Source organism: Halichoerus grypus, chromosome 15 (genome assembly GCF_964656455.1).
Source record: "Halichoerus grypus chromosome 15, mHalGry1.hap1.1, whole genome shotgun sequence".
NCBI lineage: Eukaryota > Metazoa > Chordata > Mammalia > Carnivora > Phocidae > Halichoerus > Halichoerus grypus.
Genome location: NC_135726.1, coordinates 50,306,953 through 50,451,131, shown reverse-complemented (window position 1 = coordinate 50,451,131; position 144,179 = coordinate 50,306,953). Strand labels below are relative to the sequence as shown.

Here is a 144,179-nt window from a genome sequence, read left to right as displayed (position 1 = left end):
ACACTATCTTTTCTTCATAAGGCCACTACTTCCAAGAGCAGGAAACATAACTGACTTTCCTAACACATAGAAATAGACACAGAGAGTTAGACAAAATGAGGAAACATAGGAATATGTCCCAAATGAAAGAAGAGGACAAAATCAAAGAAAGAGCTAAACAGAGATAAGTAATATGCATGATAGAGAATTAAAGTACTGGTCATAAAGATATTCACTGGACTTGAGTAAAGAGTGGAGGACCTCAGTGAGACCCTTAACACAGAGATAGAAAACATAAAAAAGAACCAATCAGAGATGAAGAACTCAGTAACAGAAATTAAAAATACACTAGATAGAATGAATAGACTTGAGGAAGCAGAAGAATGGATCAGCAACCTGGAAGATGGGAGTAATGGAAAGCAATCAAGCTGAACAGGAGAACAAAAAAAAAATAATAATGAAAAAAATGAAAATAGATTAAAGGAACTCTGACACAATCAAGCCTAATAACATTCACATTATTGGGATCCCAGAAGGGGAAAAGGGGGCAGAAAAATTATTTGAAGAGATAATAGCTGAAAATCCAAATCTGGGGAAGGAAATCAGATCCAGGAGGCAGAAAGCCCCCAACAAAATCAACCCAAGGAAGTTCACATCAAGACATATAGTAATTGAAATGGCAAAAAGCAGTGATAAAGAGGGAACTTTAAAAGCATGAGGAAAGAAAATAGTTATGTACAAGGGAAACCCCAAAAGGTATTCAGCTGATTTTTCAGCAGAAACTTTGCAGGCCAGAAGAGAGTGGTGTGATATCTTGAAAGTACTAAAAGAAAAAAACCTGCAACCAAGAATACTCTATTCAGCAAGGCTATCATACAGAATAGAAGGAGAGATAAAGAGTTTCCTTTCCCATACAAACAAAAGCTAAAGGAGTTCATGGCCACTAAAGCAGCCCAATAAGAAACGCTAAAGGGGACTATTTGAGTGGAAAGGAAAGACCATAAACAGGAGTAAGAAAAACAGAAAGCACAAAAGGAAAAAAGTATATCTATAAAAATCAGTCAAGGGGCTCACAAAATAAAAGGATGTAAATTATGACACCATAGACCTAAGATGGAGAGGTGAGGGGAGTAAAGAATGAGTTCAAACATAAGCGACCATCAACTTAATAGACTGTAAATATGTAGATGATATTATATACAAACAGAATGGGAACCATGAATCAAAAACCAGTAACAGATATGCAAACAATAAAAAGTCAAGTATATCAATAAACAAAGCTAACAGAAGACAGCAAGAGAAAGAGAAAAACCACCACAAAACAAGTAACAAACTGGTAATAAGTACACAGCTATCAATAGTTACTTCGAAAGTAAATGGACTAAATGCTCCAATCAAAAGACAGTGAAACCATCAAAAAATTAAAAATAGAACTACCATATGATCCATCAATTCCACTACCGGTATTTACTCAAAGAATACAAAAACAGTAATTCAAAAAGCTTTATGCACCACTGTGTTTACTGCAGCATTATATACAATAGCTAAATTATGAAAGCAGCACAAGTGTCCATTTATTAATGAATAAAGAAGATGCGGTGTATATATGTACACCTGTTCCTGACCATAGAGGAAAATCTTTCAATTTTTCCCCACTGAGATGATGTTAGCTGTAAGCTTTTCATATATGCCCTTTATGATGTTGAGGTACGTTCTCTCTATCCCTACTTTGAGGGTTTTTATCAAGAATAGATGCTGTACTTTGTCAAGTGCATTTTCTGCATCTATTCTAATCCTCTCTTTTATTAATGTGGTGCATCATATTGATTGGTGAAAATATTGAACCACCCTTGCAACCCAGGAATAAATCCCATTTGGTCATGGTGAATAATTCTTTTAATATACTGCTGGATTTGGTTTGCTAGTATTTTGTTGAGAATTTTTGCATCCCTGTTCATCGAGGATATTGGCCTGCAGTTCTCTTTTTTTAGTGAGGTCTTTATCTGGTTTTGTATCAGGGTAAAGCTGGCCTCATAGAATGAATTTAAGTTTTCCTTCATTATTATTATTTTTTTTTGGAATAGTTTGAGAAGAACAGGTATTAACTTTTTAAATGTTTGGTAGAATTCCCCTGTGAAGCCATCTGGCCCTGGACTTTTGTTTCTTGAGAGATTTTTATTACTGACTCAATTTCTTTGCTGGTTATCAGTCTGTTCAGGTTTTCTATTTCTTCCTGTTTTGGTTTTGATAATTTATATATTTCTAGGAATTTAGCCATTTCTTCCAGGTTGCCCAGTTTGTTGGCACATACTTTTTTTCTTTTACTTTATTTCCTGAACCCCCTTGTCTCCAAGTCTTAGTAAGCAACAGTTTCTTCATCTGAAAACTGTGGATAATGATACTTGTCCTGTCTACTTTAGAAGAGAAACAAAAATTATGTTTAATATGGTACTGGCACAAACAGATATATAGACCAATGGAACAGAAGAGAGAGCCCAGATATGGACCCTCAACTCTATGGTCAAATAATCTTCAACAAAGCAGGAAAAACTATGCAATGGAAAAAAGACAGTCTCTTCAATAAATGGTGCCGGGGAAATTGGACAGCTATATACAGAATGAAACTCGACCATTCTCTTACTCCATACACAAAGATAAACTCAAAATGGATGAAAGACCTCAATGTGAGACAGGAATCCATCAAAATCCTAGAGGAGAACATAGGCAGTAACCTCTTCGACATCGGCCACAGCAACTTCTTTCAAGACCCGTCCCCAAAGGCAAGGGGAACAAAAAAAAAAAAAAAAATGAACTTTTGGGACTTAATCAAGATAAAAAGCTTCTGCACAGCAAAGGAAACAGTCAACAAAACAAAGAGGCAATCCACAGAATGGGAGATTTTTGCAAATGATACTACAGACAAAGGACTGATATCCAAGATCTATAAAGAACTTCTCAAACTCAACACCCAAAAAACAAATAATCCAGTCAAAAAATGGGCAGAAAACATCAACAGACACTTCTCTAAAGAAGACAAATGGCTAAAAGACATATGAAAAAATGTTCATTATCATTAGCCATCAGGGAAATTCAAATCAAAACCACAGAGATACCACGTTACACCAGTTAGAATGGCAAAAATTGGCAAAGCAAGAAACAACAAATGTTGGAGAGGTTGTGGAGAAAGGGGAACCCTATTACACTGTTGGTGGGAATGCAGAGCCACTTTGGAAAACTGTGTGGAGGTTCCTCAAAAAAATTAAAAATAGAGCTACCCTATGACCCAGCAATTGCACTACTGGGTATTTACCCCAAAGACACAGAGGTAGTGAAAAGAAGGGCCATATGCACCCCAATGTTCACAGTAGCAATGTCCGCAATAGCCAAACTGTGGAAAGAGCCAAGATGCCCTTCAACAGATGAATGGATAAAGATGTGGTCCATAGATACAATGGAATATTACTCAGCCATCAGAAAGGATGAATACCCAACTTTCGCATCAACATGGATGGGGCTGGAGGAGATTATGCTAAGTGAAATAAGTCAAGCAGAGAAAGTCAATCATCATATGGTTTCACTAACTTGTGGAACATAAGGAATAGCATGGAGGACATTAGGAGAAAGAAAGGAAAAATGAAGGGGGGGAAATCAGAAGGGGAGATGAACCATGAGAGACTATGGACTCCAGGGAAACAAACTGAAGGTTTTAGAGGGGAGGGGGTAGGGTATGGGTTAGCCTGGCGATGGGTATTAAGGAGGGCACATATTGCATGGAGCACTGGGTGTATATACGCAAACAATAAATCACGAAACACTACATCAAAAACTAATGATGTACTGTATGGGGACTAACATAATACAAAAATTATGTTTAATATGAAAACTTACTGAAAACAGAAAAGGGATAACCTGCAGGGTTTCAAAGAAGTTACATATTGAGAACTCAGTTTTTCATAATATTCTCTTCTAATTGTTTATATTTCTGTGGTGTTGTTTGTTATTTCTCCTCTCTCATTTGTGATTTTATTTGGGTCCTTTCTCTTCTCTTTTTGATAAGTGTCTGGCTAGGGGTTTATCAATTTTATTAATTTTTCCAAAGAACAAGCTCCTGGTTTCATTGATCTGTTATATTGGGTTTTATTTTCTCTATCATTTATTTCTGCTCTAATCTTCAGCATTTCCTTCCTTCTGCTGGCTTTAGGCTTCATTTGTTCTTTTTCTAGCTCCTTTGGGTGTAAGGTTAGGTTGTACCAAAAACCGTAAGATACCTAGGAATAAGCCTAACCAAAGAGATAAAAGATCTGTACTCTGAAAATTATAAAACACTGATGAAAGAAACTGAAGAAGAGGACACAAAGAAATGGAAAGACATTCCATGCTTATGGATTGGAAGAATAAATATGGTTAATAAAAACACGAATGAAAGGGGAGAGATCACAACCAATACAAAGGAAATACAAGCAATTGTTAGAACATATTATGAGCAACCATATGCCAACAAATTAGGCAATCTGGAAGAAATGGATGCATTCCTGGAAACTTATAAACTACCAAGACAAACAGGAAGAGGTAGAAAATCTAAACAGACAAATAACCAGCAAGGAAATTGAAGCAATAATCAAAAACCTCCCAAAAAACAAGAGTCCAGGGCCAGATGGATTCCCAGGGTATTCTACCAAACATTTAAAGAAGACATAATACCTAGTCTACTGAAGCTGTTTCAAAAATAGAAATGGAGGGAAATTCCAAACTCATTCTATGAGTTCTGTATTACCTTGATCCCCAAACCAAAGACCCCATCAAAAAAGAGAATTACAGACCAATATCCCTGATGAACATGGATGCCAAAATACTCAACAAGATATTAGCTAGTAAGATCCAACAGTACATTAAAGGCATTATTCACCATGACCAGGTGTGATTTATTCCTGGGATGCAAGCGTGGTTCAACATTCACAAATCAATCAATGGGATAGAACACATTAATAAAAGAAAAGAACCATATGATCCTCTCAATTGATGCAGAAAAAGCATTTGACAAAATACACCATCCTTTCTTGATTAAAACTCTTCACAGTGTAGGGGTAGAGGGAACATTCCTCAGTATCATAAAAGCCATCTATGAAAAGCCCTTAGCGAATATCATTCTCGATGGGGAAAAACTGAGAGCTTTTCCCTTAAGGTCAGGAACGCGGCAGGGATGCCCACTCTCACCACTATTGTTCAACATAGTACTAGAAGTCCTAGCCTCACCAATCAGACAACAAAAAGAAATAAAAGGCATTCAATTTGTCAAAGAAGAAGTCAAACTCTCTCTTCACAGATGACATGACACTTTATGTGGAAAACCCAAAAGACTCCACCCCAAAACACTAGAACTCATACAGCACTTGAGCAACGTGGCAGGATACAAAATCTATGCACAGAAATCAGTTGCATTTCTATACACTAACAATGTGACTGAAGAAAGAGAAATTAAGGAATTGATCCCATTCACAATTGCACCAAAAACCATAAAATACCTAGGAATAAACCTAACCAAAGAGGTAAAGGATCTGTACTCTAGAAACTCCAAAACACTTATGAAAGAAATTGAAGAAGACAGAAAGAGATGGAAAAATTTTCCATGCTCATGGATTAGAAGAATAAACATTGTTAAAATGTCTATGCTGCCCAGAGCAATCTACCCATTCAGTGCAATCCCTATCAAAATATCATTGATATTTTTCACAGAACAAACAATCCTAAAATTTGTATGGAACCAGAAGAGACCCCGAATCACCAGGGGAATGTTAAAAACAAAACAAAACAAAACAAAAACCAAAGCTGGGGGCATCACAATACCTGACTTCAAGCTGTATTACAAAGCTGTAATCATCATCAAGACAGTACGGTACTGGCACAAAAACAGACACATAGATCAATGGAACAGAATAAAGACCCCAGAAATGGACCCTCAACTCTGTAGTCAACTAATCTTCGACAAAGCAAGAAAGAATATCCAACAGAAAAAAAGACAGTCCTCTTCAATAAATGGTGCTGGGAAAATTGGACAGATTTTCCAAATATCAAATATTAAAGGGGACTCCTTGAGTAGAAAAGAAAGACCATAAGTGACAGTATGAAGGTAGGAACCACAAAAGCAGGATTGATGAATATTTCAGTAAAAAATCAGTCCAGGAACTCACAAAATAAAGTATGATACCATATACTTAAAATGAGTGTGTGGGGGTGGGTGAAGTAAAGAACATATTCAAACTTAAACATCAAGTTAATATAGACTGCTATATGCAGAAAATGTTCTATGTAAACCTAATGGTAACCACAAATCAAAAACCACTAATAAACAGGCAAAGAACAAAGAGGAAAAAATCCAAATATATCACTAAAGAAAACCAGCAAACCATAAAAGAGAAGGAAGGATCAGAGAAAGTATTCAGAAACAACCACAAACAAGTAATAAATGGCAATAAATATATATCAATAATTACTTTGAATGTAAATGGACTAAATGCTCCCATCAAAAGACACAGGGTGACAGAACAGATAAAAAAAAAAAAAGACCCATCTATATGCTGTCTACAGAGACTCATTTTAGACCCACAGACACCTGCAGATTGAAAGTGAGGGGATAGAAAAGCATTTATCATGCAAATGGACATCAAAAGAAAGCTGGAGTAGCCAACTTATGTTGGATAAACTAGATTTTAAAACAAAGACTGTAACAAGAGACAAAGAAGGACACAATAACAAAGGGGACAATCCAACAAGAGGATATAACATTTTTAAGTATTTATGTACTCAACATAGGAGCACCCAAATACATAAAACAGTAACAAACTTTAAGTAACTAATCGATAGTACTACAATAATGGTAGGGGACTTTAACAGCACACTTACATTGATGGACAGATCATCCAATAAGAAAATCAACAAGAAAACAATGGTTTTCTATGACACAATGGATCAGGTGGATTTAACAGATATATTTCGAACATTCTATCCTAAAACAGCAGAATACACATTATTTTCAAGTGCACATGGAATATTCTCCAGAATAGATCACCTATTAGGCCACAAAACAAGTCTTAACAAATTCAAAAAGATCGAAGTTATCCCACGCATCTTTTGTATCCTGAGACTTTACTGCATTCACTTCTTAGTCCATATGGTTGCAAATGGCAAGATTTTTTTCTTTTTGATAGCTGAGTAATATTCCATTGTGTATATATACCATATCTTCTCCATCCATTTATCAATCAGTGGACATCTGGGCTCTTTCCATAGTTTGGCTATTGTTGATAATGCTGCTATAAAACATCAGGGTGCATGTGCCCCTTCAAATCAGTATTTTTGTATCCTTTGGGTAAATACCTACTAGTGCAATTGCTAGGTCATAGGGTAGTTTTATTTTTTAACTTTTTGAGGAACCTCTATACTGTTTTCCAGAGTGGCTGTAGCAGTTTGCATTCCTACCAACAGTGTAAGAGGGTTCCCCTTTCTCTGCACCCTTGCCAACAGCTGTTGTTTCCTGTGTTGTTAATTTTAGCCATTCTGACTGGTGTGAGGTGGTATCTCATTGTGGTTTTGATTTGTATTTCCCTAATGATGAGTTAAAATGCATTGCTGGATTTGGTTTGCTAGTATTTCGTTGAGGATTTTTTGCATCCATGTTCACCAAAGATATTGACCTATAGTTCTCTTTTTTGTGGTGTCTTTATCTGGTTTTGGTATCAGGGTAATGCTGGCATCACAGAATGAATTTACAAGTTTTACTTTCTCTTCTTTGCAGATAGGAAAAATAACATGATGGAAACAGATGCAAATACTAATTTAAAAAAACCTAGAGTGTCTGTATTATTATAAGAATAGACTTTAGGGGGTGCCTGGGTGGTTCAGTCATTAAGCATTTGCCTTCGGCTCAGGTCATGATCCCAGGGTCCTGGGATTGAGCCCTGCATCAGGCTCCCTGCTCAGCGGGAAGCCTGCTTCTCCGTCTCCCACTCCCCCTGCTTGTGTTCCCTCTCGCTGTCTCTCTGTCAAATAAATAAATAAAATCTTAAAAAAAAAAAAAAGAATAGACTTTAGAACAAAACTATTAATAGGTGTAAATAAAGACATTCCTCAAAGATAAAGGAGTAAATTTATTAAGAAGACATAACCATTGTAAATATGTATACATCTACTTAACGTACTTAAACATACATGAATCAAAAGAGGATCGAAATCAAAGATATTGACACAGCCACAACTGGAGTTGGAGACTTCCATGCTCTTTTCTCTGAAAACACAGAAGAAGTAAACAGATAATCCGTAAAGACAGAGAACCTGAACACCTCTATCAACCACCTTGACATAACTGGCATTTTTAGATCACTCCACCCAACGGCAGATTACAAATTCCTTTCAGGTACACTGCAACTTTTAAAAGAGTTGAAATCATAAATATGAGATGGGACCAAAAAAAAAAAAAAAAAATCACAAGGGTAAAGTAAAACACAAAAGGAGTTTATGCAACTAAAGTGGTGCAAGAATTTATAACATGAGGTGTTTATATTGAAATAGAAGAATCAAGGACCTAAGCTTTCACATCCAGATACTAGAAAAAAAGAGAAGTCAATTAAACTCAAAGTTTAATTTGGAAAAAAATAATAAAGCAGAAGACATGAACAGACACTTCTCCAAAGAAGACAAATGGCTAACAGACACATGAAAATATGTTCATCATCATTAGCCATCAGGGAAATTCAAATCAAAACCATGCTGAGATACCACCTTACACCAGTTAGAATGGCAAAAATGGACAGGGAAAGAAACAACAAATGTTGGAGAGGTTGTGGAGAGAGGGGAACCCTCTTACACTGTTGGTGGGAATGCAAGTTGGTACAGCCACTTTGGAAAACAGTGTGGAGGTTCCTCAAAAACTTAAAAATAGAGCTACCCTATGACCCAGCAATTGCACTACTGGGTATTTACCCCAAAGACACAGAGGTAGTGAAAAGAAGGGCCATATGCACCCCAATGTTCATAGTAGAAATGTCCATAATAGCCAAACTGTGGAAAGAGCTGAGATGCCCTTCAACAGATGAATGGATAAAGAAGATGTGGTCCATAGATACAATGGAATATTACTCAGCCATCAGAAAGGATGAATACCCAACTTTTGTATCAACATGGATGGGGCTGGAGGAGATTTTGCTAAGTGAAATAAGTCAAGCAGAGAAAGTCAATCATCATATGGTTTCACTAATTTGTGGAACATAAGGAATAGCATGGAGGACATTAGGAGAAGGAAAGGAAAAATGAAGGGGGGGAAATCAGAGCGGGAGATGAACCATGAGAGACTATGGACTCCAGGGAAACAAACGGAGGGTTTTAGAGGGGAGGGGGATGGGAGGATGGGCTAGCCCAGTGATGGGTATTTAGGAGGGCAAGTATTGCATGGAGCACTGTGTGTTATATGAAAACAATAAGTCATGGAACACTACATCAAAAACTAACGATGTACTGTATGGTGACTAACATAACATAATAAAATTAAATTAAATTAAAAAAATAAAAATAAAATAAAGCAGAAATCATGAAACAAAAACCAGAAACAGAATGGAGATGAATCAGTGAGACAAAAATTTTGATTCTTTGACAAGACCAATAAAAATCAAATCTCTAACCACTCTAAGTAGGAAGAAAGAGACAAGATCAAAATTATCAATATCAGGAATGAGAGTGGGCATCATTAGAGATACTAAAGCCATTAAAAGATAAAATATTACAAACACATTTGTACCCATAAAACCTAGATGAAAAATTCCTTAAAAGATATAAAATATCCATTATAAACCCAACAAGAAATATAGAGCCATTGTATTCCTGTATTTAAAAAATGGAATCTGTAGTTAAATATGTTCCTTAAAATACAAAAAACTAATTAAAAATTCAAGTCTCAGATTGCTGCATGGGTAGATTCTACTGAACAGTTAAATTAATACTAATTCTATACAAAGTCTTCTGGAGAATTGGAGGAAATTCTTTTCCATTCATTTTATGAAGCCAGCATTTCTTTGATATCCAAACCAAAGATATTACAAGAACGGCAAACTGTGTTTTTTGCACAGCAAAGGAAACCATCAATAAAACAAAAAGGCAACCTACTGGAGAACATGTTTGCAAATGATATATCTGATAAAAGGTTAATATCCAAAATATATAAAGCATTCCTACAACTCAACGCCAAACACACAAATCATCTGATTAAAATGGGCAGAGACCTGAATAGACATTTTTTCAAAGAAGACATACAGATGGCAAATGGACACATGAAAAGATGCTCAACATCACTAACCATCAAGGAAATGCAAATCAAAACCACAGTGAGATATGGAGGTCAGAAGAAGTTGCACATTTTCCAAGTGCTGGAAAAACAAACAAAAAACTCATCTTCAAATTATATATCCAGCAAAACTATCCTTCAGGATGAAGGAAAAATAGCGACATCCTCAGATGAAGGAAAACAAAGAATTTGTTGCTAGTGACCTACCTTTAAATAATGGCTGAAAAAAATTTCAAACAGAAAGGAAATGGTAATAGAAGGAATGTTGGAACATAAGGAAGAACAAAAGGAACAGAAATATGGCTTATCAAACTCAACACCCAAAAAAACAAATACCAGTCAAGAAATAGGCAGAAGACATGAACAGACATTTCCTCAAAGAAAACATACAAATGGCCAACAGATGCATGAAAAAATGTTCAACATCACTTGGCATCAGGGAAATACAAATCAAAACCACAATGAGATACCACCTCACACCAGTCAGAATGGTTATAATTAACAAGTCAGGAAACAACAAATGTTGGAGAGGTTGTAGAGAAAGGGGAACCCTCTTACACTGTTGGTGGGAATGCAAGATGGTGCAGCCACTCTGGAAAACAGTATGGAGGTTCCTTAAGAAGTTAAAAATGGAGCTACCCTACAACCCAGCAATTGCACTACTGGTATTTACCCCAAAGATACAAATGTAGTGATCTGAAGGGGTACCTTTTTAGATCACTCCACCCAATGGCAGCAATGTCCCCAATGTTTATAGCAGCAATGTCCACAATAGCCAAACTATGGAAAGAGCCCAGATGTCCATCAACAGATGAATGGATAAAGATGATGTGGTATATACATATATATACATATATATGTGTGTGTGTGTATTCACATACACACACACACACACAGTGGAATATTAGCCATCAAAAAAGATGAAATCTTACCATTTACATCAACATGGATGGAACTGGAAGGGATTATGCTGAGTGAAATGAGTCAGAGAAAGACAAGTATCATATGGTTTCACTTGTGTGGAATATAAGAAATAATGCAGAAGATCATAGGGGAAGGGAGGGAAAACTGAATGGGAAGAAAGGGGAGACAAACCATAGAGACAACTCTTGACTCTGGGAAACAAACTGAGGGTTGTGGAAGGGGAGGTGGGGGGGTATGGGGTAACTGGGTGATGGGCATTACGGAGAGCACATGATAGGAGCACTGGGTGTTATATGCAACTGATGAATTACTGAACTCTACATCTGAAACTAATGATGTACTATATGTTGGCTAATTGAATTTTAAAAAAAGAAAAATGGCCACATACAATAATCTTCCTGAGTTTTATAAAACATATTAGATGATTGAAACAAATACCAAACCACCACCTGATATTCAAGACAGTGATATTTAAAAGTAGGGAAGGTAAACGATCCTAAATGGAAGGCTTCCACACTTCAACATAATAGCCAAAGCAACCATTAAAAAACAAACAAACAAACAAACAGATACACTCAAAAACACTGTAAATAAACCAATATCCTAAAGCCCCAAATATCTACTTGGGATTCTGCACATCATATAGTTAAATGTATATAAAAGTATAAAGTCATTCAGGGAAAAGTCCTGGATGGGTGCCACCTCATTCCAGGTGGATTGATATCTGAATCTAACTGGGAATGTAGATCACGAGAGCTTGGTGGGTCTCAGTTTCCACATCTTTGAAATACCAGTGGCTGGAGAGATAGATCTGTAAAACCAACTGGGCCATTTCCAGTGCTAAAATTTGATTATTCCATAAATTACCAATCTCCCTTCTTCTCATCTACCCTGTGTTATTCCTGATGATTCAGAGGTCTCTAAAAATGCTCTGAAAACTAAGGGAAAGTCTACAGACAAAAATGGTATTTGTAGGACACACTCAAGGCTCTTACAGATCCTGAGGTAGAAAGAAGAAGTGAGAAGAGCCGGAGACTTCAAATATCACATATACTATTGGAGCATGGATGGTTTCCACTAAAGGAATCATTCATTGCTTTCCTCACCACGGGTAGGGAACAGAAGCAAGCAAAGCAGATTCAACCATTTACTGCTGTTCATTTAGCATTCTTCTGGGATCAACCTGTATCAAATCTCTAAAACTAAATTATGTGAAAATTATCCAATACCTATCACAGTACACAGTACAATTCAACATACTTTCACTTCCTCCTCAGCTCACCATGCTACCCTATTCTGTTTGCATAAATAGTCCAAAGGTAATTTACCTTTGGGAAGTGCTAGGTAATGTATGGATGGTTTGGTACGTTAGACAAAGAAATGCATTTAAAACAAAACTATGCCCTTACTATGTTTTACAGATAAGTATAAACACCTTATTTTTATCATAAAGTTTAAAAGGCCTGTTTTTCTATATGTAATATAGAAGGATTTAAAAAATTATAAATTTCCTTCAATCTCTTATGTTCTGTGACCAGAATGAATTATTTTTCCTAAACAGAATCAGGCAAAATCCTTAAACAAGACAGTGTAAGCTTACTGGTTAAGAGTTTGGGCTTTGGTGTTATATTTACCTGGGCTAAAATGGTCTGGTTTGTGTATTTGTTAGCTAAGTGGCCTAGTTTAACACCCTGGGCCTCAGTATCTTCATTTGTGAAAAGGATATGGAAATACCTACTTTACAGAATTGCTGTAGGAACCAATGTGTCAAAGGCTTTGGCAGATAAGCATTCTACCATGGAAAACTTTGTTTCCATAATTATGTTTACCTCTGACAACACAGTGAAGCATTTCAAACAAGATGTCAGATTAGTTAGGTTTATGGCACAAAAGTAGATCAAGTTCTATAGTCAGGTTACCTCTGAAACCATAATTCTCCTGTGTTATTTGGGACTCTAAGATCACTTACCACATGACTATAATGCTGAGTCATTCTCTGTCTCCTACATTAGGACAGTGATAACCCCTCCCACAATCGGTGTAATGTGTTCTATAAAATAGGGTTAAATTCTACTTTATTTTTGTAGTATAAATCTGACACTGGTGATTTTTTAAAGCTTATTTCAAGCCATGAATTCTTTTCTTCAAAAGAAAACTTTTGAATAAAGACAAGTAATCATTTTAATATCATCTCCATAATTTTAGCCTGTACTAGAAATGCAAGCATATATTTTCTGTTTTTAATACCAATCCAGCATATCCAAAATGGTCACCTTAAAAAATTATCTGGGGTGCCTAAGTGGCTCAGTCAGTTACGCGGCTGCCTTCGGCTCAGGTCATGATCCCAGAGTCCTGGGACTGAGCCCCGCGTCGGGCTCCCTCCTCGGCAGGAGAGCCTGCTCTGCCTACTTGTGCTCTCTATCTCTCTGTCAAATAAATAAAATCTTTAAAAAAATAAATTACCTAATAAAAGCACACATTCCAAGAAAAACAATGAGATATCACCTTACACCTGTCAGACTGGCTATTACCAAAAAGAAATAACAAGTGTTGGCAAAGATGTGGAGAAAAAGGAACCCTTGTGCACTGTTGGTGGGAACTGAAGTTGGTGAAGCCACTATGGGAAATGGTATGGAGGTTCCTCAAAAAATTAAAAATAGAAATACCATATGATCCAGTAACTACTGGGTATTTACCCAAACAAAATGAAAATACTAATTGAAAAAGATGTATGCACCTTTACATTTACTGCAGCTTTACAACAGCCAAAATGTGGAAACAACCCAAGTGTCCATCAATAGATGAATGGATAAAGATGTGGTGTGTATGCATGTGTGTGTGTATTTTATGTTTATATACATATACACATATATACAATATTTATATATACACATATAGTATATATATATAAATGGAATATTTATATTTGGAATGGAATATATATATAAAATGGAATATTACTAAGCATAGAAAGAATGAAATAGGGGCACCTGGGTGGCTCAGTCAGTTAAGCGTCTGCTTTCAGCTCAAGTCATGAGCTCAGGGTCCTGGGATCGAGTCCCTCATTGGGCTCCCTGCTCAGAGGGGAGTCTGCTTCTCTCTCTCCCTCTGCCCCTCCCCACCCACCACTAGTGCACTCTCGCTCTCTCTCTCAAATAAAAAAGCAACTAATGAATCATTGAACACTACATCAAAAACTAATGATGTACTATATGTTGCTTAATTGAATAAAAATAAAAAATAAAATCTTTAAAAAAAAAGAATGAGATATTGCCATTTGCAATAGCATGGATGGACCTAGAGAGTATTATGCTAAGTGAAGTAAGTCAGAGAAAGACAAATGCCCTATGATTACACGTATGTGCGGAATTTAAAACAAACAAAAAACAGAGGCAGACTCAAATATAGAGAACTGATGGTTGCTAGAGTGGAGGGAGTGGGGACTGGGCAAAATGGGTAAAGGGGAGTGGGAAATACAGGATTCCAGTTATGGAATAAACAAATCACAGGGAGTAACAAGTACTGCATGGGGGTGGTGAAGAGAAAAACGAACTATAGAGATGGATAAATTTCACAAATATACGTGAAAATTTTACCCAAACATTAGGAAATTGAATCCAGCAATATTTACAAAGAATAAATTCATGACCAAGTGGGGATCATTCAGGGAATGCAATGTTGGTTTAACATTTAAAATTTTATCAATATAATTCACCATGTTAATATGATACTAAAAAAATGACATGGCCATTTTAATAGCTATAAAACTCAACACCCATAAATGATTAACATTCTCAATTAACTATGAATAGAAGGATTGCTCTCTCATAAAAGGGATCTATAAAAACTCTACAGCTGGGTTGCCTGGTTGGCTCAGTTGATCAAGTGTCTGCCTTCAGCTCAGGTCATGATCCTGGAGTCCCAGGATCAAGCCCCACGTCAGGCTCACTACTCAGTGGGAAGTCTGCTTCTCCTTCTCCTTCTGTCCCCCCCCCCCCACTCCTGCTTGCTCTCTCGTTCACTGTCTCTTTCTAATAAATAAAATCTTTAACTCTACAGCTAATGTCATACTAAATATTGAAAGAATGAATACCTTCTTGCTAAGATTGAGAACAAGGCAAAGATGTCCAGTTTCACTACTTCTGTTCAATATTGGACTGGAGGTCCAAGTTAGTGCAAAAACTAATAGGAGTACAGACTAGAAAGAAATAAAACTTCTGCACAGCAAAGGAAACAATCAACAAAACTAAGAGGCAACCAACAGAATGGGAGAAGATATTTGCAAATGACATTACAGATAAAGGGCTGATATCCAAGATCTATAAAGAACTTCTCAAACTCAACACCCAAAAAATAAATAATCCAGTCGAAAAATGGGCAGAAGACATCAATGGACACTTCTCCAAAGAAGACATACAAATGGCTAACAGACACATGAAAAAGTGTTCAACATCAGTAGCCATCAGGGAAATTCAAATCAAAACCACAATGAGATACCACCTTACACCAGTTAGAATAGCAAAAATTAACAAGACAGGAAACAACAAATGTTGGCGAGGATGTGGAGAAAGGGGAACCTCTTACACCCTGTCAGTGGGAATGCAAGCTGGTACAGCCACTCTGGAAAACAGTATGGAGTTTCCTCAAGACGTTAAAAATAGAGCTCCCCCACGACCCAGCAATTGCAGTACTAGGTATTTACACCAAAGATACAGATGTAGTGAAAAGAAGGGGCATATGCACCCCAATGTTCTAGCAGAAATGTCCACAATAGCCAAACTGTAGAAGCAAGATGCCCTTCAACAGATGAATGGATAAAGATGTGGTCCATATATACAATGGGATGCTACTCAGCCATCAGAAAGGATGAATACCCACCATTTACATCAACATGGATGGAACTGGAGGGGATTATGCTAAGTAAGTCAAGCAGAGAAAGACAATTATCATATGGTTTCACTCATATGTGGGACATAAGCAATAACACGGAGGACCGTAGAGGAAGGGAGGGAAAACTGACGGGGGAGAAATCAGAGCGGGAGACAAACCATGAGAGACTCTAGACTCCGGGAAAAAAACTGAGGGTCTCAGAGGGGAAGGGGTGGGGGGATGGGGCAACAGGGTGATGGGTATTAAGGAGGGCACATATGATGAGCACTGGGTGTTATATGCAACTAATGAATCATTGAGCACCACATCAAAACTAATGATGTACTCTACAGTGGCTAACTGAACATAATAAAAAAGAAATAAAGCTATTTACAGATGACCCTGTCATCTACTATTTTAAAATACAGTGTACTAATGATGGAGTAACTGAGATATGGTAAAGTCAACAGGTCAGGAAACAATTGCCATCAAGAAGATATAGGCTTCAAGTTGTTAGAACTTGGTGAATTTCTTGGGTCAAGGTGGCAGGTCAGACTGTTATGTTATGAGGGTATAAACTGACAGTTTGATAAAGTATATGTAAAAATTAGTGGTATTTGTATGTAACCGATGGGAAGGGGTCCTGTTGCAAATATGTTCTAAATCATATAGCTGATTTGAGTGTATGTTGCTCATAGGGTGTCAGTTTGCTTGCCAATTGAAACATCCATCCTTAGCCAATAGGCAAGCCTTCTAATTTGGCTAATTACTCAGGGCTCTTTACCCCAATTGTTGGATTGGTCAGTGATAGGCAGGGTCTTTATTTATTTTTTAAAGATTTTATTTATTTATTCGACAGAGAGAGACAGCGAGAGCAGGAACACAAGCAGGGGGAGTGGGAGAGGGAGAAGCAGGCTTCCCGCTGAGCAGGGAGCCCGATGCGGGGCTCGATCCCAGGACCCTGAGATCATGACCGGAGCTGAAGGCAGACGCTCAACGACTGAGCCACCCAGGCGCCCAGGCAGGGTCTTTAGATTGTAGGGCTTATATTAGCTAAACTTGATGGCATGCAAGCTTCAGCATTTACCATGTCTGGTTGAAACTGGTTTACTTGGAGGGTTTGAGCCTCCTGGTTGCAAACCAATGAGTGCATCCGAATCAGTAGTAACCAGACCAACAGTCAACAGAATGGTGTGTGGCTGCACTGGATGGGCTTTGCTGTAGGATGTTGAGATTCCTTGGCATGTATTATCATTACCATGTCTGATTTCATCATTATGGGATAGGACATTGCAATGGGCTGAATTGTGTCCAACCACCCACACAAATTCATATTTTGAAGTCCTAACACCCAGTACCTCAGAATTTGACTATATTCACAACTAAGGCTTTTAAAGAGGTGATGAAGTTAAAATTAAGTCTTTGGGGATAGACCTTAATCCAATCTGACTGGGTGTCCTTATAAGAGGGGGAAACTTGGACAACTCAAAGAGACACCAGGTATGCTCAGCACAAAGAGAAGACAATGTGAGGACACAACAAGAAGGCACCATCTCCAAGTGCAGGAGAGGGGCCTCAAAAGCAGCAAACCTGCCCACACCTTGATCTTGGACTTCCAGCCTCTAGAGAAAATGAGTTTCTGTTGTTAAGCCACCCAGTCTGTGACATTTTGTTAATCCCAGCCCTAGCAAACTAATACAGTGTTGATTTTATTATGTCCAAGAGTAATATTTACTAGGTGAATTTTCTGTCTCCCTTTCTGGCAATCCACACGGTCTTTGGGGATGGCCCTGGAACACAAATTTCCCAAAGAGGATCAGAGGGAAAACAGAGATTATCCACCCCTTATAACATGAATATTCAGGAAAGTTTTCGGGGGGGGTGGTGGAAGTTTAGGCTCAAATAGGTCCCAGGAGAGTACCTTCCATCTGGTTTCCAGCCCTTATAGGATGGGGGCAAGATCAAAAATTTATAAAGACAGAAACAGACCTTATTAACAGGACTCAAACATAATCAGTCTTTATATACATAGAAGATCTAACATTAAATATAGGAAAGGGTGATGAAAATATTTTTTTGTGTTGGTATGAGTCTGCCAAGGAGCCCTGAAGTAAGAGAAATTAAGATGTGGGACAAGATATAGACCCATTTAGGGGTCCATTTGCTGGGCTACAATTTAAAAAGGCATTGTTTGGGGTCACCATTAGGTCTCTTAATTAAATGGACTATCTGGGACCTATGAGAAATATGAAAATTTTATCAACGGTCTTTTCCTAGAGCTAGTAATGCCTACTTGGGGAAGTGAAATGTGTGCCTCGGTAACCATCAGTAATTCCTGGAATTCTGAAAATGAAAAGGAGTGTCCTCGCAAGGCCAGGTCTTAGGGCTTTAGAGTATGTAGAGACATGTGGAACTGGATTTAGATTTTGGGTATTGGGGCAAGAGATTCCCAGAGTCCTTTACCCTAGAGGGGACAATCTTTAGGCAATGGTCCAATAGATAGTGATAAACGTGAAGATGGGCCATTTGTTGGCCAGGGCATCAGTGCTAAGATGACCGCCTAAGGTTTGGCCAATTGTGTTTATCAGGGACATCCTGGCTAAGAGATGGAAAGCAGCAACATTCTACTGAGCTCCATATGGTGGTTCTTTAGAAAAAGAATGAAGTTAGAAGACGCGTACTACCTAATTTCAGGACTTACTCTTAAGTTACAGCAATCAAGACAGGGTGGTATTAGCATGGAAACAGATATGCAGCTCATTGCAACAGAATCCATAACTAGTACCACACATAACTGTCAGTGAACTCTTGATAAAGGTACCAAGGTAATTCAATGGAGAAAAGGCAGTCTTTGAACAAATTATACTGAAATAATCAAACAACCGTATGTTAAGATATATGAACCTTCATCCTTTGCACCATATTTATGAAATTACTAAGATTGCATCATAGACTTACATGCAAAACTAGAGATATCAAACTTTTACAAGAAAATGTAGGAGAAAACCTTTATAAACATGGGTTATTCAAAGATTTATATTGTACACACAAAGGATGAATCAGAAGAAAACTTGGTAAATTTCATTAAATTAAAAACTCACAACACTATTATAAAATTTCAATGTTAAGCTACATTGTGAGAGTAGAAGATGAACTGATAAAGGACTTGCATCCAGAATTTACAAAGTCTTAGAATTCAGTGAGACAACTGATTGATTTTTTTTTTTTTTTTTTTAAAGATTTTATTTATTTATGAGAGAGAGAAAGCATATGAGAGGGGGGAGGGTCAGAGGGAGAAGCAGACTCCCCGCCGAGCAGGGAGCCCGATGCGGGACTCGATCTGGAGACTCCAGGATCATGACCTGAGCCGAAGGCAGTCGCTTAACCAACTGAGCCACCCAGGCGCCCCAACTGATTGATTTCTTAAATGGAAAATTTTCAAACACTTTAAAAAAATATAAGAATGGCCAATAATCACATGGACATGCTCAGTATCTTTAGTCCTAGGGAAATGCAAGTTAAAACTACAATGAGGGTCACACCTATTAGAATGGATCAAATTAAACAAAAAGTTTGAAAATACCAAGTTCTTTTGAGACTACAGAGCAACTGGAACCACTGCACAAAAAACAACAGCTCTTTGGAAAATAGTTTGACGGTTTGCAATAAAACGGACTAAAATTTACCTTAAGATCCAGCAATCTCACGCCTAGGTAGTTACCCCAAAGAAATGAAAACACACATCCAAACGCTACATGCAAAGCGTTTATAGCAGCTTTATTCCTAAGTGACAAGGGCTGGAAATAAACTAAAAGGAGGTGGAGAAACTGGAACCAGCCATCCATTTCTGGTGGGAGTGTAAACTAGTACAACCACTTTGGAAAACAGTCCATCAGTTCCTCACATGGTTAAACACAGAGAGTTCCCATATGACCAGCAATTCCACCTCTACCCAAGAGAGATACCCCAGAGAAATGAAAACATAGGTCCACATAAAAAACTTGGATACCGATGTTTACAATAGCATTACATCATATCAAAGAGGCCAGTCATAAAAGACTACACACTAGATGATTCCATTTTTATAGGGAGAGTGGTAAATGGTACAGGGTTGCTTTTTGAGGTGATGACAATGCTCTAAAATCGTGGTGATACTTGCACCTACCTGAATATACCGAAAACCACTGAATTTTACACTTTAAATGGATAAATTCTAGGCTATAGGAATTACATTTCAAAGTGGTTATAAAAAATCGGCAAAGAAAGCACCAGTCAAAAATCATACTTTTTCTAAAATGTCTAATTGCAACTGTAGTTATGAAGGTTTATTTTAAAGGAGCATTGAAAACAGCTGATTTGAAAGCAGAATAAAGTAAGGTAGGAATTCTTTTACACTATTTGTGAAACAAAAGAATGAGAACCATAAATGAAATCAAATAAAAAGTAAATATCTGATATATTACAGATACTAAATATTTGGTGTCATCTCTCACTCTTCATGAAATTGAGAAAAAGATGTGTACACTCATTGCAAAAGGAGATAAAAAAAGCACAGCTCACCTGAAACTCGGTCATTGTCTCCTCCTTTTTCTGGGGAAGGACAGAGTCTCAGGAAGACAGAACTAGAGAAAGGAAAAGAAGTCATGAGAGAAAGGCCAGGAAATCTCTAGCCTATCTGGCATCTTTGTGAAAATTGAAAAAAAAAAAAAAAAAAGTGCCCCCTACATGAAACAGACACGGTCCCACATGGCTAGATTCTGGCTACCGCTAGTTTCCCCTGGAATGAGAACAGCGGGGTCTGGTAGCACCAACGACTGTTCCTTGGAGCTCCCAGGCTGGCCACTCCAGTCCTGGGCAGTGTGAGAAGGGGAGGCACGACCGTGTATTTTGGCCCTGGTGCCAAAATGCCTGAATTTAAATCATGGCCATGTTACTACCTGATCAAATAACTTTGATTTAATTCGGTCATCTGCAAGGTGAGGATAACCATGTGCCTACCTCATTGGGTAGTTGTGAGGATTAAACGTGTGGGTAGAAGGAAAGCGGTTATAATTCTGCTTGCGGGGATTCTGCTGGCAGCTGCAGAAAATCAGAGGCTAGTCCCCTCATAGAGCGATCTTTGCAAATGGGCTTGTAAGACACCTGAACACCAGGGAATTTCATCTTTGAAAACTGAAATCCTTGGGACGCCTGGGTGGCTCAGTCATTAAGCATCTGTCTCCGGCTCAGGTCAGGATCCCGGGGTCCTGGGATCGAGCCCCGCATCAGGCTCCCTGCTCCGGGGGGAAGCCTGTTTCTCCCTCTCCCACTCCCCCTGCTTGTGTTCCCTCTCTCACTGTGTCGCTCTGTCAAGTAAATAAATATAAAAAAAAAAAAGAAAACTGAAATCCTGACTGGCAGTTTTATTTGTTGCCTGGTAGGTTTTTTTTGTTGTTTATATTTGTTTTATAAAAAGGAATAATTGCTGGTGGATTTTCTTCTGGAAGCCAGAAGAGGCTCAAAAGCACATCCCTCTTCTTCATAGACTCGTGAAAACTAACTTTTATGTGTCATGTTAAACAAAGACGGAGTCCCTGTTTAACAATACTTGAGTAGTGATAACAAAACACAACCCCTAGAGTTGTTTGGGGGCTTTTGTGAGCATATCCATGGGAGATCTGGCACAGTAGATAAATTCTCCCTAAATAATGAGGATTTTGATGATGGATGCTCCCATTTAACAAATATGAAGACTGAGGTTCAGTGAGACTAAGTTACCCAGGTCATAAAGCTTGGGAAGTGGCAGTGGCTGGATCCGAATCCAGCTGAGTCTAGAACCTCTGCTCTTTGTTACTGGGCTGCTCTAAAGACAAATACAGTAGAGGAAAGGGGATGATCCCCGTATCGGTGAAAGGGCGGTCCAGAAGTGGATTTGTTTCCTGTGGCGGCTGTAATAACCTAACTGTGTGCTAACTTAAACGAACATAAATATATTTTCTTACAGTTCTAGCGGTCAGAAGTCCAAAGGGAGTGTTAGAGTTGACATCAAGGTGTCAGCAGGTCTGATTCCTTTTGGAAGCTCCATGGAGAGAATCCATTTCTTGCCTCCTCCAGCTTCTAGAAGCTGCTCATAGCCCCTTCTGCCATCTTCAAAGCCAGCTGCATAACATTTCTCCTTTCCTCCAACCACCCGTCTTCCTCTTATAAGAGCCTTGTGATTACATTGGGTCCACCTGGATAATCCATGCTACTCTCCCCATTGCAAGACCCTTAACTCAATCACACCTGCAACGTCCTTTTTGCACCACACAAGGGAACATACTCACGGGCTCTGGGGATTAGGACATGGACATCTTTGGGGGCCGCTATGCAACCCACCATGAGGAGTGGAGCACAAACACAGAAAAGAGAAAGCTCCTGCTGACAAATGACCTGTTTGCCAGATAATAAGACATAGGGAAGGGGGTGGTTTCTGGAGCCACATCTTTGAGGTTCTAACACTGACCTGCTACCTCTCTGGGCTTTGTTGCCTCATCTGTGTAAAAGGAAGATCATCGTAACTTCCTTGTAGGGTTGTTGTGAGGCATAATGCAGTAAAGATACAGAAAACAGCTGTGCAGGGCACACAGACTTCTCCCTGGCTCCAGGAGCATCGGAAATGACTTCAACTGGGAGTTGCACAGAAAAACCCACTGGACCAAAGAAGGGGCTGGTGCGCCCGGCTCAGTTTTGCCCATGACACCAGCAGGGTCCCTCCTCTAGACCCAACTTTCCAGACGCAGTCTTTCCCGAGTCAAGTTTTCTCACCACTTTGCTCAGTCCAGTGTCTCCACCTGGGAGACCCTCTTTCCCTTCATTTCTGAAGGGCAGGCATGAGAACTTGCACGTGCCCCTCAAACCCTACTCAGGTGTTGACTTTGTGAAGCCTTCCATCACCCTCCAGGGATATTTTATTAATTGACCTCTTGCACTGCCTGAGGGGTGATTAGTTCTTCCACAGCTTCGTATCAACAGTCCCCCAAACACAGGAAGGGCAGACTGCAAAATGAACGGAGGGATGTGTGAGCCCCAAATTGAGCAGGGGTGGTGTGGGCTAGGTGATGGTTGAGGTTCCCGGGTCTGGGGATTTGGAGAGCAACAGTGTAATTTTCTGGCTGCTACTTCTGGGTTTCTTACCTTACCTACTGCTCTCAAGCATCTCAAGGGGATCTTGGGCTATCTTCGAAGACATGAAACATTTCCTGTGAAGCCCTGCTTTGGCCACCTGCTCCTCCCCTACAAAGTGCCCACTCACCCTGCCTTAAGAAAAGAAAAGCTCTTTTCTGTCTCAGTTTGAGACACCTTCAGATTTGTGAAATTGGAGCATTCTCCCTACTGCAAGTCCCTTTGAACGAAGTCTCTCCTAATTGAAGTCCAGACGTGTTTCTATTTGACACACGGGTCTCACGAGCTAGGAATGCAATCAGTCCCTGAATCGACATCTAGTGTGGATCAGCAGCTCAGTGTCAGGTGACCACATCAGGCAATAAGCCCTTCGCTGGGGGTATTTCCATGGGATCCAGAGGGCGCAGCAGCATCCACTTTTTTTTATTGAGATATATTTGGCATATAACATTGTGTAAATTTAAGGTGTGCAACATGTTGATTTGATACATTTATATCGCAATAGGATTGCCACTGTAGCATTAGTTAACATGGTGTCACAGATTTATCATTTCTTCTAGGGTTGAGAACACTTAACATCTAGTCTCTTAGCAAGCTTAATGTTTATAATACAGTTATGTTGTTTATAATCCTTGCACTGTGTATTTGGTAACCAGATGTAGCCTTAACCAACATCTCTCCCAGTCCCCCACTGCTAGCCCCTGGTAACTGCCATTTTACTCTGCTTTTATGACTTCAGTTTTTTATTTAAAAATATTTTATATAGGGGCGCCTGGGTGGCTCAGTTGGTTAAGCGACTGCCTTCGGCTCAGGTCATGATCCTGGAGTCCCTGGATCGAGTCCCGCATCGGGCTCCCTGCTCGGCAGGGAGTCTGCTTCTCCCTCTGACGCTCCCCCCTCTCATGTGCTCTCTCTCTCTCATTCTCTCTCTCTCAAATAAATAAATAAAAAATCTTTAAAAAAATAAATAAAAATAAAAATATTTTATATATTTATTTATTTGAGAGAGAGAGTGCCCAAGTAGGCAGAGCGGCCAGCAGAGGGTGAGGGAGAAGCGGGCTCCATGCTGAGCAGAGAGCCCCATGTGGGTGGGGCTCAATCCCAGGACCCTGGGATCATGACCTGAGCCAAAGGCAGATGCTTAACTGAGCTACCCAGGTGCCCCATGACTTCAGTTTTCTGTTTTGTTTTGTTTTAGATTCCACATATAAAAAATATATAGTGGGGCACCTGGGTGGCTCAGTTGGTTAAGCAGCCAACTCTTGGTTTCAGCTCAGGTTATGATCTCGGGGTCCTGGGATCAAGCCCCATATTAGGCTCACTCTCTCTCTCAAATAAACAAATCTTAAAATATATATATATGTGTAAAATATATATATAGTATTTGTCTTTCTCTGACTTATCTCACTTAGCATAATGTCCCCCAGGTTTATCCATGTTGTCCCAAATGACAGAATTTCCTTTTTTCTCATGGCTGAATAGCATTTCATTGTATATATACACCACATCTTTTTTATCCATTCATCAGTTGGTGGACACGTGGGTTGTTTCCATATCTTGGCTATTGTGAATAATACTGCAATAAATATGGGGGTGCAGCATTTCCTGCATAATCTGCTTTCATTTCCTTTGGGTATATACCCAGAAGCAGGAGCACCCATGATGTTTTGTCACAGTTTAGGGTCCCCCAGAGGGGTGCAAGGGTCACATAGTCTGAGCTAGTTTCCTGAGTGGAGCAATTCCATCCCACTTCAATTCAGCACAGTACACGCTGGGGCTGAAACAGCTCAGGCAGACAAGTATTGCGTTTCAGCCCAGAGACAGATCCAGGCAATGAGGATCTGCGATTTCAGCATTCCAAAAAAGCCGGCTGCTTTTCCCTGGCAGGAGCAACGCTGAGACTACAGGGTCAGACAGCTGTGCCCAAGTCCAAGTAAAGATGTCCGAAGCCCTTTCTACCTTGTCATTCTTAGAGTCCAAACTGACCTCTCAAAAATACGCACACCAGGTTGGAGAAGTAATCTGCCTCTCAGGGTCAGATATCTGATTTTCCCAAGAGCTCATTACCAACTAAAATCTTTTAAAAACTCCAAAAGTGTATCTCCACATGGAGATGGCCTCTCTTTTCACGTTGCCTCCTTTTCCCCAGAGGCTCCAAGAGGCAAGACTCATAGCAAAAATCATCATTTACAGAGACTCATTCTGTTCCCAAAATTCAAAGTTGAAATTTCAGCCTGCTCACAGGCAGCAGGAAGCAAGGGAGTGTGGCCCCTGACACATTCTCTGCGGTTTCCCCTGATTGGGATGATCCCTCTAGTGTTTAGGTTATAAGCACATAAATTTGCATCAGTTCTTATCATACACCCAGGGGCAATAGCCACAAAATACAAAAGCTGTATCTTTATAAGTCCTCCTTTGGGGCGCCTGGGTGGTATAGATAGTTGAGCGTCCAACTCTTGGTTCTTGATTCTGGCTCAGGTCGTGATCTCAGGGTCATGAGATGGAGCCCTGCATCAGGTTCCATGCTTAGCACAGTCTGCTTGAGTTTCTCTCTCCCTCTCCCTCTGCCCCTCCCCACCTCAAATAAATAAGCAAATCTTTTTTTAAAAGTCCCCCTTTTTACCCTCTCGTTGCAAGCTTGCTCAAACCTTGAGCAGTAGATCGAACATCTACAGGGTTAGCAAGAGCCGGGGAGGGAGGTTGCGACAATGCCACCGAGTATTGTCTATCGGGGAAGCTCAGTGCTTCCCTCCTCTACCCTCTCTCTCTCTTTCTTTTTTTTTTTGTCTGGTTTATCTATAACTTTGTTTCATGGGGTGAAGTCTAGAAAAAAAAAAAAATCCAAGCTTCCAAGAGTCCTCTCCATATGGAGTCACACAGGAAACCCTTAATTCCCCAGCAACAAGTCGTGACAAGACATGTGAAGTGTTGTGAAGTGTGTCTATGGAGGAAGCCCATTAGACACTCAGTACCCAAGGTTTCTCTTGCAGGCTGGTCACACAGGCACACGCTGCCTGTCCATGTTCAAATTCCTGACACCCAGAAGGAAAGCTAGTGTTCAGCATGAACCACGTTATTTGCACAGTCTAGGCATCGTGCATAGCCTTTACCGCTGAGGGAATGGTGAAAACCCTACAGAAACCCAAGTTCCCAGATGTCAGAGGTCATGAATATCTTTTACAACCTCTGTCCTCTCTTTGTTTCCTTATATTTGACACAGGGAAGTTGACAGTGCTTACTATTTGGTAACGGGATAGAGAAATACGTTTCTCATGAACCTTTTGTCAGAGTATATTGGTAGAGACTTTCTGGAAGACTCTCAGACAATGTGACCCAAAATGTAAAATGTGACAACACTACGCTAGTGAAGATGTGAAGAAACTGAATCACTCATACGTTGCTGGTAGGAATATAAAATATCATGGATACTCTGGGAAATAGTTTGGTAATTTCGTTTAAAACAAACCATGCATTTACATTGCACTCTTGAGCATTTATCCCAGAGAAACAAAAACTTGTGTTTATGCAAAAACCTGTATGTGAGTGTTTACAGCAGCTCTATTCATAACATCAAAAACCAGAAACAACCCAAATGTCCTCTAACGGGTGCATGGTTAAACAAACTGTTGTACATCTACCCCATGGGATACCAGTCCGCACTCGAAGGAACTATGAAAATTAACAAAAGGAAACCTCACTAAAATGGAGTCAGGAGGCCAGAAGGGGGAGCTCTCACACCGTCCCACTCACCGTCAAGAAGTGTCAATTGCAGGGGCGCCTGGATGGCTTAGTAGGTTGAGCGTCTGCCTTTGGCTCAGGTCACGATCTCAGGGTCCTGGGATCAAGTCCCGAGTTGGGCTCCCTGCTCAGCGGGGAACCTGCTTCTCCCTCTCCCTCTGCTGCTCCCCGCACTTGTGCTCCCTGGGTCTATCAAATAAGTAAAAATCTTTTTTAAAAAGTGTCAATTACAGACCCCAACAGAAGTTCTCAACAGGAAAGAATCATCAGTTAGAGGCTCCAACAGGGAAAGTCTACATTGCATCTTGTATCATACACTGTCTCTCCTACAAGACAGCAACTCAGCCAATGAGAGATTGTCATCACCCCGAACTATTGCCTTTGTCCAATGGACTCTCCTTTGAAGTGACTGACCTCTTCCAACTTCCTCCTTCTCCATAAAATAACATTCCTCTCCTTTGTTGGATTGGCCTGTGGTTTTTGCTGCAGCTTGCTTGCCCCAAATTGCAATTCTCTGCTATTCCCGAATAAACCCATATTTGGTGGTAAAATAACTGTTTTATGTTTAAGGTCAACAGAACAAACTACTGATACAAGCAACAATTTGGTTGGATTTCCAGGTCATTATGCTGAATGAAAAAAGCCAATTTCAAAAGCTTGCACACTGTAGGATTCCATTTATGTAACGTTGTTTTGAAGGGTAGCAAGATACTTATTTTTATTTATTATGTTCAGTTAGCGAGCATATAGTATGTAACATTTTTGAAATGAAATTGTAGTGACGGAAAACAGAGTAGCGGTTGCCAGGGCTGAGGGATGGTGGGGGAGTGGGTGTGGGATGGGACAGCTCTGTACCTTGATTGTAGTGGTAGTTAATAAAACTACATAAAATTGCACACACACACACACACACACACACACACACCCTGCTTGGTTATTTATTGAGATTATATTGTATCTATGGATCAACTTGAAGAGATTTGATTATCTTTTTGTCTGTCATTTGTTTGGGTCTGCAATTTCTCTCAGTAATGTTTTGTTGTTTTCTGTGTTGATCTCACATTTCTCTCATTAGGTTTAGTTCTGCCTATTTGATACTTTCGATTTCTTTTTTTTTTTAAAGATTTGAGAGACAGAGAGAGAGGGAGAGAGAGAGCACGAGTGGGGTGAGGGGCAAAGGGAGAGGGAGAAGCAGACTCCCCGCTGAGCAGGGAGCCCCATGCAGGGCTCAATCCCAGGACCCTGGAATCATGACCTGAGCTGAAGGTAGACACTTAACCAACTGAGCCACCCAGATGCCCCACTTTCAATTTCTTTATAAATTCTTTTACTTCTAATATTGTAATTTTTGTTAGTATATAGGAATACTATTGAATTTTTTATTTTTATTGTATGTTGTGGCTTAAGTTTACTAATTCTAATATATTTTTAAATTTTTTAAATTTATTTTTATTTTTTAGACAGAGCATGTGTGTGGGGGGGGGAGGCACAAAGGGAGAGGAGAGGGAGAAACTTAAGCAGGTTCCATGCTCAGGGTGGAGCCCCAGGTGGGGCTTGATCCCACGACCCTGAGATCATGACCTGAGCTGAAAGCAAGAGTCCATCAGTTAACCAACTGAGCCACCCAGGCGCCCCTCTATTTTATTTGTAGATTCTTTTGGATTTTCTACATACATGGTAATATCTGCAAATAATTCATTTTCTTTCTACTCCTTGTTTAGTTATTGTTTTCTTGCACTGGCTAATATCCATAATTATAGATAATATGTGATAGTAGACATTCTTGTGTTATTTTTGATCTCAGGGGATTGCTTTGGTATGTAACTATTAAGAATTGTTTGCCAAAATATATGTTAAGAAAAAAAAAAAGAAGATAGCAGGAGGGGAAGAATGAAGGGGGGGAAATCCGAGGGGGAGACGAACCATGATAGACGATGGACTCTGAACGAACCATGAGAGACGATGGACTCTGAAAGACAAACTGAAGGTTCTAGAGGGGAGGGGGTTGGGAGGAGGGGTTAGCCTGGTGATGGGTATTAAGGAGGGCACGTTCTGCATGGAGCACTGGGTGTTATGCACAAACAATGAATCATGGAACACTATATCTAAAACTAATGATGTAATGTATGGCGATTAACGTAACAATAGAAAAATAAAATAATAAAATAAAATGCATTTAAGATTTAAATAATTCCATACTTAAGAATTTATGCTAAAGATATAATCAAGTATCTGTACAAAGATTAATCTATAAGAATGTCAACAATAGCATTATTCATAGTAAAATAATTAAAAAACTAAATGTTCAATAAAAATGGATTAATAATTTTTTTTTTTTTTTTTAGAGAGAGGGGTGGGGCGGGGAGGGACAGGGGGAGAGAGGAAGAGAGAGAATCTTAAGCAGGCTCCACACCCACTGCAGACCCCAACACAGGGCTCTGTCCCACAGCCCTGGGATCATGACCTGAGCTGAAATCAAGAGTCTGATGTTTGGCCAGCTGGGCCACCCAGGCGCCCCTAATAAAAGTATTTTTAAAACATAATATAATTCCATTCAGTTATTTATAAATCATAACATGTAGAAATATTCAGAATAGTTCACTGTCAAGTGAAAAAACATAACCAAAATGGGTTACAGTATGTCCCCAATCTTTTTTAAAAAATAGATACAAATATAGTTTTATAGATAGAAAAATTCCATATTTAATCTTTGTGCTTTTATGTATTTTTCAGTTTTACAGTGAAGACTGCATCTTTTTAATCAAAAAATGCTGTTACAGCATATACTAAAATAACAGATGCAAAGCTTTCAACTTCTCTTTTTTAACTGAAAGAAAAATACCAAGTATATAAGCAACTTCTTTTCATAGATAAGAAACTTAACGCCTAATGATAAATGGTTAGGAAACCTTCCAAAGTCATACATCATCAGTGAGGCAATAGGACTCAAATCCAAATGTCCCAAATGCTATGCAGTAAACAGATTAAATTTCTCAAAAACACTGACCAGGAAATATTTTAAATATATTAGAAATGGGGGCGACTGGGTGGCTCAGTTGGTTGAGCGTCTGCCTTCGGCTTGGGTCCTGATCCCGGGGTCCTGGGATCGAGTCCCACATCGGGCTCCCTGCTCAGCAGGGAACCTGCTTCTGCCTCTCTCTCTCTGCCTCCCTCTCCCTCTGCCTGCTTGTGTGCATGCTCTCTCTCTTTGTCAAATAAATAAACAAAATCTTTAATAAATAAATAAATATATAAATATATTTTAAAAAAAAAGAATTGTTTGCCAAGGTTTTGTGTGTGTACCATTTATTAGACTAGTGAGACAAAGATCCATGAGTCGTTATTGTGAGCTCGGTATAGTTTCCACTGCTTGACATGTATTAAGTCTTTCATTCATAACATTCCAAATATTAGCTTCATTTAACAATGAAGAAATAGAGGCAGACAGGTTCATTTACCTGTATAAGGTCACACAACTTTTAGATGGTCACACCAGTATCTAAACCTCAGCAGTCTGAGTTCACATTTGTATTCTTAGGCACAATACCCAAGCCCAGATGGTTTCACTGTAGAATTCTACCGAATATTTAAAGAATAATCAGAACTAATTCTTCACAATCTCTTCCTGAAAATAGAAGAGGCCAATATAATCCCAATACCAAAATTAGAAAAAAAAAAAAAATATGGAGGATAAGATAAAACAAAAATTAAGAAAAAAAAAACTAGACTAAAATGAAACATTTGAAGCAATCACAGAAATTTGATTATTTTGTTAGGTTTGATAATGGCTTTGTGGTTTTATAAAATATAGCTAATATTAAAGAGATGTCTATTGAAATAGATAGGTGTGAACTAATATATCAGGGATTTGTTTTAAATTATCTCAGCATTTAAAGTAAAAAGTAAAAGGGGAAAGATTAAGCAAATGTGGTAAAATCCTGGTAACTTGAATTTGAGAGATGAGTATGTGGGGAACCATTATATTTTCTCTTTTTGAGATTTTTCATAATTAAGAATTAAAATCTTGAATTTTGACAACCTGTGGAAATCCTGCTACTTGAGTGAACGAGGGCATGGTTTTAACCTTCTCAAGCCTATTTTCTTATGTTACAATAAGGATTTACCATCACTTGCTTCACTGAGGCTCCAATACATAAGAATGGTGTCCCTGCAGTACTACTCCCCCAACCCCCCGTGGATGTTAAGCTTTCTTCATTGGACAGACTTATCCATCTCTGAGACTGGGCAAAGTATATAATGAAGAAAAGACATCTCACTTCCCTGGAATTCTCTGAATGTCTTCTTTTGGAACAGGAGAAGGCAAATGACAGAAAAGAATCCATAAAACCAGGTCTGCCTGACCCTCCTGACTACTCAGTCTGGGAATAACTTGGTAGGAAGTGTAACATTTAATCAGCTATGACAACTGGCTCCTCCCTACCCGAAACATTTCCTCATACACCCTTTTCCTTGAAGATACCTTCACCTTTCTTCTTACCTGCAAAGACTGCCCCGACCTGAGACCCTTGTCATTCTCACCTCTCTTCTTGTGCTTCTGAATCAAATCCTCCACATTCTTTTTCTTTTCTAAGTCTCCCAAGTGCAGCCACACTACCTAGCCCTAATTACCAAGGACAGGAAGTTCCAGAATTACTGATTTGGAAAGAAATCTGAGGAAGGATTTTTATTGGCAGAGTTGTCTGGTTTGACCTTCAAAAGCAAGACTTGTTCATGTCTGCCTGGGACCTGTTGCCCAAAGGGCTCCCAAAACTCATTCTCTGCAGCAAAGATCCTATCCTCTGAAGCCTCATTGTTTCTATAAACATTCACTGCACAGTCATTACACAATAAAACATGATGTCTGCCTTGGAGTTCCTCAGTCCACTGAGCTTTCAGGCTAGAGAATAAACAGCATTAGCCACATCTAATTTGCTTTTAAGGCCATCTTCTAAATTCTTAATGAGTTGCTGTATTTATCAAATCCAGGACTGTTTGATTTTTTTTTTTTGATAGATTGCAGTTCTCCAGTGAAATTCTCCATATTTTCATGACCATAATAAAAGTTATTTTAAAATTCATGTTTGATAACTCCAATTTTTGGATCACTATGGGTTAGTTTCGATCACCTTTTTGTTTTGGGGTCATTTAACCTTTATTTTTCCTGAAAAGAATTTAGGTTTTAATGCCAGACACTGCTTATCAATATATGTGGAGGCTCTGTCTGGTATCTTTATCCACAGAGGATTTCTTTTCTTCTGGTAAGCAAGACAAATACCAGGAGGCCATTTTTTATCTCATCAAGATTGTATATCCTAGGGAAACAGTCTTGTGTACTTTTCGAAAACTGCCCCAGTATACACCAAAATCTAAAAGTGATTATTCTTGGATACAACACTGGTTCTAGAAATTTCTTCACAAGAACATGAAGATGGATGTCACTGTTCTAGATTTTCACTGAACTGCTTAGAAGATACAACGTTCTTGTATCGTCAGTAGGAAATTGGTTAAAATGTGGTATGTCTGCATTACTGGAATACCACACAATTAAAATGTTATAGACCAATATTGATAGAAAATGCTTCCAACATATTAAGAAAATCAAGTTACAACATAGTATGTATATTATCCTAGTTTTGTAAAACTGAATAGATCTGCATCCATATGCACAGATACCCTAAAAATGTCCAGTATTGTTTATGTATGTCAGCAGCCTTACATTCATGCCTTTTCTGAATTATTTTGTTTATCTAAAAATTTCAGGCATTATTTTTTAGAAAAAAAAAGTCTGACTTTACACAGGAGAAAAGAAAAAGTTTCTCCAGAACACAGATGCATGATAAAAATGGCAAATGGTAACTCACAGTAACCCTATAAATATTTGCATTTAGATATGGTATATTTAGGAAAATGCCAAACCTCTAGGTTGACTAACAGGGACAAGAAGTTCAGAGAACAACTGCTTTAGAAGTATATAGAAAAGGGGGGTGTGTGCTAGAAGAGTTAATGGAGTGTCAGTTCTTTAAATAAATTTCCTAAGAGTGGGTTGGAAAAAAACGAATGTGAGAACCAACTCAACCAGAAGGGCAGAGGTGAGGAAATCACAAAAGAATTGATCCAGAGCCATTTCAACTGGGCCTGTGTCCTGTCCTACCCATATTCTTTTTAATTATGCACACCAATAAATTCTCCTTTTGTCTCAGCTAGTTTGAGCTGGGTTTTCTATTTCTTACAACCGAAAACATTCTGCTATAAAGAGCCAGGAGATCCAGTAGCCCACGCGAGGATCTGGTAATGACAAAGCACAGGGTTTGTTTTGTTTTGGCTTTTGTTTTTTAAAGATTTTATTTATTTATTTGTCAGAGAGACATAGAGAGAGCGAGCACAAGCAGGGAGAGCAGCAGGCAGAGGGAGAAGCAGGCTCCCCATGGAGCAGGGAGTCTGAAGTGAGACTCGATCCCAGGACTCTGGGATCATGACCCGAGCTGCTGAACCGACTAAGCCACCCAGGTGTCCCAACAAAGCACAGTGTTACGGGCACTGGATTTCTGTTGGTAACATGGAACTTGAATATCCAGTGTCCTGGAAGGTAAGGTCCAGAAAAAAAAAAAAAAAATTTTGTGGGAAACTTCTCTCTCTCTCCAATAAATATACACCAAAGTATACTGTTCAACCAAGCAAACTTGAAAGCTACTGAAGCAGCTAGGAAGTGTGGGGTGCTATCCAAAATGCTCTGTGCCTTAATAGCTTAGTTCAATGTCCAAAATGCATGCTAAAATGTGTTCCCCTTTTCCACACCCCTTTCTCATGATCTTTTATGGAATTAAAAACAAGTTCCTCTTTTTTTCATTCTGTCTGTTCCTGCCACAAAAGACCCAAAAGAGATAGTGAGGTGTATGCTATACAAACTGATGATGTACAGGGAAAGTCTTAAATGGTAAGATGAAAAGCTAAGCTTATTACGGCTGGAAAAGTGAAGATGTGCAGACAGGAGTCAACTGAAAAAAAAATCTTACACTCAAATTGCAAGTCGCATGATTTTATGTATTTTTATGAAGTTGTCACTTCCTTCAATTGTTTTAAAACTTCTAACAAGAATCCTTTTCCTGGGCGCCTGCATGACAGTATGTTAAGCATCTGCCTTCAGCTCAGGTCATGATCCTGGGGTCCTGGGATCGAGCTCTGTGTTGGGCTCCCTGTTTATCCGGGAGTCTGCTTCTCCCTCTGTCCCTCCCCCTTGCTGCTCATGCTCTCTCAAATAAATTAATAATAATAATAGTAATAAAGAATCCTTTTCTTGGTACAACTGATTATGACTAACTGGGTCAATTTTTAAGTATTTGTCTTATTTATAGTAGGTTTTCTTCTCCCACCAAGTTAGACATTTATACTGTTTGTTAAGCACTGGTTTGAGGTCATGGTCATTCAGCAGTAAACAAACTTCCTGCCCCCATGGAGCTTCTCTTCTAGTGGACATGGATTTGTCATGTCCATCAGTAAACTTTTGCTAATGTCCTGATCTTACTTATCCTTTTTAAGGCCTCTCTCCTGTGTTGATTAGATTGAATGTGAAGGTTCTGACTGAAACTTACTGCACCATTCTCACAGTTTCTGTGTCTTGAGGACTGTGAAATTTTGAGCTCTGCTGGAAATACTGGCTACATTCACACAACAAATAAGTTTCCTCCAGCAGAATTCAGAGGACTATAAAAAAATTCAGCTCACTCCCGAATTATTAAAACACAGTATTTTATAAATAGTCTCTGCTGCGTGGATTTTCTGATGAAAATGAGAAGTCTACATTCTGAAGAACACTTTTATCACACTCATCGTGTGTATTGGATTTATCACCACTATGGACTCTCTGATGAACTTGCAGACGTGAACTTTTACTAAAGCCCTTACCACAGTGAAAACATTTGTAGGGTTTATCTCCCGTATGGACTCTCCAATGGGCTTGAAGATGTGAGGTCTGATTGAAGCTCTTACCACACATGCCACATTTATAGGGTTTCTCTCCTGTGTGGATCCTCTGATGAACATGAAGATATGAGTTCCAGATGAAGCCTTTCCCACATTCTTCACATTTGTAGGGTTTCTCCCCAGTATGGACTCTCTGATGGGCTTGAAGATGGGAGCTCCAACTGAAACCCTTCCCACACATATCACACTTGTAGGGTTTCTCTCCAGTGTGGACTCTCTGGTGGTCTTGAAGATGTGAACTCTGACAAAAGCCCTTACCACATGTCTCACACGTGTATGGCTTCTCTCCTGTGTGGACTCTCTGATGGACCTGAAGATGTGAAATCTGAGTGAAGTACTTACCACATGTGTCACACTTGTATGGTTTTTCTCCTGTGTGGACTCGCTGATGGGCCTGAAGATGGGAATTCCGGCTGAAGTTCTTATCACACACATCACATTTATATGGCTTCTCTCCAGTGTGGATTCTCTGATGGGCTTGAAGATTTGAGGCCTTACTGAAGTCCTTCCCACATACCTCACATTTATATGGTTTCTCTCCAGTGTGAACTCTCTGATGAGGACCAGGATTCTGATTAACTAGCCTGTCACATGCCTCCCATTTGTAGGTTTTATCTCTAGGGTGGGCTCTCTGATGGGCTTGAAGTTGCGATGTCTGATTGAAGCCTTTATCACACATCTCACATTTAGAGGATTTCTCTCCAGTGTCGTCTATACAGCGAACGTTGAGATCTAGGCTATGACTGGAGCTCTTCCCATACATGCCACACCTATACAGATCCCCTCCTAGGTGGAGGGGCTCATGGGTGGGAAGACAGGAGTTCTGATTGAAGCTCTTAGCACATATCTGACATTTGTAGGGCTTTTCTCCTTTATTGACTCCCTGATGATTTTGCAGGTCTGAGCCCTGACTGAAGACCCCATCACACTTATCATTCCTACCACATTTCTCCCCTGCATGAATACTCTGGCAAATGCAAAACACTGAGCTCTCACCGATGTCCTCCCCACACTCACTATATACGTGGTGCTTCTCTCTTGAGTGGGTTATACTATGTTGGCATGATTTCCTCATGAAGTCTTTTCCACAGTTATTGTGGCTATAAGCCTTCTTGCTTTTGTGTACTTCCTGATCATCACAATGATGTGAGATCCTTGTCATAACACAATGGTCACACTTACACGGTTTATTTTTTACGTCAACTTGCTGACACCTACTCTGATACTTGTGTGACTCTCTCAGATAGATTTTCTTCCAGAAATCCCCAGTGGTCTTCATTGGAAACTCTTGACTTCTGATATTATTGGAACTCTCCCCTTGAAGCTTTATTACATAGTTTTCATCTTCAGAAACCTGAGGAGATCCTCTTGCCCATATCTGACAGGAGGAATCACCTAGTTTTGGCAAGTTGGACTTCTTGCTTTGCATATTTATCATTGAGTCTTGATTTCTGGTTAATTTACTTGTGAATTGTTCCCATATCTGCCAGCATATAACATCTTCATGTAAAAGGTATCTTAATCCTACTTTTTGAAAAGTCTCTATCTCGTTTTGATTCCTGAGGCCTGGAAGGATAAAGAGGATTCAGAGTTGAAAATGTGGACAAGTGAATGTTTGTTCAGAGACAGAAATATTTCACAGGTCAATCACACTACGAGACCTTTTTCAACCAGTGAAGACTTCAGCTTGACCTTACCACTGGTTTTTTCATGCCTATGGAAATGAAGAGCTAATGAGTAGACTCCTGCCCACTAAGGGCCAAGGAGACTCATTTCCAACTATACCAAGACTAATGTTTACTGAGGTCAAATTAGAAATACAAGGCTACAGAGCAACAAAAAGATGTCCCAGAAAGATTATACAGAGGAGAAACTTTACTTCCTTGTTCATAAAAATAATCACTTAAATAATTCTTGCCTTTTCTGCAGCAGGGGTATAAAAGCTACAAAATCCTATGTATTTGTAAGCCTTAAAATCATGGTTACATTACACTACCTGCATATTTGTATAGGACAAGCCAAAAATGGCTAGAAAAGGCTGAATCTGTCTTTTAGTGTTTACAGGTGGATTATCATGTGATGCCAAGAGTTTCCACAGGAAAAAAAAAGAAAGGACATTCTTGAAAAGTGAAAAGAATGTATTTGCAAAAGGAAATATTTCCTGTCTTGATAATGAATCCATGAGATGGTACCTTTATATTCTTAATTTAGCCAGAAAACACACATTAAACAAGCTAGATTTGAGAGGATTCCCCCTTATTTCAATGAAGTCCTAATATATAATAGTCAACTGATGAACATTGTAACTAGAAAAAAACCTGGAAAATGTAATCCCATGGTGGACACATCCTATGGGAGTAAAAACCCTATGACCATTGTGGCCACTTAATTTGGCTGGATTTTCTGGTAAACCTGGACGGTTAATTTCATCTTTTAGGTTTTGTGGATTCATATCTGTACAAAAGGTGCTGTGGTGGTCAGCACACAAGATGGTCTCCAGCGGTCCCCCTCCTGGTATCCATGCCCCTATAGAGGTCCCCTCCCACAATGTACCAGGATCAGTCTATGAAACCAACAGAATATGGCAGAAGTGATGCTATGTCATTTCCAAGGTTAGATCATAGAAGACATGGTGGCTTCTGCCTTCCACTCTCCACAGCTCTTGGGGAAACCAGGTGCCATGTTCTAAGGACACTCAGGCAGCCCCAGGGAGAGGCCCACTTGGCAAGGAACTGAGACCCCCAAATAGCCAGCAAGGAACTGAGGTATTTTGCCAACAATGTGAATGAGCCCATCTTGGAAGCAGACCCTTCGGCCCCATCAAGCCCTCAGAGGACTGCAGCTCTGGGGGTGCTCCTTGACAGCAACTTCATGAGATCCTGAGCCTGAACCACCCAGAAACTTGCCCCAAGATTCCTGGGCTCACATTAACTGTAAATAAATGTTTTGTGGTTTTAAGCCAATAAGTTTAAGAGTAATTTGTTATATAGCAATAGATAGTTAATACAAGTGCCATAGAGGGCGCCTGGGTGGCTCAGTTGGTTAAGCAACTGCCTTCGGCTCAGGTCATGATCCTGGAGTCCCGGGATCGAGTCCCGCATCGGGCTCCCTGCTCGGCGGGGAGTCTGCTTCGCCCTCTGACCCTCCCCCCTCTCATGTGCTCTCTCTCTCATTCTCTCTCAAATAAATAAATAAAATCTTAAAAAAAAAAAAAATACAAGTGCCATAGAACTTCTAATTAGGGTAGACATTAACAATGTTCTGAAATAATCCTTTAATCATGCTAGCTTATTCTGCTCACGTGAACTGTCTCCAGGAGGAGCGAAGACAGTGGGATTCACTTAGCACCATTCTCTGTGAGCTTCTGTTTGTAAAGATCATTAAGGGAGAAGAAACCCTTTAGTTTGTGCTTCTGTGCAGTGAAAACAGATCTCAAGAATATTCTTCATGATGGAGTAGGGCACCTAGATGGACAGACAAAATGCAAAATCCTGGGGTATTCTGATGTTTGCCAAAAGAACTTTTAATAAGGGACATGGGGATAGAATATGCTGTAAGATTTGCTCAGCATTCTGAGGAATATGGGTTACAGAGTAGTATCCATTTGTCAAAACTCATCAAATTGCATTCTTAAGATACGTAGATTTAAATTGTACCTCAGTAAAAAGAACTGTAAGACAAATAAGTCATTTTACACCCTGAAAATTCATGGGGCTGTATGCTTATAATGTGTGCAGTTTTCTGTATCTAAGATATATTTCAATAAAAAATCAGCCCAAAATTAAAAAATAAAAGTACAGATTTGTACATGGAAGCAAAGCAACTGGGAAGCTACCTATTAAGAAGCAAACAGACAATCGTAATAATTGGGATCCCACCTCCCCAGGTTAGGTTTATACATAAAAACAAGGGAGCGAGTCAGATGGAAGAGCACCCAACATGCCTGACTGACCGCATTAAACCTTCATGCAGCACAAGGATACACGAAAAGAAATAATCGAAGGACCAGGAAGACCTTCCCCTCACTACTCACATCAGATTAGCAGATAGGTTTTTCTGGTTTTTTGTTTGTTTGATTTGGTTGTGGCTTTTGGTGCTATCTCCAGTAGGAATGACTATGATTACTGTTATTTTAGGCTGGGTTTACCTGAGGGATACGCAAATTAAAGATAAATGAAGGAAGAAGGGAGCAAAGAAAAGGGGACAATGAAGGGAAGGAAAGGAGGAGAGAGGCAAGGCCAGAGCAGGGAGGACGTAACTCCGTAAAGGGAGGAGGCAGCGCTCACCAAGGGCAAAGCAGAGACCATAGGTTAGGACAAGCCCAGAGGAGTCCTTCTCACTACTGTTCAAATGGCCGCCATGAGGACTGCTGGTCGTACCAAGACAGGGGTCACGGAGGCTGAACAAATGGAATGACATGCGCTGACCTCATGTGTGTGCAGAACAGACCGCCCCATAGGAGCAGGGAGGCAGTGGGAAAGCTGCTGCGATGAGGCAGGGTAATGAATGGTAGGGGCTCGGGCGGGCTGGCCATCGGGGAGGTGGTGAGACTCAGAGCTGCACGCCTCTCACCTGAACGCCCATCCCCTGGGGTTTGTGTCTCCATCATCCAAAGCTTCTCTTCTCTCCCCAACGGTAATGTCGTATCTAACCTGAAGGGTTCATATCCTATGAAAAAGAAATGGCATGTGTGCAACGTGAATAAATTGAAGGCATAGATTTTAATTCCAGAATTACAATCTTTACGCTCTTTAAGTAGTATTTTCCCAAATTCTGACCATGGCCTGCTGTAATAAAGACCTTTTATGTTGTGATCCAGTACACAAGCACATAGATGTGTTGACCTCATCCTAACCATTACCTACTTCTGTCACATTTCCTTTCCCACTTTTGCTCACAATCTCTGTTGCACAGTATGCAGTTCCTGACAAGGAGCTACGCTATTTCTGACCTATCTCATTCAACACAATAATGATGTAACTCACCAACTGATTTTAAACCTCACAAGATGTCCAACTGGAATCTGACAAAAAACAGACAAGGTACAGACAAGGTGTCCTACAGGAATGAGGAAACTGAGACCCCTCCCCCAAGTTTGGGGAAGCATTGTAAGAGTCCCCAAGTCTTACACATTTGAAACCAAGACATTCCAGGGGGCTGACGTTGAGTCAGAGAGGGCCCCTGTGCTCACCCACAGAGAGTAGGTTCCTGAAATTCTCCAGCATCACGTCCCGGTACAGCTTCCTCTGGGTGGAATCCAGCAGCCCCAGCTCCTCTCTGGTGAAGACCACGGCCACGTCCTTGAATGTCACCATCTCCTACAACAAGCACAGGCAACCGCAATCTCATAACCAATGGCCAGTAGGGACAAGGCAGCACTAAGAAGGTGGAGAGGATGGGTGAGAAGCTGTTCTGGATTCTGAGGGCCTTGGATCTACCTGAGTACTTTCCTCCTCTTCTCCATCCCATGCGTCATGTCCACAGATTTAGCCACAGTCACATCAACAATACAATAAAAAAATTAAAAACTAATTTAAAATTAAAAATTTCCAATTAAAGTTAAATTTTAAAATTTAATTGAAATTTGAAAACTGAGGGTTGCAGAAGGGAGGGGGTGGGGGATGGGGCAACCGGGTGATGGGCATTAAGGAGGGCACGTGTTGTGATGAGCACTGGGTGTTATACGCAACTAACGAATCGTCGAACATTACATCAAAAACTAATGATGTACTATATGTTGGCTAACTGAACATAATTAAAAAAAAGAAAACAACCAATTACAAATAATTCCTGTACATTTAACATGGTGTCATTTGTGAGTATTCCTATAGTCAGTGCCCTAGAACAGTAACTCTGGAATCGTGGGGGATATACATTTTATAATTTGATTGATACTACCAAATCGTCCCAGAGATGTTAGGTCAATTTAGTCCCAAAAGAGTCAAATAATTTTTGTCTTTCCTTTCTGATTCACACAACCACTAAGTCAAGGGACTGTCACTTTGCTACAATCTGACAAACCAACAGGTCACTCTTCCCGGGGAGCTATGCAAAGGACCCTCTGCACTCCGAAGGCACGTGCCACCTCTACATGACAGCATTCAAAGTGTCAAAGTGTTCCGTTTTTCATGCTATGATACCTGTTTAAATCCCCAAGCTCTGGCCCTCACAAGCTGTAAGATCTTCAACAGACAAATCCTCAATCATTTTCCTCATCTGTGTAATGGCATTCATCTTGCAAGATTCCTAGTTATGTAAATAGGAATATACATGATATTTTTATAACTGTACTGTCCAATTCAGTAGCCATGTGACTCACATGTGACTATGTAAGTGTAAATTTTAAATTACATAAAATTAAAAATTCACTCCCTCGGTTGCACTAGCCACATTTCAGGTGCTCCAGAGCCACGTGTGGGTAGTGACTACCATACTGGACAGTACAATATAGACTACCTCCATCATCAAAGAAGTTCCACCGTACACTGCTTAGAACATATACACTTGCCACAGGGTAGGTCCTCAATGGAAACTAAGTTTTACTCATATAATTATAAGTGATATGGTAACTGTATGAGTACACTTGCACGTTGATTTAGTCACCCCTGCTTTCTTTTGATTAATGTTGCATGGTATATCTTTTTCCATCCTTTTCCTTTTCAACCTGCTGATACCATTATATTTAAAGTGAGGTGTTTTTTTTTTTTTTTTTTTAATTTGAACATCTAGTTTTATAAAGTGATTCATGAATAAGGTAGCATCCCATCTAGCAAGGAGAAGGGAGCCCCCTGAGGTGAGTTCCTTATAGACTGCATATAGTTGGGTCATATTTATTATTTTTTTATTTAATTTTATTTTTTTTAAAGATTTTATTTTTATTTATTTGTCAGAGAGAAAGAGCACAACCGGGGGGGAGAGGCGGGAGAGGGAGAAGCAGGTTCCCCGCCAAGCAAGGAGTCCGATGCAGCACTCGATCCCAGGACCCTGGGATCATGACCTGAGCTGAAGGCAGATGCTCAACTGACTGAGCCACCCAGACACCCCAAGCCATATTTTTTAAAAGATTTATTTATTTATTATTTTAGAGAGAGAGATGGGGGAGGGGCAGAGGGAGAGGGAGAGAGAGAGAATCTCAAACAGACTCCATGCTGAGTGCAGAGCCTGATACAGGGCTCGATATCACAACCCTGAGATCATGACCTGAGCCAAAATCAAGAGTCAGATGCTTAACCGACTGAGCCACCCAGATGCCCTGGGTCATATTTGTTTTTAATTTTTATATTTCCAGTATAACTGGCAACAAATACATTAGTTTCCTTAATTTGAGAATGTCTTGATTTTCCCTTCATTCTCAAGGGATATCCTTACTGGATACAGACTTCTGAGTTGACAGTTCTTTTCATTCAGCACTTTAAAAATAGTGTGCCATTTTCTTCTGGCCACCATGGTTTCTGATGAGAAATCCACTGTCTTTGAGTGTTTTTTCCCTTATAGCTAAGGTATCATGTCTCTGACTGCCTTCACAATTTTTTTTCTTTTTTGTTAGTTTTCAGAAGTTTAACTAGAACATGTGTTGGTGTACTTCTTTTTTTCTTTTTAGCTATTATTATTGCATTTATTATTGCTACTACTATTATTAATGACAACAGAGTACTGAGAAGGGAGGAAGACCCCAGAATACTTTGTGTGTTTATCTTCCTCATTATCAAAGCTTAAAGAAACATCTAGTTTAAACAAGAAGTTAAATTATTTTTATGAAAAGCAAAACCAAAACAATACTTATTTTCTCCCCAAATTGGGTTTTTAAAGTTAAAAAAGACAGTAGATGTGTTGGTGTATTTCTTCCAGTTTACCCTGTTCGGGGTTCACTCAGTTTCTTGAATCTGTAGTTTTATGTCTTTTGGCAAATTTGGGAAATTTTCAGCCATATTTCTTCAAATACTCCTTCAGTCCCACCCTCTTCCTCCTCTCCTCCTGGGACCCCAATGACATGAATGTTATATATTTTGTTATAGTCCCCTGGGCCCCTGAGACTGTTCTTTTTTTTTCAGTCTATTTTCTCTCTTTTATTCATATTAAATAATTTCTATTATTCTATTTTCAAGTTCTTTCCTCTGTCCCTTCATTCTGCTATTGAGCCCATCCACTGAATTTTTAAATTTCTTTTACTATATTTTTCAGTTCTCAAATCTCCATTTGGTTCTACTTTATATCTTCTATTTCTTTGCTAAGATTTTGGGTTTTTTTTTTTCCCCAGCATGTCTATAATTGCTTATTAAAATATGTCTATGATAGCTGCTTTAAAATCTTTGTCAAGTGGATGAATCTAGAAGACATTATGCTAAGTGAATAATAAGCCAGTCATAAAAAGGATTGTGTATATGATTCTACCTATATGAGGTATCTAGAATAGTCAAATACCTAGAGACAGAAAGTAAAATGGTGGTTTCCAGAGAATGGGATGAGGGGTAGTAATAGGAGTTACTGTTTAATGGGTACAGAGTTTCAGTTTGAAGATGAAAAACTTCTGGAGATGTGTGGTGGTAATGGTTGCACAACGCTGTGAATGTACTTAATGCCATTGAGTGGTACACTTAATATATGTTATGTATATTTTACCACAATAAAAAAAGTCTTAGTCAGACAACTAACATTTTATATCACTTATAACTGAGAACTAACATCAGTGAGCATCATCTTACTGTGTCTGTTGATTGTCTTTCATACCAGTTGAGATTTCACTGGTTCTTGTATACCAAATGATTTTCCACTGAAACTTGAACATTTTGAGTATTCTGTAATCAGACTCAGGATTTCATTTAAATCTTCTGTTTCACTAGGCCTCCTCTGACATATCTCTCAAAGGGGAAGGGAAGCAGAGCTTTGTTACTGCCAGCTGGGGGATGTAAGCCCAGATTCTCCACTTGGACTCTGTTGACACCTGGTGGGGTGAGAAGTTCACTACTTCTGGGCTAAGACTTCTGGCCCTTTACTTAGTGGGAAGAATAATGTCTCCTCCATCTTTCCAGAAGTGGCAGTCTCCAGAACTGCTTTTTGAGAACAAAGCTTTTATGCAGGAAAACTGTTATAGCAGTGTTCTCTAAAACATTTTTTAAAAATCTGGGTGGCTCAGTTGGTTAAGCATCTGACTCTTGATTTTAGCTTAGGTCATGACCTCAGAATTGTGAGATTGAGCCCTTTGTCGGGCTCCATGCTCAGCAGGGGTTCTGCTCGAGATTCTCTCCCTCTCCCTCTGCTCCTCCCTGTCCCAGGCTCTCTCTCGCTCAAATAAATAAATCTTTAAAAAAAAATCTTAAACTACCTAAATGTCTAGGATTAGGGAATTTTTAAATTTTTTTTAAGGTTTTATTTATTTACCAGAGAGAGAGCATGAGAGTGCACAGAGGGAGAGGGAGAAGCAGACTCCCACTGAGCAGGGAGCCTGATGTGGGGCTCAATCCCAGGACCCTGGGATCAAACGCCCAACCAACTGAGCCACCCAGGCACACCGGGAATTTTTTTTTTAAGGAACAGCAATTCATTGAAATATGATGCAGTCATCAAAAATGCAGGTGACAGAAACCTCTGTTTCTGGCTTTAACAGAATAACTGGTACCAAACATGCCCTTCTATCATAAGTAGTAAAATAGAAAAAAATATGAAACTGCTTTCAGACACTGAAAGCAGAATACTTTGATCTCTGAAATGAAGGAAACAAATGGGGTGAGCCCTATGATCACCCTAAATATTTGCCTATTGATAACTTTTGAACTGCAAGTGCCGGAAGGGGGAACCCAAACAGAGCCTTGCTGGACTGAAGAGACAGAAAAATCAGAATGGGGAGACTGGATAGGTGGAAAATGTGGAGCAGAGTTCCAGAATGGGAATTATGCATAAGAAAAGCACTGGAAATCTGCCCAGGAATCCCTTTGAGTCTAGTGCTAAAAACCAAACTGTGCAAATATAGGAGTGAACTCCACAGGCCAGGCAAAAAGTATCTGAGGAGCGATGGGCTGAATGGTTCCCAGAGCTTAGTAGGACTTAGAGGTGTCTGAATTCCAAACAATGAAAATGGAAAGCCCTCACTGATCATTAGGGACATTTGGCAGCAACAAAAGGGCCACACTTCAGTAGAAGGGCTAAACTATCTCTAGAACAGAGTTTCTCAACAGTTGACATTTTGCACCAGGCAATTCTTCATTGCTGGACGCTATCCTGTGCATTGCAGGATGTTTAACAGCATCCCTGGCCTCTGCCCAGTAGTTGTCAATGGTACCCACCGTCTAGTCCTGACAATCCAAAATGTCCACACACTGCCAAATGTCCCATGGTGGGGCAAAGCTGCTCCTGAGAGCCACTGCTCTGGAATAAAGGTTACTCCACACCCACCCTAATCAAGCTTAAAAAACAAGGTTCCAAAGAATCTAATTGAACCAAAGGAATATATGACTATCTGACTGTTAAAAGAAAATGCACTTACAAAGTTGATGCTCATTCATAATAAAAACTCTGAGTAAAGTAGGACTAGAAGGGAACTTCCTCAACCTCAATGATGGACATCTACAAAAAGCCCACCAGGTGGTGGAAGACTGAATGCTTTCTCCCTAAGATTAAGAACAAGGAAAGGCTATATATAGCGAAATTGTTCTAACAGTTTTAGCCAGTGCAATAAGAAAAGAAAAAGCAGTCTACACGATGGGGACAGGAATGGAAAAAATACAACTCTTTATTTACTGATGTCTGTGTAGAAAATCTTGACAGGTTAGAAAAACGTTTCTAGATTTAATATGCAAATTTAGAAAAGTCAAGATACAAAAGTCAGTTACATTTCTATATTCTAGCAACAAACAAATAGAAATTGAATTTCAAAAACAACAGCATTCAGAATAGCACCCCAAAAACATAAATCATTTAGGGATAAATTTAACAAGATACATGTAAGAAACCCACATGTTGAAATCTATAAAACATGACTGAGGGAAAGAAATAAGACCCAGATAAATGAAAGAAGATATAAATGAAAGAAGATCTAAATGCTCATGGGTCAAAAGGACTTGTATTCAGAATATTAAAAGAACTACTAAAATTCAATACAAATAAACAACTTAAATTTAAAAATAAGCAAAAGCATTGAACAAACCTTTCAAAAAGGATGCAGATGACCAAAAAGCAGAAAAAAGACATTCAACATCTCAGGCATCAGGAAAATACAAATGAAAGCCACAATGATATATCACAACATGACTGTCATTAGGATAACTAAAATTTAAGACTGAAAATATCAAATGTTAGAAAAAGTGTGGAGCCAACTGGAACTCTAACACCTTGGGGAAAGAATATAAAATATGCAATCACAATGGAAAATGATTTGACAATTTCTTAAAAAGTTAAGCATTTCTTAAAAAGTTAAGAAAAAGTTAACTTTTTCTTAAAAAGTTAAAACCAAAGTTAAGCCCAAAGATTATATTCTCCTCCTAGTTACTTAGAGAGAGAGAGAGAGAAAGCCTGTGTTCATCCAAAAATCTAGCACACAAATGCTTATAGAAGTTTATTTTCAATAGCCAAAAACAAGGAGCAACCCAAATGTCCATCAATGAGTGAATGGATAACCAAACCGTGGAAAACCCACACTATGAAAACCTATGCAGCAATAAAAAGGACTATTGATTTGGGTCCAAAAACATTATGATGAACAAATGGAGCCAGACACAAAATGAGTACACACTGTGTAACTTCATTTACATGATGTGGGGGGACATCATCAAAAAGACATGACTGCCAAATGACCCGTGAGCTGGACCCTGGCACTCGGAGGCTCCTCACCCCCTCCTGTCCTTGGGATGTAGGTTCTGCTTGTCTTTCCTGCTCCCACAGACTGCTCCAAAGATACAGATTTGAGATAATGATGTGGTGTTGAAAACATCTGCACGGTATACTGAGGACAGTTAGGGCCTCTTTATAAACTTCTAAGATTTGGAGGGCAGCTGAGGGGATCCATTTGTCTTGTTGCCGCCCAAGACGAGCCTCACAGGTAAGTTCCCTTTGCTTAGTAAAACTGCCACCTACCAACCTGGAGTGGCCTGCCCCTTTTTTCCATCTCTCCCTGCCTCCCGCGTGCAGGGCCCATTTCAGATTACAGCTGGGAAGCTCCCGAGAGGGTTGAGGACCAACATACGAAACTCAAGTAACTTAAGATTAATCTAATCTGCAGTGACATAAAGTAAATTGGTCATTGCCTACAGCCAGGTGTGTGGGACTGGGATTAATTGGGAAGGGACATGAGGGAACCAGAACTTTTCGTGGTGACAGAAATGGTTTACATCTAGACTGTGGAGGTGGTCATGTGGGCGTGCATATTCATCAAAACTGATCAAATGCTTTATTACATGTAAATCATATGTAAACTGTAACTCAAAAAATGATTTTATTTTTATTTATTTGAAACAGAGAGAGAGTATGCGCACAAGCAGAGGTGGGGTGGAGGAGCGGCAGAGGGAGAGGGAGAAGCAGGCTCCCTGCTGAGCAAGGAGCCTGACGTGGGGCTCAATCCCAACACCCTGCGATCATGACCTGAGCCAAAAGCAGACGCTTAACCGACTGAGCCCCCCAGGCGCCCCTAGAAACGCTTTTAAGATGAGCACATAAAAGAATGCTGAATCATAAAAAAACTCAAATAGTAACAGTAAGCGAAAATATAAAATTGGAAACTGTACATATACTGCAATTATAACTTTATAAATATAGCACGGGGAAAACAGCTGACATACGCAGTGTAGTAATGTGGGTTTTTTTTTTTAATTTTCTGAAATCTATAAATTTCTGAGCTATCATTTGTGAAATGAAGATGATGCTAAAATAAAACCAAAGCCAAAACCAAAACAAAAGCTAAGGATAGAAACAAAAAAAGAGAACCAATAAAAAAAGAAGTAACTGGCATATAACAAATACCTGTTTTCCTCCTTTATCCTTCCCATAGAAGAGAAAAAAGATGTGTCTAATCTTTGAGAAAAAGGCATGCAATTTTGATAAAAATCAAAACTCAACTCACCTGAAACTTGGTCATTTTCTCCGGCTGCTTCTGGGAGAGGGCAGAGTCCTGGGAAGGCAGAACTGGCAAAGAAAAAAGCCATGAGACGTAGGCCCTGCCCAGACGGCTGCTCTGTGGGAATTGTAAACAAATCTGTGCCTCAAATCTGTCACCTACAAAAGTGCATAACAGTGCTTCCCTCATGGGATTGTTGTGAGGGTCAACATGTGAGTAGAGGGAGAAACTCTTATAGCTGATTCCCCTGCAGCTGCAAAAAAAAGTAGGTGATGTAACAAAATTATGATTATATATATATGTATATAAATATATAAATTTATAATCATAAATTTGTCTTTGCAAATGTCTTCTGCCATCATTTCCAGTAAAGGAGTCTTTTATAAGACATCCAGATTTCAGAGCCTGTACAATTCTTTCCTTCTATCTATTTATCCATCTATTATTTAAGTAAACTCTACCCCCAATGTGGGGCTTGAACTCATAACCCTGAGATCAGGAGTCACACACTGCACCGACTGAGCCAGCCAGATGCCCCTTACAATTCTTAGTCTTAAGAAATTCACCTTTGGGGCGCCTGGGTGGCTCAGTTGTAAAGCGTTTGCCTACGGCTCAGGTCGTGATCCCAGGGTCCTGAGATCGAGCCCCGCATCGGGCTCCCTGCTCTGCGGGAAGCCTGCTTCTCCCTCCCCCACTCCCCCTGCCTGTGTCCCCTCTCTCGCTATCTCTCTCTCTGTCAAATAAATAAATAAAATCTTTAAAATAAAAAAGAAAGAAATTCACCTTTATCTCTGAAAGCCCATAATTCTGATTGGCTATATTACTTAATAATCTGTTGCCTTGAAATGATGTTTAATTGACATCAGTATCTGGTTTTGTAGGAGGTATGAATACTTGAGTTTTCCTCACGCAGCTAGAAGAGTCTCAGTGGTACCTGCCCCTCTCCTATGCTCACTGTAGTAAGGAAAAACTAATTAAAATTAGGACTTGTAGATGTTTTCATTTGAAACAAAAACTTGACAGTCTCTCATTTAAATGAATAGTGTTGCTCTGGGGATTACGTGAGCAAGTCTAGCAAAGCTGCCTAAGCAAATCCAGAGACAGAAAGTGAATTAGTGGTTGCAAGGGGCTCAGAGAGCAGGGAGTGAGGGGTGATAGCTAAGGGGTGTGGGGTTTCTTTTTGGGGTGATGAAAATGTTCTGGAATTAGATAGTGGTCGTGGTCATACAACCTTGTGAATATACGTTAAAAGGGTAAATGGTATGATATGTGAAATACACCTAAAGTTCAAAAAACAGCAAAAAAAGAAAAAAGCCTTGGCTCAGTGCCTGGCACATTATATAAACTCTCAATAAGTGATGATATGATGATTATTGCTCCCATGTAATGGATGAGGAAGAGGGGGATTCACAAGATTAAGTTACTGAAGGTCCCAGAGCTTATGAGAGATGACAATGGACCTGAATCCAACTTTGACTCCAGAGCTCGTGTTTTTATATGGTCTCCGTGTTTCTAACCACAAACGTGAAGAGGACGTAGGAAGGCTGTCCCTTGGGATGAGAGAAAGGGGAGCCCGAGGGCACAGGTCTGCTGAAAGTGATCTGCTGGGAGATACTGGAGCCAGTTAGTCAGGATTCTACCATCGACTCTTCTGACTTCCTAGCTCTTTGTGCCTCTTTCTACATCTGTAAGATAGGATCATAACAGTATCTAGCATCTAGAGTTGTTAGGAGGTTTCCATGAACACAACACACACAAATAAGCGTCCAATACGTGGCATCCACTCATGTTCGTGGCTCTTCCTACTTCAGACAGAAGTACTCGAGTAGAGGGGTGCCTGGGTGGCTCAGTGGGTTAAGCTTCTGCCTTCAGCTCAGGTCATGATCTCAGGGTCCTGGGATCGAGCCCCACATCGGGCTCCTTCCTCAGCAGGAGGCCCACTTCCTCCTCTCCCTCTACCCCTCCCTTCCACTTGTGTTCTCTCTCTCTCAAATAAATAAATAAAATCTTACAAAAAAAAGAAGAAGAAGAAGTACTTGAGTAGAGATGAGAGCAATGGATCCACTTCTCAAAACCTGGACGAAATCTCAATTTGTAACACCAATTCCGTTGTGCTGGCCCTCTTTCTGCCTCCCCCTACTGCTCTGTTCAGTAACAGGGTTTTGCAAGGAGACCTGACATTTCACAGTGTTTAGTGAGAGAAAGGAAGTGAGGTCTGGGGTCCCTGGCTCGGCTCTCCACTTCTGGACTCCGAGAAGCCTTCCATCACCGGGGGGCAACCAAGGGGATAATTAGTGGTTAAGCATCTGTTTTGCCTATGAGATGATTAACACACCTTTTTCTCCCCAGCACCCAGAATATACTGAGTACTGAAAACACAAGGAATCAAAAAATGACTGAAAAAACACTCCATTGGGCAAGGATTGGACTCCTCAATCTCTGAGGTTCCTCTGAGCTGTAAAATTCTGAGGCTGTTCCTAATTGGGAGAAGGACAGGATGAACTCTATCTTCCAATTTCTTCCTCTGGGTTTCCTATTTTATTTGCTTTGTTCAAGCAACATCACAGTCATCCTTAACGGTAAAATAATCATAAAAGGGTCAATCCTGGGCTCTGGGTAAAGCAAACCCTATTTAGGTATTTATTTAATTTTTAAAGTTACTTATTTATTTGTTTGTTTATACAGCACCATCAGTTCCTTACTCAAATGTTATTCCACGGACATATTTATGTAACTGAAACCCCCCCACCCCACCACTTCCCTTTTGGTCCCATTCACTCCCCTTTTATACTTGGTCTCAGCACTCTCTAACATACTAATGGATGTTTTCTTTATCTTGCTTATATCTATCCACCTTTTCAGAAGGTAAGCTGCATTATTTTGGTCACTGCTCTTTCTCCAGTGCCCAGAAGAGTTCATGACATGTAGCAGGCACTTAATAGAGATTTAAAAAAAAAAAAAAAAAAAAAAAAATATATATATATATATATATATATGTATGTATTATAAACATATAGTATTATTTATATAAATATAATATATATTATAAAGATATATATTTATAATTATATGTACATACACACACACACACACACATATATATAAATGACCGAATGAACAGTTCATAAAGACACATCCTGTATTATATTAGCTGAGAGCCTCATTACTACTCACCAAGGACATTCATTCATACATTCAACGAACACTTATTGAGCATCTGCTACGTGCCAGGCACAATTCCATATATTAAAGACACAGCAGTGAACAAAGTCCCTGCTCTCGTGAAGCTGATATCATAGTTGGGAAGACAGATAATTCACCAACCAACAGATATGTGCATCATGTGTCAGCTGGTGATTGATACTGTTAAGAAAAACATGGCAGGGGGTGGGGGGGAAGGGGCGATGGGGAGGTGCTATGTTAAGACCTGATGGTTTTAGGGGCGCCTGGGTGGCTTGTCGTTAAGCGTCTGCCTTCGGCTCAGGTCATGATCCCAGGGTGCTGGGATCGAGCCCCGCATCGGGCTCCCTGCTCGGCGGGAAGCCTGCTTCTCCCTCTCCCACTCCCCCTGCTTGTGTTCCCTCTCTCGCTGTGTCTCTCTCAGTCAAATAAATAAATAAAATCTTAAAAAAAAAAAAAAAAAAAAGACCTGATGGTTTTAGTTCAGTGCCGTAGTTACTGGCTGAGTGATCTTCTGGAGACCACTTATCTTCTTGTATCTCATCTGTAACGTGGGGATAATAACAAGGTTCTTTTGAGGAATAAATGAGTTAATACATAAAAAGCACTGGAAACTCTGCCTGACTCATAATAAGCTCCCAATAAATGCTAGTTATTCTTTTCACCACCTTCATTATTATGACGTGGTGATAAATCCAGAGATGATGCGTTAGTCCTGGTCTGTTTCTAAGAAAGTTTGTTTTAGGACATGGAAGTATTATCAGTAAATGTCTATCAATTTTTGAATACTCCGAAAAAGCTGTGGCTTCTGTATATAGCCACAGAGTGAGATAAAGGACAAAAATATCTATATGGATCATTTTTACTGTTTTGTCACTTAATTTGTCTTCAGGAAACCAAGAGCAAATTAAAAATTCCAAAGGCACAAACTAAATTTGTCATGTTCTTGCCCGGCTAGCTCAGTCGGTAGAGCATGAGACTCTTAAATTTGTCATGTTCTTTTCTTTAATTGCAACTCTTTTTTTTAAGATTTTATTTATTTATTTGAGAGACAGAGAAAGAGAACACACATGAGAGGGCTGGGGGAGAGGGAGAGAGGGAATCCCAAGCCGACTCCACACCGAGCTCAGAGCCTGACACAGGGCTTAATCTCACGACCCTGAGATCATGACCTGAGCCGAAATCAAGAGTTGGATGATTAACCAACTGAGCCACCCAGGCGCCCCTCTTTAACTGCAAGTCTTACAGGGCTCCTAGCTTTCTCACTAACCACCATTTTCCTAATCACCACATAAACACTTTGGAATTGTTTATGTCCTCTCTCCCTCGACGTCCATATATTTATGATAATCTAGTATAAATCCTCTTGCCTCAATGTCTGGATTTTTTTTTTTTTGCATTAAAATATTCAAGCAAAAAAAGGGAGGGAGGATTATATGGCAAGATGGATAAAACTTAGACTAACAGTTGAAGGTTGACCAAGGTTGACGGATGTGAGAATTCATTATAGTATTTTGTCTGTATCTGTGTTTGAAAATGTTCACAGTCACAAGTTACCAAATATAAAAATACTACAAGTATGATACAACTCCTGAGAAGCATAGAAAAATGCATATACACAGAAATAACTAAAAAGAAATACATTAACACGTTTACAGCTGTCTCTACATCCTGGGATTACGGATCATTTTTGGCCTTCTTCATCTATTTCTCTACTTCTCTATGATAAGCACAAACTACCACCATAATCAGAAAACAGAGTGTCATAGAAAATAAGAAAGTAATTAAATGAGCATAGCTTTCAGGTCCTCTAAGGTCCCAAATTATTACCAAATGGCCTCCCTCCTCTAGACATAGGGATTACTGTAGAGGCTGTGTTTTGGCAACAGGCTTGAGCAATGAAACCTTGAGCAAGGCAAAAGGGCCCACAATGACCACCGAGCTAGTGCAAACAGACTCATTAAGTGACCCACCTCAAAATGGCCATAGTCCCTAACTAACCAGTGGGCTACGTACAACCAGGCACAGTGCCTAAGATTACCAGAAAAGGGAAAATTCCATACATCTCCATACTTCCTCATTCAGCCCTAAAACGGTGGCCCCTCACCACTGCCCAGGGGCAAACAGTCTCTCTTTTGCTGTCCTGCCTGCTCCTCTCTTGCAGTGTATTCGATAAACTTCTATCTCCTCTGTTCTGCCTTGGATGAATTCTTTCACCCCTGGGCTGCCAGCCCCCACCCAACTGGGATGCCCCATAATTACCATTTTAGGGCTGAAAAAGTGTATGGCATGAAGGTCAAGAACCCAGACAGCCTGTGCTCAAATTCCCAGTTCTGTCTCTTCCCTGTTGTTGGACTTTGGGAAAATAAGTAACTTAAGTTCTTCACCTGTCAACGCTGTCATCTGTAAAGTACAGATAATCACAGAAGATTTGTGTGTTAGGAAGATTAAGTTAATTGATGCATATAAAGCTATCTGGCACTCAACATGTCACCAAATTGTTATTACTCATTCTTCAACACAGGTCTCATCTAACTCCCATTTATTCTATAAACATTTGAACATGTGCCCAGTAGAAAAATATCTGCTTAGGAGTGAAGGAAGTCTGTTCCCCACTTGAGAGCAGAAATGGCACAGCAGGGAGCGTGGGTGGATCAGTCGGTTAAGCACCTGCCTTCTAAGCATCTGCCTTCCGCTCAGGTCATGATCTCAGGGTCCAGGAATGGAGCCGCCCCCCCCCGCCCCCGCCACGGGCTCCCTGCTCAGTGGGGAGTCTTCTCCCTCTCACTTTGCCCCTCCCCCCGCTCATGCTCTCTCTCAAATAAATAAGATCATATAAAAAAGAAAGAAATGGCACATCATGTTAAATTCTCTCACGGTGGGACACTGTTACCAGCAGGAGGCAGGGGGTCACTCCCTCCTCCTCTCTGCACCCTCTGGGAACTCGGGCGCGGAGAAGGGAAAAGAGGCTGGGAGATACCACAATTTTTTTTCCCTCTGGTCCAGAATAAATCACGGTGGACAAGCCCAGGCACCAGCTGGGGTGAGACCAATCCTTCCTTTAAAAAAGAGGGGTGTGGTCATGGGGAGTCAGGAGGAATCCTAAACAGCCCTGCTTCCCGCGGGGACTCAGAGAAGGGCCAGCGACGCTGCAGCTGCAGCTCTGAACCCATCCCGGGCTCACAGAAGTTTTCAGGGGCTGAGAGCTTCTCGGAGAGAAAACGCCCATTGGTAACAACCGGCCACTGTTCCCGTGCCGGGATCGCTTCCGAGCATCTTTACGCTTCACGTAAACCTCACTACACGCCTCCTCTGGAGGAACTACCCTTAATTCCACTTTACGAAGGAGAAACGGAGAAATTAAGCAAGTCTACGAACGTGTCGCTAGAAGGCGGCAGAGCGTGTAGCAGTGTGGAAGGCCAGGGGAACCGAGGTCGCGACCCCCGCCCGCCAAGTCAGGGACGCGCGACCCGCCCTAAAACCAAGGTGACGCCCCCCCGCCGCCCCTGCCCTCCGAGGCTTCTATTCCCTGAGAGCGAGGGCGGCACCTGCAGGTCCCACGCCCAGGCGAACTGGGCAGAGACGCAGAGGCTCAGCCTGACTCACGTCCCAGAAGGTACCACTGACCGCGGCTTCGCCCTCCCGCAGCACAAGCGCCTGGACCGGTCGCAGCTCCGGGACCACGCTTCCCAGAATCCCTGGCGGAACACGGGCTTATAGCGCCTCCGCGCGGTAGCGGAAGTGGCTCTGACTGCCCGACTCTGGCGGACTACATTTCCCAGAATCCTCAGCAAGGTTCCGCTTGCTCTAGGTTGCCACTTTTTTCCCCCTTAAACGTATAAACTGTTGCAGTTCAGTGCGTTCTCGGGTGATATTAGCGTTTGTTTTCTGCTTCTTTTCCTTCTTTCCTCATTTAAAAAAAAAAAAACTTTTTTTTTTTTTTTTGTGGGGCGCCTAAGTGGCGCAGTCGGTTAAACATCCGACTCGGTTTTGGCTCAGGTCCTGATCTCAGGGCCTTGAGATCAAGCCCAGCGTGGGCTTCTGCACTCAGTAGAGTCCGCTTGGGACTGTCTCTCCCTTTCCCTCTGCCCCTCCTCTCCCCACCGTGTGTGTACTCTAAAATAAATGTCTTTTTTTTTTTTAAAGGGCCAGACAATAAATGTTTTAGGCTTTGCAGTCCATATTCTTTGCTTCCTCCTTACTTTTTTTTTTTTTTATACTTTTTTTCCTCCTTAAAATTCTTTACAGGTGAAATTCCTGCTTTCAGGCCATACAAAAATAGGATAGATTCTGGATTTGACCAACAACCTATAGTTTACCGTTCCCTGGCTTAGAATTTCATAACTATATAGTAATAATTTTATCTATTGAAGATAATAGCTAATACTGTACAGCTCTTACTATATGTCAGGCATAAAGTTTCAACCCTCACAACAGAAGAGATATCATCCACACTGAACACACAAGCAAACTGAGGAACAGAGAGGTTAAGCATCTTGTTTGCAGTTACTCAACTGGCAAATGGCTGAACTGACCAAGTCTAGTTCCAGAGTCTGCTTTTTAATTTATAATATACCACTTTGTAAATAATATTCTTGTTTGGTCTAACTCCAGTTTCTCCTAAAATACTTTACTTCTCTCAAGAAGCAATGGAAGGATGCAGTCCTTGATGTCCTGAGAATTGTCAAACTCACTCTGAGAAGTATAAGGGGAAATGGGAGGTGAATAGCAGATGGTGTTATGCAGGGCTGGTCAATGGCCAGAACTGCTCCCCAACCTGCCCTTCACAAGGTACCATTCCTTCACATTAGCTGTACTAGTATCGGCAAGGAATCACTATCTGGTGGGTTCTCATTTGGATATGCCTATCTTTGGATTTATTTTTCTATTGGGTACTTTTCTTCATGGTCCTGTGAGATTTAACTTGGTTTAAAGAGTCAATGCCCTGAGAATGTGAAAAGTTATGGTGGAAAGACTATGCCATTCAAATCACCTCTGGCACTTGTTGTCCAATACCCCATTCTTTTTCAATGAATAGAACCCCCAAGTTGTAGCTGGGTGCATGTTTACACTCTCCAGTAAATAAGTGGATGATGCTGGGAGCCAAATTTTTTACTCTTGGAGAACAAAGATGCAATTTATAATGGGGGAAGGCTAGAAAGAACACTATGATGTCAAATTAATAATTGGTGGTAGAGGGGTGCCTGGGTGGCTCCAGTCAGCTAAGTGTCCGACTCTTGATTTCAGCTCAGGTCGTGATTTCAGGGTTGTGAGATCAAGCCTCACGTTGGGCTCCATGCTCAGCATGGAGTCTGCTTGAGATTCTCTTTCTCCCTCTGCCTCTCCCCCCATTCATGCTCTCTCTCTAAATAAAATCTTTTTTTTTTTTTTTTTGAAGTTTTCTTTTTTTTTTTTTTTTTAAAGATTTTATTTATTTATTTGAGAGAGAGAGAATGAGAGAGAGCACGAGAGGGAAGAGGGTCAGAGGGAGAAGCAGACCCCCTGCTGAGCAGGGAGCCCGATGCGGGACTCGATCCCAGGACTCCAGGATCATGACCTGAGCCGAAGGCAGTCGCTTAACCAACTGAGCCACCCAGGCGCCCTCTAAATAAAATCTTTTAAAAAATTGGTGGTAGAAGTATAAACTCACGATTCATTCTACCTATGTATCTCCCTATCCACCGCCCTATCTACCTATTTATCATCTCCATCCCCTCAGTAACATATCTATTTCCCACGTCTTGATTTCTAAAAACCATTCCCTACTGTGAAGAACAGACATTCACGTACATGCAAAGAAAGACCCAAACATGTTAACTGGTGAATCTGAGTAAAGGGTATGCAAGAGATTTTATATAATTTTTACATTTTTTTGTGAAGTTTTAGATTATTTCAAAACAGTAAGTTTAAAGAAATGTAAATATATATATATTTATATATATACATTATATATTAGTGTGTATATATATATATATTAGTAACACAAAAATCCCATGCTTTGTTTTTTCAGGTTAATATATTCTGGACATCTTCCAACATCCTTAACTACAAACTTACCTTTTCCCATTTGATGTTTGCATAGCGTTCCACTGGATTAATAAATCATAAAATACCTTGGCAATCCATTTGATTGTTTATGTTTGCTATTATGAACAATGACACAATGACCATTCTTTTATATACATCTGCAGCAGATACCAATTTACTTCTGAAGATCCAAGATTCATCAATGGGGATCTATTTCTTAATTTTAATCCAATATACCATATGAAATAAAGCAATCATATTATGAGTTCTTGGTTACAGGAAATTTTAGTAATTTTATTCATTTTTCATAGCTTTACAGCTTCAGTAAAAATAATAGTCACTGTAAATAAGTATAAAATGTAAGTTAAAGGGAAAATTATCCAAAAACTTCCCTGACCCCCAAAAAACTAGCTAGTATATGGCAAATATCCTTTCCATGCATTATCTTTAGGCATATATTCACTCTTAAAGACCATTTATATCACATGGATCTTGCCAAGAGGGTCACAAGCCATTCCTCCCCTGAATATTAGTTCTATCCCTGTTATTATGGTTCCATGCCATTATTTTAATGGATTTGTTAGAAAGATTCTATCTGAAGAAAACCCTTTCTTCTCAATGCTTGATAGTTTATTACCAACCCGGACTCTCCAAACACGTGATGATGTGCATCCTGACCAAAGCCATTAACGCATTCTTCACTTTTAACGATTCCTGCCAGTGTGGACTTTCTGATGGTATGTGAGACGTGAACGGTGACTGAAGTCCTTACCACATACGTCACATTTGTACGGTTTTTCTCCAGTGTGGACTCTCTGATGGGCTTGAAGACGTGAACTCTGACTGAAGCCCTTCCCACACTCTTCACATTTAAACAGTTTTTCCCTAATGTGAACACTCAAATGGACCCTAAGATTTGAGGGGAGACTGAAGGCCTTACCACACTCCTCACATCTATGGGGTTTCTCTCCTGTGTGGACCCTCTGATGATGGCGAAGGTTCAAGCTCCTTCCGAAGCCTTTCCCACATTCCTCACATTTATAAGGTTTTTCTCCAGTGTGGCCTCTCTGATGGTATATAAACTGCGAGCTGTACCTAAAACCCTTTCCACAGACATCACATTTGTATGGCTTCTCCCCAGTGTGGACTCTCTGATGGGATTGAAGACCAGAGGACTGACTGAAGCCCTTACCACAAACACCACATTTGTATGGTTTCTCTCCAGTGTGGACTCTCTGGTGTACCCGAAAATCTATAGCCTGACTGAAGCTCTTATCACACTCCTCACATTTATAGGGTTTCTCTCCAGAGTGGACTCTCTGATGAGCGTGAAGATTTGATCGCCAACTGAAGCCCTTCCCGCATTCCTCACATTTATATGGTTTTTCTCCAGTGTGAATCACTTGGTGCAGTTTAAGATTGGAACTGTAACTGAAGTCCTTCCCACACACATCACATTTGTACGGCTTCTCTCCTGTGTGGACTCTCTGATGGGTTTGAAGCTTGGATGACTGACTGAAGCCCTTCCCACACGTTTCACATTTGAATCGTTTCTCCCCAGTGTGGACGTTCTGATGGACCTGAAGATTAGAAGCCTGACTGAAGCCCTTCCCACACTCCTTACACTTGTAGGGTTTCTCTCCCGTGTGAACTCGGAAATGGATGTGAAGATCTGTATTGCGGGTAAAGCCTTTCCCACACGCCTCACATTTGTACGGTTTCTCTCCAGTGTGGACTCTCCGATGGCATATTAACGGCGAATTGTGACTGAAGCCCTTACCGCAGACATCGCATTTATAAGGTTTCTCCCCAGTGTGGACCCTCTGATGTATGTGATAGTGTGCGGCCTGAGTGAAGCCCTTCCCACACTCCTCACATTTATAGGGTTTCTCACCCCTGTGGACCCTCTGATGAACACGAAGATTAACACTCCAACCGAAGCCCTTACCACACTCTTCACATTTATATGGTTTCTCTTCAGTGTGGACTCTCTGGTGGCACTGAAAGTTCGAACTTTGACTAAAGCATTTCCCGCACTCCTCACATTTATAAGGTTTCTCTCCAGTGTGAGTCCTGTAATGAATGATAAGGCCTGTGCTGCTACTGAACCCCTTGCCACAACTATCACATCTGTAGGCCTTCTCCCCTGTGTGGGTAAGTGGCTGGAAAGAGCTCTTACTAAAGCAATCACCAGATCCATGACATTTATTGAGTTTCTCTCTTGGGCGAATTCTCTGACGGGTCCACAGATGTGAGCTCTGACTAGAGCATTTCTCTCTTGTGTGAACATTCTGATGATGTGGAAGCACCGAGCTATAACTGAGGCCCTTTCCGCACTCATGACATGGATGGAATTCCTCTCCTGGGGGTACATGATGATTGAAGCCGTCACTCATGCTTTTGCTACATTTGTTGAATCTGTAAGGTTTCTGTTCTGTGTCAGTGTTAATATGATTGGTAAGCGGTGATTTCTGCATGAAGGCCTCACATATATGCCGGTTATTTTTCACGTTAACTTGCTGACCTCTACTCTGATTCTGTGACTCACGCAGGTATGTATTCCCACAAGAGTCCCGGGTTCTCAAAATTGACCACTCTTGATTTACAGTGTAAGTGGAGCCATTTCCTTTATGATTCATTACACTATTTTCATTTTCAGAAACCTGAACAGAATCACCTTGTAGTAACTGGGAACACTTTCTCTGAAGACACCTAGTTAAATCACTTGCAACCTGTTTCCAGATTTGCCAGCAGGATAGTCCTTCATGGGAAAGGTATTTCAATGCAACTTTTCGAAGTGTCTCCATCTCATTTTGATTCTTGCTGCCTGTAAGAAAAAGCAATATTCAGAGATGAGGACAAGCAAATACTTAAGTAGAGAAATGTCAGGATTTCACATCTAGGCCATAGGATAACGCCTCAATAAACCAGGGGCAGGGTCATGTCTGTACAACGTCATTTATCCTTTTATGTTTTCCATGCAAGTGGAAGCAAAGAATGGGGTCAACAGACTCTTACCCACTAAATGTAAATGCGACCCTAAATTTAGAACCATAAATTTGATAATTTAATACGAGAGCTGTAAGTTTGAAATCAAACGGCTGCAGGCCACAAAGACAATTTACACTCCATCCTACAATAACATCAATTAAAAGCCTACTCATCTTTTCTTCAGTAGGCTTATGACAAGAGGGATTCTACTACTAGGTTACAAAAGCTCAGATTGTAGACAGGAAATAGTACTTTAGGTCCTGGCAGGAATTATCTTCCAAGAGTAAATTTGGGAAGTGGCTGGAATACTAACATTCACTATTCTAAACCTGGTAGTAATTCAGGGCTCTAGAAAGAAAAGGAAAAGGGAAAACTAATCTCGTATGACCGAGAAGGAACCTGGGAGAAGGAAAGAAACAGAGCACAGCACAGACTCTCAAAGGCAACCCTGAAGAGGAAGAGGGGAGTTAAACTCGGCTTGGAAGGCTTTTTCCCAGAAAGTTGCAAGGCTTACTTTTTCATTCATTCCCTTTAGATCCCCACTCAAATGTTGCTCAGTTGGGTACGGCCTTCCTCACCACCCAATATAAAGTAATTCCTCCCCACTCCCATACACCTTTGATTCTCCACATTTGTCTTACCCTGCTTTATTTTTCCCTACAGCACATATTATTTGACTTACTGTATACTTCCTAACTTTTTCTTGTCTTTTTAGACCCACTAGACTGTAACACGCATGAAGAAAACATGCGTTTTGTTTTCTTCATTACATTATCTCCACTGTAATACAATTTTTCAAATTGTTGGGATGCATTAATGAACTATGAAACCAATTCCATAAATTGAACAAATAGTTAAAAAAAAAAGAAATAGAATATGAGAAGTGTATCACAAGCAGTAAGGAAAACACTATATGAAATGCTTGTTTCATCTATAGACACACACAATAAATATGCACATACATTACACCCATGTGGGTGAAGATGTAAAATATTTGATTGAGGATCATGGCTAAAAATGAACGGAAGCCACTGGCTTCAAATGTTTGGGGGGGTGGGTACCAAGTCCTTAATAATTAATCTGCTTAAATGTAAAGTTACATTCTAAAAATATAAGCTGAAAAAGTCTCAACACATATGTACACATTTCTAGGTATGCTAACCAAATGGCCCCCTAAAGATGTCCATGCCCTAATCCCTGGAACCTGTGAATATGTTCATGTACATGACAAAAGGGACTTTAGATTTCATTAAATTAAGGATCCTGAGATGGGGGTGCCTGGGTGGCACAGTTGGTTAAGCGTCCCAACTCTTGAATTCAGCTCAGGTCATGATCTCAAGGTTGTGGGATCAAGCCCCACATCAGGCTCAGCACGGAGCCTGCTTAAGATTCTCTCTCCCTGATCACAACCAACACCAAAGAAATACAAACAATTTTAAGAACATATTATGAGCAACTCTATGCCAGCAAATTAGATAATCTGGAAGAAATGGATGCATTCCTAGAGATGTATCAACTACCAAAACTGAACCAGGAAGAAATAGAAAACCTGAACAGACCTATAACCACTAAGGAAATTGAAGCAGTCATCAAAAATCTCCCAACAAACAAAAGCCCAGGGCCAGTTGGCTTCCCAGAGGAATTCTACCAAACATTTAAAGAAGAATTAATACCTATTCTTCTGAAACTGTTCCAAAAAATAGAAATGGAAGGAAAACTTCCAAACTCGTTTTATGAGGCCACCATTACCTTGATCCCAAAACCAAACAAAGACCCCATCAAAAAGGAAAACTACAGACTAATATCCTTGATGAACATGGATGCAAAAATTCTCACCAAATTCTCACTAGCCAATAGAATACAACAGTACATTAAAAGGATTATTCACCACGACCAAGTGGGATTTATCCCTGGGCTGCAAGGTTGGTTCAACATCTGCAAATCAATTAATAAAAGAAAGAACAAGAACCATATGATCCTCTCAATAGATGCAGAAAAAGCATTTGATAAAGCACAGCATCCTTTCTTGATCAAAACTCTTCAGAGTATAGGGATAGAGGGTACATACCTCAATATCATAAAAGCCATCTATGAAAAACCCACAGCAAATATCATTCTCAATGGGGAAAAACTGAGAGCTTTCCCCCTAAGGTCAGGAACATGGCAGGGATGTCCACTATCACCACTGCTATTCAACATAGTATTAGAAGTCCTAGCCACAGCAATCAGACAACAAAAAGAAATCAAAGGCATCCAAATTGTCAAAGAAGTCGTCAAACTCTCACACTTTGCAGATGATATACTTTATGTGGAAAACCCAAAAGACTCCACCCCAAAACTGCTGGAACTCATATAAGAATTCAGTAAAGTGGCAGGATATAAAATCAATGCACAGAAATCAGTGGCATTCCTATACACCAACAACAAGACAGAAGAAAGAGAAATTAAGGAGTCGATCCCATTTACAATTGCCCAAAACCATAAGATACCTAGGAATAAATCTAACCAAAGAGGCAAAGAATCTGTACTCAGAAAACTATAAAATACTCATGAAAGAAATTGAGGAAGACACAAAGAAATGGAAAAACATTCCATGCTCATGGATTGGAAGAACAAATATTGTGAAGATGTCAATGCTACCTAGAGCAATCTACACATTCAATGCAATCCCTATCAAAATATCAACTTTTTTCAAAGAAATGAAACAAATAATCCTAAAATTTGTGTGGAACCAGAAAAGACCCTGAATGGCCAGAGGAATGTTGAAAAAGAAAAGCAAAGCTGGTGGCATCACAATTCCGGACTTCCAGCTCTATTACAAAGCTGTCATCATCAAGACAGTATGGTACTGGCACAAAAACAGACACATAGATCAATGGAACAGAACAGAGAGCCCAGAAATGGACCCTCAACCCTATGGTCAACTAATCTTCGACAAAGCAGGAAAGAATGTCCAATGGAAAAAAGACAGTCTCTTCAACAAATGGTGTTGGGAAAATTGGACAGCCACATGCAGAAGAATGAAACTGGACCATTTCCTTACACCACACACAAAAATAGACTCCAAATGGTTGAAAGACCTAAATGTGAGACAGGAGTCCATCAACATCCTAAAGGAGAACACAGGCAGCAACCTCTTCGACCTCAGCCGCAGCAACTTCTTCCTAGAAACATCGCCAAAGGCAACGGAAGCAAGGGCAAAAATGAACTACTAGGCCTTCACCAAGATAAAAAGCTTTTGCACAGCAAAAGAAATAGTCAACAAAACCAAAGACAACTGACAGAATGGGAGAAGATATTTGCAAATGACGTATCAGATAAAGGGCTAGTATCGAAAACCTATAAAGAACTTATTAAACTCAACACCCAAAAAACAAATGATCCAATCAAGAAATGGGCAGAAGACATGAACAGACATTTTTCCAAAGAAGACATCCAAATGGCCAACAGACACATGAAAAAGTGCTCAACATCGCTTGGCATCAGGGAAATCCAAATCAAAACCTCAATGAGATACCACCTCACGCCAGTCAGAATGGCTAAAATTAACAAGTCAGGAAACGACAGGGATGTTGGCAGGGATGCAGAGAAAAGGGAACCCTCCTACACTGTTGGTGGGAATGCAAACTGGTGCAGCCACTCTGGAAAACAGCATGGAGGTTCCTCAAAAAGTTGAAAATAAGGAGAAGGAAAGATGGCGGAGGAGTAGGGGACCCTATTTCAACTGGTCCCCGGAATTGAGCTGGATATCTACCAGACCACTCTGAGCACCCGCGAAACCAGCCTGAGATGTAAGATCTGGATCTCTACAAACAGAATATTGCAGGCAGTTGGTTTTGAGGTATGAAGTGGGGAGCTGTGATTCCGCAGGCAGATATCAGAGGATAAACGGCAGCGGGAGGGTGCCTGGCCGTGGGGATCCTACACCGCTGGTGAGCGACAGCCTCACACACTGGGGACGGGGCACAGACTCGCAGCAATAAAAGGACTTTAGGGCAGCCCCCGGGGCGGAAACCCGGAGTGGCGGGGTCGCGCGGGTAAACTGGGAGCAGGCGATAAAAGGACTTTAGGGCAGCCCCCGGGGCGGAAACCCGGAGTGGCGGGGTCGCGCGGGCAAACTGGGAGCAGGCGAACTGGGAGCGGCTGGCGGTTTTAGAAGCACAAAGGGCAGAGACGTGCCCCGACCTGGAGGCAGGACTGGGAGCACTGCAGAGGGGCGCACAACCCAGGACGCTGCAGTTTATAGCAGCATGGACAGAAACGGAGACAGTGTGGCCTGGAGAGCTCACCAAAGAACAGACTGTGGTCTCTCTGCTCTGAGGCAGAGGGTTGGAAACGGTCTCTTCTGCTCTGACTCTCGGAAGAGATGCGGAAAGCCGCCAGGGAAAGCCATCAGAGAACAAAAGCCCCAAAAACTGATTCCCGCTGAGCCCATCCCCCGCCACAGGGGGGCAGGGCAACTCTGCCCAAACAGGGTTGCCTGAGTAACAGCGCAGCAGGCCCCTCCCCCAGAAGACAGGCTGGGAAAACAAGAGGCCAGCAACCCTAAGGTCCCAAGAAAACAGGTGCATCTTGCTTGGGTTCTGGTCAATAATTTGGACTCTATACATTCCCTCAAACACCCATCAACAGAATGACTAGGAGGAGGAGCCCCCAAAACAGAAAAGACTCAGAGATTATGACTTATGCTGCAGATTTACAAATGGATGCAGATATAACCAAGATGTCGGAGATGGAATTCAGGCTAGCAATTGTGAAGACAATGGCTAGAATGGAGAAATCAATTAATGGCAACATAGTCTCTAAGGGCAGAAATAAAAGGTGAATTGGCAGAACTTAAAAATGCTATCAATGAGATCCAATCCAATCTAGATAATCTAACAGCTAGGGTAAGTGAGGCAGAAGAACGAATAAGCGACTTGGAAGACAATATAATAGATAAAAAGGGAAAAGAGGAGGCTAGGGAAAAACAACTCAGAATTCAAGAAAATAGAATCAGAGAAATAAGTACTAGAAGTCCTAGCAACAGCAATCAGACAACAAAAAGAAATAAAAGGTATTCAAATTGGCAAAGAAGAAGTCAAACTCTCTCTTTTCGCAGACGACATGATACTTTATGTGGAAAACCCAAAAGACTCCACCCCCAAATTACTACAACTCATACAGCAATTCACTAATGTGGCAGGATACAAAATCAATGCACAGAAATCAGTTGCTTTCTTATACACTAACAATGCAACTATAAAAAGAGAAATTAGAGAAACGATTCCATTTACAATAGCACCAAAAACCATAAGATACCTCGGAATAAACCTAACCAAAGAGGTAAAGGATCTACACTCTAGGAACTACAGAACACTCATGAAAGAAATTGAAGAAGACACAAAAAGATAGAAAAATATTCCATGCTCATGGATCGGAAGAATAAACATTGTTAAAATGTCTATGCTGCCCAGAGCAATCTATACCTTCAATGCCATCCCGATCAAAATTCCAATGACATTTTTCAGAGTGCTGGAACAAACAATCCTAAAATGTGTATGGAATCAGAAAAGACCCCGAATCGCCAAGGAGATGTTGAAAAAGAAAAACAAAGCTGGGGGCATCACGTTGCCCGATTTCAAGCTGTATTACAAAGCTGTGATCACCAAGACAGCATGGTACTGGCACAAAAACCGACATATAGACCAATGGAACAGAATAGAGAACCCAGATATGGACTCTCAACTCTATGGTCAAATAATCTTTGACAAAGCAGGAAAAAACATGCAATGTTTTCTAGTACTATGTTGAACAATAGTGGTGAGAGTGGGCATCCTTGAAGTGTTCCTGATCTTAAGGGAAAGACTCTCAGCTTTTCCCCATTGAGGATGATATTCGCTGTGGATTTTTCATAGATGGATTTTATGAACTTGAGGAATGTTCCTTCTATCCCTATACTCTGAAGAGTTTTAATCAGGAAAGGATGTTGTATTTTGTCAAATGCTTTTTCTGCATCAATTGAGAGGACCATATGGTTCTTCTCCCTCCTCTTATTAATGTGTTGTATGCATGAAGAGACTGAAAAAAGACAGTCTCTTCAATAAATGGTGCTGGGAAAATTAGACAGCCACATGCAGAAGACTGAAACTCGACCATTCTCTAACACCATTCACAAAGATAAACTCAAAAGTGGATGAAAGACCTCAATGTGAGACAGGAATCCATCAAAATCCTAGAGGAGAACATAGGCAGTAACCTCTTTGACATCGGCCACAGCAACTTCTTTCAAGATATATCTCCAAAAGCTAGTGAAACAAAAGCAAAAATGAACTTTTGGGACTTCATCAAGATAAAAAGCTTCTGCACAGCAAAGGAAACAGTCAACAAAACAAAGAGGCAACCCACAGAATGGGAGAAGATATTTGCAAATGACACTACAGATAAAGGGCTGGTATCCAAGATCTATAAAGAACTTCTCAAACTCAACACCCAAAAAACAAATAATCAAGTCAAAAAGTGGGCAGAAGGTATAAAAGACACTTCTCTGAAGAAGACATACAAATGGCTAACAGACACATGAAAAAATGTTCATCATCATTAGCCATCAGGGAAATCCAAATCAAAACCACATTGAGATACCACCTTACACCAGTCAGAATGGCAAAAATGGACAGGGAAAGAAACAACAAATGTGGGAGAGGTTGTGGAGAAAGGGAAACCCTCTTACACTGTTGGTGGGAATGCAAGTTGGTACAGCCACTTTGGAAAACAGTGTGGAGGTTCCTCAAAAATTTAAAAATAGAGCTACCCTATGACCCAGCAATTGCACTACTGGGTATTTACCCCAAAGACACAGATGTAGTGAAAAGAAGGGCCATATGCACCCCAATGTTCATAGCAGCAATGTCCGCAATAGCCAAATTGTGGAAAGAGCCGAGATGCCCTTCAACAGATGAATGGATAAAGAAGATGTGGTCCATATATACAATGGAATATTACTCAGCCATCAGAAAAGATGAATACAGGGCACCTGGGTGGCTCAGTTGGTTAAGAGGCTGCCTTCGGCTCAGGTCATGATCCCAGGGTCCTGGGATCAAGCCCCGCATCCGGCTCCCTGCTCAGCGGAAAGCCTGCTTCTCCCTCTCCCTCTGTCTGCCGCTCTGCCTACTTATGCTATCTCTGTTAAATAAATAAATAAATAAATAAATAAATAAATAAATCTTTTAAAAAAAAAAAGAAAGGATGCATACCCAACTTTTACATCAACATGGATGGGACTGGAGAAGATTATGCTAAGTGAAATAAGTCAAGCAGAGAAAGTCAATTATCATACAGTTTCACTTATTTGTGGAACATAAGGAATAGCATGGAGGACATTAGGAGAAGGAAGGGAAAAATGAGCAGAGGGGGGAATTGGAGGGAGAGATGAACCTTGAGAGACTATGGACTCTGAGAAACAAACAGGGTTTTAGAGGGGAGGGGGGAGGGGGGGTTGGTTAGCCAGGTGATGGGTATTAAGGAGCTTAATGCATGGAGCACTGGGTGTTATATGAAAACAATGGATCGTGGATCACCACATCAAAAACATAATGATGACTAACATAACATAATAAAATTTAAAAAAAAAAGTTGAAAATAGAGCTACCATACAATCCAGCAATTGCTCTACCAGATATTTACCCCAAAGATATAAATGTAGGGATCCGAAGGGGTACGTGCACCCCAATGTTTATAGCAGCAACGTCCACAATAGCCAAACTGTGGAAAGAGCCAAGATGTCCATCGACAGATGAATGGATAAAGAAGATGTGGTATATATATATACAATGGAATATTATGCAGCCATTCAAAGGAATGAAATCTTGCCATTGCAATGACATGGATGGAACTGGAGGGTATTATGCTGAGCGAAATAAGTCAATCAGAGAAAGACATGTATCATATGATCTCACTGATATGAGGAATTCTTAATCTCAGGAAACAAACTGAGGGTTGCTGGAGTGGTGGGGGATGGGAGGGATGGGGTGGCTGGGTGATAGACATTGGGGAGGGTATGTGCTATGGTGAGCGCTGTGAATTGTGTAAGACTGTTGAATCACAGACCTGTACCTTTGAAACAAATAATACATTATATGTTTAAAAAAAAAAAAAGAAGATAACAGGCAGGGAAGAATGAAGCGGGGGAAATCTGAGGGGGAGACGAACTATGAGAGACTATGGACTCTGAGAAACAAACTGAGGGTTCTAGAGGGCAGGGGGTGGGGGGATGGGTTAGCCCGGTGATGGGTATTAAAGAGGGCACGTACTGCATGGAGCGCTGGGTGTTATACGCAAACAATGAATCATGGAACACTACATAAAAAAAAAAAAAAGACTCTCTCTCCCTCTCCCTCTGCCCCTCACCCTCACCACCCCGCTCCTCTGCTTGCATGTGCACTCTCTCAAAAAAAAAATCCTGAAATGCGGAAGTTATCTTGTATTATGTGGATGGGCCCAAAATAGTTACAAGGGTCCTTATCAGAGGGAGGTGGGAGGGAACTCTCCCAGGCCCCACCCTATGCATCTTTTCCTTTTGCTGGTTCCAATTTGTATTCTTTTGGGGGCACCTGGCTGGCTCAGTCAGTAGAGCGTTTGACTCTTTTTTTTTTAACGATTTTATTTATTTATTTGACTGAGAGAGACACAGTGAGAGAGGGAACACAAGCAGGGGGAGTGGGAGAGGGAGAAGCAGGCTTCCTGCTGATCAGGGAGCCCGGTGCGGGGCTCAATCCCAGGACACTGGGATCCTGACCTGAGCCGAAGGCAGACACTTAACAACTGAGTCACCCAGGCGCCCCGAGCATTTGACTCTTGATCTTGGAGCTAAGTTGGAGCCCCACCTTGGGGGTAGAGATTACTTAAAAATAAAATCTTTAAAAAAAAATAATGGTTGATTTGTATTCTTTCTGCTATAATACAATTATAATTTTAAGTGTAGAGCTTTCCTGAATTCTGTTATTCTAGTGAATGCCAGTTGGATCAGAAGTGAAGGTGGCCCTGGAAAGCCCAGCTGGTATCTGATGTCTCAGTGGGCAGTCTTGAGGAGGACTGTGCCCGTAACCTGGGAAGTTGGTGTTTGGTATCACAACTCACTACAGCATGTAAAAGGCTTCTCACGTTGCTCTATCAGCTAGTTAATACCGCCAGGATGCAAACTGCACTGGAAAACTTCAGAAAGTCTGTAATTTTCTTTCCTAACCAGGACCCTCCTCATCTCCACAGGTATATCAGTGTCTTTTGACGTCTGAATGTCCAAACTACTAAACGACTACCATATATGGGTTTTATGATTATTTCGGCGTCAGAGAGAGGGGAGGGTGGTTAAGTGGGAAGCTGGCTGTATGAACGAGGTAGCCAACCGAGCTTGTTACATGAGAGCTGATGAATGAACTGCTGGGCATACTGGCATTAATAATTTCTGATAGTTTAGTTATGCATCCTGATAACTGTGAATAGCTTTTATCTTCTAAGGTTAATCAGTATGAATCTTTACATATTCAAAGATGTCTCAGAAATGAGAGTTATATTAGACATTCACTGGAAAACAATGTTCCAGAACAATCCACCGGTCACACTAGTGTGCTCTAAACCTATCGGCCATCTCTAGGAGTCACAGAGATGTGATGTCCACTTGTCTCCAATATCTGTAAGCTTTTCATTTTTAAGAATCTTTATAAAAATAAGCCTTTTGTCTTCTTGTGACCTACAAAGAGCATTTTAGGACAGTTTTTGAATGTGGGGCACGATTGCAAAACACAGAAATATGCTGACGTTGAAGAGTTCAAAAAACCTTTGAGAGGGGCACCTGGGTGGCTCAGTCATTAAGCGTCTGCCTTCGGCTCAGGTCATGATCCCAGCGTCCTGGGATCGAGCCCCACATCGGGCTCCCTGCTCAGCCAGGAGCCTGCTTCTCCCTCTCCCACTCCCCCTGCTTGTGTTCCTGCTCTCGCTATGTCTCTGTCAAATAAATAAATAAAATCTTAAAAAAAAAAAAAAAAAAAAACCTTTGAGAAAAGGTGGCAGAAAATGCTACAAGATTTGTTACAAGAGAGACTTGTTCTATCATGCAAAACTGAGAAGTAACAATACTTATTAGGGTCATCATTCCTGAGGTTAAGTCTGCACGTGAAGATAAGACCCAGAGAAGTGAAGCAAGAATCTAACATCCTGAACACATCAAACGTGAAGTAACATAAATATGGAAAAGGACAAAACAAGAAGGGGGTACATCCATCAATTACTAACAGAATTCGTCGCCTAATTTATCACTTTTGCAGACAGGCTTCTCTGTTTCATTTTTCAAGCAGAGGGACAGCATATGAATTTACTTGCTCTGGGAATATTGAGTTTTTAATTTCTAAATGGGGAGAACTGAGAAATACGTAAATTAAAGAGAAAGGAAAGGAGATGGAGAAGTGAGGCGAAAGATAAGAGAGAGAGGGCAAGAGAAGGATGGGGGCAGTGAAAAAGGCTAGGTGGGAAAGAAATCGGAAGGCTGGGGACCTGGACTAGGTATTCTTCCCATCCGGGAAAGCTGGTATCATCGCTCACTTCTACAAGGACGGTAACTATTGAAACAACTTATTCATTTACCAAGTGCACAGGATCCCCTCCTATGCAGAAGGCCCATCCGAGACTTTGAGTAGACACAACAAATGAAGCCGCCAAAATTCCTACTTCATGGGGAGGTCGATGGTGAACAAGTAAATAAAAATGTTTTAGTAGGTCAGGAGGCGATCAGTACTCAGACACAAAATAAGGCAGGGTGAGGGCCTGGAGAACGGAGAGAGGGATGATGTTTGAAAGGGCAGACACAGAAGGCCGAGCGGATGCTGATGAAATCCGAGCAAAGACCTTAGTAAGGGAGGGGCCACCGCCTCTCTGCCCAGGCAGAGGGGGAGCTAGTCGAAGGCCCTGCAACAGCAGAGAGAACACCCCAGGGGAGCCAGGATGCCAGGAACGATCGAAGTCAGGGTAAAAGCAAGGTTGATCAAAGAGGAACCTGGTGAGGAATCCAGATCGGAGGGTCTTGCAGGCCACTGTGAGGGCTTTGAGTGAAATGGGAAGCTTTGGAGGGTTTTCAGCAGGGGAATGGCATGGCCTCACTTGCTTTCTAACTGAGGTACCATGTGGTATCACTCCGGTACCATGTGGAGAACAGATGACAGGAAGGCAAGGGAGGAGGCAGGGAGACCAATATGGAGGCTGCTGTCGCAGTCCAGGAAAGGGAGGATAGTACTCGGACAAGAGTGGTCATCACGGACGTGGTGAGAAGCAGATTAGCTGGTACCTGAAGGAATAGCCATGTGGTCTTCCCTGGAATACCCATTTCTTTGGGGTTCTCCTTCCATCATCCAAAGCTCTTCTTCTGCCTCCAACTGGGATACCATATCTGGCTTGAAGGGAAGATGTCCTATGAAAAGGCAGATACACACTTCTAAGATACACACGCAGCTAACATATATTTTTATCCAAGTTCTACAACCCTCAGAACCTTTTAAGTGGTATTTTAGGGACTTCTCGATCATAAGTAAATTTAGGTCATGACCTAGTTCATGTCTAGACAGAGATAAAATTAGATTTAGCCAATGTCTGTTCTCATCCTATTTCCCACACTCTCACACCACTCACCGCAAATGGTCAGTTTTTGCTGCAATGTGAGCAGGTCTTGATAAGGAACTCTGATAGTTTCTATCCTTATTCTATTTTATTCTATTTCATTGGGAAAAAACAAAAAACAAAACAAAACAAACAAAAAAACCCACGCCAGCACAGGGTACTGAATTAATGCCACGACTAAACAGGGTTTCTCCACTGAGGCACTAGTGATATTTTGGACTGGCTAGTTCTTTGTCCTTCGGGTTGTCCAGTGCATTGTAGGAGGTTTAAGCAGCACTGGTAGCCAGGGGCACCCCTCCCCACCCCCCAGCTGTAACAATCAAAAGTGTCTCCAGACATTGCCAAATGTCACCTGGGGGCAAAACCACCCCTGGACAGAATTTTACCTGAGCAGAAAGACCAGGAAAACCTATGCCTGTAATCCCAGGGATTACAGAAACTTGTGTCTTCAGGGTCAGGGAACCAATTCAAAAGGTCCAAAGCTTTGGAACAACTAAGGACACTGACTCTCAAGGGGGTGTCACGGGGCGCCTGTTCTCACCCACTGAGACCAAGTTCTTGAAATTCTCCACCATCACGTCTCGGTACAGCTTCCTCTGGGTGGAGTCCAGCAGCCCCAGCTCCTCCATGGTGAAGACCACGGCCACGTCCCTGAACGTCACGGCCTCCTACAACACCGAGCACACGCAACCTCAATCCCATAATCTCCACTGGGAAAGGGGCAGCACCGAGAAGGATCAAGAGGATTACCAAAAAATTTGTTGACAGTTTGGAGGGAGCCCAGGCAGATTTCAGTCCCACAGTTGTCTCCCCTCACTGTTCCCTCCCGACCACCCCACAAAGCTTGGATTCTGTCACTGTTTGTAACGTCTGCAGTGTTCACAGGCCTTCGGCAGCCCTCTCAGGACAAGCACACAGCTCTTCTGTGTTTTCAACGTACATGCTGTGTCCACCTGCCCCGTTCACAGCTGGTGAAGGCACTCTGCTCAAATTTCAAAGTTTTAATTCTAGGACCTTGGGGAAATTCCTTAACTTCCCACTCTCCATTTTCTCTTCTCTTTAATGATGTCGATACCACAAAGTGTTTGAAAACATTAGATGACTGAGTATATGTAAAGCACGTAGGATGGTGCCTGGCATGTAGCAAATTGCTCAATAAATCTGAACAATTATCATCGTTATAGTGTCTCATTCCATTTTATGACCACAGAGTTTAACTTTCCTTAGAATTGATGATTTATCTTTCATCATCCAAATCATGTATAATTACAGATTTTCAATTTTTTTTTTTTTTCCAGATTTTATTTGAGAGAGAGCAAGAGAGAGAGCACAAGAGCACACAAGCAGGGGGAAGGGCAGAGGGAGAGGGAGTGGGAGAAGCAGACTCCCTGCTGAGCAGGGAGACCAATGCGGGACTCAATCCCAGGACCCTGGGATCATGACCTGAGCCGAAGGCAGACGCTTAACCAACTGAGCCACCCAGGCTCCCCAAGATTTTTAATTTTAATCAATGCTGCAAAGATCCTTTTACAGAGACCGTAGCTGAAAGTAGCAACTGCAAAGTCACAGAATAAACACTTTCAAAATTTTCAAAGCACAGTGGCAGATTTCCGTCTCAAAAGGTTTTCCCAATTCACCTTTCATGCAAGAGAGTACAAGTGTTCCTGAATCTCTAGACTCTGGCCAAATAGGACATAACTCCTTTTAAAAAAAATCTTCGACAATCTAAGTGAAATAAATAAATAGAAAGCCTTAGGGCACCTGGGTGGCTCAGTCGTTAGGCGTCTGCCTTCGGCTCAGGTCATGATCCCAGGGTCCTGGGATCGAGCTCCGCATCAGGCTCCCTGCTTGGAAGGAAGCCTGCTTCTCCCTCTCCCACTCCCCCTGCTTGTGTTCCCTCTCTCGCTTAAAATCTTAAAAAAAAAAAAAAAGAAAGAAAGAAATCTGTTGTTTTCCATTAACTTTTCCAAGGAAGAGGAGAGAGATGTGCCTAATCTGTGAGAAGTTAAATCACATGTGAGGAGACAGAAAAGAATGCCTTACCTGAAACTTGGTCATTTTCTCCTGCTCCTTCTGGGGAAGGTCAGAGTCCTGGGAAGGCATAACTGGGGAAGGACAAAGAAGCCATGAGATGCAGGCCAGGGAGCCCATGTGGATCTTTGCAGAAATTATATGAAAGCTCTCCTACTTCCAGGCAGATGTCGCCACATAGAGCAATGGTAAGCAGAGCATGGAGTAGATTCCAACCACCAAGTCTGTCAGCCAGGGGCCATTGGACAGTGAACAACCTGTACAACCAAATGCAATATCCCTACTATAAGAATTTCTCATCCTGAGGATGTAGGACATGAAGGGTATTGTTAACATGTAGGTTAAAAAAAAATGGCTTCTGAAGTCAAGGGCCTATGCTTAAATCCTAGAAGCAGTATTTACCATCTATATAACATTGGGGGTGTTAAAGAAAAAACTGGGCCTCACTGTGATCATCTGCACATGAATATAAGAACCGCAAATCATACCCACCTCATAAGGTTGTTCCACGGATTAAATGAGTAGATGGAAAGTTCAAAGAACCAGGAGTCCCTTTTTCTTGCAGCTGCAAAAAAGCAGACGATAGTTTGCATCATAAACTGTATCTGCAGATGTCTTTTCCAACAATAGCAAAAAAAAAACCTGAAAGGTATCTGGACTTCACATATTAATGCTCTCCTATAAAAATCACCTTTATTCTCTGAAAATCCTAATTCCAACTTAAAATTTCTTCTTACTTATCTAACTAAAAATAAATAAATTTCTTCTTACTTAATAATTTGTTGCCCACCTAATAACATTTCATCCACACTGGTATTAGCAAAGCATCATTTCGAGTCAATTTACTTTATGAAGTCAAAAAGTCTTATTGGTAAAAGCCTTTTATCCTATGTGCATGGAGATAAAGAAATATACAAAATAAAAATCAAGACACAGAAGATAGATTGAGAGGCTCCAACATTTCTCCGATAGGAAGAGTATGAAGAAAAGAGAACAGAAGAAATAGCAGAGAGGTCTTATTTCAAAAGATAATTGCTGAGTTCATATACAGCAATTCTGAACAGTATAAATAAAAATAAATACACTCCTGGGGCGCCTGGGTGGCTCAGTCAGTTAAGCGTCAGACTCTTGATTTTGGCTCAGGTCATGATCTCAGGGTTTGAGTCCCAGCCCACTTGGAGCTCTGCACTGAGCATGGAGCCTACTTGGGATTCTCTCTCTCCTTCTCCCTCTGCTCCTTCCCCACCTCTAAAAATTTTTTTTAAATAAATACAGCCTGGGGCGCCTGGGTGGCTTAGTTGGTTGGGCGACTGCCTTCGGGTCAGGTCATGATCCTGGAGCCCCAGGATCGAGTCCCACGTCGGGCTCCCTGCTTAACCGGGAGTCTGCTTCTCCCTCTGACCCTCCCCTCTCTCTCTCTCATTCTCTCACTCAAATAAATAAAATCTTTAAAAATAAATAATACATAAATACATCCTAAAAAATCATGCTGAAATGCAGGAATGCAAAGAACTAAAAACAACAACAAGAATCCTTAAAGCTCCCAGAAAGAAAATAGTTTACCTAATAGAAATGACAATCTGATTGACAGAATCAAGGAAACAGAATGGAGATCTCAAACGACTGAATGCTATCTCCAAAAGGAAGAAAATAATTGTCAAACTTGAATTCTATGCTCAACCGAATGATTATTGACACGAAGGAGAAAAAAAGGACATTTCAGTTGAACAAAGATGAAGAACAATCATAACTATACGAACCCGAAAAGAAGCAATGGTAAGAAAACACTGCGTCTTTGTTATTTAAAAAAAAAAAAAAAAAAAAGGCCCAAGAACGATAGGACCAATTTGGAGGGTGGTTTTAACAAAATATAGACTTATCATCTGCCCTCCAGTTTAAAAAAGGCAGTGGTGGTGAGGTGCCATCATCAAATATCAAGTACATGTTTAGTTTCTACATTTCTCGGAATGAGAACACATACTGGCTAAATTTAGTATCTGACACAGACAACCGTTTTTATTCCAAACCAGCTGAGAGCAAATAAAAGGAAACCAAACTGAAGACAAGAAAGGAGAACAAAAAGAAATGTAAAACGTGGTAAATTCAAAAATAAACACACGTGCTTGTGGTTAAAACTCACATACACACTCAACACATATTAACACGGAGATTAAACATTCGCAGGTGGATGCAATAAATATTGGGACATTTCCCTAGTAAGTCAGTCACTGAGCGAAGGAAACCTGGTGAGCGGAAAACAGAGAGGACAGATCAAGAAAGCGCTTCGGCTGGTACGCACCCGGGGCTACGCGCCGAGGAGCCCGTGGAAGGCCGTCCCTCCTCCCCTTTCCGAAGTCAGGGGCGGGGGTGAAGGACGGGACTCGACGGGACAGCACGACCCCGTCCGTCTCGCGGATAAACTGCAGCGGACATCCCCGGGCGCCGGCGCGGCTGACTCGGACCTCCTGAAGGAGAGACGGGGACAGCCCGGGAAGAGCTCGGTGTCCGGGAGGATGACGGCGGGGCCATGCCGTCGCTCCCGCAGCCCGGGCCTCGCTCCCTGCACTGGGGCTTCCCGGCAAAAGGGCGCTGCGGACAGAACTACTGGTATCAATAGCAAGAGCCAACCGTCATCCCGTGCCGCCACCTTTCAAAGCTTTGGACACGTACTATCTCGTATACTGCGAATCACAACTCTACCAGTGGTTACTCTCTCTCTCCCGCTACTTTACAGAGGAGGAAAGGAGAGCGCAGAGAACAAGTCGCCAGAGAGTGTACCGAGAGGAGTAGCAGCGCTGCTTGGTAAGTGGGGGAGGAGAGCTGAGGGATCCAAACTTCTGCCCTCCGTCTCTCAGCCTCCGCCGGCGGCCGCGACTTCTCCATCCTAACACGGCCGGCTAGGGAGCGACTAGTCCCACGCTCAGGCCGAAAACGCTCGGAGCGGTCGTGGGGGCTGCAAGACTGACTCACCTCCGGACCGAAAGATGGTGGCGGCCTTGCTTTTCCGGGGCGGAAGTGCCTCAGACTACACGGCGCCCCGGAACTACACTTCCCAGAAGTCCCGAGGGGGAACAAGGGCCTCCGCCGCCCCTTGTTTCCGGACAGAGTTGAGGACTACATTACCCATAACCCCCAAGAGGAGGAAGAACTATATCCGCCCCCTTAAGCCACCCCCTTCCCCCCAGCAAATCTCCCCATTGGTAATTCGAGGACTGCAACTTCCAGAATCCGGGAAGCCATTTGCAGACATAAAGCAGTTGTCTGATGCCAGTGAAGTCGAGTTTTTTTCCCATTGACAAACAAACAAAACGTACTTAGCAAATAGCTTTAAAGAAAGTTTGCAATAGAAGCAGGTCACGTGATCCTTTACTAATGAAATTGTACCCACTACTACTAGACGAAGGGATAAAATGATAGCCTTTATTTTGCAGTTTCAGACACTTTTTAGATATAAAAAAGAATGAGAGCCCAAAAAATTGCAATGGAGGCAGACTGTATTGTAGATGTCAACTTTTGTGAATAGCACAAATAATTCAAAACTTGGCTTTTGAGGACAACTAGACATACTCAGAGTAAAAAGACAAGCTTCAGCATACTTGTATGATCAAGTTCCCAACCGGGGCGTTTGTCATCATTTCTCAGAGAGACTTCTGAATTTGAGGGATGGATACATTATTTTTAATTAGATTTTTATGAAATGGTCACTATTATTATTTGCTCAAATATATGACAGCACTGATGTTTCAAAGAAATAAAGATGGGGAGCAGAGAGGAATACCTAAAAATATCCATATATCCACTACAATATATGTTTGCATTTCTTATTTACTGAACGTGTTAGGCAGGAAGCTAGGCATGAGCGACAAGAGGATGGACCTTAGATATCCTGATGGAGAGCCCCAAACAAGGACCACCCAGGGACCACCCTACTCCATCCTGTAGCAGTCATTTTGCAGTTACAACATCCTGGCAGAGGAAGAGTTAAGTTTGTTGTGCTAGTTGCACTTGTGCAGAAAGCAGCCTCTTGTCCTTATCGGACCTGTCTCCAGAAGAGAAATAATGTTGCAGTTTCCTACCCTGTGCAGGCATTTCCAATATATTTTGGAAAAGGACATGTGTAATTGGCAACTTATTATATAATCCAGGCCTGTCACTCAAATGTTGTGACCCTAGGACCAGCCCCAAAGAAAAAATTGATATAAGCCCACCCCTGGGAGTTTGTCCGGGGTGGGGGGGGAGGTGCATTGTCTCTCTAGATTGGCCTGCTCCTCCCTTGGAGTGTACTTTAATACAACTTTGCTCTGCTTTCCTTTCCTTTCGCTGTCCTGTAATTCTTAACTGTGGCAGCGAAAAGAACTGAGGCTTCTTTCCTTTTTCATCTAACTCTCAATAATAAACATGTATTTCTTCTGTTACACACAACTATCTCTCATGAAGAACTTAGTGTGTGCTAGGGACTATCCCAAACACTTTAGACTCTGGGATTCTCTTGTCACAACTTTTTTTTTAGGTAAATACTATTACTTTTTTCATTTTACAGCTTAGGAGCCAGAGGCAGAGGAAGGTTAAGTAATTTGCCCGTGTTACTAAATTAGCAAGTGCTAAAGCCAGGTTTCAAAATTTGGCATTTGACAACCAGAGTTTAATCAACATGAACAGATACTTCATTTCAATCTTTTTTTTTTCCCTTCCTGACACCAGAGAGATATAGCATAACATGGAAATTCAGTTATTTTCACCTGCATTTCTATCCAGTGCTCTCAAGAGAAGTTCCAAATGCCTTAGCAAGTCACACAAACAGGAACCTTCCGTGCTTTTTTCCTCTTCAAATCCTCTTTCTATTCATGCCCAGCCATAGTGAATAACTTGTACTCCTACAAAAAGCCTCTTTGTATCTGCTGTTCATTATGTCATACCCAGGTGCTCTGTTCACTTCCAGGGTGTAGTCTTCATCTACAGCTTAAATATTCCTTATTCCAGTAAGACTTCTTGTGGGTTTTTGTCTTGTACGCTAATAAAAGCAGTGTGTAGGGGGGCCTGGGTGGCTCAGTCGTTGGGCGTCTGCCTTTGGCTCAGGTCATGATCCCAGGGTCCTGGGATCGAGCCCCGCATCGGGCTCCCTGCTCTGCGGAAGCCTGCTTCTCCCTCTCCCCCTGCTTCTCTCTCTGTCAAAAAAATAAAATCTTTAAAAAAAATAATAAAAGCAGTGTGTAATAACAAAGACTACAGGCTTGGAATCAGGCTGCCTAGATTAAAATACTAATCCTGCCACTTATTCTGTGAACTCTGTCCCTTTTTTCTCCACTTGCAAAATGGAGATAATAGAACTGAGATGAGGAACATCTTGATAAATACATGTAAGGGGACTGGAAACCCTACCTGACTCATGACCACCCTGTAAAAAGTAAATATTATCCTCAGATGATGGGAAACACGAATGAGGGATGGTTGGTTTAGTAACTTTGCTTTACAATCCTTAAAGTAGGGACGCCTGGGGGGCTCAGTCATTTAAGCATCTGCCTTTGGCTCAGGTCATGATCCCAGGGTCTTGGGATCGAGTCCCGCATCGGGCTCCTTGCATAGCGGGGAGTCTGCTTCTCCCTCTCCCTGCTGCTCCCCCTGCTGGTGCTCTCTCTCTCTCTCTCTCTCTGACAAATAAAATCTTTTTTAAAAATAATAAGATCATTAAAATATTATCAATAATTGTACATCAATTTTTGAATGCTATGGAAAAAACTGGCAGGTTCTGCATCCCGCTAAAAGTGAGATAAAGGATCACTAAAATCTGTATTATTCCCTTTTATTGTTTCCCAAATCCATTTCGGAAATTCTGAGTAAAATCTAACTGAGATGCAGGCCTGTGTTTCAGGATGTTGGGCAGCTACACTGACCACAAATACTGAAGAACTTCTGCCAAGTCTCTGGCTGGGTGAGGAGCACACTGTAAAGAATGGGACACACGCCCTGCAACAAAGTAGCATGTACCTAAAGGAGAGACAAATAAAAAATGAAGATCTACAGGACTATGCCAAGTCAAACTCCAAATAAAGAAACCAAATTCATAATTACTCCTCTCCAAACTTCAATGTTTCTATACCTCCTGACTTCCTTATATAACAACCATCCTCCTAGTTGCCAAGAATGAAAACCCTGAAGTTAACATTTACTCTCCTTTGCTCTCCATATACAATCGACATGTTAACCAATTTTGGACTCTACTGACTCTATGACTAGGACTTGGTTTTGGTTTAAAATACATCAGCTCTGTGGTGCCTGGGTGGCTCAGTCGGGTAAGCGTCCGACTCTTGATCTCAGTTCAGGTCTTGATCTCAGGGTCGTGAGTTCAAACCTTGCATTGGGCTCCACACTAGGCATGGAGCCTACTTAAAAGAAATATGTCAGCTCCTCCTTCCCCCAATCCTCCAAGAAAGTATTTTGTGTGAGAAGGGGAACGGATGAAATAAGACAGGAAAAATGTTGACAAGGGTTGCAGATGACCGATGCGGGGTGCATTACACTATTTTCTCTGTGTACATTCAGGTTTTTCCATAATAAATATTTAAGGAAGAGATACCATTTGTAGTACAGCACCAATGCGTAAATGCATTACAAATGTTAACAGTGGTTATGTCTAAATCCTGAGGTTATGGGTGATTCCTATTCTTTCTTTTTTATATTTTTGTAGTCTTAATCTCTCTGTAATGGGCATGAATTTTTCTATAATGAGAATATAAAGCCCCAAACCATCTTCCAAACCTGATAGAAAAAGACTTCCTCAAACCATATACAGAACTATTTCCTATGTTATTTTTTTAAAATGTACAACATTGAGATTAAACCGTAGACTTGAGGCTCTAACACCTTGGGTTCAAATGGCAGTTCTGCCTCTTACCAGCTGTAAGTTTTGGGCAAACAAGGTAAGCTCACCAAGAGTAAGTAAAAAGAAAAAAAAAGAATTTTCCGTGTCCAAAAGATGCATTCTCCCTGCCCTTTTTCTTAGAGCATTTCCATAGGAAACCCAGTGATTTTTGGATCTTTTCTCTGACCTTTAGACACACATGTAAATCTTGTTAGAGGCTAAATAAGCTTCTTACCAAGTTTAAAATCCAGAAGTGTTTTTCAAACGTCTGGTTCTTAAATTAAAAAATTAAAAATTAAAAAATAAAGGTCGGGGCTTTGCACCCTTTAAATGTAAACGTCTGAGAAAATAATCCAGTGTCCCTATCACTGTGGGAGTTGAACCAAGGTGCTTCTCTCTGAACTGTAGATCTGTTAACAGGGGAGATAAGATACATTTCATTACTCCCTCAGATAAAGTCAATTAACTAAGACGATTCCCAAGTAAATTTAGCATAAATTTATCAAAGAATTTGCAGCAAATGGTGCAGTCAAGTCCTCTTATAGGAAGACAAGATATTGTTAATCTGAGAATGCATGTATCTAGTGGTTGGACTGCATGTATCCAGTTTTTAAAAATATAATGGTATAAAAAGCTTGTAACTGCTTGACTGTATAGTGTGAAACTTCATTCTTTGTAATCTCTTCCCCCAAATTACCTACTATACTGTGCTCTGAATGTGAGTATTCAGTAATAAGATAGCTTACTTTTCTACATTATGTAGAGAGGACTTTCCGTGTTAGTAGGATGTTTTATTCCCAACTACCTCTGCTTAAAAAAAAAAAAAAAAAATAGCATTATCTATCTCATAAGGCTGTTGTGGTCATTTCATGAATTAATTCATGTAAAATGATAAGGAACGACTACCAATGACACTACTTGAAAGATGACAATAACGAGACCAAGAGAGATTAAGTAAATCGCATAACGTTGTTCTGCTAGGAAGAGCTGACTGGTAGATGAGCAAAGCCGGCTGGAGTGCTAGGAGACCTTCAGACACGAGACCCGGACCGTCCCAACCCCTAGCAGCACCAGGTGCTCCATGCGGGAGGCTTAGAGGAGGGGAACGCAAATCTCTCCCAACTCCACTCTCCTCTGCCGGCCGCGGCTTCTCCTACTTTTCCAGAGAACAGGGGCCCCGCTGGCTCCCCGCCCAGCCTTGGGCAGTTCCAGGCTTGGAAGGGTCCCTGGGATGGAAGACACATCTACTTGACAGGAAGGTGAGCAGCAACGTAGCCCTCCTACAGCGAGTCTCCTTCCGACTGGAGGGAACTCCTGGACCACTTCCCACAATTCCCGCGCCCCGCCGTCCAGAAGCGGAAGCGCTCCTGGCTACAAGGACCCCAGACTACACCTCCCAGAATGCCCGAGATGAATGACGCTCGAGCTCCGCCCCCTGAAGCGAAAATACTTCCGGGTACCCTGAGCGTCTGTGTATTAACTCCTAGAGGGCCAGAGTGAATCTTGGTGAAATTGTGTCATTTTAGGCTGTGAGTTTCTTCCTTGGTGCCTCCTACCGATTCTGTTATTGAAAACTGAGCAGCACTTTAGCCACTCGGGGGGGAGGGGCTCACGAGGGTCGGGGTAGGGTGGTGAGTAATCCCAAAGTGCTGCCCTGTAGCAGTAAAAATAGAACGGAAATGGATTGTCTTTGGTAGAGAGTGAAGACAAACTCCAAATCACCTCACTACTTGAAATTGGATTAGAGCGAACCTTTTTTGTCACACTCTTCAAGCACCTAGCAAAAACAAATGAAAATCTCTTCTAGAGAAAGAGAACATCATCCTAGGCTTCAAATTATTTCTATAATTTTAAAATGTATTAATACTGGACAAATAGTCCTTGAAGATAAACGCATTAGGAGGTATACAAAGAAACACTTCATAAGCTTCAAATTATCAAGAATAACAGCCTCAACGTAATATAAAGCAAACTTTAAAAAGCAAAATTAAGAGGCACCTGGGTGGCTCAGTTAGTTAAGCTACTGACTCCTGATTTTGGCTCAGGACATGATCCTGGGGTTGTGGGATCCAGCCCCATGCAGGGCTCTCCACGCGGTATGGAGCCTGCTTGAGAGTCTCTCTCACCTGCTCCCTCTGCCCCTACCCCCCCCCCAAAAAAACCCAAAATTGACAGAATTACAAGGAGAAAAACATTCGCAATCAGAGTGGGAAGTTTTAATACCTAGGAGGAACTGTAGAGTCTTAAGAGCATTTACTAAAACAGAAGAGAAGCTGAAAATAAAAATGGAAACTTCCATCTCAGGAATTTAATAAACAAAAACTACAGTAAGTAGATGGAAGGAAATGATGAAGATAAGAAATTCATGAAATGGAAAACAAAATAGACTGAATTTTTTTAAAAGGCCAGAAGACCAGTCTATGAATAAAACAATAAAATTGATGAAGTTCAATAAGAGTGACCCAAGAAAAAAAAGACAGAAAGGACACATTACCAATTTCAGTGATAAAAATGGCAACATCAGTAAAGATACTAAGAAAACATTAGGGGAAACATTACAGTGATAAATTTGAAAATATATGTGAAATGGTTATAAACTCCTAGAAAAATCCACCTTAAAACTAAAATACGATGGCTTTTTCTTTAGCAACATAACCTCTAAAGAGACTTACACAACAATTACATGTAATACTTAGCGATAAAATGTTGAAAATTTTATCTCTGAGGACAGGAATCAGAAGAGAATGCTGAATACCACCCTTTTAATGAAATGGTACTGGGCCTGGTATCCAGCAGACTGGTCAAGCTTATTGTGCATTGACAAAAACTCTTGTTCTTTTAGCCCATTCACACTTTGCAAAAAGATTCTTGCTGGAATATTTTATGCATTTGACAAAAACTCTTGTTCCTTTTAGCCTATTCACACTTTTCAAAAAAGATTCTTGCTGAAATATTTTAAAGCATATTTCAGAAATTTTTTTCAGTACAATTGAAATCCTGGACAAATGTGATAAAATATGATAAAATAATTTTGCACTTATCCTTTATTTTCCCCATGGAACACTTTCATTCACTCGTCTATCCCATAGGATATTATTTCATTTGATGTACAATTGACTTTTGAACAACACAGGTTTGAACCATGCAGGTTCTCTTATACATGGATTATTTTTCAATAAATATAGTACAGTACTATAAATATATTTTATCTTCCTTATGATTTTAATAACATTTTCTTTTCTCTAGCTTACTTTATTGTAAGAATACAATATATAATACATGTAACATACAAAATATGTGCTGTTTATCAGTAATGCTTTGGTCAATAGTAGGCTATTAAGCTTTGGGGAAGTCAAAAGTTATATGCAGATTTTCAATTGGGTGGGACAGTGTCCCTAATCCCTGTGTTGTTCTAGTGTCAACTATTTCTTTTTGTGTGTGTTCTTGTGCAAAATATGTGTGGTGTGGTTTTGTGTGCACATATTTTTAATTTATATGTGGTATTGTGCAAAAAACTAAATTGATTTTTTACTTTCCTCATTCAGTAGTATGTCTTTAAGATTCATCCATGTTTTTAGCATACATCTAATCTATTTTTTTTTTTTTTTAGATTTTATTTATTTGACAGAGAGAGAGCACAAGCAGGAGGAGCAGCAGAGGGAGAGGAGAAAGCAGGCTCTCTGCTGAGCAGGGAGCCCGATGCGGGGCTTAATTCCAGGACCCTGGGATCATGACCTGAGCTGAAGGCAGATGCTTAACAGACAGAGCCACCCAGGTGCCCCACACTAATCTATTTTATAGAACTCGCCTACAACATCTTATCTATTTACTCTTCCATGACAGACACCCAATTTTCCATTGGCAATAATGATGCAATACATCTCCATAGTCCTATACAAATGTATGAGAATTTATTTAGGACACATATCTAAGGAATGCATTTGTTGGTTCACAGCATATTCATATGCTTACATTTACAAATAATAGCTAGATTAACCTTTGAGAAGCTGCTGGACTGTTTTCCAAAGGCTTCAGACCATTGTACATTCCCACTCACAACGTGTGATGGTTCTGATTTTTCCACTTCCAATCCTTTGGATATAGCCAGTCTGGTGAATGTGAAATGCTATCTCATTATAGTTTTGATTTACATTTTCCTAACAACTAATGATGTTGACCATCTTTTCATGTGCTTATTGGCCATTTCTCTAACTTCTTTGAAGAAATGTCTGTTCAAATCCTTTGGCCCATTGTTGAGTTGTGCTATTTGCCTTTGATTGAGTCCAAGGGTGGGATGTCTGGGGTTTCATGTGGGTTCACTCATTATTGGCTAAACGGCAACATACAAATGGAATTAGGGGATGGAAGAGCAGAAGCCAGGTCACTCAAGTGGTCAGTTATCTAGGTCACCCACGGCGACTGAAAGGGTAAGCTCATGGGTGTAGATGGCCTAGATCCTCATCTGGTTGTTTTGCTAGAAACTATGTCATATAGCTGGCAATATGATTATTCAAAATGACTTTTTTTTTAAATGGATGTCTCAGCAATCAATAGCTTAACGTCAGGCACTTACACTCCAGGGTTCAGTACCAGCCAGTGTTCAATCAGGAAAGCTGTGTCACAATGATTTTAGAGATGAGGGAATTTTAAAATAGGAATTAAACCTTACACAAATGTGGAAGGAGGTATCAGAGTTTGTAGGAATTCTGAGCATCCAGGCACATCCAGCCACTGAGGCAGAACAGTTAACAGGGAACATGGTATAAGATCGGTGAATCCTGCAAACATGAGCCTAATTGCTACAATTCTTTTTTAAAAAAAAACACAAGCAGTGGTAGATGGAATACCATGAGGGAGAACACAGTATTTTGTAAGGTCCACAGATGGTGCTTTTGCAGAAGCACTGGAGCAGGAAAGGCAATTCCTTATCTAGAGCAACTTTTCTCCAGTGAAAACAGTGTGCTGTCCCTTCCATGGTAGAAGGGGTCTGGTGTAACCAAACTCCTAGCAGGGGGGTGGGTAATTCTCTTTGGAGAACAGTACCAAATTTTTCCCTTCTCATTCAACTGATCAGAGAACTCCTCATGAGGCCACTGGCATGGGTTGAGAGACGGGAGTCACAGTAGCCGGAAGAGGAGCTATGGCAATCTGAATCACTTGTTCAGGCAGCTTGTGACTTCTGTCTAAACCCAGTCTCATCTGTGTCACTGCCTCTTGAAGCTGAAATGCTGCTGGCATGCTCAAATTTATGACTTCGTTGCATGGTAATTTCCTGGCTCATGGCCAAATATTTAGTTTTAACTAGGGATCAAAGAAGCTAGAAGCTGCTTTCTCAGGAGTAATGCCATCTGCAGAGAATGGCGTAACATTGCTTCCAAATCCCAAATATGTATGCTGCGAGCTCCGTGCAGTGTCCGTATCTGTCACAGACACTTCATATGTCATCAGATATATATCAGGGGCCATAAAATCATTTCTGTGAAGAGCCAGATAGTTATTATTTTAGGCTTTGCAGACCAGACAACTCTCACAAATACTCAACTCTGCCATTAGTCTGAAAGCCCCATAGACAAAATGTAGAGTGGTCATGGCTATGTTTCAGTAAAATTTTATTTACAAAAACAAGTGGCAGCCAGATTTGCCCCTTGGACAGTAGTTTGCCAATTCCTGGACTCAACTGTGAACAAAGATTGAAAAGTTGGTATAGCTCTGAGCTGGGGCCAAAAAAGCGTATTAATGGCCCTACCAGATGAAACTAAACTTCTTTGGATGATGTTTACTAACAGGTACAGAGGGGGAAAAGCACGTTAGCGCAATAGCTGCATATCAGGTGCCAGCAGATGTGGTGATTTGCTCCAGCAATAAAACCCCATCTGAAGCTGCAAGTCATGTCAAGTCCTAATTAAATTTATAATAATCCCATGTCATTCTCCAAGATTCGCCTGTCTTCTGCACAGGTCACATGAGTAAACTGAAGAGGGGTATGATAGAAAACATGACCCCTATGACTTCCAAGATACCACTAGGGGTATCTAATCTCTAGAATCCCTTGAAGAATGTGGTATTGCTTTTGGTTTTCTATTTTGGTACATACAAGGCAGTTACAGTGTTTACTTGTCCTTTCTTATCAAAATAGTCCTTGTTTCATTGGTGAGGGAACCAAGGTGAGGATTCTGCCAATTGTTGGGTATTTCTATTGCAACTCTGCATTCTGGAACTTGGAAAATAACCAGATGATGGGCTCAGGAATCCATTCAGACTATCATACATGGACCTGAGCAAAAGCATCCATTATTTGTTGTTTATAAGCCCCACTATTAATTGCTGAGCACAATGCACTTGAGGTTCCAGGAGTAATGTCATCTCCAGTGTCCAGTAACCCCTCCATATTCTGGTTATTTCCACTTACCTAATATATGACCTCCATAAAATATAGCTGCAAGTCACTTTGAGGAAGTCTAGAACAATTTACGGTATACAGTTTTGGCAGTATATCAGATTCTTTAAAAAGGACCCAGCCTGACCTTTAAGGTGCTCTGGAAATGGGAACTGACCCACGTTATGGAATTGGCTGAGGGGCCACAACTCTCATGTTGACTCAGGTCAGAATAAGAAAAGCTCACCAGAGGATCTAGTTTCCTGCAAGGAAACCATCTTGGGGGAGATCATTACAGGTTCTTCAGGCAAGAGGAGACTACGTCAGAGCAGAGCAAAAGGCTTCCTCCTAACGGCAAAGGAGACTCACCTAAGTTTAGAGGTCAAAGACCTCAACTTTTTTAGAACCTGCCCATATATTCCCACCTCAATTTTTCAGGATTCTATTCCTTCCCTTTGATGCCCTATAACGTAAAAGAATCTACAAGGTTGTGAACCAATCAATGTGTTATCATTCAGTTGCTGACTGAATTTGACTTTGGGTCCCTTTTTATGTTAAAAAAAAAAGAAAGAAAGAAAAGAAAAAGAAAAAGAAATGCTTACTCTATATAACAAGTCCCCAAAGTGTTAATATGTAGCCACGCTCAAAACTAAGATAGGAAAATCCCCCAGAGGCCAAAATAAGTGTGAGCCAATGGTGTCAAGTGGGAGTTGAAATTGAATGGCCTGCAAAGGTCAATGGAACTGGATACACAGAAGTTTAATCTTTAGTGTAGATGGGAGTCAAGGTCAGAGGAGCCATGCACACTCGGAGAGAGTAGTGAACTACCCATTATTACAAATGAAAGACTAGTTCTCTTTCACTGGCTGTGAAGAAACAGGGAGTCCCTATTGTTACCACCATCTTTGGACCAACCTAAAGAACAAGATCAGTCAGAAGGGCAGATAAAAGAATCAAAAGGAAACCATTCTGAAATCCTGACTGAACCAGGTTGAAATTCTGCTCTACTTGTGGCCTTTCCAGTTATGGGAGACAGATCTTTTTGGTTTAACACAGGGATCGACAGGTGTTTTCTGTAAAGGGCCAGAAAGTATTTTGGGTTTTGTGGGCCAGTGTTTGTCACAACTACTAAACTCTGTCACTGCAATGAGAAAACAGCCATAGATACATAAATGAATGGGCATGACGATGTTCCAATAAAGCTTTAAAGGCAGTGGACCACATTTGGCCCACAGGAAACAGCTTGCCAACCTTCTGTTTAACACACTAAACTAAAATTACCTTGAGGGTTGATGGGCTATCCTGGTATCTACTAAACAAAACTCAACGTGGAAGGCCTAGGATTTCTCATATCTAACACAATTTGAGGTAGCATATACTTTACATAGCATGTGAAGGTGTGGTCCAAGAAGTCAACTTTGGAAACCATATATATTTATATGTATTTGCCGAGTAAAGCCCTTTAACCAAATAAGCGTTAAGTATCAGTGAAATGACTAAGTAGGAAATGGTATTCAAACCCGCTCAACAGCTTGTTCCCATCATGCTAGATGCTCCCTTATGGGTATCTTTTCCTTAGGGAATCTTTGTTAAATTTTACCTCAAAACATATGTACTTTCATTCTCCATCTTTATGATTTGCCTACTCAGTTACTCTGTAAACAATTTTCTCATCATTCCTTTCCTCCCACAGTTCAAGGTTCTCTGTGCCATGGTGTCTGGAAAAACTCAGCTACTTCCCTAATCAGACTGGAAGGGACTGCCAGCAGCCTGGGATATCCATTCACCCAGTAGGGAAGTCTGACAAGAATCAGGATGTATAAATTTCCACTGTTGGAATTACACTAGAATCTTCTATTCACATGGACTTATGCTTAAACTTCAAATACATTAATTACAAATATATGGTTACACTCGCTAATATATCTGTCTCTCAATGACCACAGAAATTTTTTTAACAACTGATTTCCAGAGTTCTATTCCTTAGTTTTGGTTTTATATACCACATGATGATAGAATTTCTCACTGTAAGGGGTATGTTCTTATAAATTTTTAAAATTACAGTTTACTGTTACCACAAAGTAACAGTATTTTACTATAAAACTGATGCTTAATAAAAAATCTGAGTAAAATATTGAAAAATCCCTGAAAATCTTGCCACTTTATATAGGGTAAATATCCCTTCACATGACTGGATGCATTATTAACACATTCAGAGACACACACATGTTTAAGGTATTTGATGTCCCTAAACTACCTTAAACTGTTACTTCTTCTATCTTAAGTCTTAGCCATCATTTTAATGAATCTGTTATTGCATAAGTTTATCAAAATATATTTATATAAATTCCTACTGATGAACATTTCCACTTTTACAAAATTAACAGCACTGATGTGCTACTGATCTTCTTCTCCTATTTGAATCTCCTAATCATAAATTCTTATTCTACCATCTCCTGATGAAAGGGATTCCACATTCTGGATTTTGATACATACTGACCAACTTTCAAAAAGCAATTATTTCGGGTACCTGGGTGGCTCATCCAGTTAGATCGCCCAACTCTTTTTTTTTAAATCGTCCAACTCTTGATTTCAGCTCAGATCATGATCTCAGGGTTGTGAGATCGAGCCCAGTGTCAGATCCACTGCTAGGAAAAGGTGTGAAAGTCAGTCATGCCCCACTAACCAACGTGTTTGATAAAATTACCACATTCCAACAAATAACTTTTTCTTCTTTCTACTCCTGGGGAGAGGGAGTAATAGGGTAAAGAACTTGACAAAAGTAATCTACTTCAAATAGCCTCTCTACCCAAGAAGTTTTTTGTTGTTTTTTTTTTTTCCTGAAGTTTTAATCATTTACTTGTCAGAGAGAGAACACAAGCAGGGGGAGCAGCAGGCAGAGGGAGAAGCAGGCTCCGCACTGAGCAAGAGGCCCGATGCGGGACTCAATCCCAGGACCCCAGAATCATGACCTGAGCTGAAGGCAGACGCTTAACTGACTGAGCCACCAAGGCGTCCCTACCTAAGAAGTTTCAATGAAAGTAATGCTAAAACCCTTATTTAGAAGGCAATCACATCCAGTCTGGATGGAAATGTGGAGAATAAGAAACCAACGATCAATTCAACATTTACTAAGAAATGTATGTCATTAGTATAACTTTGACACTTAAACCCCTGCCTTGACATTCTTGAGAATTAAAATAAACAGTGTAGGGGCGCCTGGGTGGCTCAGTCGTTAAGTGGCTGCCTTCGGCTCAGGTCATGATCCCAGGGTCCTGGGATCGAGCCCCGCATCGGGCTCCCTGCTCGGCGGAGAGCCTGCTTCTCCCTCTCCCTCTGTCTGCTGCTCTGCCTACTTGTGCTCTGTGTTAAACAAATAAATAAAAATCTTTAAAAAAAAAAAATAAATAAATAAAATAAAATAAACAGTGTAATGGCTTATTGTAGGATTAGCAATCAATTTTCAGTCTATGCTGTCACAAAAGATGACTATCCACTGATTTTACGCAGTGTAAATTCAAAGTCCAAGATAAGACCCAACTTGGTAAGAGGCTGGGACAGACTGCAGTACTGAGTAGTTTTCTCGCCTTTCAACTGTCTCCCTGAATTAATTTTATTAAGGCCACACGTAGGTTACCCGTTCTGAATACAAATTTTTATGAAATTCTGGAGGTGATCTCAACACAATTTTCAAATATACATTTCCCCCATTTATTAATTTAACAAATATTGAGCACCTCCCAAGTACCTGGCAATGTTAAGACTATGTAGAGAACAAGTCTCTGCATTTATGGAGCTTACATTCTAATGGGCATTAATTTTAGTGTGTCCATCATACTTTTCTACAAGGCCTGATAAAACTCATCCTTTCCAAAGCCTCTCCCCTGAGTAGTATTTAATAAAGGTCAAAGTTCAAACCGTACCTTACTATGCCACTTTCAAGTGTTCTCTGCTGTGTGGCCTTCTGACTACTGGGGTATGTTAAGCGGTGGCTCAAACATTGACTTTCGTGAAATAAATGATTTTTTCTTTTGAACTTCATGATTGGAAGAATTCACATGACACTTGGGTTTTCTTTTAAAAAATCATTTTATACAACTATTTCCCTGGGTGGACTCTCTGATGTTCTTCCCACTCCTATTACTTTTATAGGATTTATCACCAGCATGGATTCTGTGATGAATGGTAAGATTTGATCGCCAGCTGAAGCTCTTACCACACGTCTCACACTTGTAAGGTTTCTCCCCTGTGTGAACTCTCTGATGAGACTGCAGCTGTGAAGAGCGACTGAAGACCTTACCACACACGTCACACTTGTAAGGTTTCTCTCCAGTGTGGACGCTCTGATGAAGCTGAAGACTTGAGGCCTGACTGAAGTGCTTACCACACTCCCCACACTTGTAGGGTTTTTCTCCTGTGTGGACCCTCTGATGCATGTCAAGATTCAAGCTCCATTTGAAGCCCTTCCCACACTCCTCACATTTGTACGGCTTTTCTCCCGTGTGGACTTTCTGATGGGCTTGAAGGTGTGAACTGCGACCAAAACTCTTCCCACACTCCTCACATTTGAATGGTTTCTCTCCACTATGGACTCTCTGATGGGCCAGAAGATTTGAGGCCTGCCTGAATACTTTCCCACACTCCTCACAATTATATGGTTTCTCTCCTGTGTGGATTCTGCAGTGAATTTTGAGATCTGCTCTACGACTGAATCCCTTCCCACACTCTTCACATTTGTACGGTTTCTCGCCAGTATGGATCAGCTGGTGAATCTGAAGTCGGGAACTCTGATTGAAGCCCTGCCCGCACTCCTCACACTTGTAAGGTTTCTCTACACTGTGTGCCTTCAGATGGATTTGAAGATATGAACTCTGACTGAAGCCCTTTCCGCATACCTCACATTTATAGGGTTTCTCCCCTGTGTGGACTACCAGATGAACTTGATAATGGGAGTTCCTCCTGAAGCTCTTCCCACACTCATCGCATTTGTATGGCTTCTCTCCTGTGTGGACTCTCTGATGTGCTTGAAGATTTGAACTCAGAGTAAAGCCTTTACCACACACATTACATATGTAGGATTTCTCTCCAGTGTGAACACCCTGATGGGCCTGAAGACTTGAAGGCCGACTAAAGCCTTTACCACATTCCTCACATTTGTAGGGTTTTTCTCCTGTGTGGACCCTCTGATGAATGTATAGATTTGAGCTACAAATGAAGCCCTTCCCACACTCCTCACATTTGTATGGTTTCTCTCCCGTGTGGACTCTCTGATGGGATTGAAGATGTGAATTCCGACTGAAGCTTTTACCACATGCATCGCATCTGAATGGTTTCTCCCCAGTGTGGACTCTCTGATGGTCCTGGAGATGAGAGGCCTGACTGAAGGCCCGCCCACACTCCTCACAATGATAAGGCTTCTCTCCTGTGTGGACTTTGCAATGAACAGTAAGTGCTGATCTACGACCAAAGCCCTTCCCACACTCCTCACATTTAAATGGCTTCTCTACAGTGTGGACTTTCTGATGGGTTTGCAGAAGTGAGCTCTGACTGAATTCCTTACCACACTCACCACACTTATAGCCTTTCTCTTCCACATGAACTCTCTGATGAATACGAAGAACTGAGCTATAACGGAAGCCTTTTCCACATTCACTACAGGTATGAGACTTCACTTTTGAGTGTAACTGCTGAGGAAGATCAAAGGTAGAGAGATCACTGAAGGATTTTTCACATTCATTACACTCATAAGGTTTTTGTCCTGTGTGAGTCATACTATCCTGGTCCAATGTTGAAATCTTCATGCTGTCTTTCTCACAATCATCGTCGCTATAAGATTGGTCACTTCTGTGTATTCCAGGATCTAGGTGATGTGAAATCCAACTGATGGGATCAACATCCTGTTTACACTGACATAGCTTATTCTTCATGGAAATTTGTTGGTATCTATTCCGATAACTCTGTGACTCAGTCAAAGAAGTTTTCCTCCATGAGTCCTGGGCTCTCAAAATTGGAAAGTCTGAGCTTTCAGTACCATTAGGACCATCCACTTTACAATTTAGTATACAGTTCTCATCTTCAGAAGTTTGAATAGCGAGTCCTGCCCCAAGCTGGCAGGGGGAATCACCTTGTTTGTGAAGCTGAGAACTATTTATCATGGAGTTTTGACATCTGGATAGGTCATTTGCAATGTGTTGCCAGATTTGCCAGCAGGAAAGCTCTTCATGTGGTCCTCTGTCTTGAACGGTCCTCAGCTCACTTTGATCGTTCCCTCCTATAGGGACAGAATTCAGAGATGTGGACAAGTGAAAACTTTGTTCAAAGAGTCAAGATTTCATACTTAGGACACAGTACGAGACTTTAATGAACCTCAGGATGGTTCAGCTTATCTTTTTCACCATATATGAAATACTCCGGCTTATATAGTGATGGAAACCGACCACTTAGCATTAATGAAATCCAACAAAAACAAAATTACTGCCATCCGACACACGATTTAAGTCATTTTTCAAAAATTACGTGTCTTTCCCACCATAGCACAGTATCAATAAGGACAAGCATTTTGCAGTGTTGACAGCTTTTAACAGTGCCTAGCAGTTAGTAGGTGTTCAAGAAATGCATGCATAGATGGATCCCAGTCTGATGTCTGAGATTATCTAGAATTCTAAATCCCAGTTCAAGTGTATACAAGTCAGAGTAGCAAAAGAGCTTTTATAAGTAAGGTATGTGAAATAGGACAAGAATGGGAAAATACAGTTTGCTAAGAAGGTGAAAGGCTACACCACAGACAGCAGTATACCAGGGGTACTGAGGAGAAAATCAAGCGTGCTAAAGAAAGGAAAGCATGAAGATCCATACACCAGATCCTTCTGAGGCTTCTGTACTGTCTCTCTAAATGCCTGCCCCCACCTCAAAAGGAATCAAATTTTTTTTTTTTAAGATTTTACTTATTCATTTGAGACACAGAAATACAGAGAGAGCATGAGCAGGGGGAGAGGCAGAGGGAGAGGGAGAAGCAGACTCCCCGCTGAGCCAGGAGCCCGATGTGGGGCTCGATCCTGAGCCCAAGGCAGAGGCTTAACCATCTGAGCCACCCAGGCGCCCCAAAAGGAGTCAAATTTAGAGGTCAGGAAAGAATGCTGTCTCTTTGAAAATAGTGTGGAAAATTTTTGGATATAGATACATTGGCCTTCAACAAGAATGACTCTTTCTTTTTTTTTTTAATTTTTTATTGTTATGTTAATCACCATACATTACATCATTAGTTTTTTATGTAGTGTTCCATGATTCATTGTTTGTGCATAACACCCAGTGCTCCATGCAGAACGTGCCCTCCTTAATGCCCATCACCAGGCTAACCCATCCTCCCACCCCCCTCCCCTCTAGAACCCTCAGTTTGTTTTTCAGAGTCCATCGTCTCTCATGGTTCGTCTCCCCCTCCGATTTCCCCCCTTCATTCTTCCCCTCCTGCTATCTTCTTCTTTTTTTTTTTCTTAACATATAATGTATTATTTGTTTCAGAGATACAGGTCTGTGATTCAACAGTATTACACAATTCACAGCGCTTACCAGAGCACATACTCTCCCCAGTGTCTATCACCCAGCCACCCCATCCCTCCCACCCCACCCCCCACTCCAGCAACCCTCAGTTTGTTTCCTGAGATTAAGAATTCCTCATATCAGTGAGGTCATATGATATATGTCTTTCTCTGTTGGACTTATTTCGCTCAGCATAATACCCTCCAGTTCCATCCACGTCATTGCAAATGGCAAGATCTCATTCCTTTTGATGGCTGCATAATACTCTATTGTGTGTATGTATATATATATATATACACCACATCTTCTTTATCCATTCATCTGTCGATGGACATCTTGGCTCTTTCCACAGTTTGGCTATTGTGGACATTGCTGCTATAAACATCGGGGTGCACGTACCCTTTCGGATCCCTACTTTTGTATCTCTGGGGTAAATACTCAGTAGTGCAATTGCTGGATCGTATGGTAGCTCTATTTTCAACTTTTTGAGGAACCTCCATACTGTTTTCCAGAGTAGCTGCACCAGCTTGCATTCCCACCAACAGTGTAGGAGGGTTCCCCTTAAAATGACTGTTTCTAAGTGCAGAATGCAGTTTATTGGTGAGCTGGGAAATAAATTCCATCACTTACGATGTTTAGAAGAAACAGACTAGGAACTATTAGGGAATGTTTAGATGATTCTCAAGCAGTAAAGCTGTCATCGTATGAAATGCTTTCGAAAGTCGTATATTTACATCTATACACCAACACTACATCTGAGGATACGACGTAAGATCCATTTATGATTCCGTATGTGCATTTCGGAAGAAGCAAATGGGACGTGGCTGGGCAAATCTTTTAAGGGAAAGGCTAACTCACAAGCTGGCTATTTTCTGAGACCTTCCATTCCCTGATATAAGAGATATGGAAGGTGAATTTTTTTCCCTCCTCTGGGGGAGCTGCCTAAGAAGTGGACCAAAGAATCCTCTACCAAAAAAGAATCTCCTCCCCAGATGAGTATGCTCTGCTACTAAAGGAAGGTCACAGGGAAAGAATGGTGTTCGATTTGGTTACAACGACAGTGCTACACATTCTGCACAGGGCTCTGCACGAGCTGGTGCGGGTCGACTCGTACAGAAAGGCAAACACACACACATATACCATAGGCAGCCGAGAAATTAGAATTAGGTTAAGAATTCATTTAAAGACAAAAAATATTTTGCAATATCCCTTCTTCACATGGATCTGTTCACCTCTTAGCTATTTCCGTGGAGGGCAGGCTTTCCTATTTATTCAACAAAGATTTACAGAGCCCCTGCCATGTACCAGGACTATTCTAAGCACTGAGGATAGTGAACAATCAACAAAACAAACAAAATTCCTCTACTCTTGAAGATTACACTCCAGTGAGGAGACAAAGATAAAATAAACAAATGAATAAAAATATGTGAGACGATGATCACCCAAAATAAGGCAGCGCAGAGAGAGTCAAGAGAGAATGGCATTTTCAACAGGGTGGTCAGAGTCCTCACATGAGATGAGAACTGAGTGACCTGAAAGAAGTAAAGAAGGGGCCTGAAGGGTTACAGGTGAGAGACTTCCGGGCAGAGAGGAACAAGTGAAGGGCTCTGAGGCAGAAGCTTCCTTCGCAGGTCTGAGAAATGGCAGGGAAGACACCGTAGGCAGAAAAAATGGAGCAAGAGGAAGGACAGATGTATTTAGACACGCCGTGGGAGCAGACCACAGAGGACTCTAGAAGCTGCTTTAAGTGGTTTTTATTCTAAAGAAACCGTAAGAGAATTTTGAACAGAAGACTAACATAATCGGACTTAAAGTCATAAAGGATCCCTCAGGCCGCTACTTAAAGCACAGACCGAAGAAGGGTGGGGGCAGGCACCACTGCAAAGACTTCTGCAATAATCCAGGACAGAGGGTTGGCACCTGGACACAGGCGACAGCACACAGGTGGCGAGAAACAAAACAGATGGACAGGTAACTGTGACAACGCACAGTTGCTTCGTTCTTACCTACATTTCTCTCTATCTGGGTTGCTGTCTTCATCAACCAGAGCCTCTCTTCTCTTTCTATGTGCCATTGATCTCGTTTAAAGGGCTGATGTCCTGAGAACATGCAAAATCACGAGTTAAAATGAATGCAACTGAGCCACCCAGGCGCCCCTCCACATGGATTTAATTATATGGATGGATTAGTAATAAAAGCAACACTGTGACTTTTGGACAGTGGATTTATCAGTCTATAAAGTGAAGCCGACTTCAAAAAATATATCCTCAAGGTTTGTACTTATATTAAAACAAGGGCCTTCAGGGCGCCTGGGTGGCTCAGTCGTTAAGCGTCTGCCTTCAGCTCAGGTCATGATCCCGGGGTTCTGGGATTGAGCCCCACGTCGGACTCCCTGCTCCACGGGAAGCCTGCTTCTCCCTCTCCCACTCCCCCTGCCTGTGTTCCCTCTCTCGCTGTGTCTCTCTATCAAATAAATAAATAAAATCTTAAAAAAAAAAAAGGGCCTTACCAAGTATATAAATCTGTTTTTTGATAACTGTTAATTAAAATTGCAAGTAGGTATGTTAAAAAATAAATAAATAAAATGAACATGCTAGAACTAAAATTTACTGGAAATTTGAGTTCCAACTGCATTTTCAAGGTATCGAAAATGTGTTTTTCAAACCTTTTTTTAATCATGACCCATTGAAGAAATAGCACTTACTTCATGACCCAACTACATACATAGACATATGTACTATCCAAAGAAAGTTTGAATGACCTATTTCTAACCCATGTCTGTTTTCACTGAATCTCCCAGTGGCCCTCACACACTCATGCAATCAACCAGTTTTTTGCTGCAATGTGTCCGAAGAAGTTCTGATATTCTCTCCTATTGATTTCATTCAAAACTGCTCATAGAATTCAATAAATCAGTTTTAGAATTCACTAATGCGATAGGAGTGAAATCTGAAATCAAATTGACAAGGTGTAGCAGTATACTGTCCATTTATAGCCCTTTACAAAAACCCAAATGAAAAAGACCTGAAAGATCCTGTTCAGAAAGATCAGAAACATCCTGTGTCCCACAGAAATTAGCAAAGTCCAATCCCCAAACTCAGGGAACCATTTCAAGAGCCCCAAAGCCTTAAAACCCCAAGGTGACAAAGATCCTCCAGAGGGAGGCTGTTCTCACCCACTGAGACCAGGTTCCTGAAGTTTTCTAACATGACGTCCTGGTATAGCTTCCTCTGGGCAGAGTCCAGCAGTCCCAGCTCCTCCTCTGTGAAGGCCACCGCCACGTCCTTGAACGTCACCGTCTCCTACAACAAACACATACAAGCTCAATCTTATACCCAAGGTCCACTGCGAGAGGTGGGAGGATGGGTGGGGACGGGTGGGGACAGGTGGGGATGAAGGGTGGGGAGGTGCTCTGGCCCCTGAGCAATCTGTAGATTTCCCAGCCCTTCTCCTTCTCTCCTGCTGATGCCACACACCGATCTTCCTCAGCCTCATCCAAAGTGCTGCTCTGGAAAAGAAAGCTCTATTTACCTGGCCCTCTCAGTGAGCACTGTAATAAGCAAACTCCCTAGAATTCTAACAGCTGCATCCTAAACTAAAAAGGTTTTACTTTTTAATTAACACTGCCAATTACCCCAGAAACACTGAACAGTTTAGCCCCAGCAGTGTTTGATAGCACCTGCCTGCCCACTGAAGTGGGAACCACGTCAGAGTGGCGTTCTTTGTGGAAATAAACCAAAAGGGCATGCCAGGTCACTGAATGAGAAACTCTCTCTCCTCCTGCATCTGTCTTCACTTGAATACCATACTCTGACCCCAGATCTCTGGTGTTGTGTGTGAATTTAAGCAGATGTCTTTTTCACAACTGCTTGTCTTTGTATCTAAAATGAAGATAGGGGCACCTGGGTGGCTCAGTTGGTTAAGTGTCTGCCTTCGGCTCACGTCATGATCTCAGGGTTCTGGGATCGAGCCCCAGGTCAGGCTCCCTGCCCAGCAGGGAGTCTGCTTCCCCCTCTTGCTCTGCCCCTCCCCCCTCTGCCCCTGCCCGGCTTGAGCGCTCGCAGGCTCATGCTCTCTTTCTCAAATAAATAAAATCTTTTAAAAAAATAAATAAAATGAAGATAAAACCAAGCACCTCTTTATAAAATTGTTCTGAGGTGTCAATGCAGTGAGCGACAAGTCCTTTAGTACCCCTGGATTTTTTAAACTAAGGTTATGTATTACTTTGATTAAAAAAAAAATACACTGGGGGCACCTGGGTGGCTCAGTTGGTTAAGCATCTGCCTTCAGCTCAGGTCATGATCCCGGGGTCCTGGATCTGAGCCCATGTCAGGCTTCCTGCTTAGCAGGGAGCCTGCTTCTCCCTCTCCCTCTGCCCTCCCCCTGCTCGTGCTCACTCTCTCTCAAATAAATAAAATTTTTAAGAAATAAATAATAATAAAAAAATACACTAAGGAAAAAAACAGTAAATAAAATACACATAGGGTTTGTGACTTAGGCATGAATGTGACTTAGGCATGAGTCTAGCTCTTTAATTAGAAAGCTTCTAACAGGGGCGCCTGGGTGGCTCAGTTGGTTAAGCAACTGCCTTCCGCTCAGGTCATGATCCTGGAGTCCCGGGATCGAGTCCCGCATCGGGCTCCCTGCTCAGGGAGGAGCCTGCTTCTCCCTCTGACCCTCCCCCCTCTCATGTACTCTCTCTCATTCTCGCTCTCTCAAATAAATAAATAAATCTTTAAAAAAAAAAAAAAAAAAGCTTCTAACAGTATCTTTTCTTGTGAAGCTGAAGTCTCATCCTGACGCACTGTGCCATATTTGAATATCCTACCAAAAAACATCCAATGCACCAGATATAAAACATACCTCTTCAATTTTGAGTACTTGTTAAGGACAAAAAAAAAAGGCAGTAATTTTCAGGACTGTTTTTTGAGAAATAGGTTAAATCAGGAGAGACTTTTAAAAAATAAAAACTTAAAAAAAATTGTTGCATAGTATTAAATGAAAAAAAAAGATTCAAGTGTATGTTATGGGGTTGGGGGATCGACAAACAGGTGAGAAGGAAAAAAAGTACAAACTTCCAGCTATAAAATAAGTCAGGGGATGAAAAGTACAGCATAGGGAATATAATCAATAATAATACAATAACTTTGTGCAGTGACAGACTGTAATTACACTTATCATGGTGAGCATTTTGCAATGCATCTAATTGTCAAGTCACTGTATTATACACCTGAAACTAATATGTCAACTACGCTTCCATTTAAAAAAAATAAAACAAAACTTAAAAAGTAAAAAATAAATAAAACAAAATAAAGACATGAAAGATTTTTAAAAAATCTTAAAAGAAATAAAGCTGTATCTATGTTATGAATACAAATACACGGAAGTAGTGAAGTGCAAGATTATTTTCATTTCTATTTAGTTTTCTACTTTTTTTTTTTTTAAAGATTTTATTTATTTATTTGACAGAGAAAGACACAGCGAGAGAGGGAACACAAGCAGGGGGAGTGGGAGAGGGAGAAGCAGGCCTTCCGCTGAGCAGGGAGCCCAAGGCGGGGCTTGATCCCAGGACCCTGGGATCATGACCTGAGCCAAAGGCAGACACTTAACGACTGAGCCACCCAGGCACCCCAAGTTTTCTACTTTTACTTGTGAGATTAAAAAAATGATGAAATAAAAGCTAAAACCAAAACCAATTAAACTTAAAAGTCATAAAGAAAAAAGCACCTGACACACTCAACAAGTCCTCAGATGCACTCTCCTTAAAAGAGAACTTGTGTCCAGTCTCTGAGGACTAAAATGACATTTTTTTTTTAAAGATTTTATTTATTTATTTGAGAGAGAGAGAGAGAGAGAACGAGCAGGGAGCCCAATGTGGGGCTCGATCCCAGGACCCAGAGATCACAACCGGAGCCAAAGGCAGATGCTTAACCAACTGAGCTCCCCAGGTGCCCCTAAAATGACATTTTTAACAGTAAGAAAGGCAAGCTCTACTCACCTTGAACATGTTCATATTCTCTTTCCTTCTGGGGAAACAGAATCCTAGAAAGATAGACTGGGAAAGGAGAAAAAAGTCAATGGAAACTCGTCAAGTATGTCAGTAACCTATGGGACAGTGCAGGTGAACATGGCGTGATGAGCAGAACTCAGCATGCGTACCAGATACCCCCCCTGACCCCTTTCAGTAGGAGTTCGAGGACCAACCTGCCCAACCACATAAATGGCCCCGTCCCAGTGTGCCTGTAGCTTCTGCAGTAGTAATTCTTATTCTGGGCAGGGTATAAACTGAGACAACAGCAGTAAGAGAAGGCTTCGGGGTCAATATGCACGGGCTGAAGTCCTGGCTAGGCTATTCACTAGCAGTGTCATCTTGGGAAGATGATTAACATCTCTTTGCCTCAGTTCTGTCACCTGCAAGTGGGGGAGAACAATGGTATCAACCTCATGGGATTGCTGTAAGGTAGGAAGCTATCAGAGCACTCTCAGTTTCTATTTCTTTCCAACTGCAGAATGATATTCTATAGTTTGAAATTATCCCTATAAATGTGATTTCTACCAAGAGAATATTGTTAAAATATGTGGAGTTCACAGGTTGTTGCTCTGTCATGTCATGAGTCAGGGACTGCTCAAAATCTCTGGCTGTCTTCCTGATAATTTGTTACCTCAACAATAATATCTAAATTGACATGGCCAACTTTTTATAAAAAGGTATAAAAATAAGTGAAGTTTCTTTCTAAGCAGGAAGTGTGCACTTTTGACAGGTAGGCATTGAGGTAAAGAAAACTAATCAAGCCCAAGATGTTGCAACAACAAAAAAACAGGATGACAGTCCATACCTAAGTTAAATAAAAAAGACAGGCATCTGAGTTGTAAACATATTGTTATAAATAAAGGAATGTATAAGAAATAAACAAGTGAGAAGAGAAAGTTCCCCCGATAGCAGAAGGCAAACCAAAAAATGTAGAATGAAAGACAGTTCAGATAATCATCAATGGAAGCTAAAAAAATGGTGAAAGTTTGGGAAAAAGTAAGATAGTCACGTGGTCTCAAAATATTAACTGGCAGATACCTTACCGAAGAAAACAAAGTTGAAACCAGCAATTGGGACAAACCCACAAACGGACACGTACTTCCCATGATGCACTGAGAAGGGGCCTCACCACTTACTTCTGTAGCATCCCTGCTGCTAATGCAGAGCCTGAACCTAATCATAAACATCACATAAACCAAAAAAAGAGGGACATTCTACAAAATAATTTGCCAATATTCTTCGTGAATATCATGAGCTAAATAAAGTCAGAGGATTCATTCTATTTTTTTGTTTTGTTTTGTTTTAAGTAATCTTTATATCCAATGGGAGCTCAAACTCACAACCCGGAGATCAAGAGTCGCGTGCCCTACCACTGGACCAGCCAAGTGCTCTGGAATCATTCCAGATTAAAGGAGATTAATGAAATAAAAACTAAGTTTAATGCATATCACAGGACTGGACCCTGAACTAGAAAAAGAAAACTGCTCTCAGAGACTTTATTGGGGAAACTGGGAAAACTGAATATGGGCTGTGGATTAGATACCAGTGTGTTATCAATGTAATTAATTCCATTTTGATCAGTTTCTAGCTTGCCCTCAAATGGTTCAGCAAAAAAAAAAAAAAAAAAAATACAAGTATGCAAGACCCCAAAAATGGCACTGGAAGCTAGCAGGACCAACAGCTAGAACTTGGTGTTTCCCACTAATCAGCGAGAATCTGACAGGGCCACTCAGTCCCAGTGATCGTGATGAACAAGAAAAGGACAAGAGACTCCGTAACACAGAGACAAAGACATTCTACAATGACAGGAAAAAAAAAACAAACCCAAGAACTGGCCCCCCCAACATGAGTGACTGACTACTTTATTAATAGTGACAACTGAAGTCTCATCTTGTTTCTCCCATCTACTAGCTAAAAATAATTACAACATCCAGTCATCAACTTGCTTCTGCTTTCGAACAGCATGCGAACCAGAACAAATCCTCACTGCTTAAAACTCCCCAACTCAGCTAACATAAGCCAAAACCCTATAAGCAGCCCCACCTAATAGCCTTTTACCCAGACACCTGGGTGTGTGGGCTTCTTTGCTTCAGCAAGCTAAAGCAAACTTAACTCTTTGATTACAGGTATGTTCCTGGGAGGTTTTGGCTGACGGTCACTAACAGAGCAAACAGGCCAAACTTAAGTAATTGACAGGCACCAGGGTGACTCAGTGGGTTAAGCATCAGGCTCTTGGTGTCCACTTGGGTCATGATCTCTGGGTCATAGGATCCAGCCCCATGTAGGGCTTCGCAGTGGGGAGTCTGCTTGAGATTCTCTTCCTCTCCGTCTCCCTCTGCTTCTGCCCCTCCCCAGCTCGTGCTGTCTCTCTCTAAATAAAATGAATCTTTAAAACAATAAAATAAAGTAGGAAAAACAGCAGTACCACTTAGCAGAGCCACTGTGTGACGGAAATGTGTTCATTTGCGTAAAGCTTTTATTTTTTTTATTTTTTTTAAAGATTTTATTTATTTATTTGAGAGAGAGAGAATGAGAGACAGAGAGCATGAGAGGGAGGAGGGTCAGAGGGAGAAGCAGACTCCCCGCCGAGCAGGGAGCCCGATGCGGGACTCGATCCCAAGACTCCAGGATCATGACCTGAGCCGAAGGCAGTCGCTTAACCAACTGAGCCACCCAGGCGCCCGCGTAAAGCTTTTAGAATCGAACTTAGCAACTAAGGCTCAGCTACAATCACTACTCAAGTGCGTGTGCCACGCATTCTCCAATTTACGCGACTATCTCAGTAGAAGAATGCCAAGTCCTCCTCACGCGGAGCTGATGCCTCCTCCTCCGCGCAGCGCTTTTTGAGAAGTCAGGGCTGGGGAAGGAAAGGAGGTTGCGATAAATACCAGATTTGTGTTTCCGTTCCCGATAAATCACACTCCCCAGTACCAGCTAGAAGCAACTCTCCTTCCAAAAAAAGGTCAGGAGTCCAGGACAATTCAGCTGCCTGGGCTCACAGAACCTCACTGAGAAATGGGCGCTTCTCGGATAATTACAGCAGTATCAGTAACAAGAAGTCTCCTGCCAGGCAGTTATAAACCTTTTACTTGTACTACCTCGCTTCTTTCCTCACAACACTGTATTAGGAAGGTATTACTTTTACTTCCCTTTTACAGAACAGCAAACCAAGACACAGAGGGATTAAGTAGCCTACCCAGTAACCCACCCGTATGAAGACGGCTAGCTCGCAGGTGGGGAGCCAGGACAGGGGTGCAGAGAGCCCGGGAGACCCTTAAACCCGGAGCAGCACAACCAGAGCCCGCCCCATCCAGGGCAGGTCCCCAACGCGCAAAGAAGTTCCGCCCAGGAGAACGCGAATCCCTACCCTGGGCTATCAAACCTCCGTTTTTAGCCGCTCTTCCTCTTTCTCCCCAAATGAAATGCTGGTGGCTGCGGGACCCAGGTGCGTTTTCGGGAGAAGTTTGAATGGGTCGTGGACAGCGGACCTGAAACACTATAATCAGGGAAAAGATGGCTGCTACGGCGTCCTCCTGGGGCGGAAGTGCCTGCGACCAACCGGCACTCCTGGACTACACTTCCCAGAATTCCCGAGACCCACCTTCTTCAATGGAAGTACCTGCGACTACACGGAGCTCCTGGACTACACTTCCCAGAACTCCACAGCACCACCGTCTTGAATTGGAGGTACCTGCGACTACACGGAGCTCCTGGACTACACTTCCCAGAATCCCGCGGCGGGGGTGGGGGTGGGGGGACGTTTACAGACCCGCCTCACTGTAGCTGCGGGATGTGACTACTAGGAGCTCTGGACCACAACAGGTTCCCGACTGCCTGGGGCGGGAGGCGATAGGCAGCAGCACCGCCCTCCCTATTACCCTTCACCAACTGTGGGACCGGAAAACAGACAAAGCTGCTCCCCTTATGCGGAAATGCCTGACTACTCTAAGCTCCTGGTTTTCACTTCCCGGAATCCCTAAGAAGGTCTGGGCGGAGGTCTTGCTATTCTAGCACGTAGAAGAGGGTAGATTCTGTTCATCGAAAGGCTGAGAAGCTGAGTACCACTTTAGATAAGCTCGAGGGGCTGAAACAACGTAAATCCGTTGCCTACCACAGAGGCTTCCTGGTAAACCCCAAAGAGCTTCACCACAGGAATAAGAGCAAAAGGAAACTGGGCCTTCTTTGGCAGGAACTAAACGCAAATGTTAAAATCACCTCAATCCCTGAAATTGCGTGAAAATGAATTGCTGGCCTCTTCCAACCCTTGCAGAAGCAAGTGAAAATCCTTTGTAAAGGAAGATGTCAGTCATCATCCTGGGCCTCAAATTATTTCTATAATTGTAGAATTTGTGATGTCAATATTACGCCAAGAGAACTTCGTGGGGGGGAAGCATTACTTGGCATAAAGAGGGTCATTTCATAATGATAAAATTTCAAAGTACCAGAAAGTAATAACTTCAGTTCATACTTTATAAAGCGAAAATTGACAGAACTACAAAGAGAAAGATTCAAACTCAGTTGGAACTGGAGGGTTTTTTAAAAAAAAAAAAAGATTTTATTTATTTTAGAACGTGCATGAGCAGGGGAGGGGCGGAGGGAGAGGGAGAGAATCTCAAGCAGCCTCCCTGCTGAGCGAAGCCCCTTGCAGGGTTCCATCTCATCACCCTGAGATCATAACCTGAGCCCAAATCAAGAGTCAGACACTTATGGGCGCCTGGGTGGCTCAGTTGGTTAAGCAACTGCCTTCGGCTCAGGTCATGATCCTGGAGTCCCTGGATCGAGTCCCGCATCGGGCTCCCTGCTCTGCAGAGAGTCTGCTTCTCCCTCTGACCCTCCTCCCTCTCATGCTCTCTGTCTCTCATTCTCTCTCTCTCAAATAAATAAATAAAATCTTAAAAAAAAAAAAAAAAGAGTCAGACACTTAACCGACTGAGCCACCTAAGTGCCCCGGAACTAGAGATTTTAACACACACATAGAAGGAAATGTTGAGCCTTAAATGCATATATTAAAATAGAAGAGAAGCTGAAAATCCATCCTGAAAACATCAGTCTCAGAAAGTGAATAAACAAATAGCAAAACTAAAGAAAGCAGAAGAAAATAAGAGCAGATTGATGAAATACGAACAAAATTAAGTGGATCTTCCCCTCCCACAAAAGGCCAAAAGATCACCCTGTGGATAAAGCAATAAAATTGATAAAAGTATGGTGAGAATGACTAAGAAAAAAAACCATATATGAAAAATAGTATCAGAAATAAAAAAGAGAACATCACTAAATATTACGATGATACTGTGAACTTTATAAAAATGTATTTGTGAATTTAAATGAAATCAATATATTTCTAGAAAAACAAAAATATAAACTTACATAATAAAATTAATACTTGATGAAATGACGGAAATTTCACTTTTGAAATTGGGAATGAGAACACAATGCTGATTATAACTACTTAAAGTTGTACTGGATCTTGTATCCAGCAAACTTGCCAAACTCATCTATAAATTTCAATGTTAAAGCCACATTTATCTGGACTTTCTATACACCTAATCATGTTAATTGTAAGTAACAACAATTTTATTCTTTCTTTTCCAATTTGTACACCTTCTCTTTATTTTTCATTCCTTCTTGAACCGGCCAATATCATTTTATTTCCTCTAATATATTCTCAATTTTTATTTTTGTCTTGAATATTTTAAAGCAAATCCCAGAGATGTACTTGCACAAGTAAATACATTAGTATCTATCTCTTACTAATAAGAACATTTTTTTAAAAATTAGTCTCCACCCCCAACGTGGATCTTGAACTCATGACTGGGAGATCAAGAGTCACATGTTCCACTACCTGAACCAGCCAGGTGCCCCTGATAACATTTTTAAAGCCTCAATATATTGTACAATTATACATTTAAGAAAAGTAAAAATATTTAATAACAATTTATGCCCAAGCCCTGATAAAAAATTTTTCAATTGTGTTAAATGTGTCTACTTAGACTAATTTTATTGAATCCAGATATAAAAAAAGACCCATGCATTTGATTTATTGGTTATCACTATTAAATAGTTCTAAAATAATGTGCTTTTCTTCCTTTTTTTTTTTTTAGTATAAGACTGAATTCATGGAAAATTACATTATTTTCCCTACACTTGGACTACTTTGGATTTGGCTAATTGCCCCAGCAACATTGAAACCTATAACTCAATGGAACAATAATTAAGGGATCCTTGTGTCTTTTTTGTTTTTTGTGTTCCAAATTCTTCTGGAAAATCATCCTCCAAGAGCCATGCCTGGCTTAATACAACATGGCACACAGACCAGACACAGGAGTTCTTCCCACTACAAGTAAACTGAAATCTTGAATGTAGTATGATAAAATATGACAACATAATTTAACATTTTATTTATTTAATTCACCTTTTCCCCATGATATCCTCCATTCCCTTCTCTACCCCACAAGCAATCATTCTAATTTGTTTAGCATGTTACCTTTTGGGTGTGTTTTTGTGCAAAATGTGTGCAGTTTTTTTTTAAAGATTTTTTTAAAGATTTTTTTTAAAGACTTATTTATTTATTTGACAGAGAGAGAGATTGCATATGTGTTTTCAATTTACATAAATGATACTGTGTCATAAAATTCATTCTGGTGTTTTTCTCCATTCAGGTGTATGCTTTTAAGATTTATCCACCCATCTAATTTATTTTAGAGGACTCCATTTTCTGCATCCATAACATCCTTTTTTAAGTTTTTATTTAAATTCCAGTTAGTAAACATACAGTGTAATACTAGTTTCAGGTGTACAGTTTAGTGATTTAGCACATCAGCACTTCAGTGCCGCATCGGGCTCCCTGCTCAGCAGGGAGTCTGCTTCTCCCTGTGCCTGCCCCCCCCCCCACAGATCATGTGCACACTCTCTCAAAAAAAAAAAATAATAAAATCGTTTTTTAAAAAACCACAAATATTTTATGAGGGCTAATATCTATGAGAGAAAATGACAGGGAGCTTGGGGAGGGTGTTGTCAGAACCATCAGATCATGGTACAAATGTGACCCTGAGTGAAGGAATTTTGGAAGAAAGATTTGGTGATCATACTAGACTGCCTTGTAATTTTTTTTTTGTTTGCACATTCATATTTTTTTAGTTTCAGGGGTAGAATTTAATGATTCATCAGTTGCATATAACACCCAGTGCTCATTACATCAAGTGCCCTCCTTAATGCCCATCATCTAGTTACCCCATCACCCCACCCAACTCCCCTCCAGCAATACTGTTTGTTCCCTAGAATTAAGAGTCTCTTATGGTTTGTCTCCCTCTTTGATTTCATCTTATTTTATTTTTCTTTCCCTTCCCCTATGTTCATCTGTTTTGTTTCTTAAATTCCACATATGAGTGAAATCATATGGTATTTGTCTTTCTCTGACTTATTTCACTTAGCGTAATACCCTCTAGTTCCATCCACGTGGTTGTAAATGGCAAGATTTCCTTCTTTTTGATGGCTGAGTAATATTCCATTATATATATATATATATATATATATATATATATATATACCACCTCTTCTTTATTCATTCATCTGTCAACAGCTCTTTCCATAGTTTGGTTATTGTGGACGTTGCTGCTATAAACATTGGGAAACTGCCTTGTAAGCTAAGTAAAGTTCTTCAAAGCTGTCAGGGAGTCCCTGAAAAAAAGTCATTGGATAGCCAGGAGTCCCAGCCTCCAAGAATGGCCCATCTTAGGATTTTTATTGTGTTGATTGGGAGCAATCATGGTAAGACACCTCCATGCAAATGTGGTGGTGGATTTTAGAACACAGCAGTGGGAGCCTTTAATCAATTATGCTCCCTACAGTCAGGTAATTGTGAAGCAGGAAACTGTCTTGTCAATTTGGGTTTATCTGATATTCCCTCATGATCAGATTTAATTGTGTATTTTTTTGGCAGTAATTATAGTGAAGCGACATCATATCAGGGGACTTAAAATGTTGGTTTGTTCTATTATCAATGATACGAACATCTTGGCTAAGACAGTATTCACCAGATTTCTCCATGATATACCTACTCCATGATATACCTACTATTTCCTTTTATAATTAATAATACTTTATGGAGAGAAATTTTCAGCTGTGTAGTATCCATCCTGTTTCTCAGTAACTTTAAACCAATAAGCCATACCTGCTGTCTTATGGGTTGAGGATGACAAATCATTTTTTTTCATCTACTGAGTTTTCTGTTACAAATTCCCTGATAACCTATTATGGTATCTTATGACAGCAAAAAGACAAAAACCAAACCAAACCAAAATGAAGGCACTGTTTTCTGACGTCACGTGTGCAGAAAAGTTTAATATAGAGCTGAGAGTGCGATCTATAAAGAGGCCTGGTTACTAGCCTGGCTCTTGATCGGTATCTGGGTACTTGGATTGCGCTGGAGGATTCCTAACATTCCCTAAGAGTATCTCACATTGCCTAAACTCTTTGTGCAACGTGGTTTATGCTGAATATCTATTTTCCTTCTGAGAGTCTTTAATTTTGGTACATGCCAGGCAGAGAATGCCTAAGTGACCAGCCCCCAATAAAAAATCTAAGGCACCAAGTCTCTGATACATCTCTCTGGTGACAGTTACACGTTATCACAATTTAGTGCTCAAGGAACTTAGTACATTGTGATTCCATAAGGAGAGAACTCTTGGAAGCTAAAACCTGATTTCCTCCAGACTTCATCCTTCCTACCTTCCCTCTTTTCTCACTTTACTTTTATCCTTTCAGTGTAACAAATCAGTTGTGAGTACTCCTACTGTCTTGTGAGTATTCATAGAGAACGAAAGAACATGGATGTAGCCTTAGGAACCCCCAACATACCACACAAATTGATACAACACAAGCCTTAGTGAATACCTACTAACATCCTATGAATATGTGGTCCAGAAAATCAATTGTGGGAACCTGTCTCAACTAGATATAATTTGGTGAGTAATGCTCTTTAACTACAATGAAAAATCACCATTGTGTCTGACTATGGACTAGCATCCAAACCTGCTCTTCATCTTTATTGGTTCCACATCCAGAGGGTCAACTGCTATTATTTTCTTTCTTCATGCACACCTTTTCAAAAAGGAATCATTTTTTTTTAATGCCTCCACGATGTATGTATACTCATTTTGCTTCTAGCTCCAGGATTTGCCCTCTCACTGTTATGGATTTATACTTCAAGCACAGCATGCATTAATTACAAAGATACAGTTGTTAAAACTCATCAAGTTATTTGTGTATGTAAAGCAATCAGAGAAGTTCTTGGCTTTGAAATTGGCTTCCAGAACCCATTCCTTAATTTTGATCTTATATGCCATATGACAATATAGAACACTCATAATGGCTTAATGTCAAGGGATAATTATTTGGTACTTTCATAAATTCTATTACAGTAATTTACTGCTTTGGTAATATTCCATATTCAATGAAAAACTAAAACATAACTTAAATGGAAAAGTATCAGGGGTGGAGGAGAGAGGAATTTAAAAATGGGAAAAGACCACAAAATGCTCCTTGCCAAGGAAAACCACTATGGAAGAGCATCCCTTTATACATTATCTTATACATGTACACATATACACATGCATGCACACAGAAACACAGAAAGATCTATGTTTGATTATGCTATGAAGGCTACAATCTGATTTTTCAAAGCCCATACTATGTTATTTCTCTCATTACAGATATCTGCCATAATCTTAATGGCTTCAATATAGGAATATACCAAAACTCAAATTCCTACATATGTGCACTTATCCCATTTATAAAAACTCAGTGACATCATCAATATGGTGCTCATCTTTTTAGTATTTTAATCTCATAATCTTAACTTCCAAATATATGATTCCCAGATCAAAGAGATGTACAATCTATACTGACATATACTCCTTTCCCAGAACCATGCTTCAGTGCTGCCAATAGGGAAAAGCATATAAATATAAATCTCGCCTCAGAAATACATCTGATAAAATTATCAAATTCTCACAAATTTGGGGCATATTCCTTTCATGGGTGTGGGGAATAAAGTATAGACCCTATGTGAGAAGTTCTGATAAAAGAAATACTACAGTAATTAGAAGGCAAACATTTTGAGTTGGGATGGAAATGCAATTAGAAATCACCAATTCAAGGTTGATTAAGAAAATTGTTATTGGTAACTACTGGTGACACTTTCAAAGTGTTATAGTAAATTCCTGCCTTAACATTGATAGATAAAAAAGATTAGTTGTGTGAAATGCAGTTAAGTCCTTGCTAAAAAGAAGACTTTTTCAGTCTATACTATCAGAAAAATTACCAAAGATAGTTCAATGTACACCATATACAATCCTTGGAAAACTGGACAGGGGCCCAGATAAGAACCCAACTTGAGAGCAGAGGCTGTGGGAGGAGAGGAACCAATTGTAGCACAGTAATAACATTAATGTGTGGATTGTAATATCAGGTGATTTTCTACATTTCAACAAATGTCCATTTCCCTGAATGAATTTTATTTTGCAGGTTTCCTCCTCTGGATACAATTTTCCTATGTTTATTTAACATACACATAGTAAGCACACCTACAAGTGCTAGTCAATGTTAAGGCTGTGTAGATTTTTTTAAAACTTTTATTTAAATTCCAGTTAGTTAACATACAGTGTATTAGTTTCAGATGTACAATATAGTGATTCAACAATCCCATATATCACCCAGCGCTCATCACAAGTGCACTCCTTAATCCCCATTACCTGTGTAACCCATCCCCCCAACCACCTCCCTTTTGGTAACCATCAGTTTGTTCTCTATATTTAAGAGTCTGTTTCTTGGTTTGCCTCTCTTTTTCTCCCTTTGTTCATGTTTTGTTTCTTGAATTCCACATGAGTGAAATCATATGGTATTTGTCTTTGACTGACTTATTTTACTCAGCATAATAATCTCTAGCTCCACCTATGTTGTTGCAAATGGCGAGATTTCATTCTTTTCTATGCCTGAATAATATTCCATTGTATATATACACATCTTCTTTATCCATTCATCAATTGATGGAAACTTGGGCTATTTCCGTGGTTTGGCTATTGTAAGTAATGCTGCTATAAACACTAGGGTGCATGTATCCCTTTGTATTAGTATTTTTGTATTCTTTGGGTAAATACCTAGTAGTACAATTGCTAGATCCTAGGGTATTCTATTTTTAACTTTTTGAGGAACCTCCATACTGTTTTCCACAGTAGCTGCACCAGTTTACATTCCCATCAACAGTGCAGGAGGGTTCCCCTTTCTCCACATCTTGCCAAAACCTGTTGTTTCTTGTCTTGTTGATTTTAGCCATTCTGACAGGCATGAGGTGCTATCTCATTGTAATTTTGATTTGCATTTCCCTGACAATAAGTGATGTTGAGCATCTTTTCATGTGTTTCTTGGCCACCTGGATTTCTTCTGGGAGAAATGTCTATTTATGTCTTGTGCCTATTTTTTAATTGGATCATTCATTTTTTAAGTGTTGAGTTTTATAAGTTCTTTATATATTTTGGACATTAACTCCTTATCGAATATGTCATTGGCAAATACCTTCTCCCACTGAGTAGGTTGCCTTTTAGTTTTGATTGTTTCCTTTGCTATACAGAAGCTTTTTATTTTGATGTAGTCCCAATAATTTATTTTTGCTTTTGTTTCTCTTGCCTCAGGAGACCGATCTAGAAAAAAGTTGCTACAGCTGATGTCAGAGAAATTACTGCCTGTGCTTTCTTCAAGGACTTTTATGGTTTCAGGTCTCACACTTAGGTCTTTCATCCATTTTGAATTTATTTTTGTGTATGGTGTAAGAAAGTAGTCCAATTTCATTCTTTTGCATGTGGCTGTCCACTTTTTCCAACACCATTTGTTGAAAAGAAACTTTTTCCCATTGGATATTCTTTCCTGCTTTGTCGTAGATTAATTGGCCACATAATTATGGGTTCATTTCTGGGTTTTCTATTCTGTTTTATTGACCTATGTGTCTGTTTTTGTGCCAGTACCATACAATTTTGTTTACTACAGTTTTGTAATATAACTTGAAGTCCAGAATTATGATGCCTCCAGCTTTGAGGGCTGTATAGATTTAGCAGCAAAGTCCCAGCCCTCATGGAGCTTACATTCTAGTGGGTATCAATTCTGGTATACCCATCATTATACTTGTGTTAAAGGCCAGCCCCAACTCTTTTCCTAAGTACTACTACCTCCTAAGTGATTCTGAACAAAGACTTACCACACCACTTACAAGTTTCCTCAACTGTGTGATCTTGTGAAAACTGAGATATGTTCAATTATTGCTTAAATACCAACTAAACTAACACAAGTATTTTCTCTCTTATGAGACTCAATGATGGTAAGAATTCAGGGTTTTATTAAGCATCATTTTGGAGAACTTCTTTCTGATGATTCTTTGATGTTCTTACCACTCTTCTTACTTTCATAAAATGTATTGCCACCATGAGTTTTGCGATGATGTGAAAGTTTTGATCGCCAACGGAAGCTCTGACCACACGTCTCACACTTGTAAGGTGTCTCCCCTGTGTGAACCCGCTGATGAGACTGCAGCTGCGAAGAGTGGCGGAAGACCTTGCCACACACATCACATTTGTATGGTTTCTCTTCACTGTGAACACTCTGATGAACCTTCAGACTTGAGGCCTGACTGAAGTGCTTACCACACTCCCCACACTTGTAGGGTTTCTCTCCTGTGTGGACCCTCTGATGCATGTCAAGATTCAAGCTCCATTTGAAGCCCTTCCCACACTCCTCACATTTGTACGGCTTTTCTCCCGTGTGGACTTTCTGATGGGCTTGAAGGTGTGAACTGCGACCAAAACTCTTCCCACACTCCTCACATTTGAATGGTTTCTCTCCACTATGGATTCTCTGATGGGCCAGAAGATTTGCGGCCTGCCTGAATACTTTCCCACACTCCTCACAATTAAATGGTTTCTCTCCTGTGTGGATTCTGCAATGAATTTTGAGATCTGCTCTACGATTGAATCCCTTCCCACACTCTTCACATTTGTGTGGTTTCTCGCCAGTATGGATCAGCTGGTGAATCTGAAGTCGGGAACTCTGATTGAAGCCCTGCCCGCACTCCTCACACTTGTAAGGTTTCTCTATGCTGTGGGTCTTCAGATGGGACTGAAGATATGCTCTCTGACTGAAGTCCTTCCCACATACCTCACATTTATAGGGTCTCTCTCCCGTGTGGACTACCAGATGAACTTGATAACGGGTTTTTGTACCGAAGTTCTTCCCACACTCATCGCATTTGTATGGTTTCTCTCCTGTGTGGACTCTCTGATGTGCCTGAAGATTTGAACTCATAGTAAAACCTTTACCACACACTTTGCATACATACGGTTTCTCTCCAGTATGGATTCTCTGATGGGCCCGAAAATGTGAAGGCTGAATGAAGCCCTTCCCACACTCCTCACATTTATAAGGTTTCTCTCGTGTGTGGCCCTTCTGATGGATATGAAGATTTGAGCTACAAAAGAAACACTTCCCGCACTCCTCACATTTGTACAGTTTTTCTCCCGTGTGGACCATACAATGACTATTAAGTGATGATCTACGTCGGAAACTCTTACCACATTTATCACATTTGAAGGGTTTCTCCCCAGTGTGGATTCTCTGATGTTCCTGAAGATGTGAAGCATGAATGAAGGCCCTTCCACATTGGTCACAATTATAAGGTTTCTCTTCCATGTGCAATTTATAATGAACATTAAGTGCTGATCTACGACAGAAGCCATTCCCACACTTCTCACATTTGAATGGCTTCTCCACAGTGTGAACTTTCAGATGAGTTTGCAGACATGAGCTCTGGCTGAATTCCTTACCACACTCATCACACTTGTAGCGTTTCTCTCCCAGATGAACTCTCTGATGAATATGAAGTGCTGAGCTGTAACAGAAGCTTTTTCCACACTCACGACATGTATGAGACTTCACTCCTGAGTGTGTTTGTTGATGAAGATCAAGGCTGGAGACATCACTGAAATATTTCTTAAATTCACTAGACTGATTAGGTTTCTGGCGGGTGTGAGTTGCAGACTGTCCTGCTCCAACCTGTCCGGGTGAATCACCTTGTTTGGGGAGCTGAGAACTCTTTATCATGGAGCCCTGACACCTGTTTAAGTCACTTGCAATCTGTTGCCAGATCCGCCAGCAGGAAAGCTCTTCAGGTGGTTCTGCTTCTATAACAGTCTTCATCTTACTTTGGATCTTTCCTCCTGTAAAGACAGAATGCAGAGATGTGGACAACTGAAGACTTTTTTCAATGTTCTCAAGGTTTCACATTTAGAAAACATCATGAGACTTGAATGAATCCAGAGAATATTTTCCACTGTGTATCTTATTCTCTGGTTTACATGTGTATGGAATCCAAGAGGGGGTCCAGTGGGCTCCTATCCGCTATGCAAGTATACACCAAGTCTCCTTTTTTTTTTTTAAAGATTTTATTTATTTATTAGAGAGAGAGAGAACAAACGGGGAGGAAGGGCAGAGGCAGAGGGAGAAGCAGGCTCCCTGCTAAGCAGGGCTCAATCCCAGGACCCTGGGATCATGACCTGAACTGAAGGCAACCATTTAACTGACTGAGCCACCCACGCACCCCCCACACCAAGTCTCCTAAGAGAGGCACAAGTTAAATGCCAAAGACTTCATTCAAAAATTGATAATATAATTCAAATGTTAACCTATGGCCATTTCCACTGAATTTGAAAGTCAGTGTAGAATCTTGAATAGCAAATTATGTAGTTAATAAATTATGGAGACAGAAATGTTATATAATAAAATATGAATCAACTAGAACTTCAGGAAAAGCAATAACATAATCAAATTTTGGGTTCATGTTATATATCCTAATATCAAATACCCTGAAATATTTATATTTATATTTATATTTATATTTATATTTATATATTCAAAGTATTCCTGGAAATTCTGCACAACATGTTTACCTAATCTTATCTTTCTGTTTTGACAGACATTAAATGAGTTGGCTACTATTACAAATTTTTGACCACTTCTAATAATTTAAGTTCAGAAATGTGTTTTCTAAATTATCTCATTGGTATTCCCAAGTCTCTATATTTATACAAAGGTTATCTGAACATTTGGAGATTATTTTCTCAATAAACTTTTCAATTAGCTTAAGAAGTACTTTTCTTAAAACTCAACAATAAGAAAAAAAAGAACCTGGTTTAAAAATGAACCAAAGACCTTAATATACACCTTACTGAAGAAAATATACAAAGGGGCCAATAAGCATATGAAAAGATGCTCCACATCTTATGTAATCAGGGAAATGCAAATCCAAACACCGAGATACCCTACACACATACTAGAATGGCCAAATCCAGAACACCAACACCATCAAATGCTGCCAAGATGTGGAGCAACCAGAACTGTCATTCATTGCTGGTGGGAACGCAAAATGATACAGCCACTTTTGAAGGGTTTGGTAGTTTCTTTCTTTCTTTCTTTTTTTAAGATTTTATTTATTTGACAGAGAGAAAGAGAGAGTGAACACAGCAGGGGGAGGGACAGAGGGAGAAGCAGACTCGGTGCTGAGCAGGGAGCCCAACGCAGGGCTCGATCCCAGGACTCCAAGATCACAACCTGAGCCAAAGGCAGACACTTAACCAACTGAGCCACCCAAGTGCCCCGAGTTTGGTGGCTTCTTACAAAACTAAACATACTCTTACCATACCTTCCTGCTATTGCACAATTTGGTATTAACCAAAAGGAGTTGAAAAAAAAAATTTTTTTTTTAAAGGTTTTATTTATCCATTCATGAGAGACAGAGAGAGAGATGCAGAGGCAGAGGGAGAAGCAGGCTCCCCGTGGGGAGCCCGATGCGGGACTCGATCCCAGGACCCTGGGATCATGACCTGAGCCGAAGGCAGAGACGCTTAACCAACTGAGCCACCCAGGCATCCCAGGAGTTGAAATTTTAAGCCCACACAAAAAACTATACACAGATTTTTATAGCAGGTTTATTCATAAGGACAAAACTTGGAAGGAACCAAGGTGTCCTCCAGGAGGTGAACAGATAAATATTAACTGTGGTACATCCACACAATGGGATATTATTTGGTGCTAAAAAGAAATGAGCTATTAAGGCATGAAAAGATATGGAGAAAATGTAATGCATATTACTAAGTGAAAGAAGCCAAACTGAAAAGTACAATTCCAACTTTACAACATTCTTGAAAAGGCAAAAGTATGGACAGAGTAAAAAGATCAGTGGTTGCCAAGGGTTAGAGGGGAGGGATGAAGAGGTGGAGAATAGGATTTTTAGGGCAGTGTAACTACTCTATATGATATAATAATAGTGTGTACATGGCTTTATCCATTTGTCCAAGTCCATAAAACGTACAACACCAAGAATGAACCCTAATGTAGAGTACAGACTCAGTGATAACAACGTGTCAATACAGGTTCATCAATTTTATCTGGCAGGGGATATTGATGTAAGATGCTGTGGGTACATGGGGACAGGTTTATATGGGAGATCTCTGTCTCTTTTTTGCTATGAACCTAAAACTGCTCTAAAAAAATAGTCTTTGAAAGCACTACTGAAAAAAATGTTTACAAAAGAGAAATCTGGGCCACCTGGGTGGCTCAGTCAGTTAAGCATCTGCTCAGCAGGAAGCCTGCTTCTCCCTCTCCCTCTCCCTGCTGCTCCCCTTGCTTGTGCACTCTCGAGCTCTCTCCCCCTCTCTGTCAAATAAATAAAATCTTTAAAAAAGAGAGAAATTCACTCCCCTACCTGTATGAATAGTCAATTAAAAGCTGCCCCCTCTTTCAATCCAGTAGACATGTGGTAAACAGCCTCTATGTAACTATATAAGCCTTGGGTCACTTTATCGGAAAGTTACTTCAGTGTTGAGGTATCTTGAATGTCCAGAATGACTTGCGGGTTTGGGAGCAAATACCCAAAGCACATGAACTAAAATAGGCATAAAGCAGAGAGTGGAACTTAAGTTTCTACAGGCAAGTTTCCTTCATGAGGACAAAAGGGAAATGAAGTTGAACAGAAAATATACATGGCTCTAAAACCTGACAGAGATTCAGATCTCTAGGAAAAATGTGGAAACAACAGAAATGGAGCCTGGGAGAAGGAAAAGGTAAGGTTACGGTATGAACTCTGAGAGCCAGTCCTAGAGTGGGAGTTCAATCCTGCCAGGAACTCCTCCCAGACAGATGCATGGATGGTTCCTAATGATTTTTAGGTCTCTGCTCAAAGTGAGCCCAGCAACGAGCCCTTTTACCGCCCAGTGTAAAATAATCAATCCTGCCCTCACCCCATTCACCTCCGGTGACTCCCATCCCTCCTTTTTTAGTTCCACGCAGCACCTTGCACTATGTAACACGATAAGTCATCTGTGGTTCACTGTGTCTTTCCCACCATGATGCAGCATCAAGGAGGGAAACATGTTACACCTTGTAGGCTGAACACATTTTACACTTTCCTACTTTATAACCAATGTCCAGAATCATGTCCGGAACATGGTGCATAGTCAACAAATACATGTGGAATGAATAAATGAATCCCAGTTTGACTATTTTGGTGAGAGTTCAAGCCAAGTCCTAGAAGGAAAACATCTTTTCCAAAGTAAGTTATTTGAAATAGAAAAGGGATAGAACACTGTAGTTTTGCTGGGAAGCTGAAAAGCTGTATAGGGGACATCAAGAACCAGAGGTACATGACGCAGGATGCTAATAAGAAAATCAAAGGTGGGGGCGCCTGGGTGGCTCAGTCGGCTTGGCATCTCCTTTCGGCTCAGGTCATGATCTCAGGGTCCTGGGATTGGCCCCACGTCGGGCTCTCTGCTCAGCGGGAGTCAGCTTCTCCCTCTCTCTGCTCTCTCTCAAGTAAAAAAAATAAAAAAGAAAATCAAAGGTGGCAAGAATCCCTGGGATGAAAAGAAAGGAGGGACTATCACTGGTTCCTTCTGAAGCTTTAGGACTGTCTATCTGATAAGAGTGTAGAAAAACAGTGCATATACAAATGTGTGGATAAAATAGCCCATCACAACAATTTTTCAAATTAAAAAGATCTAATACTCCAGTGAGCTGGAAATATTTAAAAGCGTGTAATAAGCTTTCAGAAAAAAGAACCACAGGGCGCCTGGGTGGCTCAGTCCTTAAGCGTCTGCCTTCGGCTCGGGTCATGATCCCAGGGTCCTGGGATCGAGCCCTACATCGGGCTCCCTGCTCTGCGGGAAGCCTGCTTCTCCCTTTCCCACTCCCCCTGCTTGTGTTCCCTCTCTCGCTGTCTCTCTCTCTCTGTCAAATAAATAAATAAAATTAAAGAACCAGGACAGAAACTATCAAAGCATCATAGCCAACAGGACAGGGGTCATTACATAAAATGCCTATGAAAGTCACAGATGTGAACTGACACGTGAAATGTTTGTTCTGATTACAATGAAAGATCCATTTCTTACCATGGCTCATGCTCAAAAAACCTTGAAAACTTTGGTTGTAGAAGTTCCCCAGTTCTTAATTAAACAAATTGTTCAAATGGAAAGATAAGTTGCAAGAACAGAATCTTGGAAAAAGATTACTTAGGTGAGTATGTACTTTTTTGGTAGGTAATGTAGTTCATGGTTATATTTAACAAACTGACCCTTAGAAAGAGCAGTTGTGTGGGGTGCCTGGGTGGTTCAGGCAGTTTAGCAGTCGGTTCTTGGGTTTCGGCTCAGGTCGTGATCTTAGGGTTGTGAGATTGAGCCCCGCATCAGGTTCCATGCTTGGCAGGGAGTCTGCTTGAGGATTCTCTCTCTCTCCCTCTGCCCCTCCCACCACTTGCACACATGCTCTCTCTCTCAAATAAATAAATCTAAAAAAAAAAAAAAAGAGTAGCTGTGTGAGGGGAACAGGGAGTACCTCTGAGGATGTGACAGTAAGTTTCCTGATTCTCTCTAGGTTAGAATGTTCACTAGTTGAAAAACACCCAATCTTCATTAAAAATCAAGGGAAAACTTTATGACATCTATATTCTTTAACATTTGTTTAATGGCTAAATTTGTAGAAAATAAAAAGCACGATGTATTTTTGAACCAGATACAGAGGCAGCACTCACGTATGTGTCTCCTATCACTCTCACCTTAAATCTTCCCCCTCAAGCACAAGGAAGGGGAAACCAGGGGGCAGTAACATGGGTGGGGGCTTTGAAAGAGGCAAGTGGGCTGCAGATGGCAAATCTTCAAGAGGAAGGCAGCTTACAACCTGGTTTACACTGTCTGACACTATAGGAAACAGATCTTTCTCCCTCTGTGGGGGGATCTGAGAATCAGAATCAGAATTCTCGTCCCAAAGTATTCTTCCCAGAAATGAAAATGCCCCCTAATGGAAGATTCCAGGAAAGCCACAGGCAAAGGGTGTTCCTCAGTATGGTTACAACCACAATGCTTCTAAGTTTCTCTGGGACACGGGTCAAGGGCACAGACCAACACACATTCATGCCAAGGGCACCCCAAGAAAGTAAGTGAAATAGAAAGTAACTGGATAGGCATTAATCAGAAGACAAACAATATCCTGCAACATCCTTCATTCACTCTGGTTTGCACATGACCTACAGCTATCTCCCTGGCCCGTGGAGGCACAAGGGTCCCCCATCCATTGACACATTCACCAAATCAACACATATTTCCAGACACCTGCCACATACCTGATGATTCTAGGCACTGAGGACAGAGCAATGAACAAAAGAGACACAATCCCTCACTTGTGGGGATCACACTCCAGGGGGGACAGAGAAGAGATGACCAAGCAAACAAAAACATATGAGGCACAACGTAAGGAGGAACAAGAAGAGTAAAGGGAAGGTGATGTTTTATGTAAGTTGGTCAGAAAAGGCCTTTCTTGTGATATTGGAACTTAGCACAGACAGGAAGGATGGAAGGAAGGATGGATGGACAGAAGGAAGGATGAATGGACAGAAGGAAGGAAGGAAGGATGGATGGACGGATGGATGGAAAGAAGGAAGGAAGGAAGGAAGGAAGGAAGGAAGGAAGGAAGGAAGGAGGTGGGGAGGGGAAGGAGGGAGGGGAAGGAGGGATGGGAGGCAGGGGACAAAGGATTTCAGGTAAAAGAGTATGTCGGCCAGAGAGTAAGGGCTCTGAGGCAGAGGATAGGTAGTAGGCAGATTAACTGGCTCCCGAAGAATCCATGTCCTGATTTTTGGAGCCCAGAATATGTTACATCACACAGCAAAGGGGAATTAAGGTTGCAGATGGAATTAAGGCTGCTAATTAGCTGACCTTAAAATGGAAGGGTATCCTCTATTTTCTGGGTGGGCTCAAAGCAATGGAAAGGATCCTTCGAGATGGAAGAAGAGCGTAGGAAGGCAATGTGACTGCAGAAGAACAGACAGGGAAAGCAAGGCTGCTGGCAGTGAAGATGGAGGAAAGGGGCCACAAGTTTAAAAACCTGGGGTAACTTCTAGAAGCTGAAAAAGCAAAGACACAGATTCTCTCCTAGAGAATTTCCAAAAAGAAATGCATCTGTGCAGACACTTTGACTGTAGCCCATAAGAACCATGTCACACCTGGGACCCGGAGAACTGTGCGGCAGTCCACCTGTGTCGTTCTAAGCCGTGAAGTGTGTGGCAATCTGTTACAGTGGCAGTGGGCACTACAGCGTCCCCGGCCAGGCTGAGAAACACGGGGGGCGCGATGTGAGTGGAGGGGGCGGAGCAAGAGGAAGCGGAGAGGGGATGTGGGAGAGAGGAGCACACCGTGGAGGACTCTAGAAGCCACCTGAAGAGGTTTTAACTCCGGAAACCTGGGTGGCTCAGTCGGTTAAGCGTCTGCCTTTGGCTCAGGTCATGATCCCAGGGCCCTGGGATCGAGCTCCGCATCCGACTCCCTGCTCAGAGGGGAGTCTGTTTCTCCCTCTCCCTCTGCCTCTCCCCGCTGCTTGCACTCTCTCTTTCTCTCTCAAATAAATAAATAAACTCTTAAAAAAATAAAAAATAAAGAGGCTTTAACTCAAAGAAAAATAAGCTGTAGACGGTTTTGAGCAGAGGAATGGCGCCCTGACTTGTACTTCCTAAGGATCACACTGGCTGCTACATGGAGAACAGACAATAGAAGGGAAGGTGTGGAAATGGGTGCACCGTACAAAGACGGCTGAAACGATTCAAGATGGGGTCTGGCCATTTGGACCAGGTGAGATGGCAAAGGGGGGGGAAAGAAGTAAGACACATGGAAGAACACCAGCAAGGACTCCCATCTGCTTTGTTCTTAACCTGATCTCTCTTCTCTGTCGGTTGCTAGCATCATCCAAAGCTTTTTTGCTCTCTCTAAGCGGAATATATCATGTCTAAAGGGGTGCTGCATTGTGAACATGCAAAGTCGCATATTTAAAATGAACACACAAGGGCGCCTGGGTGGCTCACTTGGTTAAGTGTCTGCCTTCGGTTCAGGTCATGATCCTGGGATCCTGGGATCAAGCCTCCCATCGGGCTCCCCACTTAGCAGAGTCTGCTTCTCCCTCTCCCTCTGCCCCTCCTCCCCTCTCAAGCCCTCTCTCTCTCAAATAAATAAAAATCTTTTAAAAAAATTTAAAAATAAAATGAACACACAAAAGGTACAAATGGGTATTTGGATTCCTACACATACCGGTCAATTAATCAAAATCAGCGTTTTTCAAACATTTAAAAAAATATGACCTATTTCAAGACCCAGACATATATGCATGACAGAATCCTCTTTCTAACCAATGTCCATCACACAATCGGCGGGAGATTTTTGCTGTAATGTATTCATTACAGCTAACTGAGATTTTCAAACTGAGATAACAAACTGAGATTTTCTACTTTTTTAAAAAAACTACTGGTACACCATCAACGCAGGTAACCATTTCAAGAGCCCCGAAGCCTTGAACACCCAAGCACACAGAGCCAATCCAGGAAGCAGATATTGAGGCATATAGCGCCTATGCTCACCCACAGAAATCAGATTCCTGAAGTTCTCCAGCATCACGTCTCCGTACAGCTTCCTCTGGGCGGGGTCCAGCAGCCCCAGCTCCTCCTCCGTGAAGACCACGGCCACGTCCCTGAACGTCACCGTCTCCTACAACAAGCACAGGCAACCTCAATCTTGCACCGGGTGGCCGCTGGGAGCGGGGCAGCATTGAGGAGGTGGAAAGGGTGGTGGGAAGTGGTTTCAGAGTTTGAGGGACTCAAGTCCATTGGCAGGCTTCCAGGCCCTTCTCCTCCTACCCTGCCAATGCCACACACTGAAGTTCCTTCAAGGATTAGACGAGGGAACACCTACAGCCTTTGGAACAGGACATGGCAGAGTCGGTGCTTAACAAACATCTGATCCCAATCGTATTATTTCTTCATGTTGCCAACATCAGTACCTTTTCCATCACATTTTGTGGCTCTGTGTTATCCCAGAGAACAGATCCTCTATCTTTACCTGTTCTGAACAAATGATATTTAATTTTACATATTTTTCTCATTATAACCCATCCTGCAAAGTACATCATTTTACGTAGATCTTGTTGCCCTGCCTGATGACTTGAAAATAATTGCTAGAGAAGATTAAAAGGTCAAAAATGGGCACATTTAAAATTATGATCAAATGATGATAGATTTTCTTCCCAATCTTTTTCCTACTTCCCTAATCTTTCAAGGGAATACGACAACCTGGGTTCTCCATACAATGGCCAAGAGCAGGTTATATGTTTTTCTATGGTTTTGGCAATCTGATTTGGAAGAACAAGTTGTATTAGTATTCCCACTTATTTGATTGTAAATTAACAGAACTACCTTTTCAGGGGCACCTGGGTGGCTCAGTTGGTTAAGCCTCTGCCTTCGGCTCAGGTCATGATCCCGGAGTCCCGGGATTGAGCCCCGCATTGGGCCCCCTGCTCAGCGGGGAGCCTACTTCTCCCTCTGCTTCTGCTGCTCCCCCTGCTTGTGCTTGCTCTCTCTGCCAAATAAATAAAATCTTAAAAAAGAAGAAGAGCGCTCCAGACACAAACGCCACAGGGCCCAGGGCCCGAAATGAACTCTGTCTTCCTGTCTATCTCTTTCACTCGAGCAGAATGCCTCACATTCCTGCCCTTGGTTTCTTGTGTGAATCTGAGCGGGTCTCTCATATTCACATGTTTAAGATGAAGATAGGCCGACACCTCCTCCCTCAGCTGCTCTGAGGAGCCAAGGCACAGAATGCAAGTCACTGGCCGATACTAGGACCGAGGAACGGGGAAGACGGAATCCAGCTCTCCCTGAGCGCAAGCCTCCAGCAAGATCTATGAAGCAGCACTTCCAGCCTGCTCTGCTCTGCCTGCAGTTAGATATTCCACCTAAAAAACAGCCTACCTGGCACATATCAAATGTGAGGACAAAAAGCCAGCAGACTGTTTTCAGAGCTGATGTGGGGGGACAAGGTTTTATGTCAGAAAGTGGTCACCAAAGTGCTGCTTGAGACAATAAAATCCCTAAACCATGGGCACGTCTATGAATGGGAAGGAGTTAAAGATAGAAAGATACATCGATTCAATGGGAATGGGATGCAACCGTAAAAAATGAACATTATTTAACATTAAAGGGAAAAAAAAAAAATCAGAATTTAAAATTAGGTGTATATTATGAATACAAATTCAGTTATGCATGCCCACAAGAATAAGAGTAGGAGAAAATCAAAACAGCTCATTTGTCAGTTAGGAAGTAACGAAGTGGGAGAACTGCTCATTTCTAGTCTTTTTACTCCGTAAGATAAATAATAGTAAAACAAAAACCAAAAATATGTGCAAAGTAAATTCAAAGGGGACAAAGTAAGACCCTGATGCAAAATAGGTCCTCAAATGCCTGTTGCTCTGCTTGAGTCGTCCCCAGAAAAATGTGTGACGACCTGAGGAATGAGATGGAATCTGGAAAGTGAGAAAGGCAAGCCCTCCTCACCTTGAACATGGTCCTGTGTCCTCCTACTTCCGGGCGTGTGTAGAGTCCTGAGTTGCACAGGTAAGAGGAAGGTGGAGCTGCACCTGGCGGGGTGCCTAGGAAGGCAGAAAAAAAGGCTTTAAAGGTAGCCCGGGCTGCTGCTCACCTATAGGGACGATGACTGTGAATCCGTACATGATCCGTACACGAATATTCACAGCACCGTTATTCGTTAATAACCCTCGTACTGGAAACCACCAAGATGTCGACCTATGACCTATGCAGGAATGAACAAATTGTGGCAAATCCATACAATGGGATATTATTGGCCAATTAAAAGGAAGGAGTACTGATCACGCTACCGCATGGATGAACCTTGTAAACACTGCTGAAAGTGAAAGATACCAGTCACAAAAGATCAGATACTGCAGGATTCTTTTTCTATGAAATGTCCAGAAGAGGGAAATCGATGGAGACAGAAAGCAGGTTAGTGGTTGCTGGGGTATTAGGGGAGAAAATGGGGCGTTAACTGAAAATAGGCATGAGGAATCCAACTGGGGAAACAAAAATGGTCTAAACTGAATTATAGCAATCGCTGCACCACTCAGCAAAGTTACTAAAAATCATTGATTTCATGGGGTGCACCTGGGTGGCTCAGTCGGTTAAGTGCCTGCCTTCGGCTCAGGTCATGATCCCAGGGTCCTGGGATCAAGCCCCACATTGGGCTCCCTGCTCTGCGGGGAGTCTGCTTCTCCCTCTCCCTCTTCCCCACCCCAACTCACTCTCTCTCTCTCTCAAATAAATAAATAAAAAAAAAATCCTCTCTCTCAAATAAATAAATAAATCTTTAAGAATGCCCACTAACAAGTGTATCTTCCCATAAGAAGACTTTATTAATTCTGATGAAAAAAAAAATAGTAACTTTACAATGGAGAAACCTAATAGAAATCACCTTAGCTAGTCAACAAAGGTGAGTTCACCAAAACATAGACAAACCAACATCCTTCGTCTACTGTTACGTTGCAATGACAAGGATGCCTCAGTGCTTCTGCGGAATCCCTGCCAACGACACAGAACAAAACCTAAACAGGGGCGCCTGGGTGGCTCAGTCGTTAAGCGTCTGCCTTCGGCTCAGGTCATGGTCCCAGGGTCCTGGGATCCAGCCCCACATCGGGCTCCCTGCTCAGCCAGAAGCCTGCTTCTCCCTCTCCCACTCCCCCTGCTTGTGTTCCCTCTCTCGCTGTGTCTCTCTCTGTCAAATAAATAAATAAAAATCTTTAAAATAAAAAAAATTTAAAAAAAACCTAAACATGTATACATCAGATAAACCCCAAATGAAGAACTTTCTCCAAAATGACTTCCCTCTATACTCTTTAAAAAGCATCAAGAACCGGCTCCTGGGTGGGTGAGTCGACTGGGTGTCCGACTGCTGATTTCGGCTCAGGTCATGATCTCAGGGTCATGGGACTGAGCCCTTCTCGGGCTCCACACTGAGCACAGAGTCAGCTTGAGATTCTCTCTCTCCCTCTTCCTCTGCCCCTTCCCCCACTTGCATTCTCCCTCTCTCTAAATAAACAAAATCAAAAAAATAATAAATAAACAAATATTGCTTCAGGAACAGGGGCACCTGGCTCAGTCAGTACAGCATGCGACTCTTGATCTTGGGGTCACAAGTTCAAGGCCCCACACTGGGCATAGAGCTTACATGGAAAAATAAAGAGTTAAAAAAGAAAAGCATCAATGAAAAAGACAAAGGATATGGAATGCAATCCATGTTAAGGAACATCAAGTGTGATAAAGTTTTTGTAAAATGTTTATAAACAAATATACAGCTTAAGGCAAAGCATAAAATTGGGACTTTGAACTCGGATGGGGGAGGGGAGAGTGGTTATAAGGCCTTTAAATGAAAAACAGAACAAAATTAACTACAAGACTGTGGATTACATAACAGCATGTTATATAATGTTTTCCAGCATTACCTAACAGATAACACTATTAACTACTATTAGTAATAACTTACTGGATATCTAACATCTAATAGATAACTAATAGACACTATTATGTAGTATAATATCTAACATTACCAACTAACTGCTGCTAAATTTCTATAATCAGCCTCTCCTAAATCCCTCTTCCCAAGATACCTCCTGATACCCGTATGTGGGACTTCCTTCCTTCAGAAAGCTAAAATAAGCTGTCATTGAATTACAGGTATATTCCTGGTGTTATGTGACTGACGGAGCCATAAAACAGGCAAAATGTAAACAATTGGGGAATTTGGGTAAAGATTATATGAGAATTCCTTATACTATTTTTGCAACTTTTCAATGGAAGAATTTTTAATTATATAAAAATGAAGTCTTGGGGCACCTGGGTGGCTCAGTCGTTAAGCGTCTGCCTTCGGCTCAGGTCATGATCCCAGGGTCCTGGGATCGAGCCCCGCATCGGGCTCCCTGCTCCGCGGGAAGCCTGCTTTCCCCTCTCCTACTCCCCCTGCTTGTGTTCCCTCTCTCGCTGTGTCTTTCTCTGTCAAATAAATAAATAAAATCTTAAAAAATTAAAATTAAAATATAAATAAAAAATAAATAAATAAAGTCTTAAAATATCAGGAAACCATCATAACAGTAATAATGGGAATAATAAAGATGATCAGGAAATTTTATGGAAGCTCATTAGTTTATTCTTTCTTGGCAGTGTTTAAAAGTTTCCATAGTTATGGGGTACCTGGCTGGCTCAGTCAGTGGAGCATGCAACTCTTCATCTTGGGGTTTTAAGTTTGAGCCCCACATTGGGTAGAGATTACTTAAAGATAAAATCTTAAGGGGTGCCTGGGTGGCTCAGTCAGTTAAGTGACAGACTCTTGATTTAGGCTCAGGTCATGATCTCAGGGTCCTGGGATCAAGCCCTGCATCGGGCTCCACGCTCAGCAGGGAGTCTGCTTAAGATTCTCTCCTTCTCCCTCTGCCCCATCCCCTGCATGAGCATGTGCGCTCTCATGCGCTCTCTCTCTATCCCCCCAATAAATAAATAAATCTTTTTTTAAAAATGAAGAGGGTGGGGGGATGGGGTAACTGGGTGATGGGTATTAAGGAGGGCACATGTTCGGATGAGCACTGGGGGTTATATGCAACTCATGAATTGTTGAACACTACAACAAAAACTTATGATGTACTGTACGCTGGCTAACTGAACATAATAAAAAATAAAAAAATAAAAATAAATTATAATAAAAAATGAAGAATAAAATAAAATCTTAAAAAAAAATTTTCCAAAAATGCTCAGTATCGCTCGGCATCAGGGAAATCCAAATCAAAACTTCAATGAGATACCACCTCACACCAGTCAGAATGGCTAAAATTAACAAGTCAGGAAGTGACAGATGTTGGCAGGGATGTGGAGAAAGGGGAACCCTCCTACACTGTTGGTGGGAATGCAAGCTGGTGCAGCCACTCTGGAAAACAGTATGGAGGTTCCTCAAAAAGTTGAAAATAGAGCTACCATACGATCCAGCAATTGCACTACTGGGTATTTACCCCAAAGATACAAAAGTAGGGATCAGAAAGGCTACGTGCACCCCGATGTTTATACCAGCAATGTCCACAATAGCCAAACTGTGGAAAGAGCCAAGATGTCCATCGACAGATGAATGGATAAAGAAGATGTGGTATATATACAATGGAATATTATGCAGCCATCAAAAGGAATGAGATCTTGCCATTTGCAATGACGTGGATGGAACTGGAGGGTATTATGCTGAGCGAAATAAGTTAAACAGAGAAAGACATGTATCATATGACCTCACTGATATGAGGAATTCTTAATCTCAGGAAACAAACTGAAGGTTGCTGGAGTGGGGGGTGGGGTGGGAGGGATGGGGTGATGGACACTGGGGAGGGTATGTGCTCTGGTAAGCGCTGTGAATTGTGCAAGACTGTTGAATCTCAGATCTGTACCTCTGAAACAAATAATGCAATATATGTTAAGGAAAAAAAAAAAGAAGAAGATAGCAGGAGGGGAAGAATGAAGGGGGGAAATCGGAGGGGTAGACGAACCATGAGAGACGATGGACTCTGAAAAACAAACTGAGGGTTCTAGAGGGGAGGGGGGTGGGGGGACGGGTTAGCCTGGTGATGGGTATTAAAGAGGGCACGTTCTGCATGGAGCACTGGGTGTTATGCACAAACAATGAATCATGAACACTACATCTAAAACTAATGATGTAATGTATGGGGATTAACATAATAAAAACAAATTTAAAAAAAAAGTTTTCCATAGTTAAAATACACCAGGGGACAGACACAAAAAAATATATGATAATTTTGTAAAATATTTATAAACAAACATACAAATATACACAAAGAACCACCAAACAGAAATGCATTAAAAGCTTCACAGTTGCTATCTTTATATTGGGGATTAATGGATAATTTAAAAATTTTTTCCCCTCATATTTCTGCATTTTCTGAATTTTCCATCATGGTTCTATAAGAATAAAACATATTACTAGTAATAAGTGAAACAAAATAGTTGACAATGTTTGAAAAAACTCAGAAAAGTCGAAGCCCATTAGCCTTGCTTTTCAGGTCCTCCAGAATGAAGTGCTAACTACCCGGGGTCTGATTCCTGCTAGTTCCTATGGCTTAAGGAGAACATATCCAAGAGATTAGGAACTCGAGTTCTGGACTCAGACTGCTTTCATCCCAACCCCAGCTCAGCCTCTTTACTAGGTGGGGACTATGGGCAAATCATTTATGCTCCATGGGTCTCAATCTCATTTTATAGAATAGAAAAAGAAAGCAGAATTTCTTCACAGAGCTATGGTGTGGCACAATGTATTTATTTGTATAAAACCGTCATTGGTGAGGTCGGCAATTGATGATTCATTATTATTAATGCTCATGCCCGATTACACATCCTATACATTATCCGACTGATGTGAACACTGTTATAAAAGAAAAATGCCAAATCCTACTCACGTAGAACCTTGCTGTCAGTAGCCAAGGCGTCACTCCTTCCACCTCTGTGCAGCCCTTTGTGAGAAGTCAGGCTGGGGAAAGAAAAGAATGTTATGAAATGCCATGATTGTGTCGCCCTTCTCAATAAAAGTTAAAACCTCCCCTCCCCTCCGTGCAATCTGGAAGCAACCCTTGTCAACAACTAGAGCCCAAGACCTGATGTTTACGGCCCACCTGCTTGTACTCATTAACCTCTGTCTTAACATTTTTCCTTAAGCTCTTCTTTCTAGCTTATCTTGGGAGAGGGAGAAGCAGGCTTCCCGTGGAGCAGGGAGCCCGATGCTGGGCTTGATCCCAGGACCCTGGGATCAAACGACCCCTCTAGCTTACCTCTTAACTCAGGCAAGTGAAACCCGAAACCACGCCTTGGGTGATGACAACTGCCAAGACCTGCCCCAGGCCCAGACCACCCAGACCTTTGGAACCCGACTCATACTTGCACAGAAGAACCATGGAATGACTTCTGGAATGACCTATTTGCTTCATTATAATACTAAAATCTCTGCCCAAGGTGGGGGGAGGGAGGGAGGGCTCAGCCTCATTTACATAACATACAATGTATGTAGAGGCATGTTTCCTTAAGCCGCATGCTCAACCTTATGCCCACCTCTACAGAGAATGACAAGACTTCCCTATCTAAAATTCCTTCCTAACCCTAAACAAAAGGAACCCATTCACCCTCTTTCGGGGAGTCACTGCTTTGGAAGCCATTCCCTGTGATCTCCTTATTTGCTGCAAATAAGCTTCCTTTGTGCAACGATTCAACCTGGTAGTTTCTGACTTCCCAAGGAGGGAACTCATGTTGGTTCTGTTACACCCTCGCCTTCCTAAAAGAGAGATTATAAGGGGACTGGGATTACCCAGCATCGTGCAGGAATGAGACAAGAGAGAAGGTTCTGCCGTGGGATATCTGACACTAACCCAGGGACCTGACTGCTTCTCAGAAAATTAATACTAAGAAAGGTCACCATTCACCATGTGCCAGAACCCGTTTTGAGATTTTTATTTGTATCACTATAACTGACACGCACCTGGCTCTGGGATTCCCAAACAGACCACACTCGGCCTCTTGCCCCTGACAAAATCCACAGGCAGAGAAACGAGTGGTGGTGAAATAAGAAAGGAAATTTATTTCAGTGAGGCCAACACCATAAAGACTACAGAAAAACAGCTCCAAGACTGTCTTCAGGGTACTGAAAATAATTCCAGGTTTATACAAGGAAAATGTGGGGCAATGGCAGGTGCGCAGTGAAGGGCAAATGATCACTGTCTCAATCACGGGTGGGGCCCTGCTGGCTCAGAGCAGTCCTTATTGCATGAGGGGGTAGTTTGGGTTCCCACCAGCGGATGCTTTGCCCTCGGGGGTCTTCCACCCGAGCCAAGAGACAAGCTGGAAAGAAGCCAACGAGAAAGTTTGCGGTCAAAATGGAGGCAGCTTTCACCACCTCTTTCAATTCCCCAACACCAGGAAGCAGAAGCACCCGTGGGTGTAGGGAGGCAGACACTGGGCGAGCTGAGACACGCAGAAACTCTCAAACCAGGCCATAGGTGACCCCACCCCCACCCCAGGACTCGCAAACCACCCTGAACGCACAGACTCCCCCTGAGATGCACACCACTGCCCTCCAGCTCCTTACCTGCGTACTCTACCCAGGCTTCTTTCCCCCTAAATCGCCCGGTCGCTGCAGGTTCCAAGCACAGATCCAGGAAGTTTGAAGCGCCGGGAGAGGCGGAACTGACGCACCTCTCCCAAAGAAAATTCAGTAGCAACCTCACACTCCCCCAGCGGAAGTGCCCGCGAGACCGTGGGGCTCCTGGACTACACTTCCCAGAAAGCACCAGAACCGCCTTCCTGAGCGGAAGTGCACGCTACCACACAGAGCGTCTGGACTGCACCTCCCAGAATGCATCAGCTCTACCTTCCGGAGCGGAAGTGCACGCCACCACACAGAGCGTCTGGACTGCACCTCCCAGAATGCACCAGACCTACCTCCCTGAGCGGAAGTGCACGCCACCACACAGAGCGTCTGGACTGCACCTCCCAGAATGCATCAGCTCTACCTTCCGGAGCGGAAGTGCTCGCCACCACACAGAGCGTCTGGACTACACCTCCCAGAAGGCTGAAGGCAAAACATTCTTAGTCTCACCCTCCAGAACAAGTGTTGCGGCTACTGGGAGCTCCTTGGCTATACTTCCCCAAATGCCAGAATGGAAGGAATCACATAGTCCCGACTTCTTGGGTGGTCATACGGGTTTCTGCATTAAGAGTCTGCGTTACCTCTGCCTGAGTCCTCAGCGAAATTATTCCATGGATACAACTTCCTGAATTCGAAATGCCTCCCAATTGTGACAGGAGTATTGTTGGAAAGGCAACGGGTGAGGAGATAAAATCTTCAGGAAATTAACGGGAAATGATCGCTTAGGCGACACTAGATGATTGAAAGGAGGATGATGTTTAGTCATAATCTGACGATATGAGGCTAAAACAGAGTGTAAAGAATGGGTGGTGTAGAATGATTTGGGAGGGGCGGTGAGGAGCGGGGAAGTTACCCGCCCCTACTCCAGACCCTGATGGACCACAAGTTTAGTAGGAAAAACAACTTAAAAGGGCCAAAGTGGAAGCTTGTCCTCATGGAAAATCGCTCTTCCCTCGCTTAAACTTTTCATTAAAATTATCCCTGCTTCGGAGGTGAAAACGTCAAGTTTCAGTGACGTTACAAAATTGTCCACTATCTCAAAGCAAGCAGGACTGCTGCAGAGCTTGACATCGGAGTTACTCTGATTCCCAAAGCCTATGATTTAATGCCAAAGCACTGAGGAGGATTCTGTAGGTGAGGGAGCACGTTCTAGTATTAAGAGTTTTTTTCCTTTATATTTTCTGGTTAAAATTCTTTATTATAATTATTAAACAGGTATGTTACTGAAAACTAAAAATAGTATGAAGTAAATAAGAAAAAAATGCGCCTAGAATCTTTCCCCCTGAAGATAAAAAATGTCCCAAATAAAAGTTTGTCTCGGGCGCCTGGGTGGCTCAGTTGGTTAAGTGACTGCCGTGGGCTCAGGTCATGATCCTGGAGTCCCTGGATCGAGTCCCGCATCGGGCTCCCTGCTCAGCAGGGAGTCTGCTTCTCCCTCTGACCCTCCCCCCTCTCATGCTCTCTGTCTCTCATTCTCTCTCTCTCAAATAAATAAAATCTTTAAAAAAAAAAAAAGTTTGTCTCTACATAAACTTACATATACCTATCAACATACATATTTGATTTTTAAAAATGAAGTCTCATGTTCTCTATCCATTTTTCTAAACTCGGTATAAGCTGAACATTTTCTAGTATCAGTCACTGAAAATCTAACTCGTCCCACATGATGGCTGTATGATGTTGCATTGAGTGAATTGAGAATGAAAAACAGCCCCTGACATCTGATGAAACAATATTACATAATGGACATTGATTTAGAGCATTTACAGCATCTGGGAGGACGGTATGCAGCCCCGCAGGTTACTGCCACCTAATTGGCCGTATAACTGAGGCTTCAAGTGTCATTTCGCCATACCATGAAGCCAATTACTTCAGGATGATAGGGAAAATAGAAAGTGGCAGAGCAGCTTACATGGCTGCCGAGACCTATTGCAGAAGCTTCTCTTGTTCTGGGCCCAGTCAAAAAGTTTTCAGGGCATTCATAAAAGGCAAAGTGGCACACCCTGATTAGGACTATATTACCTCTAAAATCCAAAGAGGCTGACTAGATATTGTAACTCATTTTTGTGGGAAGATACAACACATTCTTTTTTTTTTTTTTTAAGACTTTATTTATTTGACAGAGAGAGAGAGAAGTAGAGGGAGAGGGAGAAGCAGACTCCCCGCTGAGCAGGGATCCCGATGCGGGGCTCGGTCCCAGGACCCCGAGATCATGACCTGAGCAGAAGGCAGACGCTCAACCGACTGAGCCACCCAGGCACCCCAACACATTCTTCACCTAGAAGGACAGCTCAACATACAACACTGAATGCCTGGAAATTTTACTTGAGGTGCAAGACCCCTGAATATTTCTGGGATTTATTCCCACCTTCTGATATGCAAGTCAGTACATGTAAGGTAGTTCCTACCTTTTGCTCACCAGATCCAATCAGCACAATATCATCAATGTGCCAATTGAGAGCAGCAAGGATTCAGTCACTGCAAAAAAAAAAAAAAAAAGTTTGATTATTTCCTCTCAGTGCATAGTCACACAGGTACAATAGCCATGGGTCCCTTTGGGGAACTCTGGAGAAAAGATTAACAGCCCACATTTTTGCAGTATGGAAGGTTCCGTCCTCAAGAGGACCTGGCCTCTCCTTCACCCAAAGGATTCTGGGTTTGTAAACTGGCCATGTCTTAGAATTGATTTAGGGGGTGCCTGGGTGGCTCAGTCGTTAAGCGTCTGCCTTCGGCTCAGGTCATGATCCCAGGGTCCTGGGATCGAACCCCACATCGGGCTCCCTGCTCGGCGGGAAGCCTGCTTCTCCCTCCCCCACTCCCCCTGCTTGTGTTCCCTCTCTCGCTGTGTCTCTCTCTGTCAAATAAATAAATAAAATCTTAAAAAAAAAAAAAAAAGAATTGATTTAGGAACTGTGATTCTCTGTTTTGATGATTCAAGTTAAGCTTCTGTTTACTTGACCTAAAACTCTGCCACCTATGTAGATCAAATAATAATTTAGTAGCTTGCCATCTTTTTATTCACTAGGGACACAAAGATCAACAAGGAAATGTAGAGTTATCCTTTTTTTTAAGACTTTATTTATTTATTTGACAGAGAGAGAGAGAGTACAAGTAGGTGGAGTGGCAGGCAGAGGAAGAGGGAGAAGCAGGCTCCCCGCCGAGTGGGGAGCCCGACGCGGGGCTCAATCCTAGGACCCTGGGATCATGACCTGAGCCGAAGGCAGATGCTTAACCGACTGAGCCACCCAGGCACCCCAAATGTAGAGTTATTCTTAGAAAATATATTGTAAGCCCTAAGGAGTGATTGTGGAAGCAGCTGAAATGTCAGCAGCGTTCCTGTTCTTAGGCATTTGAACACAATGGTAGGAACAGGATCCCATGATCCCCAGGGGCAGGGCATAAGTTAGGAGCTATGAAAGAATGTAACCTTCAGTATCCCCCTTTCTGCTCCTGGCGATTGCTAGCCCGAACATCCTGCTCCTCCTTTATCCCATGACTGACTCCCTGTGTGCCTATGCATAGGGGAGAATGCAAAATACCTTCTGTGACAGAATAACTGGGGACTGTAGTCTAGGCGAGTTGCCACATAAAATTGACTATCACACAGATCTTCGTCAGCAGGAAACTGGTTAAGGAAAAATGATAGTTGGCACACCAGAATACTGTGTAGGCACTAGAAATGAGGTTGTAAGTTAATTTATTGACGTGAACTTCAAGAATTGTTTCAATTTAGTGAAAAACTCTAATTAGAAAATAGTATGCATTAGGTCCTAAGTTTGTAAAATTCTATACAACTCTTACTTGTATACATAGATATACTGAAGCATGCTCATCAAAATATTAATAGTGGTGAGTTCCTACTACTTCCCACTTTTGATTTTGATTTTCCTATATTGATGTACTTCTTTTCAATGTCCAGGCATTATTCTTGTCAGTAAAAAAATATGAAAGTATTTATACTTTAAACAAATCTCTCAAGAATTAGATATTTGTATTAAGACATGGCATATGTAACAAAATGTCCATCTCCAGATGAATAGGCAGAGGTTCTGAGATTGATAACTTTAGAATTAGTCACAGTGTGTCAAATAAACAGGAGATACTGTGATACTGCACTCAGATCTTTAAATGGATATCCTACCAATATGGTTAGATGTTAATGACTTGGGAAGCTTCTCCTTTTCAAACACAGAGAAAGGATGATGACCTCAAACAATCCCCATCAAAGGTAGGTAAGTTCAAAGCTAAGATGGGGAAACATGGTGACAAGTGGGAGCTGAAACTGGATGATCTCACAAAAGCTCTGGAACTAGATACAGATCTAAAAATTTACTACTGAGGGTGGTTGGGAGCCTAGGCCTCCCACATTGGGAGACATGAACATGAACACAATGCAGCCAGTCTCAGGTGTTGTCACGACCTTGAGGACCCTTGCTATGCAGCTTAGGTGTATGCCATACCTGTAGTCTTTTCAGTTTTAGAAGTTAAGTACTTTTGGCTTAATCTGGTGAGATTTGTTACAAATAATTGCTTTGGTGATGATTTATCCAGTATTTGGTGACAGTTTAAAAGGAAAAAAATTATACGCCCTAGATTTCTGTACACCATGTATGCAGGAAAGTTTATATAGCAGTTCTGAGACCGTGATCCTTAGAAAGGCCTGCTTGCAAGCCTGGACTTCGGCTGGTGTCAGGGAACATGGATTTGGGAAGACTACTCCATCTCATTTCTGGTAAGAGCTGTTCACTGTGCCTAAACTGTATGATGTGGTTTATTCTGAATACCTGCTCTTCCTATTGAAGGCTTGGATTTTGTTACATGCTAAGTAGATGGTGCCTACATGACCAGCCCTTAATAAGAACCCTGGGTACTGGTCTCTAATGAAGTCTTTTTGTAGGCATTTCACACGTGTGGCCACAATTCAATGCTGGAGTTGAGTGAGTCCTGATACCGTGGGAAGAGGGCTTTTAGAAGCTCACGCCTGGTTTCCTTTCACTCATATGTGGACAATAAGGAATAGAGCACAGGATCATAGGGGAAGGGAGGGAAAACTGAATGGGAAGAAATCAGAGAGGGAGACAAACCATGAGACTCTCGACTCCGGGAAACAAACTGAGGGTTGTGGAAAGGGAGGTGCGTGGGGGGATGGGGTAACTGGGTGATGGGCATTAATGAGGGCACGTGATGTGATGAGCTCTGGGTGTTATACGCAACTAATGAATCATTGAATACTACATCAAAAACTAATAATGTACTATATGTTGGCTAATTGAATGTAAATTAAAAAAAGGACATCTATGTAACTTTTTCCTTTACTGATTTTGCTCTGTATTCTTTCACTGAAATATAGTCCTAAATCCAACTATATTCTGAATCCTCTGAGCAAATCAAAGAACCTCAAGGTGGTGTTAGGGACTCCCAAACAACTACACAAATTGAGACAGCATGGATCTCAGTATCTGGTATCCTGTGAAGATATAGCCCAGAAAACTGATTATGAAAATGAATCTATTAGATATATTTTGTAAATAAAGCCCTTCAGTCAATACACTTAAAATATCACCATGGTGTCCAAGAAGTGTGGAAAGGCATCTAAAGCTGCTCTTCCTCCTTAGAGGCTTGACTGCTATGCTATGATCCCTACCCATGCATTTTTTCTTCAAAGCATTTCTTTTTTTTTTTAGATTTTATTTATTTATTTATTTGAGAGAGAGAGAGAGAGAGAGAAACAGCATGAGAGGGGATAGGGTCAGAGGGAGAAGCAGGCTCCCCGCCAAGCCGGGAGCCCGATGTGGGACTCGATCCCAGGACTCCGGGATCATGACCTGAGCCGAAGGCAGTCGCTTAACCAACTGAGCCACCCAGGCGCCCCTTCAAAGCATTTCTTTTTGGGACACCTGGTGGCTCAGTCAGTTAAGTGTCTACCTTTGACTCAGGTCACGATCTCAGGGTCCTGGGATTGAGCCCCGCATCAGGCTCCCTGCTCAGCGGGGAGTCTGCTTCTCCTTTTCCCTCTGCCCGCCACCCAACCTCCCGGGCTTGTGCTCTCTCTTTCAGACTGTCTCTTTCTCTCACATAAATAAATAAAATCTTAAAAAAAAAATAAAATAAAAGCATTTCTTTTAACCTCCACAACATAACCACTTTACTGGTATCTCCAGTATTTGTCTGCTCCCTGGCTTATGCCTCAAGATGCATCTTGTGCATCAACTACAAAGATGGTCAATCATACTCGTTAGCTTATCAGTGTATTCAAAGCAAAAATTTTTTTGCTTTTGAATACTGCTTGAGTCCTACTCCTTAATTTTGATCTTATGTGTCATACGATAATGTAGAGCAATCTTAATTAGGTGACTTAACTGTAAGGGACTCATAATTTTTCAAATTCTATTGTACATAATTTACCAGTTTGATCAAATGGATGTTCATTAAGAAATAAAAACATAATAGAGGGGCGCCTGGGTGGCTTAGTTGGTTAAGTGTCCAACTCTGGGTTTCAGCTCAGGTCATGATCTCAGGGTCGCAGGATCAAGTTCCGCATTTGGCTCTGTGCTCAGCGGGGTCTGCTGGAAACACTCCTTGCCAAAGAGTATTAACGGTATCCACTCCTACATTATGTATGGACATACAGAGAATACACACATATACACAAGAGAATTATGAATTTTATTATACTATGAAGGCTATGGTCTGATTTCACAAAGCCTGTATTATGTTCTCCTGATATTACATGTCCTTGGCATTACCTCAAATGCCCCATATTATTATGGGATCATATGAAATTTAAACAAATTCTTATTGGTGAACATTTGTTATTTCCATTTAAAAACTGTGTGACATTAATGATGTGATTTTCATCTTTTCATTGTTTGAATCTCATAATCATATATTTCTATAGTATGATTTCCAGATCACAGTTGCATGTTACACATTCCGTTATATACTGCTTTTCAAAAGATATGTATTGCCACCAAGAAAGAAAAACATGTAACTGTCATTTCTGCATCAGTAATTAATATATCTGATGAAACCACCAAATCCCAAATTTTTCTATTATTTATTTCATGGGGATGAGGGAAGAATATGGGAAGCTGACAAGCTAAATGTCCTTCAAATTTGGCATAGCTTCTACCAGAGAAGTTTGATTTAAAAAAAAAAAAAAGTGCTACAATTAGAAGGCAATCATATAAAAGATTACACAGAAATGCGGAAATTTAAAAATCAATGATGAACTCAAAATTAAGAAAATTTTTATCATTACTCTGACACTTTTAATGTTACTTTGAACCCTTGCCTTAACATTGTTGAGAAAATTCAATTAAGCTATGTGCAGTGGCCAGTTATCATAGAGTTAAAATTGTCTGCAATGTGAGAAAAATCACAAAATAGAGTTGATTTTCTACTGTATAAACCAATGGAACATGAAATCGAGACCCAAAAATAGAGAATAGAGGCTGACGGTATACCAAGAGCCAACTGCAATAGGATACTACCAAAATAATGCTGTGGAATACAGTACTGTGTATTTCTGCATTTCAATTCCTATTTGTTTCTCAGAATTATTTTTTTTGGTTTCCTTTTCCAGATACAATTTTTAAATATTGCACATTTTCTCTGATTAAAATATTTTATCACAACTTTCTGCCATTTTAAGAACTATGTGTCTCAGTATGGACCTTCTTGGGCTGATTTTTGGGGTGCTCTCTGTGCCTCCTGGATCTATGTTTCCTTCCCCACAAAAAGGAAGTTTTCAGCAATTATTTCTTCAAATAAATTTTCCCTAAGACTATCCTCAATTTGCATAATTTTTTTCTTTTTATTTGCTCAGGTTGATTACTTTCCATTACTCTGCCTTCCAGGTCATTAATCCATTCCTCTGTCATCTAGCTTATTTATTCCATCAAGTGTCTTATTGTGTTCTTCATCTCTGATTGGTTCTTTTTAATCTCTGTGCTAAGGTTCTCACTATGTCCTCCACTCTTCTCAAGTCCGGTGAGTATCTCTATGACCATTACTTTAAATTCTCTATCTGGCATATTACTTACATCTGTTTTGCTTAAGTCTCTTGCTGTGGTTTCGTCCTGTTCTTTCATTTGGAGATACCCCCCTCCTCATTTTGTCTCTATCTGTGTATTATTAGTCAGCTATGTCTCTTGGCTCTCGAAGGTAACGGCCTCACGAAGGGGTCTGTACTGCCCTGCAGTGCATGGTCTCCTGTTCCCTGGGAACCGTCGCTTCAGGGAGTGTCTCCTAAGCGTGTCGCCTGTGCCTGCCATTGCATCCTGGCCTCTTTTTCCTTCAGTCCAGTCATCTGCGGAGGCTCTCTCTGCCCGTTGTGGGCAGCGTTTGGTCTTCAGCTGGGTGGGGCACATCCTAATGTGTGTTGGTCTGCATGCTGCCCCTGCCACCTCTGGACGTGATATCCCATGAAACATGCAGGTCAGGAGATGAGGCGTTCATGGGGTTTGCTCTGATCTCCCGGGGGAGGGGGCTTGCAGTGCCAGGACTGAAGCGAGTGTGATGGGGAAAGGCGGCTCCACTGGACCACAGGGGTGCGGGGCTCCGAGTAAGCAAGTTAGGTAAGGAGTGTTGGCGCCACGCTGGTTCCAGCAGGTGGCCATGTGTTCATGCCAGGGGGCTGTGGAGGGAAGTGGTGCCTACCAGCTCCTTTGTTCCTGGAGGGGTCCCTGCCTCTCCAGGCCATGCTCTGAGTAAGTCACTCTCTCTCCCGCCTGCCCCTGGCGTTTTTCAAACTGCTGATTCCTGGCTGTACCTCCCCACTGGTTGGTTGTCATGCTCTCCCAGAGCCCAGCCCACAGACATTGAAAATCCAGGCTTTAAGTCCCACTGGTTGTAAGAACTCATGAAATTTGGCCCCTCTCACTTTCGAAGCCAAATGTTACGGGGATTTGTCTTCCCCATGTGGTCTCCCCCCGTGATAATCTGTTTTTTGCCTTCTCCACATCACCGGCTCTGTCCCCACCACAGATGGCCACAGTCTGTTTCACTCTCAAACTGCATCTTTGCCCTTCCTACCTTCTTTGATATTGCCTCTTCTCTACCTTTAGTTGATGAGTTTGTTATGCCAGTCTTCAGGCCGATTTCTGGGTTACTTACGCTGATGTGACTGTTGTCTAGCTGTATCTACGGGAGGAGGAAAGCTTAGGATCCTCCTACTCTGCCATCTTCCCTAATTCTCTCTTCCTTTTGACTCACTTAGCAAGTACTAAGTGCACATACAGAGTGCTACTCAATGTTGATTGTATAAATTCAACAGCAAATAAACTCCCTGCCCTCACGAAGCTTGTATTTCAGGGGACATCAATTTTAATATCCACCATTAGAGTTTGATAAGTGCCTAAAGAAAAATTATTTCAACAGCCTGTTTCTTTTTTTTTTTTTTTTAAAGATTTTATTTATTTATTTGACAGAGAAAGACACAGCGAGAGAGGGAACACGAGCAGGGGGAGTGGGGGAGGGAGAAGCAGGCTTCCCGCGGAGCAGGGAGCCCGATGCGGGGCTCGATCCCAGGACCCTGGGATCATGACCTGAGCCGAAGGCAGACGCTTAACGACTGAGCCACCCAGGCGCCCCTCAACAGCCTGTTTCTTGAGTGAAAACTACAACTGCTAAGGTTCTAACTAAAGTCCTCATTGCACCATTTGTGTGATCTTGGGATCACCAGGATGTATTCAGCTATGGCAGAAACATTGTTACTGAAACAAATGGTTTCCCTCCTATGAGACTGGATGAAATTTATCACCAGCATGGATTCTGTGATGAATTTTAACATACGAACTTGAACTGAACTGCTTACCACATATCTTACACTTATAAGGTTTCTCCCCTGTGTGAACTCTCTGATGGGATTTTAGATGTCCAGACTGACTGAAGACCTTACCACACATATTACATTTGTACGGTTTCTCTCCAGTGTGGACTCTCTGATGAACTTTAAGATTTGAGGTCCTAGTGAAGTGCTTACCACATGCCCTACAGGTGTATGGGTTCTCTCCCATATGGACACTCTGGTGAACATCAAGATCCAAGCTTGTCTTGTAGCCCTTCCCACACTCCTCACATTTGTATGGTTTTTCTCTGGTGTGGACTTTCTGATGAGCTTGCAGGCATGATTTCTGACCAAATCCCTTCCCACACTCTTCACATTTGAATGGTTTTTCTCCACTGTGGACTCGCTGATGTGTCAAAAGAGGTGAGACCCATCTGAAGCTCTTCCCACATTCCTTGCAATTATAGGGTTTCTCCTCTGTGTGGAACCTCCGGTGGTAATAAAGATGTGTCCTAGAAAAGAAGCTCTTTCCACATTCCTCACATTTGTGTGGTTTCTGTCCCATGTGAACCTTCTTATGGATACGAAGACGTGAACGCCAAGTATAGGACTTCCCACATTCCTCACATTTGTACGGTTTTTCTCCTGTGTGGACTACGCAATGACTATTAAGTGCTGATCTACGACGAAAGCTCTTACCACAGATGTCACACTTGAACGGCTTCTCCCCAGTGTGGACTCTCTGATGGTCCTGAAGATGGCAAGCATTAATGAAGGCCTTCCCACATCCCTTACACTTATAAAGTTTCTCTCCCGAGTGTAACCTGCAATGATTACTAAGTTCTGATCTACGACTGAAGCCTTTCCCACACTCCTCACATTTGAATGGCTTCCCTACAGTGTGGACTTTCTGATGAGTTTGCAGATGTGAGCTCTGACTGAATTCCTTACCACACTCATCACATCTATACCGTTTCTCTCCCAGGTGAACTCTCTGATGAATACGAAGTGCTGAGCTATAAAAGAAGCATTTCCCACACTCACGACATGTATGAGACTTCTCTTCTGAGTTTAACTGCTGAAGATCACAGTTGGAGGTATCACTGAAGAATTTTTTACACCCATTTCCCTGGTAAGTTCTCTGGCCTGTCTGAGTTATAGACAGTCCTGCCCCAACCTGGCCAGGTAAATCGTGTTGTTTGTAGAATTGAGAACTTTTTATCATGGAGTCTTGACACCGGGTTAAGTCATTAGCAATGTGTTGCCAGATTTGCCAGCAGGAAAGTTCTTCATGTGGTTCTGCTTTAGGAATAGTCTCCATCTCATGTTGGACTTTTTCTCCTAAAACGACAGAGAATGCAGATGTAGACAAATGAAGGCTTTGTTCAATGTCTTCATAGCTATATGTTAGGAAAGAGCATGGGACCTTTTTTTTTTTTAAGATTTTATTTATTTATTTGACAGAGAGAGAGAGAGACAGCAAGAGAGGGAACACAAGCGGGGGGAGTGAGAAAGGGAGAAGCAGGCCTCCCGCTGAGCAGGGTGCCCGATGCGGGGCTCGATCCCAGGACCCCAGGGATCATGACCTGAGCCGAAGGCAGACGCTTAACGACTGGGCCACCCAGGCGCCCCAAGAGCACGGGACTTTAATGAATCCAGGGAATATTCCCTACATCCTTCTAGTGTATATCATGGTCTCTGGTTTAAATGCCTACACAAACCAAGAGGTAGTCTAGTAGGCTCCTATCCACTCCACTAAGCAAGCATCAATGAAACAAACTGAGAATCACTCCAAGCCTCATATGTGATATACAAGTTAGAAATCAAAGACTTAATAACAAAAGTAATAATGATACAGGTTAATTTTGCTGTTTCTACTGAATTTCATAAATCAGTGTATAAACTCTTATTTTTTTAAAAAATAAGCTCCACACCCAGCATGGAGCCCAATACAAGGCTTGAACTCACAACCCTGAGATCAAGACCTGGGCTGAGATCGAGTCAGACACAACTGACTGAGCCCCACAAGTGCCCCCAATAAACTCTTAAATAGTAAATTATGCAGCAAATAAATTATATACACAATGAAGGCCTTTGTCCTCAACATCTGAAAGATAGTTCTAAGCCCCTGGCGTGTCAGGCCTCAAAGGAATGCCGTAGGGTCTTCAGTCACATTAGACAGTTTAACAATATGATTTAGGGACAAGGCTGACCACACCAGAAAGACCAAGCATATGATTTTAGGTGGGGCTTTCAATCACCTGGTGGTATGGACCAAGAGGCTGAGAATAACCACATGAAACCATTCAGTCTACACTGGTCATATGACAGAACTCCAATAAGTACTCTGGACACAGGATCAGGTGAGTTTCCCTAACTGGTAATATCCTGTGTATAACTGTACACCTTCATTTTGGAAAGTAACACGATAACACATCCCTGACCCCATGGACAGAACACATGGCAACTCTGCCTCTGGTACTTCCCTAAACTCCCTCTCATGTGCTTTTTCTCTTGCTTGATTGTAAGGTGTATCCTTCCCTGTAATAAACACTAACTGTGAGTATAACAGCATTCAGTGAATTCTGCCAGTCCTTTTAGAAAATGATTCAATCTGAAGGCAATTTTGGAAACTCTCAAACCTGTAGTTGGTGTTAAGTGCCAGGAGGTCTGTGTAAACTGTCCCTCTAAACTTTATAGTTGCTTAAACAATTTGCAATCCTATATATCAAGCACCTAGAACTGATTATAGCTATATATTCTAAGTATTCCTGCAAATTCTACATAATGTGTATAGTTCATCTTATTTTCCTGTGTTAATACACACAGTTAATACACCTTAAAAAGAGAGAGCAAACTGTAGTTTTGCTGTGAAGTCAGAATACCCACAAGGAGGGTGGTGTTCCTGATAAGAGAATTGAAAATGGCAAGAACCACTAGGGGTGAAAAGACTACACAAAGGTTTATGCACTGGTTTCTTCTGAGGCTTCTGGACCGTCTCATTCAAAACAGAATGAGGAAAATCTTTGAATGTAGATAAATTAGGCTTTCACATCAGTTTTTCTG

General features: G+C 41.3%; 5 protein-coding genes across 39 annotated transcripts in view; all 5 read right to left on the bottom strand.

Moving 5' to 3' along the window:
• Positions 1–30,272: 30,272 nt before the first annotated feature.
• ZNF233 (zinc finger protein 233) lies at positions 30,273–54,895 on the bottom strand. 7 transcript variants are annotated; one of them, XM_036093620.2, is made up of 6 exons: positions 54,813–54,886; positions 53,448–53,588; positions 48,012–48,073; positions 40,155–40,281; positions 39,536–39,631; positions 30,273–36,529 (listed from the first exon to the last, which is right to left on the bottom strand). In XM_036093620.2, the coding sequence occupies exons 3-6, from the start codon at positions 48,024–48,026 to the stop codon at positions 34,731–34,733; spliced, it is 2,037 nt and encodes a 678-aa protein (XP_035949513.1). In that variant the 5' UTR covers positions 48,027–48,073; positions 53,448–53,588; positions 54,813–54,886; the 3' UTR covers positions 30,273–34,730. The 7 variants fall into 7 exon arrangements, with proteins under 7 accessions (XP_035949513.1, XP_077919796.1, XP_035949515.1 ...); XM_078063670.1 differs by having other exon boundaries at positions 54,734–54,844; XM_036093622.2 differs by lacking the exon at positions 53,448–53,588 and having other exon boundaries at positions 54,734–54,895.
• Positions 54,896–57,355: 2,460 nt separating this feature from the next.
• Positions 57,356–129,627, bottom strand: ZNF227 (zinc finger protein 227). Of its 10 annotated transcripts, none has more exons than XM_036093604.2 (8): positions 76,653–76,905; positions 76,174–76,339; positions 74,367–74,439; positions 74,032–74,131; positions 73,887–73,948; positions 72,385–72,511; positions 71,515–71,637; positions 57,356–60,039 (listed from the first exon to the last, which is right to left on the bottom strand). In XM_036093604.2, exons 4-8 carry the CDS (start codon positions 74,051–74,053, stop codon positions 57,917–57,919), a joined length of 2,457 nt encoding a protein of 818 aa, XP_035949497.1. In that variant the 5' UTR covers positions 74,054–74,131; positions 74,367–74,439; positions 76,174–76,339; positions 76,653–76,905; the 3' UTR covers positions 57,356–57,916. The 10 variants fall into 10 exon arrangements, with proteins under 10 accessions (XP_035949497.1, XP_077918707.1, XP_035949496.1 ...); XM_078062581.1 differs by having other exon boundaries at positions 76,174–76,336; positions 76,841–76,890; XM_036093603.2 differs by having other exon boundaries at positions 76,845–76,889.
• LOC118536638 (uncharacterized) lies at positions 91,180–104,204 on the bottom strand. Of its 13 annotated transcripts, none has more exons than XM_078062592.1 (7): positions 104,059–104,204; positions 103,102–103,533; positions 100,644–101,056; positions 98,122–98,153; positions 97,821–97,947; positions 96,652–96,744; positions 91,180–93,380 (listed from the first exon to the last, which is right to left on the bottom strand). In XM_078062592.1, the coding sequence occupies exons 5-7, from the start codon at positions 97,852–97,854 to the stop codon at positions 91,195–91,197; spliced, it is 2,313 nt and encodes a 770-aa protein (XP_077918718.1). In that variant the 5' UTR covers positions 97,855–97,947; positions 98,122–98,153; positions 100,644–101,056; positions 103,102–103,533; positions 104,059–104,204; the 3' UTR covers positions 91,180–91,194. The 13 variants fall into 13 exon arrangements, with proteins under 13 accessions (XP_077918718.1, XP_077918713.1, XP_077918712.1 ...); XM_078062587.1 differs by lacking the exon at positions 98,122–98,153 and having other exon boundaries at positions 100,644–100,700; positions 100,850–101,056; XM_078062586.1 differs by lacking the exon at positions 98,122–98,153 and having other exon boundaries at positions 104,044–104,204.
• LOC118536642 (uncharacterized) lies at positions 111,290–131,282 on the bottom strand. Of its 5 annotated transcripts, none has more exons than XM_078062600.1 (4): positions 131,264–131,282; positions 129,588–129,658; positions 122,665–122,791; positions 111,290–114,934 (listed from the first exon to the last, which is right to left on the bottom strand). In XM_078062600.1, exons 3-4 carry the CDS (start codon positions 122,696–122,698, stop codon positions 113,070–113,072), a joined length of 1,899 nt encoding a protein of 632 aa, XP_077918726.1. In that variant the 5' UTR covers positions 122,699–122,791; positions 129,588–129,658; positions 131,264–131,282; the 3' UTR covers positions 111,290–113,069. The 5 variants fall into 5 exon arrangements, with proteins under 5 accessions (XP_077918726.1, XP_077918727.1, XP_077918725.1 ...); XM_078062601.1 differs by having other exon boundaries at positions 122,669–122,791; XM_078062599.1 differs by lacking the exons at positions 129,588–129,658; positions 131,264–131,282 and adding an exon at positions 124,633–124,721.
• A 9,453-nt stretch (positions 131,283–140,735) lies between these two features.
• Positions 140,736–144,179, bottom strand: part of LOC118536646 (uncharacterized) — a 17,001-nt gene continuing 13,557 nt past the window's right edge. For all 4 annotated transcript variants that reach the window (XM_036093641.2, XM_078062616.1, XM_036093642.2 and 1 more), the window contains one exon: positions 140,736–142,454. In XM_036093641.2, the coding sequence (XP_035949534.1) occupies positions 141,061–142,454 (1,394 nt within the window). In that variant the 3' untranslated portion in view covers positions 140,736–141,060. The remainder of the gene's footprint in view (positions 142,455–144,179) is intronic.

Bases quoted from the DNA above. Each gene is read 5' to 3' on its own strand.
- ZNF233 (XM_036093622.2), bottom strand. The intron at 39,632-40,154 runs GTGAGCACAGGG...TCTTTTTCATAG, and splicing joins CAGGAACCTACTCTCTGTGG to GATATGAACCCTTCAGGTTA. The intron at 36,530-39,535 runs GTGAGAGGCGTG...TTATCCTTCCAG, and splicing joins CCCAGGGGATGGGCGTTCAG to GCCTCAGGAATCAAAACGAG.
- ZNF227 (XM_036093606.2), bottom strand. From the start codon at position 74,053: ATGTGGCGACATCTGCCTGGAA. The intron at 73,949-74,031 runs GTAGGAGAGCTT...GTCCTTCCCCAG, and splicing joins GTGGCGACATCTGCCTGGAA to TTATGCCTTCCCAGGACTCT. The intron at 60,040-71,514 runs GTACCAGCTAAT...TTTTTCTTACAG, and splicing joins CCACATGGCTATTCCTTCAG to GCAGCAAGAATCAAAATGAG.
- LOC118536638 (XM_078062586.1), bottom strand. The intron at 96,745-97,820 runs GTGAGAACAGCC...GCATGTTCTCAG, and splicing joins CAGGAACCTGGTCTCAGTGG to GACATCAGCCCTTTAAACGA. The intron at 93,381-96,651 runs GTAAGAACGAAG...CTGTCCCTATAG, and splicing joins CCAGATAGAGAGAAATGTAG to GAGGGAACGATCAAAGTGAG.
- LOC118536642 (XM_078062599.1), bottom strand. The intron at 114,935-122,664 runs GTGAGCATAGGC...CTGTCTTTACAG, and splicing joins CAGGAATCTGATTTCTGTGG to GAGGAAAGATCCAAAGTAAG.